Source organism: Malania oleifera, chromosome 7 (genome assembly GCF_029873635.1).
Source record: "Malania oleifera isolate guangnan ecotype guangnan chromosome 7, ASM2987363v1, whole genome shotgun sequence".
Classification (NCBI taxonomy): Eukaryota; Viridiplantae; Streptophyta; class Magnoliopsida; order Santalales; family Ximeniaceae; genus Malania; species Malania oleifera.
The window spans coordinates 102,112,759-102,256,937 of NC_080423.1; the positions used below are offsets into that span (position 1 = coordinate 102,112,759).

The window sequence follows — 144,179 nt, forward strand, 5'->3', positions numbered from 1 at the left end:
AAGTGCACCAAGTGTGCATTTTGGTCCCGTATTGATACAATAAAGCCCTATGTAAGTGCCTACCACATATATGTGAAAGTGTGAGTGTCCTAAAGGCATTTGGGGTCCAATTTTGAAGACGCCGAAAAATTCCGGTGTTGTCGACCTTCGGTCGACCAAAGTTGCACCCTAAGGTCTTTCTACGATCCTTTCTCATTCATGGTTCGGTTTGAGCTTACAAAATAAATCATGCATGTGATGTGTGTGCTTATTACAAACCGAATACCCTAATTACTATTACAGACAAATTTCACTTAGAGATATTACAATTTGGAATATGAAATTGTCTTCAAGCTTTTGATCTGTTACGTGCCATTAATGATCTACTAATATGGACTTGCATATGAACTAGATATTTATTAAATACAAGAGTATTTGTCATTATCAAAACCAAGACGTGACCTATAAGGTCAACAGGTTGGCTTATTTTACAGGCAGTGTATGAATTTTATTGCTAAATTGTGTGGCATGAGAATCTGTGCAAATATATGTTAAATGTATGAGATGCAGGCTAAGTAAGTAAAACAACGAGAATAAAATATGATATGGACAATGTTACCTGTGTGTGTTAAATGCAACCATGTAAATGTAAGACAGCTGAAAGACAGTCATGTTAGCAGATCTAGCACACTTCTGTGTAGACTAACTGATGACAGCTAAAAGGAGTTGTGTTAGCAGATCTAACACATTTCTACGTAGACTAACTGATGATGGCTAAAGATCAGCTGTAGTACGAAGTAATGAAATGAAATGTTATGCAATGAAATGACGATGAAATGATAATGAAATGAAATGACAAAGGTAAATGATGTAAATGGGAAAGAGTCACTTAAAGTGAAACGAAATGCAAAATTAAGTTATGAATAGGAATGAATGTGCATGAATGTATAATGACAGAAAAGAATGATGTATTATGATATTAGAAGTATGTATGTACGTAGAACATATTACGATTGGGTGAGGCGTACCTTTCGCCTAAGGGCTTGCTAAATAAGGCGAGTGCATTAGTAGCTACAGATGTGGCAGTAGCCGCATAACGTACTAGGGCAAAGGGAACCTACTTGTATGGGCAGGTAGATTTCCCTATCCTTAGGGCCTTTGCCAATAAACTATTGTTGAATGTGTGAGTACGAGATTAATTTATCACTTGAGGGCTTATTGAGTAAGGTAAGCGCCCTGGTATGCTTTAGCCGCGACCTTTGGGTTACCTAAATATCATAGCAGAGAGGTGCTACTTGTATGGGCAGGTAATCACCCCTATCCTCAGGTAATCTCGTGGATTAAACATTTACATGTGTTTGATTAGGTTCAGGGAATGATTTCAAAAATTATGTTAACGATTTTCAAATGTTAAATAATATGTCATATATAAACTCATGTTGATCACACACTGTTTTAATATATTGTTTCTTCCCTTACTGAGATGTGTTTCACCCGAATATGAATTCATTTTTTTTCAGGATTTCTCAGGATCGAGCTTTAAAAGCTCGAGATTTTATAACATTTTTGGAAGATATAAGAAAAAGGGTATTTTTTATGTTAATTCTGATATGTATATTTTATGTTTTATATCTTTATGTTTTAACTCAGTTATGAAAGGATAGTTGTGAAATATATTGGTATTAGTGGATAATGTTTTGGAGACATGTATATATTTGAATACTGGTGGATGATTAATTTATTATGGTTGGTAGTTAGAATTAGTAAACTCTGGCATTATGTTATACGGAAATTATGGCTATGTTTTCCGCTGCATATATTTTGGATTATGGATTATTAGGGATTTTATCAGGTATAACGCGCTGGACCCGGGCATAAAAGGGTTCGGGGCGTTACATACAACGTTTACATGGTAATCGAAGAAGCAACCCATCGTAACACTTTCATTATGTGAAGTTGAGTATATTGCTATCAGCTCAACTGTTTGTCATGATATATGGATCAGGAATGTATTGAAATATTTGGTATTTTTTTCAAGATAACCCCACAAAAGTCTACATAGATAATTGACCAGCGATTGCACTTGCAAAGAATCTAGTCTTCCATGAAAGAAGCAAATATATTGATATTCGATATCATTTCATTAGAGAGCATGTGAAAAACAAATAAGTGGAGCTGACATCTTGCAGAACATACGATTACATTGCTGATATTTTCACAAAGTCACTTAGGCATGATTTTTTTGCAAGACTAAAGACAATGCTCGAGATGACAAATCCTGGAGAGTCAAGTTTAAGGGAGGATGTTGAAAATTAAACTTGATTGGTTACAGAAGAGATGACCGGCAGCCCACCTCTCTTGAATTTGCGCTGGAGTCAGCAGCAATCTCACCAAACCCCACCAACTCCAGCCACCACTGCTGATTATAATCTTCACTTATTGTCAGATGTTTTGCTATAAATAGATATGTGTGTGTGTGTGTGTAATGTAATATGTGGTGTAGAGAGAGTGAATAACCAGTGAGAAAAGAGAAATTGTATTTGAGAGTTCTCTATATTTTGTTTCAGATTATCATTGAAATTAATTGAATTTAATTGTGTACAATTCTCACTAAGTTTCAATCATAACCACCCATCAAAAATTACGAAATATTTTTCAAAAAATGCATATGCACACACATTAAAAAAATGTCATGGTGAAAAATAAAATAAATTGTAATTATTTTACCTATTTATTATATTCGAAAGCTCTCTTTTGGTACTTCAAGAACAATCTTATTTATCATACGTAACAGTTTTTAAAAATTGTACAAAAAAAAAAAAAAACTTTTTAAATGTCTTATTTTCTCACATTTTTAATATTTTATGAATATTTTTATTTTAATTAAAATTATAAATATAAACTCTAACTGAATTCTAAATCTTAAAATACAATGACACAACATCTGAAAGCCCTAAAATTTTTTTTTTTCAGTCCGCCAATAATCAAAAAGTCAACAACAGAAATAAAAAAATTACAATATTTGTCATTACCTGTACCTTTGCTTGCTAGACCCAATAAAAAACAAAACAAATAAAAACAACGTAAACAAGCATTAACTTTTAATAATGTATTAAAAATTTTGTTTCATTGAGTTACTTTATATTTCATATTTTCCTCTCAATTTCCTTGATGATTAAACATTTAGGGAAAAAAAAAATACATTCCATTCAAAGTAAATCAATTCTGACACATAAAATGACTAATCTAAAATATAGCCCTCTAAAAATGTTCACATCCCCAAAAATAAATACAAAATTAACACAATTAAGAGTGGCCAATATCACTCAATTTGAGTTTCAACTCTTTCCATATATTTTATTCCTCCTATTTTGAGAGACCAAGAGGCCAACTAACTAAACCTATACCCCTTGCCTTGGCTCGGTATTTGGAACTTGAGAGTAAGACAAAATTTAAATTTGTATGAATTTAAAAGAAATTTAATATAATTTAACATTAAATTTTATTCAAATCTATACAAATCCAAATTTAAGACCTAAATTTCACGCTCCCAATTCCAAGTGCAGGTAAAGTGAGCAATAAATCAACAAGCTTAAATTTGATTCACCAAATGTCTACTCAAAGAATAGAAATAAGACGAGACATCAAAATTTCTACAGATACATAATAATTAAAAAATATACAAATCAATTATGCACACATTTGTGTCATTCCATCCATCCATCCATCCACCACGAACAGGTAAGAACAAACATTCTCATGACAGTTGAGAATAGTCCTTGTTGACTCCACCTTAGAGATGAACAAAAAAATTATGCATTACCATTTACTTTAAAATGAGAAATTTTCTCTTACAAACTACCAAATTCTTATATTATAATCACTCAACCATCTTGCAAACCAAATACAACTTAACTCGAAGTGTAAATGAAAACATAAATTTCAAGTTTTAGATTTGATAAAAACTATATAGATTTATTTTGCCTAAATTTTCATACAAATTTAAATTTAAGATTCAAATTATACAAATTCAATCCAAAATCTCAGAACCCCAAACACATGGCTAGAATCAAAAATAAATTGGCCACTTCTAAAAATTCAAACACTTAGGAAACCAAATTACTGAACTATGACAGAATCCTATGAATACATCGAAGTTATGTTGGCTACAACATCTAGATATCTGCCCTCTTTTTTTTTCTTCCAAGAGTAATATGCACTCAAATAGAGGGCATAAAATCTCCCACTCCTGCGAAGCGGAAAATCAAAGCTGGCACTTGGCATGCAAATAATGGTACAAAGTTCTTTCCCTCTCTATTACAGAAATAAATGGTAATGGCCACTATGATAAAGAGTCTATAAAAGGAATTGTCTTCTCCCAACTTCACCCAATCATTAATATGGTCTATATCGCATGGGCCTCCTGAACCTTGGAACCCTTCTGTACAAGAAAATTTCATATCAGATCATTCAACATTAAGGCATAACAGCAAATGCAACAAGCTAAGACAAGAATTTTTTAAAATAAAAATAAAAGCAGGCCCCGTGCATAAAGCTGCCACATATGCAAGGTCCAGAGAAGGGGCAGATTACAATGGGTCTATAGTACACAGCCTTACCTTGCATTTTTGCAAGAGGCCATTTCCACACCTCGAACCGTGATGCACAGTATGCAGTGATATAAATTATGGAGAGAAGCAACAGCAGAACCGGCAGTTGGGTTTGGTCCCCTGATCAGTTTGGACAGTACTAGCAGTATGAAGTAATAAGAACCATTCTGAGCCCTAATTGCTCATTCCTACTCAAACTGACCATCCAAACAGAAAAGATGGGTCCACATTGGTTCAGTTAAGGATGAACCAAGCTCCAGGCCCAAGTTTCACATTGGTTCAGTTAGGATTAATCAGGACCCCACGCAACCTCCAAGCAAATCATATGACATTGTATTATATCATTTATGATCTAATAATTCAAAAGCAGGAGAAAATATTTGGTACTAGGTACCACATCATTGTCGTGGTTGATACCATGCAGTACCACCCAATATTTCTCAATTGAAGATGATAGTTACGCTAAAGGTGATAACGACACCATCCTTCAATGACATGGTATCCACTGGTATAACACTAAATCATTCTTCCTTCTAATACTCCCTCGCAAGGAGAATAAACCCAACATGCAAATGCTCTGATAGTGAAAAGATACAGGATGCCAGAACTAGGAATCCTATTACAATGACACACCAAACCTAATTCATAATATTCCAATTTTTTTCACTTCTTTCTCTTCCAAGCAACAAAGAAAGGTGTGAATCCAAGCTTACCCATAACCATATGGAGCATAAAATTGGGGGCTGGGCATGAAGGGCCTTCGAGATCGAAAACCTAAATATGGATTAGGTCGCCTCCCTCGATACTGTTTCATTCCAGGAATGTTAGTTCGCTTAGCAGAAACCTGCACATAAACCAATAGCTACCACTTAAATCAGAGAAACAAAATCACAGACTAATAATCTACCACAAATTTAAATAAGGAAACCTTCAATTGTCGACCGTGCAATTCAGATTCATTTAACAGGATAGCATTCTGAACAGCCTCAATTTCAACAAACTCAACATAAGCAAATCCTTTTGGTTGACCAAATTTGTCTGTCAAAATTGTCACTCTGTTCACAGTTCCACAGGATTGGAAATGCTGCTGGACTTCCTCAGGGGTACATGCATAGTCTACCTGAAGTCGAAGAATTAAAATGCAAAATATTAATGCACTCAGTCAACATTGCCAATATACAGAAAGCATGTGTGGATGTATATGCCCAATGACAAGTAGAGTAGGAATACATGACCTACTTACAAAATACAAAAAACGAAAAACCAATTATGATTGCATGCAACCAGCCAAAGAAATTGAATTGTAATCAGCAAACTAAATTAAATCTAATCCTACAACAAACGCACTCCTTCAAGCCATAGCAATTATTTCTTCAATTAAGGAAGTTCTTAGGGGCCTCCCAGAAAAACTAAGCCAGCCTCTCCCAGTAGTGGTGTAGTCCCACCCAGTGATAGCATAGTTCCAGACTTCCAGTAGTGGGTCATTCACTGTAGTAAAGGAAAGGTGTGCAAATTCTTTTCAACCCCTCACTCTGGCAGAAAGCAGCAAAGCAGACTTCCCACAGTAGGGGTTGGATAATTGGACGGCTGCTAGCTTTCCAAACTGGGGAATGAATGACACAGGATATAAAATCAACAGCAGATAATTGAAAAATTACCCAAAGACTCCCACCCATTAATGTAACAGAACTAACAGTGCTTACAGATTAACTTCCTCCAACAGGAAAGAGATCAGCTGATTCAATAAGATCTGGTTAACTGACTGAACCACCAGCAGTTGACTCTGGGCATTTACCTTCTGACCGACCAATGGGTCCTCAGACCAACAATGCCTCCGGGTAAGGAAATTAACCTTGCAAACTCCCATCATTCTAGTCATGACTTTTGGTTAACTACCATGTAGGTATGTCCAGGGCCAATCAATAGGCTGCGATCAATACAAGCAAACCTCAGTCCTGCCACAAGAATTTACGAAAGATGATGGAACAGCTAGAGAGATTAGTCTGTAAGTCCCTCATAATGTAGTATTCTTATGAAGTGGGTAGAGAATGATGTATCCACGAAATAAAGGTCAATGATCCAAGAACCATTGGCTCCACCATGGTTCAAGTGGCTTATGTAATGCTCATGCATGCGAGCTTGATCAAGTGAATATTGACTGAAGTGCCCACGAACTTTCCAAGTGCTAGGAAACTTTGGTCTCTGACATGAGGCAATCCAATCCAACTGAAGAACTTCTAGAGTAACATGCCTAACCAAACCATTCAAAGAGCACCGAAGCGATGCAAGAAAAGCACTCTGCTCCTTCAAAATTTTCCATGCCTCTCCAACCAGCCTCTCCAACCAAATACACCAAATGATGGCAAGAATGGAGCAAAGCCACAATTCTTCCCTCTCTTTCCCCCTTCCAAAACCTCTAAAATTAATATCACAAATTTCCTCCAAAGATGAGGGACAAGTCCAAAATTCTAAACAGATTATTCCAAAGAATCCAAGGAAACATATAGATTAGAACAAACATGAACAAGTTTCCCCACTCAAATGGAAAAGGACACACGGTACAAACATCTAGCGACAGGACCTTATATGGTCCTCAGTTCAGCAAGTTAGTATTGATTTTCTTAAGGATCACATTCCAAGTAAAAGCCTTTATCTGCAAAGGAACTTTTTACATTTACAAATGAAAGAATATAAGGAATTTTTTTTGCACTTTATTCAAATTACAAGAAATTACAAATAAACCCCTAATTATACAAGAAATTACAAATAAATCCAACATATGCATAAGCCTAATTGGATTAGAATTCAACAATCTTTGACCATATTATTTGAAACCAATCTCCAATTTGGATCAAAATGATCATCCAATTACCTGCTTCCTATCATCATACATTGATTCCCTCCTGCTAAAAAGAACTTAACCGAAAGCACCAAGGAGTCCATCACCATGAGAGGAGCCATCTTGCTTCATAAAGAAGTAACATGTGATGCCCTTCAATTTAGTTAGTGGAAGAGCTCAAGACAACATCAACTTATACCATGTCTTGTAAATGGAGAATGTACGAATTTTCATAAACATCAAAATTAACCCTCCTATCAAACAATCATGGACACCCAAAGGATATAACAAGTCCTGAGAGAAAGGATATGACACTGCAAGCTTCCGCAATTGACACTACCTTAAAGTACCTTTCTTTATCAATAAAGAAAAACTCATTCAAGGGCATTAAAAAGAACGCCACCCCCGTACATACCACAAAAGGAAATCACCCTACACTGCAGAGTGAGTGCCCCTTGGTAATTGATGCTTCTTGTGTTTGGGTAGTGCTGAATCTGCCACTCTCGCAGGTAAGCAAGCAACAATCATCGAACTTCAAGTTGGTGTTGTTCACCCAAGCAATCTTGCATTGATCAGGATGTGGTTCCACCTTTAAATTTAACTTCCTCAAAGCTTCTTCAAAAACTACATTTTGTCTGAAAAATGTTTGTTCATCACCGGTCTTTACTTCAACATTATGCGAAGGGAGGATAGGCCGAAGCACTAACAAGTTCCCACTTTGCCATCTTCATATAAGTCATTTGGGACTTTTGACTCCACTTCATCACTAGGATGGCATCATCTTCTTCTTCTTTTCCCCACACTTGCCACTGCTTAGTTAGGACATTGTGCAACTCAATGCTCAAAACCTTAACATTTGAAACACTTTAATGCTATTGGGACCTTAGTTGCTGTTCTGAAGTGATCTAGAGTCTTATGGATTAGTAGTCAGAGCTCCTTTACCCAACTATTAAACTTCACTTGCAGATTCTTGTGTTTGGGTAGTGCTGAATCTGCCACTCTCGCAGGTAAGCAAGCAACAATCATCGAACTTCAAGTTGGTGTTGTTCACCCAAACAATCTTGCATTGATCAGGATGTGGTTCCACCTTTAAATTTAACTTCCTCAAAGCTTCTTCAAAAACTAAATTTTGTCTGAAAAATGTTTGTTCATCACTGGTCTTTACTTCAACATTATGAGAAGGGAGGATAGGCCGAAGCACTAACAAGTTCCCACTTTGCCATCTTCATCCAAGTCATTTGGGACTTTTGACTCCACTTCATCACTAGGATGGCATCATCTTCTTCTTCTTTTCCCCACACTTGCCACTGCTTAGTTAGGACATTGTGCAACTCAATGCTCAAAACCTTAACATTTGAAACACTTTAATGCTATTGGGACCTTAGTTGCTGTTCTGAAGTGATCTAGAGTCTTATGGATTAGTAGTCAGAGCTCCTTTACCCAACTATTAAACTTCACTTGCAGATTCCCCCAGTAGTCTTCTCAAACCAAAACGCCAACCAAACGCTAAGAGGATTAGGTTGCATATCCTCCTCTGTGTAAGTGTCAATCTGTGTAGGATCCCTAAATGTAATGAGACGACATGCAGCAAACTTGGAGTGAGTAGCTGGCTTCAATCCTTCCATTTATAAAGCAATCATCACATCCTCTTTCCACTCTATGTTAGCACAAGCAGCCAAATGATAGAACCTACAAGTGTAATCTGCTACTGTTGAACACTGCAGGTACTTGGTCAGTAGTCACAGTAAACAATTACAATTTGTTCCTGCATGGCTCACTTCATCTCATTCCTTGTTCGGATTTCACCATGTCTCCTCTTTCTAAAGATCTACAATTTGACCCACCAAATTCGATCAATCATGAGGACCATTAAAATCTGTCTTCACACAACCCCAGCATGGGGAACAACAGCAATTGTGCCATTCTCCTGCTGATAAGAAAATCACATGGCCCCTTACCCAAGGCTGCAACTTCAGTTGTTAGCCTATTCTAAGTACCAGTAATAGTCGTCAAAGTAATTTCCATGTATACTAAACAACAACTTCACTTTTAAAGATAAGACAAAATTAGCCACCATGTTTAGCCAGTAATCTCAATCAACTCATGAAATTTTCTCAACCCGGACTCCCAAGTTCTCAATTTCACCTTTGTTCTAGAATATCTCATAGAAATTAAACAGATTCCTATAAACAACTCATAAAATGCATCAATAAATCTGATTCTTCATGCTGCCAGTTCCATTGGCCCATACATAATATGCATCAAAGTAGGATTGATTTTCTACAAAACAGCTTCAAAATATAAAAAAGGAAAATCAAAAATATCATGGCTCTAATTCCTTTCTCGTGGTTCTGGAAGTAGCAGAAGAGGAGGAATGTTCCCACATGCTTGCAAGTCCTTAGCCGCCAGCAGCAACCCTCCAGTGGTGGTTTCAGTGCGAAGGTCGATTGGGGATGACAAACCCACTGCTGCTGCTGCTGCTGCTGTATCAAAATAACTCTAGGAAAAGTGAAAAACTGACAAAAATGTCTGGGTGGCAACAAAATTTTGGGAAGGCTATGGAGTTTTTTTTTTCGTATCTACTGTTGATGGAAGTACGCAAATCACTGCCAGCATTGTGGTGTTCACAGAAAGGGGCAGGGGCTATAATTTCTGACTATTCCAGCAATGAAAAGTTCTTCAATGCATGAGGGATTTCCTGTGATTTCTGATTCAGCTTATGCCGTGTGGGTTGATTGAAGTATCTATGACAGGTTCTGGTTATTGCAAACAGTTAAGATGCAACAATCGAAGCACTGAAAAATGGAGGACATGGAGTCGGATAGAAGGGGCTCTGTTTGGCAATAGAAGCGCACCAATCAATATCTGGCTATCTGCTCTGATACCAAATGATGCCGAACAGCGATAAAGAATACTGCCCAAGGGAAAATAGGAAGAAAGAGGATAAGGTAAGAAGGAAGAAAGGGAAGGAGAGAGGTCGAGGAAGAAGAAACAAGTTTGTTGTTTCTTTTTTTTTTTTTTGGGTGGGGGGTGTCATCTCAACTTCCACAAATTCAAAAAAGAAAAAAACTGACTTTTTATGTGGCTTCCAACACCCCCCCCCCCCCAAAAAAAAAATTTATAAGAAAGCCTAAATTACAAGAATGTTACAAATAAAACCCTAAAGATGGAAGAAATTGAACCCCAAAATTTTGCATAACCATAGCAACAAATTAAACTAAACAATTAATAACTACTAATTAACTAAATCATTTGGGCAAGGATCCAACCATCCCTTAACACTAATCTTTGAAATTGAATCCCAAATTGGGTTTAAAAAAGATCCATCCAACTACCAACTTCCCGTCCTACATCGGAAAGGACTTGCAAGGATTGTCCCTAAAGAATCAAGACTCCAAATTGTTCCATCACTCCACAAAAGAATACGAAAAGAATCGAGCACATTTCACAAAGGGAAAAATCATTAGTCTCTCTCTCATTACTGTTCCTCTTTAAATGAAAATCCCATGGCTACCCACCAGGCCACCTCCCTTCAGGAGAAGGAAACCAGGAATAAGAGTATCAAAAGAGTAGATAACCAAAAAAGACAAGAGTGCACTCAAGCCAAAGGAGCCTCCCCAATAACAACTTTATACTGAACAATAGTGAAAATATATATATGATAATCTTAGACACAAATTTCCTAGAACTCGTATTAACTCCAACTTAGCATCATACCCATCCCATTTATGTCCAAATTTACTACAAGTGACCCTATGCCAAAGAAAGTTACCTCTAAGGGAAATCTCACAACCACTTCACCACCAAGGAAATGTTTTTGGACACCAATTACCTAGATCCAAATCTCCCTCCCTCTTAGATCTAATCAGAGTCTCCCACCTTACAAGGTGATCTCTAATCAGAGTCTCCCACGTCTCACCAACTCACAACCACAAGAAATCCTGATCAATTTCTTTAATCTCTACACCACTCTCACATGAATCTTAAAAGGACAAATAATACAATAAAATGGAAGAAAGACATGCATGGATTAGAGTAATACAACCTAAAATAAAGCTCCTTTCCATTCATCCAGTCTCCTAGCAACTCTCTCATAGATTGGATCCCAAAAAGAAAATGTAATGGGATTACCACCTAAAGGGACATCTAAATAAGTAATGGGCCAACTTAAAACACCACAACCTGCTACCTTAGCAAAGGAAGAAAGGTTGTAAGGGTAATACTCAAATCAATACCAATTCCCACAATCACACACTTGGAAAAGTTTATTCTTAACCATAACACTTTTTCAAACACCAGCAAGATGATTAACATAGTAGAGAAACTACTGACATCCTCCAATAAGAAGAAAATGGTATCTACTGCGAGCTATAAATGTGAGATACACGTCAATGGCGTCAATGGAAGAACTATAATTTCTCTCTTGACTGGGAAAGGAAACTGAAATGAGACAAGCAAAGCCTAGTACAAACTAAAGACAGCAGTCTCCCTCTCAATCAAGCTCCTCTTAAAATGAAAAAGATTCTGAAAAGCATCACTCTTATTATTGACAATGATGCTAGAAATGAAATCATGTTAAGAGTTTGGAAAGACAACAAAAGCATCAAGAAGCTAGAGAAAAGGAAACAACCCCTTCCCACAAATCCCCACAAAACAAACTTTCTCATCAGTCACCATATCAATATGTGAGAATAACATGACACATGATGGAATGTTTGTCCATGGATAAAGCAACATTATGCAACATACATTAGTACCATCATGCATCCAGGTTTATTTTTGACAGAAAAATTTGTGGGCAACATGAAGTGAAAACTGAGGCTTGAACATAGTTTGAAGCCTCTGTTTATAGAGTGAAGAATGAGGATAATTACAACTGAAAAAAAATTTTGAAATCTAGATCTAATTATAAAAAGTACATAATCACAATATAACAATGATAGCAAGCACAAAAGAACTCAAATGGATAAACTATACAACAGTAGCAACGATGAATGAAAGAAACAAAGAAACAAGCATACGGCAAGTGAAAACAAAAGAACATAAAATTAATCAATAAGCCAAATACGAAAATATAACAATAAACTATGAACAATAGCACAGGAAAATAGAAAATGATGTGGGCTCCCCATTGGAATAAACTTCATTCTAGTAATTCTGAATGATATAAGGTAGTGGAAAGTTATAATTTTATATGCTTATTAATTTATTCTTAAGATATACTGATAACAAGAACAGGAACTATTAAATAAAATAAAAACACCCTTCAGCAGCATGTTACTAGGGGTATGGCTTCAGCAACAAACAACCCATTTGTTGGAACTATATTTTGATGATTGACAAAACTCCAAATTAGTTACTTAAGCTTTGAACTAGCAGATGCATCATCAGACGTATCAAACAGATGCATCATTAGATACATCTGTAAAACACAGTATGAGACGCATCTAAAAGATGCATCAATAGATGCATCTAGAGACACATTGGGTACTGATCATATGAGATGAATTTCCGGTCGAGCTTTCTTTGAGATGTATTCAATTTAAATTATCAATTATTATGATCAATTGATAAAACATGAGCAACAAAGAAAATTGACGATTAATATACATTATCGAATCTTTATGTGCCTATTCACTGAATATGTACTGGTTCAAAAAAGGGTTTGCTTAAAATGAATATGATGCACAGCTAAGGCAATGACCTTTGAATCAAGAAAAGTTCTTGGAACTAATTCTGCTATTGGAAACAAATTTACTTTAAAAACCTGGGCCTAACATTTGATATTCAATTTCAAAAAGTGTTTTTGATATTCAGTTTTTGATATTCAATTTCTAACTATAAATTGTACATTAGTGATATTCAGTTTTTGATATTCAATTTATAGTTATAACCTGGGCCTAACATTTGATCAACTTAGTAACTTAGTAACTTAGAAAGGCACAAACAATTTTATAGTGGTTTGGTCAATTATAAACTACATCTAATTTGTCATACTTGACACAAATTTGTATATTGTTTTTTTCTTTTTCTGGTAAAAAAGTTATTAAGAGAGAGACTTGTGATTCTTTTTGGCAAAAACAGCACCCACATGTGACATGGGCATCCTCTGCCACCTTTTAGTCATCATCAAGGCTCGCCTATGCTTCTTGGCACTGACAAAAACTGAAGCTGTGATCATGTCCATTTTTGACAATAATTCAATCACAACACAGTCAATTTTGCAAAAACATGGCTTATATCTCATAGCAAGTACAATACATTTTTAACAAAACCCACGGTGAAGCTAATTAAAATAACATCAGTGTCAACAAGAATACAGTAAATCAAAAAAGTTTCCCTCATAACAGGTTAGACCCATGCTTTTTAAAACTTAATGGGGTGTGTATCTGTATCCTGCCATTCTCTCCTAAGTTTTTGACAACATAGTCATAAACATGCATGTGCACGCATATGTGCGTGCTCATGCTATCAAACCACTTGTCCAATGGCCCCATGCTTGCTCATTAAAAAAGATGCTCACCAACTTCATTCGGCACCCAGAAAACAGCAAAAACAGAATGAATAATGAAATGAAAGTACAATTTACAGATTAAACACAAAAGGTAAAAAAATAACCAATAAACCTTTAGACACAGCCACGCACCTGTTCTGACTTCCAAATTAAGGAAATAAAAAGGGTAAAAGGAAAAGGCTAGGGTGCAGTCAAAGAACCAACTTATGAAGAAGAATAATTTCCAGTGAAATTCTCTCTATTTTTTTAATGATTTAAGTTGAACCATAATTTTCTTTTATCCATAGTTACATTCTCCAGAAAATCAATATTCATATTGAACATCTCAAATACTTCTAAATCCTACAGAATAATAAGATGAATGATGACAGAAGACTTGTAAAAATACATACTACTGCAAGTCTACAACTATCTATTACAATGATATTTTTAAGTCTACTATAATAATAATATTGGCTATTACAAATTGGACAACACAAGGGATTGTTAAACCTCACATTACCAACATAAATTGAACGTGAATCCACCTCCTCCTTTTCAGCTTGAGTTGCAGAAGCGCTGGAAGAATCTTCTTATAATATATAGAAGAAAACAAAAAACTAATTAATTAAAAAGGATGACAATAGCTAATAAATCACAGCTTCATAATGAAAAACAAGGCAATGATAGATTTGCAATAACATGTACAGTTGGGATAAAACAAATAGTTTTACAAGAGCAGAGAAGCTATTCTCATATAAGTCTATAGGTCAAACCTTAAAAAAACAATGATTTGCAAATATCAATGACAAACACAATCAAAATGAGAAATAATGAGTTGAATTTTTTCAGTTGACTGCAACGTATACTGAAATTCGTTAGTAAATAAATATAATGTGATGGACCCAAACTAAAACAACAGAAAGCCATACTCCTCTCCTTTTTTCTTTAATTTCATATAAACTACTTAGTTCTTCCACCAATTTTCCACTGTCCATTTTTAGAAAATAAAGTAAAAGAAAAATATCCATTTTCTAGCTCCATTCTATTTTTTCCATTGTTGGTTCTTTTTGCCTTCCTTAACTAACAACAACAACAAAACCAAGCCTTAGTCCCACTAAGTGGGGTCGGCTAGCCTTCCTTAACTACAATTACAAAATTCAAGATGCAGTCCACCATAAAATCAGCATCCAGATCAGCATAATCAAAGAAATAAAAGCACTTGGACACCCTTTGGAAAACAAGTAGATAAACAAAATACTTCTTTTACTCGCACAGCATTTGATGATATGAAACCATCATTTGGAAGAATCCTACAACACCCACTCACCACCACCACCACCACCCCAACAAACACAAACAAAAAACAGAAAAATATGGACCTATAACAAGTAACCACTAAAGGTATATGATCAATTTAGGATTTCTCGGAATGTCAACACTGTCCATAATGATTGCTGACCATCAATAATGTATTTGATATGACTCTTATATACTCAGCCCAATTCAATAACAAACTTTTTACTTCACTGTCCAAAAAGTCAAGTGGTGTATTAGTGTCATTAAAACACCAGTCATTAATACTATCACCAAATTCAATGATCAGCTGATAGAAAACAGGACCCTAATATAGTAAGCTTTAGAGAAAATTACTAATATTTTATAAGTGACAAAGAAAGTAGACGTGATTGTCACACACACACAAAAAAGGGAAGGTTAGGGCGTGTTCCGTAACATTTCAATTTTTTGTTTTTAGTTTCCATTTCAGTAGTAAAGAAACAACTTATGTAACACATTTATTTACATTGCTAGCTTTCTGTTACTATTGCAGTTTTCAGCTGTTTCCAAAAAGACCGAAAACCAGATTTTATCATTATTTGTCAACTTTTGTGGATCAAATCATTCATATAACACATAATTTTTTATTAGAATTAAAATAAAATGACCATGTGAATTTAAAGTAAAATCAAAATAAATATATTTATAAATTTCTAAATGATAGGGATCGGCATGCCCTACCTATGTCATTTTTAGATGTTGTGACACATGGATGGCCTCCCGATGTCCACATTTCCTTTGCTGATATGCTGACATGTGGACGAACCCCTGATGTTCACATTTCCTTTGCCGACATGATGACACGTGGACGACCTCCCAATGTCCTCATCGGTTCATAATTATTTGTAGATTTTGAATGGATTATTTGAAGACTAGTTTTAAAGACTTTTCAGAAAGACACGAGTAGAGATGCCGAAGCAAGTCCGAGTTCAAGACCCATGTAAGCCCCCACGATCTTGTGGGCCCCGCACAGCTCCATTGGGCCTACACAAATTGGGCCTCCCATTGACTTTTGTTTGCATTTAATTAGTAATCTTGCAAAACAACTTTCTTGCTTGCATGTGTATGTTAGGAAATTGTGTGAGTATGTCTAGTGAGTTGGAGTATTAGTAAGTTGTGCTTAGTATTTATTGTGTCTAGAAAGTTGGAGCATTTATTTTGTTAGTAACTTATAAGAGTAATTAATGTGTCTAGTAAGTTGGTGTCTTTATTATTTGTGCCTCCCATGCTTGTGTGGGAATTGTTAGTTGTTTAATGTCTTTGTCCCCCATGCTAGCTAAAGCTAATTAATGCTTTGTCCCCCCATGCTAGCTATATATATACCCTTTCATTGTAAGAACTATGTAGAGAGAGAAAAAAGTATTGATATTGAATTAAAGGGTATTTCCTTTGTGAAACTTGTTAAACTTTGTACAATCCTTGTAATTGTGTAGTGAGAGGCTACATCATTCTCCTCGGAGATCAAGTGGTGAGAAACCACTATTCTATCTAGCGACTCCATCCCTATCCCACCTTCACGACTTCCCTTCATCACCCACACGGCCATCACCAAGTTACACCCCAAGGCCACCAATCCATCATTTCATTTGCTGCATACATATCCATATTTCAAAGTGTGCACGAAAAACTTCAGACGAGTTCTAACTATCCTCCAACGCATCCACACGGCCACTTCCCCTGCATTACATTGCTACATTTGTCTCGGTGTTTCAAAGCTTGTTCCAAGGAATTTTTTGGCATGGTCTAAGACTTGTGTTGAACAACATCAAGTCCCAAACAATTATCTTGGTAATCTCAGCACTTATTTGAACCCTTATTTTATATTGTAAGCCTTTGCTGGAAATCTGAAATTCCATATTTGATAAGCCCTTTGAATCCATAGATTGCAATATTGATACTTGCTAGTTTTAAATCAATTCTAGGAATATTGTTGTGCTAATCATAGGACTTTTATTCTTGAAATATTGAAATAGCATCTTTCCGCATTTAACTTGATTCCTTTGTGAAAGAACTCATGGTACTTATTTTCTGGACAGCATCATACACCGTTTAAAAATTCAATAACAAGTAAGCTATAGCATGATTTATGATGTTTATATTCGGATAATTGAATTCTTAATTTTAAAGTGTATTGAGTGTATGTGCTTGTGAGGGTTGAACCGTAAGACTAGGCCACCCTTTCCCATCCTACATCACTAAAAGTTTGAAGAAAAATACAAGTCACAAAAAAATATTTTAACTATTTTTTTATTGTCACGTGCACTAAGATAGTCTTGGAGCACCAAAAAACGAATTTTTTTTTTAAATATAATGATTAATTAAAATTATTTGAACAATTATTATAATATTTTGAATTTGTAATCTTTTGTATTTAATCATATTTTTAAAATTTTTATTTAATAACTTCAACAGGCCTTTAGTCTCACTAGGTGAGGTCAGCTACATGAATCCTTTTCCGCCATCTCATCCGATTAAGAGTGTTTTCCTCTATTAGGTTAAGGGCTATTAAATTCTTCCTCACTACCTCATTCCAAGTTATTTTCGGCTTACTCCTACCATTTTTCATGCCAGAAACAATAAATAACTCTCCTACAAGTGCTCTACTAGGTCTACATTTCAAATGCTCAAACTATCTAAACCGCACCTCCTTTATTTTGTCTTCGATATGTTCTATACCTAAATTATTACATATATGCTCATTTTTAATTTTATCTTTTAATACAATATCACTCATCCACCTTAACATTCACATTTCAGCAACTTTTACTTTTTGTACATATTGTTTCTTAGTTGTCCAACATTATGAACCATAAAGCATAGCGCACCTCATAACCATATTATAAAACTTTCCTTTTAATTTTAAGGGTGTTCTACAATCACATAACACATCTGACGCACTCCTCTATTTAACCCAACTTGTTTTAATTCTATGTAATACGTCTTCTTTAATTTTCCCTTCCGTTTGCATAATAGATCCAAGATATCTAAATCTATTAGAACTATTAATCTCTTGATTATCAAGTTTTTTAAAAAAATATATTTAATTCAATACCAAAAATAAGATTCATTCAATAAAGTTATTAACTTGTTTTAGTTTTATAAAGATTAACCAAAAAGGTTGCCAGTTTTGATTTTTGGTTTTCATTTTCATAACTTTTGATAATGATCCCAAACGGTCTCTTAAACATTATTTTAGAGAGAGAGAGAGAGATTTTTCAACAAATTAGTAAAGTCATTGATTTGAGAATCAAAGATCATAACATCAATTCCTTATGCAAGTTAAAATATTTATTTTTTAAAAAACAAAACTCCAAAAGAGAAGCATGAAAAATATGAAGCTGGAAAAATGAAAAATGATTTGACAATGAAAGCCATGAAAAAAAAAAAAAAAATGGGACTTTAGGGCCAAAGTTAACCAAAATAACTAGTTTGGCATATTTCCCATAGATAGGCTAAAAACAGAGCAATAACCACGAAACTCGTCATGGGTCAACAACTATGAGTTAAGAAGAGCTTCGTTTTATCTCGTATCAACAAATACGAAAGAGAAAAGTTTTGGACACATTTATTTGTGGAAAATTTTATCACATTTTCCAGATTTTAGTTTTCCAAAGAATTATAAAAATTTTAGCTTATTTTTAAACTTTCAAGATTCATATTGAAAAGATAGAAAATAAAGAGTATGTTTAAATGTGCAAAACCACTTTTCATTTTTTATTTCTACATTTTAAAATAATCACAAGAAAGATAACTTGTCTTTTAATTTTCCAAAATTTATATAAGGTCATTTTAGAATCAAGGATAGTGGGGCTTGAATTTGGATTTGAGGGGAACTCAGGAGAAACTCTATACATAATCCACATAAATTAAAGTCCAAGATCCGAATTTCGTACTCCCATATGCAAATTAAAAGATAGAAACCCTAAAAAAATAATAAAAAGATGTTTTCCAACTTTTCTATATATATATTTGGAAAATTGGAAAACAAGATAATATTTTTGTAATTATTTTAAAAATCAGAAATGAAAAATAAAACTATTTCCATAAGCAAATAGTGCCAAAAATTTTTATTGTTGTTCATTTATTTTATATAAATGTTGTAAAATAAAAAATTAACTAACTTTTTTTGTACTTTCTTTGAAAACTAAAATGGGAAATAAAAATTGATTTCCAAAATTAAACAGGACCATATGTTTTCCTCATTTACACCTTAAGTTTCATAATGTGGCAAACCTATCCAGAAATTGTGTGAAAAAACATGACAGCCATTCATAAAGAGATTACAATCCATTTAAAAATTTCTTCAAAGTATTTTCCAAGTGAAATAGTTAGAAAATATTAGAATAAAAAAGAAAATGCATCTAGGTCTCATTCTCCAACAAATTTTCCAAATGAAATAGTTAGAAAAAATTATAAATCAAAACAAATTACAAGCAAAATAGCTAGAAAAATTTAAATTAAAAAAAAAGTTATAGGTCATAATCCAAGCAAGGATTATCAAGAACCTCAACTAAAATATGGCATATGCTTAGTGTTATAAGTTCCACTCTAGCTGACCACAATTCAATAAATTAACCAAAACCATCAAAGTGTAGTAGCTTACAGATAAATTCAAAAAATAAAAAAATTTACTTGTGTGATGTATCTCAAATTTTGTATTCAGAAGGTACCGAATCCTACACATTAAGAATGTTGGATATTCAATTTGAACTCCTAGGTTCCTACAATGCGCATTTTCATTGAGATCCCCCCGATCAGTAAATGAATTGAATTGTATTCAAAAAAATGTTGCTGAAAGAAACAATCAAGTAAAAAAGACACCATAAAAAAATTTAAAAGAAAACTACTGGAAAAGGAATGCTTTGACCATTTTCTTACAATCTTATTGACCAGTCAACCTCTTCGAATTATTTCTTGCCCTCCTCTTTTGCTTTCTTTTTTATGTGCATTTCCTTTTTTGGAATACTGTTAAAACATATCACAAATTCTGATTGATAGGGTAACAACTATTTGTGCAGATAAATATTAGAAGAAAAAACAAAAGATTTGATTTTCTAATAAGTATTCTATGTATTGGGAATTCGAAGAGTCTCTTTTCATTTGGTTTGATTTTTTCAGTTATGGGCGTATATGGTTCCTTGCCCACTCTGAAAGCCAAGATATTCTGCCTGGAAATTGCACAGGGCTTCCATGTCGTACTGCATTTCTACTTATGGACTGGATGTGAGTGCTCTCTGTGCACAACCTAAAAAAAGGTCCAATTATGAGTCTAATTTAGAGAAATTAGAGTAAATTTGTTCCTATGTTGCTTGGGCTTCTTTATAAACCTAAGCCCCATTCAAAGCCCTAAACTTTCTGTTGCCACAAGAACATCACTTAAGCATCCAAAGCCCCAATTTCAGCTTCTGTCCAGAATCTAATTTCGATCCAAAAAAAGTTAACCTGAAAAGTCATGTTTTTGGAACCTTGAGAACTTGCTTCCTTGTTCAGGTACTCTAAACACACAACCTTTTCTATCAGAGGGTAGCCTGCTGGTTTTAAGATTGAGAGAGAGAGATGGAGGTTTAAAGTACATATGAAAGTTAAGGTTTCAAACAGAAAAGTTAAAAGAGAAACGAAAAACGAAAGACAAAAAACTGAATGTTGTTTTGTTAGAATGAGAAAATACGAATATTTTAGACATAAAAACGTAGAAGCCATGAACGTCCCTAAAAACCCCACCATTACTACTTGTGCTGTTAGCTGTGTCAGGTTTTCTCAGGTCCTAAAAAGTATTAAATTCAAATTTCAAAACTTATGGCCTCTAAAACACTCATAAACATGGACCCAGTATACTTCAGATTAATACCTCCTCTCACCAAAATTCTTTCTTACAGCACCACGAAAGCAGACACATCACAAATCTCAATTCTTGAGAACAAAATGAGTTTCTTTCAGGACATCAATGAGAAAGGAAATCACCTTGTACAGCACCCATCTCCTTCTCCACTTTGGCTTGCATTTCGCGAAGAGCACCGGCTTCCTCTTCTATCTCCTTGAGCCGCCTCTTCATGTCCTCCAAGTCCTGTATCGGATCAAAAGCAAAAATCAGCGCAAATCTACGGAAGAGAGTGCGGGAAGACTGAAGAGAGGGAAATAAGTGCACCTTGGAGTTAGAGTCGTCGTCTTCGGCCCTAGACATGTCAACGTCGGCATCCATCTCTGCTTCGTCGGGGATGTCTCCTCCGTAAACTTCGTGTTCTTGCTCTTCACCATGAGGATGATCCATCTCTCTCCCTCTCTCTCTCTTTCTCTCTCTCCCTCCCTCTCTCTCTCTCTCTCTCTCTCTCTCTCTCTCTCTCTCTCTGATTTATTAGGGTTTGAAGCGAGGAGTCCCCGACCAACGAGAAGCGGGCATCCTGATATTGGTCTGCAATCGAGGGCGAGGAGGAGACGGTGAAATCGTAAATATCGTAAACCGGAGGGGCTATTTCGAATTCTCAACCCGATTTTACGATTGCAACTGATAACAGGTAACCCGAAGAATCCAACTGAAGCGAACCGAACCAGCCCTTTTGGTTCATATTTTTCTTCTATTGTTTTCAAGTCAAATGAAACCATCTTATATCAAAAAGATTTGAATTTAAATTTGCGTTAAATTTTATAATTATATTATTTTTCATATTTATGTTAAATAATATTGAAAATAAAATTATTTTAAAATAATTAAAAATTAAGAATTTAAATAATAATGATGTATAGAACTAAATTTTTATTAACTAATTTGATAAATTTTTTTATTTTTTTATTATTAAATATATAAAAAATTCTTTATTTTGTTATTTTTCTAGTACTTTTTAAATTTCAATCATTGTTTGGAAACTTGAAAATTATATATTGTATTTGACTAATATTTTTGAGAATTTAAATAAAACAAAATTCAAAATTTAGAATTTGTATTATTTTTCATCTACACCTTCACGAATGTAAATTGAACATCTAAAATTTATGTTCTTAAATTTAATTTTTTATTAGTCAATTTTCCCAAATGCTAACTGAATTTTAAAATTTTTAAAAATAGTGAGCTAAGACGAAATTCATAAAAATAAAATAAAATGAATTAAAACTTGCCACCTTAAGTTTGAAATGATGTGAACCCCAATAAAATTGATTGTTTTGGTAGAAGGAAAATAAATTAAAAAATAGATGTAACTTGTAAAGACTTTTAAGCTTTCAAGAAATATATATTGTTGGAATTGGTGTATTCCCAAGAAGGGGGGTGAATTGGAATTTTAAACTTTTTCCTAAGTTAAACCAAATAATACATATCCTAAAATCTTTCTAAACACATATCAATTGCACAGATAAAAATAATATGCGTAACTAAATTATGCGCAGCATTCACGGTATACCAAATATAACATACATGTACATGAATATAAAGTACTGAAAATTAAAAGTAGACACACGATATGTTATCGAGGTTCGACAAATACTGCCTACATCCCCACCTCAGCTCACAAGTCCGAGGATTCCACTAATGCTTGCTTACCGAGTGAAGCGACACCGTTTACAATATCAGGTCAAATTACCATGGCTGAACTCAACATTTACAACCTCTCCTTAACAGGGCGGAGAAGACCCACCTCAGGCTAGGCCTAAATTACAATAATGAATATAAAATTGCGTACAATTCAAATGTTTCTCAACTAAGCAAATATGCCCCAATACGCACAAACAATAATCGAGGCACTCACAAATAATAGTATTTATGCTAAAGTGAGATCTTGAAAGTTTAATTCAAGATAATATATTCAACGAGTAAATATTCAAGGTTATCTCAAAAACCCTAATCAAGTATTACTAAGATATTTTATCAAACATAATCACAACAAATACTTAGGGTTAAAGCTTGCAAAAGATTTATTAAATAAAGTATGCAAGCTCTCAAGTCTTACAATTTGAATGCAATGATTAAGAAGCTAAATATTTATAATCAAATATTTATATACGAAATATTATAGAAATAAACAATCAAGCAAAACTCTCAAAAAGATTTTTCAAATATGTATGAGTATGCAAGAGTAATGCTTAGGAAATGATTTGAAATGATGCACATTAACACAATTAAATCTTCCTACACCTTACAATTGATTTGCAAGTTAGGAGAACTAGAAAAACGAATTCTCTTTTTCAAAATGATATTTGCTAATAAGTATGTAAGAGAGTATAAAAAATATGCTCAGAATATTGAGTATATAACAAAAGAAGTACAAAAGATTTGAGAGAATTTTTCCTAATTACTTTTGTTAATCTAATTGCTAATCAAGGCAAATAAGGTAGTACATATAGATATCCCTCAAATTTTGATTGTTGGGGACCTATTGGGTATTTTGAAATTGTTGAATTAAAGTTTAATCCAAAATAACCTTAATTAATTATGGTAAAAATAAGGCAACTCAAGCGTTTCAGTCACCCGGATCTCAGGGACAGTCGGCCGAACAAACACACAGAGAAAAGTAACTTTTTCAAGCTCGGGGGCCCGAGGAAAAGTTCGGGTGGCTGAGCCAAGGCGATTTTCCCAAACTTTTGAGGTTCGGTTGCCCGGTGGTCAGTTTGGCCTGCCGAACTTCACACTTCGGTCGCCCAGGGCTATTTTGAACTTAGAGTTCGGGCACCCAGTGAAGGTAAAAAGTGACTGTTCTTATCTTAGGTTGACTGTGGACATTCAATTCAAATTAGGTTCGATCGCCCGAGCCATGTTCAATGGTTGACCCTTTGCACATTTAGTCGCCCCAACCATTTTTAACTCTTTGGGTTCGGTCACCCAAAACCCTATTTTTGTTCTTAAACTAATTCAACCATGTGTGAGTAAGTTATAGCATTTTGTGCAAAGGTTTTAGGGTATAGTGGTTAGTATATGGTCTCTTGAGAGTTAACCCCAAAAATCCAACGTCGGTCGACCGATCCTTAAGGTCAAACTATGGTTTTTAGCATATAATCCTACCATGCATAAGATGCAGTTATTTCAGATCACAATATTACAAACCAAAAAATAAAACAAAATGCATTATACAAAATAAACAATAAGTCTTCTTCTTCTTTGTTCTTCTGAAACTTCATAGAATATGTTAGCAATATGTGCGCTTTATGTCCTTTCTAACTTCCATTTCCTTGCCTTATGTGTGTGTTTGAATTAAAGACCTGTTCAAGTACTGAGTACACATATAAGTAACTTGCGGTTTGTCATTATCAAAATCAAGGATTGGACTCAAAAAGTCAACATATAAACTATTCAATGTAACTTATAATATTATTTTTATTTAATTTACTCAATACCTATGTCGCAACATCCCCCAGAAGGGTCTGAAATGGTGAGGGATAATAATATTGTAATTTGAATGGAGTCGTCACTAACTTATTATTTACCTTGATGCGGTTAGAACACCTATTTACTACTTATTGATTGATCTCTAGACTATTCCTAAAATCGGGATTAGGAGTTCAGTTATGCGAGAATAAGGTACTAGCACCTCCTACACACACGTTCTACAAACGGTTCCTAATTAGTCAAAAATTATCCCTAAATAGAAGCTAATGGTCTTTAATTAACCCATTTTGAGATAATCAAATAAACAAACAAATAGATAAACAACTAAAATAATAAATTAAATAAATAAATAATAAATGAAAAAAATTAAAAAGAAATTGAAAATCAAAGTACGAGTTTGGATTGTCTAATAAAACTTCAAAATGAGGGGATCTTGTTAAATTCCCCCTCATAGCTAATACAAGTGATGTCTGAAATACCTCTTTATCCTTTTTGAAACCATTGGAACTCACCCTCACAAAAATTAAAATCATCAAAACGTATCTTTAAAAAATTTTGAAAATTTTCAACATTTTTCTAAACTTTTATAGGTTTTAAAGATTTTTCCCATTTTTTTGTATTTTATTTTCCATTTTTTAAAAAATTTTCAATCAAAATAACTCAAAATATTTTTCCTGACTTCAAAAATATATTTTCCAATTTTTTCTCTACTTTTCTTGATTTTCTACAATTTTTCTACAATTTTCCTATAATTTTTAAAATTTAAACCTAATTAAAATTTCAAATAAAATAATTAATAAAATAAAATAAAATAACGGTTCCAATTTGAACCGCGTCAAATAGTTCATTTAAATTGAAACAGGTCAAACATTTGACCTAGTGGGTGCCACGTGTCCACTCACACTGGTGACACATGACTCCTTTTTTTATTTTTTATTTTTTTAATCATTGTAACAACTGACGTCACCTTATCACGTGTCACTATCCGGCCCTTCCTTCGTTTTTTGTCTTTTTTTTTTTAATTTTTGAAGTAGGGTGACGTTACCATGACACGTGTCACCATCCAGTTGTACTAAACCTTTAAACAAGGGATTGCTGATGTGGCGAATATCTGATCGTCCAAAGAAAACATGGATTGAATGATTGAGATTAAGCCACATCGACCCTTCATACTTGTCCCAAAATGCGCCACATGTCACCATGTCATGGTAACACATGACCCACTACCCCCCCTAATACAAAAACCAATTTTATTTGTCTTTTTTCATTTGTCCACTCCTCTCTCTCTCTCTCTCCTCCCTCCCATCTCTCTTTTCTCTCTCGATCTCTCTTCTATTCCTCCCCCTTTCTTCTTCTTCTCCTTCCTCCGATCTCTCTCGGCTTCTTCTTCTTCTTCTTCTTCTTTTGGTTCCTCTCGGTTTTTTTTATTTTATTTATTTTTTCGATTTGTTCACTGTTCTTCTTCTTTTTATCTTATTTCTTTCATTTTTTTATTTACTCACTCAATATTACTTTTCTTTTGCAGGTTTGATCTACATGAAAGCTTTACCCTCGTATACATTTTAAGAACACCAAAGATAAGTTTCTCTTCTCCCTTCTTTCTCTTTATTTTCTTGCAAACCAAACATTTAAATTTTTTTTTTTTACATTATTTTTTTTGCTAGACTGTACTAAACTCAATGGGTTGGTTCAAGTTGACTCGGGTGAGTCAACCACTGGGTTGGCTTTAGATTGACTCAGTGGGTCAACCCACTGAGTCTTGGTGGGTTGGGTTTGTGTGGGCTCAGTTTTGAATGTATGGGTTTTGATTGGGTTTTGGGCTTCGACCCACTACTGGGCTTTTAAACCATGCTGGGCTTAAGCCCATTGTTGGTTTTAAAATGAGGTTGGGCTCATGCCCAAGGTGGATTTTAAAATAGGATTTGGGCTCAGGCCCACTGGGGATTTTTTTTAAATGGAGCTAGGATGGGGTTTTAATGGACCCATATCCAAATTGGATTTGGGTCTTGGGTCTGCAGGTCCCTGAGTCAAACAGATCAACCCGGCTAAATGGATCGGGTTACTGGGCCCTTAAAGTGGGTCAGGTCACTGGATGGTTCGGGTCACTAGATCTAATTTAGATCGAGTAAGATTCTTTATACAGTCTATTTTTATATAAATTAAACACTGGAAAATTAAATTAAAACTAAGACCTACTTCTAGTCTTCAAACTCCTCCAACTTTGAACTTAAACCCGATGCCCCCTTTTGGATTATATGATGCTCTGTGAATGCTTTGTGAATTGTTTTATCTTGTCTATTTGTTTGAACTCCTCTCTGTGCTTTTCTTTCCAAAATTCCCACACAGCTTGTATGTGAATTCCTTTACAATTCTCACTTTTTTTAGATAATATCCTATATATTTAAGTAGTATTTTAGATAAGGGGTACTTTAGTCTTCGTATCATTATAGGGTTAGGTTTATTCATTAGTTCTAATTGAATTCAATAATGTAATTAGGCTTGCCTCTTGTGCAGCAACTCTCTCTCTTTGCAATTGAATATCTTCCTATCTATTTTTCTCTCTCTTTCTTTACATTGGATTATGAATGTTATCATAGTATCAAAGCACCCAATCTTCTTCGGGAGAAGTAAATTGCGAATATCCGCTGCTACGTATTCAATTAAGGACGGCGGTGAGATAGACTGGAGCTGTAGAGACCCGGTGAATTATAGCAATTAAATAATAAAAGAAATGACAGGAAAATGAGGTTTTAAAGGGGGTCATAGCAGATCCTCGTCGACGAAGCGACTTATTGGGATCGTCAACGGGGACACGTGTCTCATCGACGAGTAATTACCGAGAGGGCTATTTGAGGGTCTAAAATTTGTCGATAAAGGTTATGAGTACATCGACGAACTCCCATCTTGGCTTCATCAATGAAATGACCTGTCTTGTTGATGAAGTCAGTGTTATAAATGGCTCAAACTCGGGTTTTCAGTGAGAAAACCTGTATGCAAACCCTCCTCTCTTTCTCTCTCTCTTTGTCCTCCACCCCTTCTCTCTAAGTTTTTGGGCCCATTTTTCGCCGGTTCAACGATCCAAAACTGACACGCTACTCTTGGGAAGATTTTCTCCATATTAGCTGGAGTGGATTGTTGATTAGGCCTACTTGGAAACCATCCCAAAATTTAGGTAAGTTAGTTAATTTCAGTTTTATTGAGGTATTTGGTATTTCTAGACTGAGGAAAGGTATTAGATGAATTTATACTGAAATTTTGTTGGGGGAAATATTAATTTCAGGGTGTTGTGTAGGGAACACTCCAGGTGTAGGATTGGTTGTTTTAAGGGCTTTTCAGTAAGCCAAGTAAGGGGATAAACTAAGTAAGTTTCTTATGAAAATCAATTTATTATTTTACAACATTTATTTTCAAGAAAATAAGTATATTGTAGAATTATGTTGGAAATAATGTTGTTGATCAGTAATATGGTTTTCGTGTATAATATCAGAAACATGATTTTAGAACAGATGTTATGTTATGAATATTACCCCTTTTTGTGTGACATAAGTAACATTTACCAAGGAAATGACGATGATGAAATATTATGTTTATAAAATAAGCATGTTATTACTGTTTTCAAGAAAATATTAAAATGATACAGGGATTTTCAAACTAAGGATTTTATATGATATGTCGGCGTAAGGGTCGTGGATTTTATATGACATATCGGCGTAAGGGCCGTGGATTTTATATGATATGCTGATGTAAGGGTTGAGGATTTTATATGATATGCCGACGTAAAGGTCATGGTTTTATATGATATGTTATGCCGAAGTAAGGGCTGTGAATTTTATATGATATGTTATGCAAGGTTTTATGAAAATATTCACATGATAGATATTATTATGAAATAGCCATGTATCATTATTTAGAAATATACTATATGTTATCAGAACCTGGTTGACTTGGTTTAGGCTTCCACAAAACACAGTACCATAGCTATATGATCACGATCATGTATATGTTAGTACTACCACTTGTCGTAAGGGGCAGTGGGAGAACGGCAGTCGATGTGGTTTTATGGTAGTGCAGGCGTCCCTCTGGTGTCTGGAACAAAAGGGGCAGACCCATCATACTTACAGACTTATGTTGATCTAGCGTGGTTGGCCAGCCATTGCTAGGTCCCATCTTTGGGCCGCATAATCCAATTATGTGGGGGTAAGACATGACACCAGCCAACTATCCATCCAGGATGTTTTTCATGTACAGTTATATGAGATGATTTATAAGTATTAAAATTCAATATGTTATACCATGTTATGTTAAATTATGTTTTTCCCAGATATGATGTAGACAATTTTATCAAATATGATTTATGTATTGTTATACGTATAACACAAAAATACTCATGTTGCCACATACTGATATTAGTTTATTTCCCTTACTGAGAGGTGTCTCAACCCAGCTATGTAAACATTTCAGAAGCCCCATATAGAAGAGCGGATAGAGTTCCGCAGCGTTAGAGTTCGAATGTTCTACCTTGTCTGAAGAGTAAGTCATTTTGCTAGGGTCTGACGGATTTTTGGGTGGTGATCCTATGACACCTTTTGGATATTCTGAGATCCGTGTACGTATATGACAGTTGTAGTAAAACTCTGGTATTATGTTGGTTGGATGATTGGATATGGATATGTTTTTACATTTTTCGCTGCTTAGGTATTAGTGTTGTATTTCAAGTATATCCATGGTTCCCATGGGTCTAGGTTGGCTATGATTTTTCGGAATTATTATATTAATTATAATTATGGAAAAAATTGGTTAAAAATGGGCAGTTTGTTACAGTTTGGTATCAGAGTTTAGGTTGCTAAACTCTGTAGACTTTAAAGTACAATGGAAACAATACCAAAGTATAGGGAAAGGATTTGAGGTTTTGTTTTATAGGTTAGAGACAGGACTTCCGTGGTGGTTTTTGTGTTTTTCTTGGAGTGACAATTTCAAGAAAGTCATAGTAAACTATTGCCGGGTTGTGTTTCTAAAGTGTGGGACTGAATCTTGAAATAAGATAAGGATGTCAAGATAGGGGATCGTGGTTAGCTGTGTAAGTTATAAGGATAGGGTCTCTAAGCCATGCTTTTTGTCTTTTCAGGATGGACCCTAGAGGAGGTAGTGCCCATACGAGCAGTAGTGACGGTGCAGGGCCCTCAAGTGCAGGCAAAGCTGATTCTGATGCGGTATTACGTAGTGTGGCTTAGTAGGTTATGACTAAGATTGCTAGGAGCTCCAGAGAGTAGGGAGGTCCATCTGCAGGCCATGGGTGTACGATAGAAAAATTTACCAAGATGAATCCTCCGGTATTTTTAGGAAGAGTTGATCCTACAGCTGCCGAGAATGGGATGCTGGCGATCGAGAAAGTTTTGACGGTATTACAGTATACGGAGGAGTAGAGGGTTTTCTTCGCCACCTATAAACTGACAGGGGAGGCTAAGAGGCGGTGGATTACTTTGAGACTTTTGGAGCAGCAGAGGATGACGCCGATAACTATGACATGGGACCGATTTAAAGAATTATTTTTTAACAAATATTTCTTAGCCACTGTCAGGGAAGCTAAAGTGGAAGAGTTCCTGAATCTGAAGTAGAGACAGCAGTCGGTCTAGTAGTACGCAGCGAGGTTTATAGAGCTTTCCCATTTCACTCCATATATTGTTCCTGATAAAATAAAGAAGGTGTGGCAATTTGAAAAAGGATTGAGGTGAGGAATATACAAGCAGGTGGTAGTGTTGAAGATACATGATTTTGTTGAGTTAGAGGATAGAGCAGCCTTGGACGAGGCTAGTGAGTGCATGGATGCAGAGGAGTAGGGATAGAATAAGAGATCTACACCTTCAGGCTTCTAGCAGGGAGTTAGGCAGGGTCAGTGGAGGAGAGGAAACTGTGGCAGAGGACAGAGGCAGGAGACTGGAGGCCTTAAGTTTTAGGCGATGCAGAATTTTTTAGTCTATTAGACTTGTGGAAAGAGACACTTGGGAGTGTCGAGTGGGGAGAGCTGTCTACTATCACTGCGGTAGGCATGGACATCTGGTGCGAGATTGCCCCACACCACCTGACACCGCTCCTGCTCCCAGACCGTACCAGGGAGGCTATCAGGCACGCCGTGGAGCCCAGTAGATGAATGTAGCTCCAACGAGGGTCTATGCTTTGACGCCTGGAGATGCTGAGAAAGTCGGCGATGTGGTGACAAGCATGATTAACATGTTTTCGTTTTAAGTTATTGTATTGTTTGATTTATGAGCCACACACTCATTTGTGTCTATGAGATGTATTATATTATGTGGGGCAAAAACATAGTTGTTAGGCACCGAACTGTTATTAACAACACCGACAATGTCAGTAGTGAGATGTAGTAGGTTGCTCTGAGGCTGTCCAGTTGATATTCAGGATAAAGTTTTGTCAGCTAACTTGATAGTATTGGACATGCATAGGTTCGATGTAATTTTTGGTATGGACTAGTTGGCAGCCAATTACGCCAGTATAGACTGTCGTTTGAAAGAAGTAATATTCAGACCTCTGAGAAGATCAGAATTCAGGTTTATAGGGTCGCGTGTGCAATCCCCGCCTCAGTTAGTATCAACCATACAGGCAAGGAGACTATTCCTAGATGGTTGTCAGGGGTTTATAACTTTTGTAAAAGAGGTGTCAGAAAATGAATTGAAGTTGGGCAATACATTGGTTAAGGAATGTCTAGACGTTTTTTCTAGAAAATCAACCTGGGTTACCTCTTGACTGCAGGATAAATTTCGCTATTGATCTACTTCCAGGGATGACATCGATCTCTAAAGTTCCTTCCAAAGGTTTTTTTTATCATCGCATGTTTTAATCAGAGTTCTTTTTGCATGGTGTATCTAGAATTTTTACCATTGTGTACCTAGGTTGATTATCATTAGCTATTGGAATTTCGGTGAAATACATAAAATCATAAAAAAAATAAAAAAATTAGGAGAAAATTCTAAAGATATTTTTTATTTGAATTTCACTAATTGTCTTTTGTTATTTCAAAATTCAACAATATGTGGGAAAATATAAAAAATCAAAAAAATAGAAAAAACAAAAAAATAATAATATTTTGAGACCTAAAAACCATTTTTTGACACCATTTGAGTTCCAAAAACCTCCCAAACTAGTATTTTCATACTTAGAAAAATCCTATAAGATTTTCAAAATTTGGGAGTGTATTTTCTTAAATATTATCTTGATTTTTTTTCCTATGATTGTAATTAAAAAAGGGTATGAGCTTTCAGGATTTGCGCACCCTGGCTCTAAGGGAATATATTTTATATATATATATATATATATATGTGTGTGTGTGTGTGTGTGTGTGTGTGTGTGTGTGTGTATGTGTGTGTGTGTGTGTATTTTTATACTATTTATTTATTTATTTATTTATTTTGCATGCATATTTGTAAATTCACTAAGGGAGTAATTTTAAAGACTTTTTAAGTTAACTTAGGGATTAATTAGGTACCGTTTGTAAGAACCGGCGTGTAGGGGGTGCTCGTACCTTCCTCTCGCGTAACTGAACTCCCGATCCCAACTCTAGTAACGCAGACCCATTCTACCCTTAACTGGGTAGCAATTAAGTGTTTTAACGACACTAAAAGGTTAGTGGCGACTTCATTCCTGTTTTTCCCGAAAATTTTAAACCACATTTTTTATTTCGCCACCCCGGGGCACACGCGTTCCGAGACGTCGCGACAGTTTGGCGACTTCGCTGGGGACTGTAGAGAGTCGAGCCAGTAATTAATTAGAAATTATCCCGAGTTCAAATTTAATAAATCTTTTAGTTGCTCATCATTTTGTGAATATTAATTGTAAATATTTTCTTTCCAATTTTTAGAGATAAGATTATTAATGGTAAATATTTTCTTTCCAAATTTGTAGATAAGAATATTAATGGTAAATATTTTCTTTCCAAATTTTTAATATTAATTGTAAATATTTTTCTTTCCAACTTTGTAGATAAGAATATTAATGGTAAACATTTTCTTTCCAAATTTTTAATACTAATTGTAAATATCTTCTTTCCAAAATTTTTTAAGAATATTAATTTTAATTATTTTATTTTCAGCTTTTAGATTAAGTGTGTTAATTGTAAATGTCTAGTTTCCATAAGCATGTGATTAATTGTAAATATTTTCCTTTGTTGCTTGAATAAACATGTGATTAAATAAGCATATGACATGTATGTGGGGTAGCGAGATTAGACTAAACTGGATTCACACACTTTCATGCTCTATACCTGGGCCTTCCCTTCTAGGATTAGATAGGAGTGTAATAGTGTCAGTCCCTTCATGGCAGAGCTTGATGGGACTCGCGAATCACTCCGCTCAGTGTGGGCTTTATCTAGACCCCTATGGGGGAGGATTGAAGTTCAATCTAGGAACCTTGTCATCCATAAGAGTTAGAGCCTACCCATACGTACCTGTCCATAGTTTTCCCCTAACTAGGATAAAGCCATGAAGAAACCCTATAAAATAGGTGTATCTACCTTGGGTTGGGATAAGATCCTCATCCTTCTTTATGTGACTTAATTTGTGTCTTTTGTATATATGGTTGGTGTTGTGTTATGCATCTTGCATCCATTTGACACATGCATACTACTTAGCCAGAATTCTGGAAAATCCCAATAATGAGACCATGGGCCATCCTTTCAAAAAATAAAGTACTTGGCTTAAGCGTTTTAAAATATGGGTCGGCCCAACCATTTTCAAATGACTCGAGCCCAATTTTTTCTTTAAAACAAATCTAGGCCCGACCTTTTTCTAAACAAAAAACTCGCCCTAGGCCTAATTTTCAAAAAGGGTCAAACCCATATTTCAAAAGGGGGCTTCAGCCCCATTACTTAAAAATCCAGGCCAACATTTTCAAAGTGATCCAAGTCCAATTCTCTTTAAACTAGGGTCTGATCCCATCATAAAATAGCTTGAAACCCATATTTTTAAAATACTCGAGGTCCAAGTGCACATTAAAGTCCACAAGCTTGCATTGAATAAATCCAATGGGTTGACTAGCCTAGGTCAACCCCTAACTCAGATCATAATTTGATCCTTCGTAGGATCTAAGGTACATGGACCGTCATCAAGGAAATGAATGGTTGAGGGAAGAATTGAATTGAAATTATGGCCCATCAATGGTCGTTTTAATCTTGAAATCTTTCATTAGTGGAATTTTTTCTAGAATTATAGCAAAGTGGTTATCTAGGTAGCATTGTATTCATGTATTTCATGCACTACACGCATAGCCATGCATGATAGGCCACATGCATGTTCATATCCCTATTTGCATGTATTTTTGCACTAGTTACACCCATGCATAAACATCCATTGCATTACATAATCATGCATTCGATTCTAAAAAGGAAGTTTTGGTTCACAACTCTCTCGTGGAAAGAAGCCGCCTGAATAATCAAAAACAATATTAAGACCACTATGCACCCATACAACACCAGGCGAAAGGCAAGAAAAATGAGTGAACAACTGGAAAATAGGGTCCTGGGTGTAATGACCTAGCTATTTAACTGGGTTTTTTTTATATATATATATACTATAACATTTAAAATACTCTAATACCACATTGGATTAAACCCAATCAACAACCTAAGCAGCGAGAAGCGGAAATCAAATATACATAACCACGTATAATTATATACAATACCAGAGTGCTAAATTGTTTCCCAAAATATACATATATAACTGTTCCCCAGAAATATCCTCAACTGGCTAGGGCTATACAAAATACTCCAAAAAATACTCACTCTAATATTAGGGCAATACTGAGGCCCCTCTATTTGCGAACCTGATCTGCTCGCCTATTTGGATCACCTGAAAAATGTTAAAGTAATTGGGATGAGCCAATGCTCAGTAAGACGAAATATGCTATTGCTAGTGTCTGGAAAATGAGTTACAATACTATGAAAATTTGTTTCTATATAATCATGTATAACTAGATCTATGAATAATATACAAAAATGGAAACCACCACTAATTCTATATTGTTTAACATATATGTAATTTTAGGTTACTAATGAAAATACTTCTAATGTATATAAGTATATTCTCTATCTCTGCAAATTTGTATATACATAATAATAACTGAAAACTTCCCTGTGGATAATTGTGTGGCATGATTTAACCTCTCATTACAGGGTTGTGCGGCCCGTAAGCAGGATTTACCTTGGCTGACCGACCAAGGTAAACCACTATACTCCCTCGATCTGATCTGCCCTCCTCAACCCATATCTGATGGGGAGCCTGTCCACGTCGGGGCACTATACGATCAACTTACTACCACGTATTATCTGAATAGGTGGTTGTACTCTGAACTGAATATCTGTGGCTACGGTACCGTGCTCTGCTGTATGGTCTAATAGGGTATGATACTATATAATATATTTCTATATACAACTAATTGTTTTACCATGATTCTGTAATAACTGTATTAACCATGACACTGTAATAAATTGTAACTGTGTCATCTATATTTTTGAACTGAACTGTAATCTGTAAGTTATGGTACTGAAAACTGTATAATCATGGTATTCTATAATTACTATAAAACATAACCACTGGCTGTATATTCTGAAAATACTATAAAATATGTTTCTTTACTATACCAATATTCTCAAGCCACACAGTAATTTTAAACATATTACACATAAATGATAAACTGTATAAGTTTCTATCGTGAATAATCATCTGATAAAAAAGTATAGTTTATACTCAAGCATAGTAAAATTGCCTAGCATAGCATAGCGTATTTTCCTTACCTGACTCATACTAAAATCCTCTACTGAGACGGGTCCTACACCCGCAGGGTTTCCTACTCGACACCCTAAAAATAATTTTTGCTAGAACAAAATGTCACTATTTCTACGTCTACAACATTTTCTACAACTGCTAGAAAGCCAAATTTTGAATGAAAAACCTTACCCTGGATTTGGGATGAATTCCAACTTTACCCCACCAACAATCTGCTCCGGCAGACTTGAAGAGAACTCCACCAGAAGCGTCGTGGTGGCCTCAGATCGTCGATCTGGCAACTGATGGGGCCAGAATTGATGAGAGAAGAGGGAGAGGCCGTAGGAGAGAGAGAAAAGAGAGAGCGGTGCTGATTTTTTGTGATTAAAATGAATTTAGGACTATTTATACTGCGGGCTTCGTCGACGAGCCACGTCATCTCGTCGACGAGTCATTAAGGAATTTCGTTGACGAATCTTATCCTTCGTCGATGAAATTCAGAGTAGCCCAAATTTTTTCTCTTGGTATTTTCTCATCGACGAGACAGAACCTCGTCGACGAGGTTCTGAAGAACCCTCATAGAAGAAACCCTTATATTCGTCTCATAGAGACCTGAAAATTTCTTGAAATTATTATTACCTCCAAAGTGCGATGTTGTTGACGAAGTCTACCGCCTCCTTTGATTCCTGTTTCCATTTTTCTCCCTCTTTATTATTAAAATGCTATTATTCTTCGGGTCACTACACTGGGCATAGAACAAGGATAGGAAGAATTGATTGAGAAATAAGAAAAATTCTGGAATTGTTGATGAATAAAGGAAAAGTGGTACAGAATGATCTTGAGATAGATACGAACCCCACTCATCCTCCAGGGTTCACCCCAAATCATGGACAAATATCAGCTCCACCACCTAACGTCATGGGGGGTCTGATGCCAAATATACTTCCCTTCATCCCTACTGTGCTAGCACAAGGGTTTCCAGTACCAGGAACTCCCCCGTTAGTAGTTTCTGATATGGGAATAAACAAATTTGAGGCTGAGCGTCGCCGTGACGTACTAGAGGAGCGCTTGAAAGCAATTGAAGGGTCTAATACATTCGACTCCGTTGATCCTAATGACTTTCGTCTGGTGCCGAAGGTCACTCTATTGCCAAAATTCAAGATGCCGAACTTTGAAAAATTTGATGGAACCCACTATCCTTGGACCCATTTGCGCCTCTATTGCCAGAAAATGGCTGCACACACAAACGATAAGAGGTTGATGATGCATTACTTTTAGGATAGCTTGACTGAAGCGGCTATCATATGGTACATTCAACATGATCGAGTTCGAATCCGTATTTTGAAAGATCTGGCCAATGCTTTTATAGCTCAGTACCACCACGTGATAGAAATGACACCTGATCGCATGACCTTACAAAAGCATGCAAATGAAACCTAACGAAACATTCAGAAATATGCATTAGATGGAGGGATATGTCTAAACAAGTGATCCCTCCGATGGAAGATAGGGAGGCTATCTCCTTATTCGTGAATACATTGAAAGATCCCTACTTTGGGCATCTCTTAGGGGCAACCCCCCATGACTTCATGGATATTGTTTCTACCGGAGAAAGAATTGAAATGGCTATCAAAGTCAGAAGAACCAAAAGTTGTGGCGTAAAAACTGATCCGAGCAAGAGGAAGAAAGATGAGGAAGCACAGATGATTCAGGGGCATCCTTACCAAGAGGGTAAGACCCCGTGGCTGAATAAGAACTTTGCCTACGAGCCCACAGTCCATCAGATAGTGCAGCTAGGTGTGCAACCCCAAGCAGTTTCCCTTGGGCCTAGGCCCGTTACAAGGCAGTTGAATGTTCGGGACACGGGAGGGGGACCCTCGATGGAAAGAAAGAGAAAATAAATTCAACCTATTCTGATGACTTATGCAGATTGGTGTCAATTCAAATGGTTGCACTGGTAATAGGATTATTGCTGCAGTTCCCTTTCCAAAGGTGGTATGACCCAAATGCTCAATGCGAGTATCATTCTAGGGCAATAGGTCATTCAATTGAAAAATGTTGGCATTTTAAGTATAAAGTACAAACCTTAAGAGATTTGGGTCTACTGGTGATGGACACGGAGGAGCCCGTTGTGCAACGTTAAAAGAATACTTTGAAGTTCAGGTCAGTTAAAGAAGTACAACAAGTTTTGGACCAGAGATATTCTGCATATAGTCTGAATGAATGAGTTTACTCTTTGACCATGGAAACAGAGAAATACAAGTGGCAAGCTTTACTAATTCCATTTTCCTCTCTCTTTAATATTTAAATACCATTATTCTTCAGGTCATTACATTCTCCCCTCCTTATAAAATTTCATCCTAGAAATTTACTATCCATACAATTCATTATCCCTTAAAGGCAAAACGGAGGAATACCATGGTTACATTCTGAATCTTGGGAGATTACATATACAAAAGAAAATTCCCCCAAAACAAAAATGCTACTTACTAACTATTACATGTACCTGCACAAGAAATATTACTAACTACTTAAGCTTTTTGAAATAATTGCGGATACTTATGCTTTATCTACTCCTCGAATTCCCAAGAAGCCTCTTCCACTGCATGATTCCTCCACAAAACTTTTACCAGAGGAATCTTTTTGTTACGTTACTCCTGCACTTTCCTATCCAGAATCTGTACTGGTACCTCCTCATACACCAGTAAATCACTAAGCTTTAATTCACCATAGCTGATAATATGAGAAGGGTCTAAGACGTACTTCCTCAATATGGAAACGTGGAATATGTCGTGCATCCTGGATAATACAGGTGACAAAGCTAACTTGTAGGCAACCGACCCTACTTTATCTAGAATCTCAAATGGACCAATAAACCTAGGGCTAAGTTTACCTTTCCTCCCGAATCTCATAACCTCTTTCAACGAAGTTATCTTCAGAAATACATGATCCCCATCATCGAATTCCAATTTCCTACGACGGTTATCAGCATAACTCTTCTGTCGGCACTGAGATGCACTAATTCTAACTCTGATAAGTCAATTTTTATCACACGCTTGCTGTACCATCTTTGGCCCCACGACACGCCGCTCACCCATCTCATCCCAGAATAAAGGAGAATGACATCTCCTACCATATAGTACTTCAAACGGTGCCATGCTAATGCTGGTCTAATAACTGTTATTATACGCAAATTCTACCAGCGGCATGAATTGAGTCCAACTACCCCAAAATCTAATACGCACGCTTGGAGCATATCCTCTCATATCTGTATCGTCCTCTTGGTCTGAGGATGAAATGTCGTGCTAAACGATAATTGAGAACCTAGAGCTTCCTGCAAGCTCCTCCAAAAACGTGATGTAAAGTGTGATCTAATACAATAGATACTGGCACCCTATGTGAACGAACTATCTCTTAAATGTAAATCTCCGCCAACCTGTTGATGGAGTAGCTGATCTTGATAGGTAAAAAGTGGACAGTCTTAGTCAAACGGTCAATAATCACCCAAATGGCATTTTGGCCGTGCAACACTGTTGGTAGTCCTGACATAAAATCCATAGATATATGATCCTACTTCCACTCTAGGATAAATAACAGCTGCAACTGCCTGCTGGCCTCTAGAGCTCAGCTTTTACCTACTGGCACGTCAAACTCTAGGCTACATACTCAGCAATTTCTTTCTTCATACCACTCCACCAGTATGACTCTCACAGATCCCTATACATTTTCGTACTACTAAGATGAACTGTATATAAAGATTTGTAAGCCTCCTCTAGAATGGTCTTCCTAATATCAGTATTAAAAGGAATGCATAATTTGGAACAGAACCGCAAAGCTTCGCCATCTGCAATACTGAATTCCTCCCCCTGACCACTCTGCACTCTATCCATCACCTCTGCTAATTCTAGGTCTTCTTTTTGAGTAGCTTTAATTCTTTCATGCAGAGTAGGTTGCACTACTAAACTGGCGATACATACCTGAGGATCACTTTTAACTAATTCGATGCTGAGTCTCTCCAGATCAATCATGATCAGATATTGGATTTCCATAACTGTTAACGCTGATTCCTTAGACTTCCTGCTCAACATATCAGCTACCACATTAACCTTCCTTGGGTGGTAACTGATAGTGTAGTCAAAATCCTTAATAAGCTCCAACCACCTTCTTTGCCTTATATTCAGTTCCCTCTAAGTGAAAAGGTACTTTAAACTCTTGTGGTCGGAGAAAATCTCACACTGCTCGCCATACAGGTACTGCCTTCAAATCATCAATGCGTGTACTACTGCATCCAATTCAAGATCATGAGCAGGGTTGTTCTTTTCATATTCTTTTAATTGTCTGGAAGCATATGCCACCACCCTGCCATGCTGCATCAATACACAACTAAGTCCTTTCAAGGACGCATCACCGTAAATGACATAACCTTCTCCCCCTGATGTAATGATCAATACTGGTGTTGTAACTAACCTCTGCTTCAATTCCTAGAAACTCTGCTCACAGCTGTCGTCCCACTCAAATCTGATATTCTTCCTAGTCAGTCGTGTTAGTGCTCGGATAATGTTGAGAATCCCTCAACGAAACGATGGTAATAACCAGCTAGTCCCAAGAAACTCCTGATCTCCTGGACGTTACTCAGTCTAGCCCAATTCACTACCGCCTCAATCTTACTGTACCTGGAAGTAGATCAATAGGAAAATCTACCTCACGATCAGGTGGCAAGCCTGGCAACTCATCTAGAAAAACATCTGTAAACTCCTTTACTACAGACGTGATAACAAATTCCAATTCATTCTCTGACATTTCCTTCACAAAAGCCACAAACCCCTGACAACCGCTCAGCAATAGTCTTCTCGCCTGAATAGCTGAAACTAGCTTAGGCATGGATTGTACTCGCGACCCTATGAACCTGAATTCTACTCTTCCTGGAGGTCTAAATATCACTTCTCATGCATGGCAATCTATGCTGGCAAAATTAGCTGCTAGCCAAGCCATACCAAATATTACTTCGAACCCATGCATATCCAGCACTATTAAATTGACAGACAAGATTTTCTCCTAAATATCAATTGAACAACCCAGCCGGTGTAGATACCAACAATTCAGTATCTAACAACTGTATTTCTGCCGCACATAGTCTAGTGCACTCCAAAGATACAAATGAGTGTGTGGCTCCTGAATCAAACAATGCAATAACTTTAAAACAAAGCATACTAACCATACCTATCACCACGTCACCAGCTGTCTCAGCATCACCTAGCGTCAGAGCGAACACTCTAACTGGAGCCATATTCCTCTACTGGCCCCTACGTGGCACCTGATAACCTCCCCAATATGGTCTACGAGCAGGAGTTGCATCTAGTGGTGTAAAGCAATCTTGCACCATATGTCCCTGTCTACCACAACGATAGAAAAAAACTCCCCATACTCGACACTCTCCCCAGTGTCTCCTCCCACAAGTCTAATAGACAGGAGGACCCTACACTGCCTGAACCTTGCATCCTCCAGTCTCCCGCCTCTGTCCTTTGCCATCGTTTCCCCTCCTTCACTAATTTTGCCTAGGACCCTACTGGTAGCCCGAAGATGCAGATCTCTTCCTCTGTCCCTACTCCTCTGCATCCAAATGCTCACCAACCTCTGCCAAGGTTGCTCTATTGACTAACTTAGCAAAATCTTGGATCCGTAGCACTACCACCTGCTTGAATATATTCCACCTCAAACCTATTTCAAACTGCCTCGCTTTCTTCATCTCATCAAGGACAATATACGAAGCAAAGCAAGAAAGCTCTATAAATCACGTCGCATACTGCTAGATCGACAACTGTCCCTGCTTCATACTTAGGAACTCTTCTATTTTAGGCTCTCAAACAGTAGCTATTTTAGCCTCCCGAACAATAGCTAGAAAATATTTATCGAAGAATAATTCCTTAAACCGATCCCAAGTCATGGCTATCGGCATAGTCCTCTGCTGCTCTAGAAGCCTCACAGCAGTCCACCACCTCCTAGCCTCCCCTGTCAATTTATAGGTGGTGAAGAGGACCCTCTGTTCTTTCGTATACTATAGCACCGCCAAAACTTTCTCAATCTCCTACATCCAATTCTCAGTAGTTGCAGGATCGACCCCTCTTGAAAACACCGAAGGATTCATCTTAGTAAACTTTTCTATAGTGCACCCATGACCTACTGATGAACCACTCTGCTCTCTAGAGCTTCTTGCGATCTCAGCCATAACCTGCTGGGCCACGCTGCGAAGTATTGCGTTAAAGTCTATCCCGCCTGCACCCGAGGGCCTTGCTCCATCACTGCCACTTGCATGGACACTACCTCCTCCTGGATCCATCCTGAAAAACAACAAACGCAACTCAAAAATCCTATTCTTATAATTTACCCGCCTAACCTCACTTTTTGTCTTAACCTTCTCAGATTATTTCTAACTTAATCCTACATTCTAAGAACATAACCTGACAATAGTTTGCTATAATTTTCCTAAAATCGTCACCCCAGGAAAAACACAGAAACCACCACGGTAGTCCTACCTCTAAACTATAGAACAAATCCTTAAATCATTTTCCTATACTCTGGTATCGTTTCCGCTGCACTCTAAAGTCTACAGAACCTTGCAACCTAGGCTCTGATACCAAATTGTAATGACCTGCTTAACTTCCATTTTTTTTTTCCTTTTTATGATAAAACCAATATAGCAAATCCAGAATATCATAATCAACTTGAACCCGTGGGTATCAGGGATGCATAAGAAGAACAGTACGGAAGCCTAAATAGCAGGAAACATAACATCAAACATATACCACAACACCATGTCAGTTCAATACTAGAGTTTACTACAAATATCATAAAATACACATCACCCAAAAAAGAGATTGTATGCCAAGTTTAGTACATGTGAATTTTGGTTAGAGAAAGTGGCGTTTCTGGGGCATATTATATTAGAGGATAGAATTTCAATGGATCCTAGTAAGATAGAGGCAGTGGTAAATTTGGAAAGGCTGAGGAATGTTCAGAAGATTAGGAGTTTCTTGGGACTGGCGGGATATTACCATCGGTTTGTGGAGGGATTCTCAGGGGCAGGGCCTTTGATTCAACTGACCAGGAAGAATGCCAAATTTGCATGGGATAATGAATGCAAGTAGAGCTTCTCGGAATTAAAACAATGGCTCGTCATTACACCGGCACTGGCGATTCCATCTGGAGATGATGTCTATGTAATTTATTGTGATGCGTATTTGAAAGGGCTTGGTTATGTGTTGATGCAGCATGGTAAGGTCATAGCTTATGCCTCCCAATAGTTGAAAGAGTACAAAAAGAACTACCCTACCCACGATCTGAAATTGGCTGCAGTGGTACATGCGTTAAAGATTTGGAGGCATTACTTGTATGGTAAGGTGAGAGATGTGAGATATTCTCTAATCACAAAAGTTTGAAGTACTTTTTCACTCAAAAGGAGCTGAACATGAGACAAAGGAGGTGGTTGGAACTTATTAAAGATTATGATTATACTATCAGTTACCACCTAGGGAAAGCAAACGTGGTAGCGGATGCTCTGAGCACGAAATTAGTGGGATCATCACTGGTAGCTTTGGAGGTTCAACATCCGATCTGATGGATTTGGATAGACTCGGTGTAGAGTTGGTAGAGAGTGATCCTCATGCATTTATTGCCAACTTAGTGGTGTAGCCTACATTACAGGAAAGAAATAAAGTTGCTCAGAAAGAGGATCCTGAATTAGCAGAGGTAATAGACAGAGTGCAGGATTGTCAGGGAGAGGAGTTCAGTATTTCAGATGATGAAACTGTGAGATTTCGCATCATATTGTATGTGCCTGCAGATGATGATATTAGGAAAACGATTTTAGAAGAGGCTCACAGATCTCTATACATAGTTCATCCTCGCAGTACTAAAATGTATAGGGATCTGCGAGAGTATTTCTAGTGAAGTAACATGAAGAGGGAGATTGCCGAATTTTTGCAGCAGTACTTAACGTGCCAACAGGTTAAGGCTGAGCATGAGAGGCCGGCAGGGCAGTTGCAGCCACTTTACATACCTGAGTGGAAGTGAAACCACATATCCATGGATTTGTCACTGGACTACCGCTGGTGTTGCATGGTCAGAATGTAATAACCCAATAAATTAATCAAGGCCTCGTCGACAAACACAAGGGATTCGTCGACGAGGGTACATGAGGATCTCGTCGATGAGGGTACGTCTCATCAACGAGATGATACCGAGAAGGGGTTTCTGGCAGTCTAAAATTCATCGACAAGGGATACAGGTTCGTCGATGAACTTTCTTCAGGGACCCGTCGATGAGATGATGTGTCTCATCGATGAATCTGGGTCTATAAGTACTTCTAAAATCGAATTTTCACATAAATCTGGTATAGGAAACCTTCTCTCTCTCTCTCTAAAACGTTCCCATCCCCTTATCTCTTCGATCTCGGCTCCGTCTCTTGCCGGATCGATGATCTGAAGCCACCACGACGCTCCGGGGAAAGTTCTCTTCAAGTCTGCCGGAGCGGATCGTTGGTGGGGCTAATTTGAAATTCATCCCAATCTCATGGTAAGGCATTTTTTTTTAATATTTGCTTTCCCCACAGTTATAAGAAATATAATATACGAAGAAATTCCAATGTTTTGTTCTGGGAGATGCTGTTTTCAGGGTATTGAGTGGGGAACCTTGCGGATACAGGGTCAGAGTATAGTAGGGGCTTCTTAGAATTTAGGTAAGGGAAATATGCTATGTTAGAGATTTTTAATATGTATAACAGAAGATTATGAATGTATATTTACAAGCATGTGGATCAGATTATTTTTTCAGAATATCATGAATATTATTTTCACAGTGAAATTACAGAAATAGATTATGAGCTTTTATTTACACCGTTGTGTGGCTTAAGTTTATTATAGTTTAGCATAATTGATTATGTAACATTACAGATACTTAGTTATACAAATAATTTGCAGAAAATGAGAATTATAGTATTTCTTAGAATAACATGATTTCTAAACTAGAACACTCAGATAGAAATTACAGATTTTACAGATAGAGATTACAGATATTACAAACAAAAATTATAGATATTACAGATATTATAGAAAGAAATTACTGATATTCTAGATTTACAGTGTTATGGTTGTTTTGATATCACGTTAAAAAAGCAAGATAAATATATATATAGTGTTATGGTTGTTTTGATATCATGTTAAAATAGCAAGATAAATATATATAGTATTATACAGTGATCTCTGTGGAAATTATAGAAAGAGATATACAGCAGAGCACGGTACCGTTACTGTTACAGATAGAGCGCAATCACATTACTCAGATAGTATGTGGATTTCATCTAACCGTGCTAGGAAAGATTGCAGTCTCCCCGGAGAGTTGGGTTGAGGTGGCCGATTAGATGATGTTAGATTTGGAGATTGCCCGGAGAGATCGCAGTGGGCCATATTGGCGGATGTTATAAATATAGATTGACTTGCCTGGTAGGCCAACCATAGTGAGTCCAGCTTACGGGCCGCACAACCTTGTCATGAGGGGTCAAATCATGACATACAGATCCCAGGGTATAGCAGAAGTTCCTTTGTACAGATATATCACACAGTGGTAGTTTATATTATTATATTAGCAGTATGTGCAGATAGCAAACTCAGATACACAACTATACTTTAAATTACATTACATACATTTTATATAGTTTATCAACTTATTCAATATCAGTATTTTAAATGTGTAACTCAGCCGCCACACACTAGTAATAGCATATTTCCTCTTATTGAGCGTCGTCTCATCCCAGTGACTTACTGTTTTTTAAGAGATCCAGTTAGGCAAGCAAATCAGGCTCGCGGGTAGAGATTATTTTGCACTATCACACTGGAAGGGTAGGTGTTTATAAGATACCAGTATTTTGGGGTAGTTACTAGATTTTGGTGACGTCACTGAGTATTTTGTGTTGTTAATATACTTTAGAATATTATAGTTTTCTCGTATTGTGTATATATATATTTATGACAGTTTACAGTGTTACAGTTACTGCTGCTTAGGTGTGTGTGACATACAGAGTTTTCTCAGTACTCCCTTGAGCCTGGGTTTACCAGTAGTATTTCAAACAGATGGTATTTGTGATATATAGAGATATGGAAAAAAAATGTTATATAAGTAGCAGGTCGTTACAGTTTGGTATCAGAGCCTAAGTTGTTAGGTTCTGTAAACTCTAGAATACAGTGGGAACAATACCAGAATATAGGAAAAGGATTTAAGGCTTTGTTCTTTTGTTTAAATATAGGTTTTTCGTGGTGGTTTCTGTGTTTTTCCTGGGGTGAAAATTTTAGGAAAACCATAGTAAACTATTGACGAGTCATGTGTTTGGGTTGCAGGATTGGATTTTGGGGTAAGAACACGGGAGTTGTTAATAGAGAAACTTAAGTTTTAGTTGAATGAGTAGATTAGATCTGTACGGGAGCTATGACACTAAAATGATGCTCTATGTATTTCATGATGGATCCAGGGAGCAATGATATGAATGTGAGGGGTGACAGACCAGTACCCTCCAATATAGATGGTGGAGATACAGATGTCGTATTACGCAGCGTCACTCAGCAGGTGATGGCTGAGATGGCTAAGAGTGGAGGAGAGCGTGGCTGCATGATCGAGCAGTCTACGTGGATGAAGCCTCCCTTTTTTGCTGGAGGACTTGACCTAATTGTAGCTGAGAATTGGGTTCAGGATGTTGAGGAAACTTTAGCAGTGCTAGCATGTACAAACAAGCAGAAAGTGGCATTTGCATCATTTAAACTAACATGAGAGGCAAAGCGCTGGTGGAGATTAGCGTGGTTGATTGAGGAGTAGAGTCTAGATCTAGTGCCAGTATCATGGAGTCAGTTCAAGGAATTATTCTTTGGGCAATATTTCACTGCTATCGTTCAGAGCGCGAAGGCAGTAGAATTTCTACATTTGGCTCAGGGGTAGATTACAGTGTCTCATTATGCTACATGATTTATCAAGTTGTCCCGTTTCACCCCACACTTAGCACCAGATGAAGAAAAGAAAGCAAGGAAGTTTGAAAAAGGCCTGAGGCCGAATTTATTTGAGCAAGTCATTGGCTTTCGGGCTCAGACATTCACGGAGGTGGTGGATAGAAGAGCTATTATTGAGAGTGGTATGCAGAGAGGTGCGGCAGATAGAATGCACAACCCTTATTGATACCGGATGTACGTGGTCTTGCACGAGATTCAGATTTCCAGAAGTAACTTGGGAATCAGAGAATCTTCGAGTCATAATTGGCAATAGTACATTACTCCAAATTGGAGAGATTGCCAAAAAATGTGATGATTAGGATAAATGGCAAAGATTATGAGGAGTAGATTCTTTGCCTAATTCCAAAATTACCAAATGATTTTCTATTAGGAATTGTATTTTTTAGAAAATATCAACCATTTACAATATTTTCAGAAGGAATAATCCTATATAACCATTTCATCCCTAAGTCCTCAGGAACTAATATAAGGAATTATATGTTAGTAGAGGAGAAAAGGTCTGATTATCAAGAAAAACATGATAATTCGAAGGAATTGGTTTCAGAAAGGATCTTAAAGATAAATCAGGGGGAGGAAGAAAGAAGTAATCTTGAAGAAGTCAAGAAGATGCTTTCAGAAAATTGGTCGGAGAATCCGCAGGCATTATGGCAGAAGGTCATGCCAGAAGCTGATATTGTGCTTGAAAATCTTGATACGATCATCAGAAGTAAAGGAATTAGTTATCCAAATGAGATGATAAAGGAATTTGAGAAATAAATTCTAGAATTATTAAATTTGGGACTAATTAGGCACAACACTAGTGAGCGCAAGAGTGCTACATTCGTGGTAACAAATCATGCAGAGCAAGTACGAGGAAAAGGCAGAATGGTTATTGATTATAGAGATCTGAATAGAGAAACAAGAGACGATGGGTATAACTTACCTAATCAGGAATCTCTTAGAAATAGAATAAGAATTGAGAAACCCTCAGTTTATTCTAAATTCGATCTCAAATTAGGGTACTGGCAAATAAAGGTCAAGGAAAGAGCAGTAGCTCTTACAGCCTTCACTACACCAATTGGGCTTTTCGAATGGCTAGTTATGCCATTTGGATTAAAAAATGCCCCAGGAATCTTCCAGAGAAGGATGGATAAAGCATTTGAAGGAATGATTGGATTTGTTGCAATTTACATCGATGATGTTCTAGTATTTAGTAAAAATACTATGGATCACCTTGAACATTTGAAGCAAGTGGCACAAGTGTTCAAGAAGGAAGGAATGGTTTTTTCAGAAAGAAAACCATTTGGATGAAACCCCAGATTGAATTTTTAGGTTTAAAAATTCAAGGAAGTGAAGAGGAACTTTAACCTCATATAGCAGAAAAGTTATGTGAATTTCCTAATGAATTCAAATATAGAAGGCAGTGTCAATGCTTTCTAGGAGTATTGAATTATATCATTAGTGCACTAAGAGATCTTTGAAGAAGAATGAGATCTATTGACAAATGTACAACTAAGATGATAGTCTAGATAATCATCATATCCCAGGCTAGACTGAGCGGACTACTCAAAAAGGTCATATCAGACACCTATCTAGATTCATGTCATATCTTAGGCCTCTCCGAAAGGAAGATTCAATGGGTCATATCTTTTGTATTTAGTCAAAAGTAGTTTTAATTAAAGTTGTCGGTAGCTTGTTTTATTGTAAAGGTGAGTCAGCAAGCATATGTTGTCCCCTCCTTTATTAAAGTTGCTTTTACTTTATGCTTTTTCTTTATGTCTTTTTTGATGGGCATCTGCTTTTGAGAAAGCAAGTTGTGCTTATCCTCTCGCAGTTGCTTGCCTATATAAGGGAATTCCGACCCTTGTGTTCGAAGAGGGAAAATTAAGAACCATTAATAAAAGCATATTCAGTCTAAAGATATCTCTCTCTTTTGAGTTGTTTTTTCCATTTTCAAACACTAGTGTGTGAAGGTTGTGTGAAGGTTGAAGTCCTAAAGGAAGCCCAAAGAAGCTTGTAGGCTTATAGAGGTTCCAAGAAGGCACCAAGCACAATATAGGGATAAGATGAACTACCAGCTACAACTTCGTACTGGGTTGAGAGAAGAAGAAAATTAAGGTGAGGTAATATTCTTTTATTAATTAATTTTCCTTTCCCTCTTGTCATCCTAATCGGTTTCGATTTTGAGTCCAGAAAGGATTCGTGAGAAATTGGTATCAGAGCCTATGTCTTAATATCAGTATTCCTCAGGAAGAGAAATATGGTATTATGATCAGCCGAAGAAACCAAGGACAAGGGTCACTCTTTTATCAGAAGGCTTCAATAAAATCAAATATAAGATTTTATGAGAATTTAATAAAAGATGTTTGGAGAGAGAAACATATTTATCCTTATTTTGATGTGTTGATAATTATTTAATAATGTATATAGTTTGAGGGGGGTGAACGCTAATTTGTTTTGGAAATATAATTGGAAACAATTTTATGTTTGTTTAATTGATAGTAGAGATTAGTACTAGTTGTGGGAGACACATTATGTGTGATTTTTTTTTTTTCAAATTTACTATGGTTAAACTATTCTTAAAAGAGTAAAGGAAAAAACTTGGTATTACTCAATTTGAAAAAAATTAAAATTCCAATTTTACTATTCTTTTTGTATTTATAAATTTTAAAATTTCTCAAATGTCACAATAGCTAGCCTTCCCATTCCCACCTGCATCCATACGACTTCCCAATTGTTCACCTTTTACTAGCCCACAAATTAATCATCCATAAAAAAACATTAAAATCGCACATCCATTCAAAACCCAAAGAAATAATTCTCACAATTTTTATCTTCGTTGGGTGTTTGTTCAATTCAAATTCTAGCCACATAAATTCCCCACCCAAAATGACCAGATTGAAAAAAAAAATTTGGTCCTGTTGTTGTTGGAAAGTATATGGTGGTTGTCAACCTAATTTTCAGTATTGTCACTTTCTTCTTCTTTCCCTCTCTTTCCTGGTTATGAATAAATTAACCTTCTAGAAATTTTATGTTAGTGTTTAACTAGGTGATTGGTAATATTCTACCTCTATTGTAGCTCATAGAAAAATGTAACATTGATTCTAGTTTTACTTTTTGGGAATGGGTTGGAGGTTGATATAGTGGTAAGCATGTGTTTTTTATTCTTTATTTTTAAGGATCCTTATGGATAGCATGATGTTTATTTATTTATTTTAATTGGTTGCACTTTGTAGTGCCGTTGGAGTACAACCTTTATCTTTCCAATATAATTTATGTTGTGTTTAAAATATTATTTTTACTGTGACCTAGAAATTATAATAATAAAATAAAATGGAAAAATGAGTTTTTGGCCGGAGAAGGAGAAAAACCGGCGACGACATTCTGAAGGAGCAAGAAAACCGGCGACGATTTTGGGTTTTAACCGTGGCCGAGTAAAGGTAAAATGATAATTTTAGAGCCAGTTAATAGAAAATTGGCGACAGTTTTTTGAGAAGCATAGAAAACTGGCGACGATTTTCTAGCCAGTGCTGAAAGTTATAAAAGAACCGAGAGCTTCATTTTTCTTTAAAATCAAATACTCTCTCCTTCTCTCTCCTACAACCCACGAAAGCCCTCCCCTTCTCTCTACAAATTCCACTTCGTTAAGCCTCGTTCCAACAATCAGGAATCACCATAGGGTTCTTGGGAAGATTCTCTACAATGTAGGCGGAGCAGAATTTTAGTTTGGGATTTTGGGGTACCATCCCAAAACTGAGGTAAGGGTGTTATTTGGGTATTTTGGATTGATTATTAATTTATTTAACATAGATGTGAATGTATTTATGAGCTTCAATTGAGAAATTGGTACTTTGTAAAATTCAGGGTTGGTGTATACACGATAGGCAGGTTAGGATTTTCAATGGATGTTTTTCCTCAGGAATCCAAGTAAATGATAAATAGTTTATAATTCAGGAAATGTGAGTATGAAACTATTTTGGGAAATTCAGTTGATTAACAGGGAAATATATATGTGTAATTTCAGGATTTTGGTATTTTGGACGCTATGGGCGTGAGTTAGAAATTAGTAGACGAGCTTTGTAGTCAGGTAAAGGAAATATGCTATTCTAGTAAATTTAGAATTTTTATTAGTAAATTATAATATTTGTTTATTAAGACACGGGGTATAAATTATACAGTTATACAGATTTCAGAACATGAGTTTTATTAATTGTGTTGCTTGAGTAGGTATTGGTTTAGTACAGAGTTTATATAGTTTTTCAGAATATCATGATTTATAAAATTTTTGCACCGAAATATGCTTTATCAAATTTTACAAAATTATGGATTATAGTTAGAATTAGTAAACTCTGGTATTATGTTATATGGAGATTATGATTATGTTTTCCGCTGCGTATGTTATAGAATATGATTTGTGAGGATATGATCAGGTATAACGCACCGGACCCGGGTTTAAGGGTTCGGGGCGTTTCAGAAAAGGCCCGCACCTCCGAGATTTCAAGCATGTTCCAGTCGAAGCCCATGGAGAGGAGATCGGTATAGAGGAGGCCAGAGGCAGATGATATGACACCGAGGGTTTCAGGGTGAGCATACTTACCACATTTGTCCTAATGTGGCCAGAGGCATCCAGGTGTGTGTAGGATGGGAGAGAACGTTTGCTATTGGTGTGGGAGATCTGGTCCTAGGGCTTGGTCATCTCAGGGATCGCCGGCCTAGGCACCAGTTTGTAAACCGTTCCGAGATGGTTATCAGGCACCCCGTGGAGGCCAGCAGAGGAAAATAACACCGGCAAGGGTCTATGCATTGACGCCGAGAGACGCTGAGGCTATTTGAGATGTCGTGACAGGTTTTATTACTGCTTTACCTTATAAAGTCGTTGTATTGTTTAATATAGGTGCCACCTATTCCTTCGTGTCGTCGGGATATGCTAAGTTATCTGGGATTGAGGCACAGTAGTTAGATGTTGAATTGTTAGTAGTCACGTCGACTGGATCAGTAATGAGATGTAGGAGGGTACTTAAAAATTTTCTAGTGAGTATTCAGGAGAAAATCCTACCAGCCGATCTTGTGATGTTAGATATGCAAGGGTTTGATATGATATTGGGTATGGACTAGTTGGAAGTTAATCACGCCAGCATAGGTTGTCATCGAAAAGAATTGATTTTCAGACCCCCCCAGGTGAGTAAGAATTTAGATTTATGGGTTCAAGTGTGCATGCCTTGCCACAGCTGGTGTCAGCTATTCATGCAAGGAGAATGCTTCAGGGTGGTTGCCAGGGGTATATTGCTTACATAAAGGAGCTGCTGAGGGAAGAACTGAAACAGGCTAATGTACCAGTAGTTAAAGAATTTCCAAATGTGTTTCTAGAAGAATTACTTGGTTTACCACCAGATTAAGTGATTGAATTTACTGTGGATCTTCTATCAGGGTTGACACCAATATCTAAAGCGTCGTACAGAATGGCTCCAGCCAAATTGAAAGAATTGAAAGATCAGCTACAGGAGTTGATGGATAAAGGATTTATCAGACCTAGTGTGTCGCCTTGCAAAGCACCAGTTCTGTTTGTGAAGAAGAAAGATGGGACTATGAGAAGTGCATAAATTATAGAGAAATAAATAAACTAATAGTCAAGAATAAATATCCTCTTCCTAGAATTGACGATTTATTTGATCAGCTCCAAGGGACCCAAGTTTATGCCAAGATTGACCTACGGTCAAGATACCACCAGGTGAAAGTTAGAGCAGAGGACATTTCAAAGACAGCTTTTTGAACCAGGTATAGGTACTACGAGTTTCTGGTAATGTCGTTCGAATTGACTAATGCACCAACAGTGTTTATGGATCTAATGAATCGAGTGTTCCACCAGTACCTAGACCAATTTATTGTTGTATTTATTGATGATATACTAGTTTACTCGAAAAGTTTTGAGGAGCATGAGGACCAAATGAGATTGGTATTGCAGGTGTTAAGGAAGAAGAAATTATATGCAAAATTCAAGAAATGTGAATTCTGACTGAGGCAGGTTACTTTCCTCAGGCATGTGATCTCGGGGGACGGTATATCGGTTGACCCAAGTAAGATAGAAGTAGTGGTGAGTTGGGTGAGACCAATGAATGTTCAGGAGGTCAGGAGCTTTCTGGGTCTGACAAGATATTACAGACAATTTGTGGATGGCTTCTCTAGATTATCGAGTCCACTGACACGACTTACGAGAAAAAATGTGAGGTTTGAATGGACAAATGATTATAAGCAGAGCTCCTAGGAGTTAAAGTGACGGTTGATCACGACACCAATGTTATCTATACCATCAGGAGAAGATGGGTTTGTGATATACAGTGATGCGTCCCAGAAGGGACTTGGGTGCGTGTTGATGCAGCATGGGAAAGTTATTGCGTATGTTTCACGGCAGCTTAAAGAATACGAAAAGAACTACCCAGTCCATGATTTAGAGATAGCTACAATGGTGTATGCTCTAAAGATCTGGAGGCACTACCTCTATGGTGGGAGATGTGAAATCTTCACTGATCATAAAAGTTTGAAATATTTCTTTACTCAAAAAGAATATAATATGAGGCAAAGAATGTAGTTAAAGCTTATTAAGGATTACGATTGCACCATTAGCTACCATCAAGGGAAAGAAAACGTGGTGGCTGATGTGCTGAGCTGAAAGTCAATGAGTACAGCATTATCAACAGTGGAGATTCAGCATCTGATTCAGATGAGCCTAGAGAGGCTCGATGTAGAGTTAATAGAAGGTGGTCACCAAGAATTTATTGCCAACATGGTATTATAGCCTACCCTATAAGAAAGAATTAAAACTGCTCGGAGAAATGACGCAGAGTTGGTAGAGTTGATAAAAAAGGTGCAGGACGAACAAGGATAGGAGTTCGGTAAATCAGATGATCGAGCCCTACGATTTTGTACCAGACTGTGCGGTCCTGTAGATGCTGAAATTAGGAGAGTTGTCTTAGAGGAGGCACATAGATCCCTATACACAGTTCATCCTGGCAGTACTAAAATGTGTCGGGATCTCCGGGAATCCTTCTAATGGAGCGGTATGAAGAGGGAGATAGTAGAATTTGTGGAGCAGTGTTTGACATGCCAGCAGATAAAGGCTGAGCACCAGAGGCCAGCAGGACAGCTACAGTCACTCTACATTCCCGAGTGGAAGTGGGACCATATATCTATGGACTTCGTCACAGATTTACCGCTAGCGCTACATGGTCAGAACGTTATCTGGGTGATTGTAGATTGGCTGACGAAGACGGCCCATTTTCTCCTTATTAAAATCAGCTACCTATGAATAGGCTGGCAGAGATATACATTTAGTACATAGTTCGACCCCATGGAATGCCAGTATCCATAGTTTCAGACTGTGACCCACGTTTCACATCACGATTTTAGAGGAGTTTACAGGAGGTGTTGGGGTTTTAGTTATTATTCGACATTGCTTTTCATCCTCAGACTGATGGGTAGATAGAGAGGACGATCCAGATACTTGAGGATATGCTTCGAGCATGTGTGCTGGATTTTGGGGGTAGTTAGACCTCGTATATGCCGCTGGTTGAGTTTGCATTTAATAATAGCTATTAGACCAGCATCAGCATGGCACCATACAAGGCATTATATGGTAGGAGGTGTCATTCTCCACTATACTGGGATGAAATGGGTGAGAGGCGAGTTTTGGGACCAGAGTTAGTGCAACAGGCATACGATAAAGTCTAACTAATTAAAGACAGAATCAGTGCAGCTCATAGTCGATAGAAAAGTTACGTAGACACTCATCGCCGAAAACTGGAATTTGTTGTAGAAGAATAGGTATTTTTGAAGGTAGCACCGCTGAGAGGGGCTATGAGATTTGGGAGAAAGGGTAAGTTGAGCCCTAAATTTATTAGCCCATTCGAGATACTTGAGAGGGTGGGTCCAGTTGCTTACAGGCTAGCTCTACCACCAGCATTATCTAGAATACACGACGTATTCCATGTTTCCATTTTGAGGAAATACGTCTCGGATCCTTCCCAGGTAATCAACTATGGGGAAATAGAGCTCAGGGATACACTAGCATATGAAGAGATGTTAGTGCAGATCTTAGATATAATAGAATAAGAGTTGTGTACTTAGAGCATCCCACTAGTAAAGGTCCTATGGAGAAATCATGTAGTGGAGGAGGCCTCGTGGGAGTTAAAGGAGGAAATACAACCGAGATACCCACATCTGTTCAGTGGAGATCAGTATTAGACAAAAAAAAACAATAGCAATTAAGGTAAAGTAAATTTAGTTTATGTAGTTTGGTTTTTATTTTATGCAGAGCAGGATGATGTATGTATAAGTTATATATTAGATTATAGGATAGATAATGTTTTTGGTTTTGAGAGAATTTTCTTTCTATATATAGTTGTAATCTCCCATAACCGTATATGTAACCACGATATTCCTCCGCCATAAGTGAGGGTAATTAATAAAATAAGTAGCAAATTTTTCCTCGGAGGATGGTGTATAGTACAGATAGTAAATTGTGAGGACGAAATTTTATAAGGAGGGGAGAATTTAGTGACCTAGAAATTATAATAATAAAAGAAAATGGAAGAATGAGTTTTTGGCCGAAGAAGGAGGAAAATCGGCAATGGTTTTCTGAAGGAGCTAGAAAATCGGCAACGATTTTGAGTTTTGACCGTGGCCGGGTAAAGGTAAAACGATAATTTTGGAGCCAATTAATAGAAAATCGGTGACGATTTTCTGGCTAGTGCTGAAAGTTATAAAAGAATCGAGAGCTTCATTTTTCTTTAAAATCAAATACTCTCTCCTTCTCTCTACAAATTCCTCACCGTTAAGCCTCATTTCAACAATCAGGAATCACCACAGGGTTTGTGGGAAGATTCTTTATAACATAGGTGGAGCAGAATTTCAGTTTGGGATTTTGGGGTACCGTCCCAAAACTGAGGTAAGGGTGTTATTTGGGTATTTTGGATTGATTATTAATTTATTTAAGGTATAAGCCTAAATGTGAATGTATTTATGAGGTTAAATTGAGAAATTTGGATTTTATAAAATTTAGGGTTGGTGTATACACGGCAGGTAGGCTAGGATTTTTTGTGGGTGTTTTTCCTCAGGAATCCAGGTAAATGATAAATAGTTTATAATTCAGGAAATGTGAGTATGAAACTATTTTGGGGAATTCAGTTGATTGACAAGGAAATATATGTGTGTAATTTCAAGATTTTGGTATTATGGACGCCGTGGGCGTGAGTTAGAAATTAGTAGATGAGCTTAGTAGTCGAGTAAGGGAAATATGCTATGCTAGTAAATTCAAAAATTTTTATTAGTAAATTATAGTATTTTTATTAAGATAGGGGGTATAAATTATACAGTTTTACGAATTTCAAAACATGAGTTTTATTAATTGTGTGGCCTAGGCGGGTATTGGTTTAGTACAAAGTTTATATAGTTTTTTAGAATATCACGATTTATAAAATTTTTGCACAGAAATGTGCTTTACCAGATTTTACAGAATTATGAATTATAGTGTATATGCAGACAAATATTTTATAAAAAGATATTTTATAGACAAATATTGTACAGTTTTTATAGAATACCATGATTTCCAAAATTTCAAAACCATAACACTCAGATATTATAGATTATTCAGTCAGATATTGAAATTAGGAATAGCTTCCCAATAGGGGGGGTGAATTGGCTTTTAAAAATTTCTTTTAACTTCTTTTAAGAATCCTTAACTTCTTTAAACACTTAACCAATTCTTTAACTTGTTTGTTTAATTTCACCAATCACACAAGAACTTAGTTCTTTTGTCCAATCAATAACACAATTAAACAACTAATCAATTAAACACAATCTTCAAACCAAACAATCAATTTAATTACCAAATATAAGTTAAACATCAAACAACCAAACCAAGATATAAAGTTTTTAGCACTTTGGTAATATAAAATCTTGAGATTGTTTGTTTGTTTATATAAGCCCCGTGAATATGAATTTGAAAACCTTGTGAAGAATGTAATTTAATATTCAACAATCCTTTCACAAACACAATAAAGCTTTTGTAGTAAGCCCTAGATATAAATTTTAATCAAGCCCTGTATATATGGATTTGCTTAATATGATGTTCAATACAACATTCAATCACTCTTTCCAAATATTCAAAACTCAAATAAACTTTCAGTTAATTTATCTTTGAGTGTTTAACCAAGAAACGTACTCCCGTATGGTTTCCGCAAGATACGGTTTCACAAACGTACTCCCTTTCGGTTTCCGCAACCCAAATCAAAATTAATCTTTAAGTTTACTTGATTTCCAAATATGCGTAGTATATTTGATTTTCAATTTAAATCATCCACGCAATTTTAAATATGTATTGAAAATAAAAAATAGGGAAAGAGAGAGCGAGACAGAGATTTTTATGAGGTTCGGCTTATACCCAGCCTACGTCCTCGCCTTTGGAAAACCACCAAAGGATTCACTAAACCTGTTCTGTTGATGGGTGGAACAAAACTGATTACAACATTCCTTGGTTAAGGCTAGAGCCTACCTTCTCTGAACGATATTCCCTCTTTCGATCACTCCTTACATAGGCTAGAGTCCGCCTTTCTAAGCAATATCCCCTTGCTTAGCCAAAGATCCAAACACCTTGGAACGTCAATGAACTACAAGAAACATAAGATAAAATCTGCGTACAAGTATACTCTCTCAAAGAGCAAGTTAGTACAATTTCAACACTATATACTTAAATGTAAAATATCAATAGGAAATAGAATGAAGCTCAAGTGTAGAATTCACCAATATCCTTCTTAGAAGAGGATTAGCAGTAGGAATTCAAAGGAAGAAGGATCAGCACTTCAAAGTTCTCAGCAAAAGAATTTTTCAATGAGTGAGCAAGAGAACTTAGGAAGAACAAGAGTACTTTCAGCTTCTCAAAACAGATTTTTCAATTCTTGGTTTTTTTTTTGTTTTGCAAAACCATGTATTTATAGGCTTTCAAACTTGCAAAAGTTTCCTTAAAGAATTTACCTATTTATTAGAATATTTAAGGTTCAAACGGCTATGATTTAAAACATTAGAATTTTAAAAATTTGCCCGTTAAACAGTGTTTAAATGTCTGATAGCAGTGACCCCATTTTAGTGTTTTGACCATAACTTTTTCTGTATAACTCCAAATTAGGTGTTCTTAGTGTAAAAAGAAAGCTAAGAGAAAATCCTACAACTTTCATGTTTACCACTCTTTAAAATAATTAGTGTTTGATAGAGAAAAATTCACCTCAATATGGCTATATAAAAACTGACCGCATTTGGGAAAAACTCCTTTTGGTGCTCTTTATTCCAAAAATGATTCTAACCTTTTTAAAATAATTGTTGACCTTATAAAAATATTATTTAGGTATTTTAAAAAGTATCTAGGTCTAAGAAGTTAACCTAAGAGTTTCAAAATATTTCAAACGATATTTTAAACATTAAAGCACTTACATGAGACTTCTAAAATATTAACATTCTAAGTTCTTGAGTCTTCATGCTTTGTCCTTGGATTGAATCCATCTTTTCTTCAAGCTTCCATATTCTTTAAGCTTTCTTACTTTGCCTTTCTTTGGATCTTTTGACTTTAATATGCCTTGACTTTCAACAACTTATTCATGTCCTCATGTTCTTCAACAAGTAATTCATGTCTTGGCTCATTTAAGCTTCATTTGATCCTTGTGAGCACTTTGACCTTGCTTCCATCATATTTGATCCTTGTGGGCACTTTGACCTTACTTTCACATATATGAACCCTGAAATATCATTACTCACACAAATACATTAAATTTCACTTGTTTGTTAGCATCAAAACAAGATAACAAGATTTTAAACCTTGTAAGGCCAACAGATATACTAAAACAAATATTACAGTTATTGCAGTCAAATATTATAGTATTTTCATATCAGTTTTATAGTATTATGGTTATTTTGGAATCATGATGAAACAACAAGATAATTATATGTATATATATATTAGTAATATATAGTATCAGACCCTCATGAATTATTTCAGCCAGATTCAGTCAGCAGAGCACGGTATCGTAGTTATTATAGATCTGAGTGCGACCACATATCTCAGATAGTGTGTGAATTTCCATCAACTATGCCTTGGAGGGATTGCAAGCACCCCAGAATTCTAGGTAGAGGTAGCTGGTTTGACGAGGGAGAGATTAGTTACCGTGCCTGGAGGGATTACAAGATCCCCAGTATTCAGGGATGAGGAGGCCGATCTAATGATGATAGAGTTTCAGCTGACTTATCTTGGTGGGCCAACCAGTGTTAAGTCCCACCTACGGGCCGCACATTCTGTCATGAGGGTTTAAATCATGACATACAAATTTTCAGGGTAGTTTTCACAGATACATATGTGTGTGTGTATATATATATATATATATACAAATTTTTAGGATAACAACAGATGTATTATAATACTAGAAGTATGATTAAGTAGAAAACTCAAATATTATAGATGTGTTTTAAGCCACATAGGTGTGAGTTGCACAGTATTATATTTTACATGATATCTCAGTTTCAGTTATTTATCAGTAAATTATTTATATAAACTCAGTTGTCACACACTAGTAATAGGATATTTCTTCTTACTGAGAGTTGTCTCATCCTAGTGATTTAACATTTTCAGGTGATCTAGTTAGACGAGCATATCAGGCTCGGTGGTAGAGAGGTTATTTGCACTGCCTTGTCTGTAGGGTAAGTGTTATCAGAAAGATGTATTTTTGGGTAGATCTTAAGAGTCTTGATAGATGATATTGGAGAGTTATGCTTTTGTGTATATATATTTTGGGGTGATACTGAATTCTGGTATTGTGTATATGGTTGTACAGTTTTATGTTTTCCGCTGCATAGGTATATTTCAATAGTCATTATAGGGGTATCAAAGTAAGATGAGTATCAGTTTATATATATTTGAAAAAAAATGGCTTGAATTTTTGGGTTGTTACAATTTTGCTTATAAAATTTTTGTTTATTTATTTAAATTTTCTAGCAAATTATAATAACATGCTTATGTTTTTTGTGTTTGATAATGCTCCATTTGTTTTATGGAGGCTTAAGAGGTGTGTTAGTTATGCTTTGATGTAACATTGATTTTTGCAAGTAATAATTATAGTATTAAGATGTGGAATTAAAAGCAACATCGATTTTTGTTTTCTCTTCTTGGACACGAAGATTATATTTGTAAAGTTTAAATTCACCATGAACACCGGATTGTTGATGAAAGTGATAATGAAACTATAAGAATATCAAGCTAGCAATATAACACTTCTATTGTTGCACCATTGTTATTTTTATAGAAATTATAAACTTAGTGTACCAAATAGTACAAGATTTGTCAAACCTAATGGATTTTTTAATTTTTAGAACTGTTGAAATCAATTCAATTTTAATGAAGGTGTCTAAGTAATCATGATGTGCTTGCATAGAAATGACAAATGCTTGTATAAAAAGGGTAGATTCTCTAGAGTAAAAGTTACACTTAAACACGTAAAAAGTGGGAAAAAAAACTTAACTCCCAAAAAAATTAATGTTGTCAATATTGATAATAATTTGAATAAATAACAAATTAAGGGCCCTTTTCTTTTCTTTTCTTTTTTACGCCACATGCAATGCACGTGTTCCAAACTAGTATAGACTGAAAAGAGTAACGGAAAAAACATGGTAGTACTAAAAGTGGTAAAATTTAAATCCAAATTTTACCCTTCATTTTGTATTTATAGAATTTAATGTGATGACCTGATTTTCATACCATTTTTTTCCTAGTAAATAATAAATATTAATTCAACATCTGCCACGTCACAATTTCAATATCATATCAACACAACCCGACCTTAAGTGGGATACTAGGTAATCAGTCCATCATTTACGAACATACCTAACAACGGAAGTCCATATCTATATACCATCTGGAATACACATAACCAGAGTACTAAACATCCATATACTTCCCCAGAAGTCCATAACATACTCTAGGGAATTACACAAACACATCCCCAACACAAAACACTTACCCTGTATATTAGGGTACTACCTACCCTATATCTCGGAGCTTTATCTCCTGACCTGTTACGATTCCCTGAAATATTTAAATATTTGGGTGAGACCGCTCTGAGTAAGACGGGATAAATTATTCATAGTATGTGACTCTATGAGTTCAATTACATCATATCACATTCAATTTTAATAAATATAAAAGCTGGGAGAAAAATATATATATATAGATATGTACTCATAATCATATATGTATGTAAAACATATTTTCAAAGCTCTCTTATCATTTTCATAATCATATACGTACCTTCTAATTTCTCAAAATCATATTCACATTTTCTTTCATAAACTATTCTTTCTCATATTCATCTTTCAATAGCTTTCATAAACTTTTCTTTCTCATTCTCATTTTCATATTCGGGTATCCTCATATAAATATCTCAACATGTCTGCAACCCAGGGCTGTTCATTATCGTGTCTGTAATGAGTAATCATAATCTGGCACATGATTATCCGCCAATATAAAATCCACAACGTGTCTGTAACTCATGGCTACCCTGAGGATATCCCCATATCATCGTCATGCTTCCCCACATGACTAGGTTATGCGGCCCAAAGGCTGGACCTAATCACGGTTGGCCTACCCAATTAGATCAGAGGGGAACGTGTCTGTAGTATGAATGACCTACCCAATCCTTGTCCGGACCCCAAGAGGGCATCATAACCCTTCACAGGCCCATTTGATTGCCTCGCCACACTCTCCACAAGACCGTGTGGTCGTACTATCACCTCACTAGAAACGGCACGGTGCTCTCAATCAACAACAGTCCATCAGGGTACTCATTTCCACATTTTCGTATTCTCATTTCGATATTCTCACTTCTGTGACGCCCCGATTTTTGTACAATTTTTTTTTATTAAAATCAATAAATAATCACACGTCATCCATAACATTCACAAATCGGCCACGTCAACAATCCTACTATTATTTGCACGACCCGACCCGCATTGGGTACCGGGTAAAAAGTCATTTTATTTATAAAACCTAACAGCGGAAGACAGTGTATTTATATCATTTAGAATACAATACCCAGAGTATCTACATACACTTATATACATCATCATCACAAATTCAAAACAATCCAACTATAAGGAAATAACACATCCCTTAATCTAAAAACTCACCTTGTGTATCATGGTCCCAACTCCTTATAATCACAGAGCTCTATCACCTGGTCTATCTTTGTTTCCTGAAAAATTTAGATAATTTGGGTGAGACACATCTCAGTAAGAAGGAATAAATTATTTACAGTGTGTGGCCATACGAGTTCAGTTATAACATGCTTTACTTTTCGAACCATCGTCTAATCTGAGAAATACACAGATATACGCATTCATAATCATATAGATATACAACACAAACTTTTATAAGCTTTAAAATCATTTCTCAAATTCAATAATTTCAAACACATATTTACCGCGAAGTTCCTGAGAATAGGGAAGATTACCTGCCTATACAGATAGCTTCCCTCTGCTCTAACACATTATGCAACCACGTATGGCCACATCTGATACCTATCAGGGCACTCACCTTACTCAGCAAGCCCTCAAGCGGAGAGTTTCACTTCGCCTCAAATATGTATATTATCAACTCACACGATTCCATTTCTCAATTTTATTATTCTTCATTTCTTAATTTCCATTCTTTCTTTCATTTCTCATTTTAGCCAATTTTATCATTCTTTCTTTTTTTCTTTTTTGTTTCCATTCTACTCTCTGGCTCATGAGTATTCTCGGTATTAAATACCAACATCGCGTCTATAACTCATGGTCACCCTGAGGATCTTTCTATCCACGCCATGCTTCCCCCCATGGTGAAGGTTGTGCGGCCCGAAGGCTAGATCTAACCGCTATTGGCCGACCCGATTAGATCAAATATCATATCACATATCGCGTCTGTAGTACAATTGGCCAGCCTATAACCCTGATCCGGGCTCAGGAGGCCCAACAATCCTACAAAATGGCTCAGTCAACTGTCACGCCACACGCTCCAAGAGTTCGTGTGGTTGCACTAACACCACTAGCAACGGTACCGTGCTCAATATCATAACCATCCATCAGGGTTCACTACCACATACCCACATTCATTATGCGGTATTGGCATTTCATCAATCATATTACAGTATATCACAATTCAGTTTAATATAAATATTCTCATCATTTTCTGTGCACATTTCATCATCTCATAATATCATATATCATAATTTCACGTATTTTTCACATTTTCCCAAAATACTCATATCAACAATTTATACAACTCATTTCTCATGCAAATAATTTCCACTCACAAATAAATACCACATTTTATTATTTTTCAATATCAGTAATTCACAAAATCTCATTTTTTAGGTGAAACATTTCTACTCACATATAAATACCATATTTCACATTTTTCACTAATCACATTAGTAATTCTCATTTCAATATTTTCTCAAAAATTACTCATCGTTATATTTCACACTCCAAAATATCACAATTTAAAATTACTCAAATGCCACACAACTTGTCTGATTTTTATATCGTAATAATTTCAAGACAAAATACCATAAGCACATTTTCACATATTAATTTAAACAGTAATTCTAAAAATACTGCTATAATTTATTCCCCTTACCTAACTTACTAAGAGACTCGTTAGGACCCAAATCCTACGCCTTTGACGCCTGAAATTCAACTCCTACAATTTGCATTTTTCCCATATTAATTAACTCATTTCCCCCAAAACAATACTCAACTAACCTTCCCTAAGCTCCATATATCTCAAATTATCATTTAAACTATTATTTAACACCCCCCCCCCACTTAATTTTCAGAATTTTGTCTGCAGGTCCCAAAATTACACCTGCGGCGCTCACCCAGGTCCTAAATTCCAAAAATCCTACTTTAACTCCAGATGCTCAACATTTTAGCATTCCTAAATTAATCCTAATTAATTAAAAGTAAGTCCCTTAATAACTCCTGTTGTTACAACCCGAATAAAAACTGAAAAACAGTAACAGGCGGAATAACTGAGGGATATCATCAAGGCTTCGTCAACGAATATAGGGGATTTGTCGACGAAGGTATAAGAAAATTCGTCGACGAAGACAGGAGATTCGTCGACGAGGGTTTAAGAGAATTCGTCGACAAAGACTAAATTTGAAAGATGAAGAAATACCGAGAGAGTTTTGAGCCGACTGAATTTCATCGAAAAAATTATTGAAAGATTCGTCGACGAATGACGTGGCTCATCGACGAATCCAATTCTATAAATATCAAAAATCTGAATTTTTAACTTCATCCTTAAGCAAACTCTCGCCTCTTCAGTTCCCTCTCTCTCTCTCTCTCTCATCGATTTTGGGCTGGATTTATGCCGGTTCAACATTTCGAAGTCACCACGACGCTCCTGGGGAAGTTCTCTCCAAATCTGCCAGAATGGATCGTTGGTGAAAGCAAGTTGGAAATCATCCCTGAGTTGAGGTAATGCGTTATAAGCCAAATTTGGTCTTGCGGTAGTTATAGGAAATGATATACATGTGAAAATACTGAAGTTTAATACTGGAAATTTTCAGTTTCAGGTTATTGATCACGAAATCCTACGAGGATTAGACTAGGATATTTTAGGGGCTTTCTTAGTAGTTAGGTAAGGGAATAAATTAAAACAGTTACTTTTTACGCAAATTATTATTATTTATGAGTAACTTGATTTCCTGAAAGTATTTACGGTATTGAATATTATGGAATAAATGTACGTTTGAGAAAAATAGTGCTAATGTGATGAAACGTATATATATGTATGAGATGCCAGAAATTATGATTTTTAGAATATAATGTATGGTTTTATAAAGCAAATGTGTGGCATGAATATTATTTTCCATGGAAGAATATCATGATACGACGATGATACGAATGAAATATGTTTTGTGAAATTATGAAAGAGTACAGTATATTATGATGATTTTGAAATGCATGGTAATTGATTTAATTTCCGAACGATATGTATGATATGTTTGGCGCGAGGCCGTAAATATGATACGTTTGGCACGAGGTCGTAATTATGATATGTTCGGCACGAGGCCGTGATTATAAAATATTCGGCACAAGGTTGTAATTATGAAAGATGTTATATAATCATGTACTATATGTTTCAGACTTCGGATGTTAGTTTTGTTCAGTTTCAGGAGCTTGGTACCGTAACTATATAGATCAGATATCTATGTTCAGATTAGTACTAACCACCCCACAAGGGGGTGGGAGATGGATAGTCGATGTGGCTTTCAGTAGAGTGTGGACGTCCACCTGCCAGTCCGGACTAGGGTGTGGCTGGCCCATCGTACTTACAGACATATTTGATTCAGCAGTGGTCGGCCAGCCATTGTCGGGTCCCGCCTTCGGGCTGCACAACCCGTCATGAGGGGTAATACATGACATCAGTTAACTATTCATCCTGGGTATGTTTTCAGTATTATTAGTATAATAGATGTTTACGTATGATATGATTTATCAACAATTATGAAAGTATATGATTATTCAATATGTTATGATAAATGTCTACAAATATTTGAAATGTACTGTATATGTATAATTATATTAAATATTCATGTTGCCACACAACTGTATTTAGTTTATTTTCCCTTACTGAGAAGTGTCTCACCCCCGAACATTAAATAATTTTCAGGAAATCTAGAGAGACCGGCGGGTCAGGGCCGCTATTGATTGATTAGAGCTTCCCTACTAGAAGGGTAAGCATTGAACTAGGATCAGGAGATTTTGTTGTATGATCCTAGTGTGATTTTTACTTTTTGTAGGTTGTATATAGGAACAGTATTTTGATGATATAGTAAACTCTAGTATTATGTTTTATGGTTGGATGATTCAGATTTTATACCTACTACTACTTAGGTTTTCGCTGTGATTGACAGGCGTCCCCGTTACCCACGAGTTCGGGTTGACTTTTCTATTTATTATGTTACATTTTATGTTAATAAATTGAGATCGTTACACATGTACCCCAAATTTGGGGTTTTGCCCACGACGACCCCACGAGAATTTCGTCCCGCTAGAGTTGTAAAGATCATCCCTAGATTCCCGTGATGGTGTTCATTCGTCGATTGAGCTTATATTTTGCAAGAAATTAAAGAAAAAGGAGAAATTACCCTAGGAGATACGCCTACGCCGCTCCTACCACCGATCCACTCCGGTAGAAATGACGGCAGCAGAGAATGGAGTCCAGCGGTATCTTCCGATTTTTGATCGGGCGAAAATCCGCCATGAAATCGAGGAGAGAGGGAGAGAGAAAACCTGCATGCGTTAGAAAAAAGGAAAAGAAAAGAAGAAGAAAAGAAGAAGAAGAAGAAGAAATAAAAACAAATTAACTTTTCAATCTCGTGAAGCTTCTAGCAAGCTTCAAGAGGATAATAATAATAATAATAATAATAATAATATATTTAATTAATAAAAATAAAAATAAATTTTAATTATTCATATTATTTTTATTTTTATTATTTTATTTTATTTTTATTTCTATTTATTATTTTTTCCTTTTTATTATTTTTAAATCCGATAAATTAATTACTTAATTAATTATTTTTTATTTTTTATTTTTTGGAATCACTCCACTAATTTTGTATAGCCCTTTTTGGGGTTATTACATTCTCCACTTCTTATAAAAATTTTGTCCTCGAAATTTACTTATTCATCAACTTTCCATCTTTAGAGAGAAAACACCCCAATTTTATTAATTACCCTCACTTATGGCGGAGGAATACCGTTGTTACAACAAGGGTTATGGGAGATTACAACTTTTCTAAAATTTTCCCAAAGCCATTCATATTTCAAAATTAAAAACCCTATCTTTCCTACGTTACACTATACAAATAAAAATATACAATATCATTCTTTTTACTCTGACTGGCTCAACTCTAAACTCCACTGAATAAGTGCGGATATCTCTGGCGCGTCTGATCCTCTAGTTTTCAAGAAGCCTCCACAACGGCATGATTGCGCCACAAAACCTTCACCAGGGGAATCTTCTTCGTGCGTAGCTCCTATTCCTTCTAGTCAAGAATCTGTACTGGCACTTCCTCATAAGTTAAAGTGTCTCTCAACTCCAGTGCTTCATAGCTATTCACATGGGAGGGGTCTGGACTTATTTTCTCTGTATAGCAACGTGGAATACGTCATGGATCCTAGACAAGACCAGTGGTAATGTTAAACAATAGGCAACTGGACCCACTCTCTAAAGAATCTCGAATGGTCCAATATACCTACGGCTTAGCTTTCCTTCCTCCCGAACCTCATAACTCCCTTCATCGGCGCCACCTTCAGGAACACGTGATCTCCTGCATCAAACTCCAATTCTCGCCGATGTGTATCAGCATAACTCTTCTGTCAGCTCTGCGCTGTCCTGATCCTGTCTCTGATGAGTCTGACTTTATCCTGAGTTTGTTGTATCAGTTTTGGCCCCAATACCTGTCTCTCTCCAGTCTTATCCTAGTACAACGGGGATCGGCACTTCCTGCCATAAAGCGCCTCATACGGTGCCATCCCAATGCTGGTCTGGTAGTTGTTGTTATAGGCAAACTCAACGAGTGGCAGATACTGCATCCAACGACCTCCAAAGTCTAGCACACATGCTTGCAGCATATCCTCCAGAATCTGTATCGTCCTCTCCATTTATCCATCTGTCTAAAGATGAAAAGCTGTGCTGAACAACAACTAAGAACCCATGGCCCCTTGCAGACTCTTCCAAAAACGAGATGTCTGAAACTATGGACACTAGGACGTCGTGGAACCTAACTATCTTCTAGATATATAACTCAGCCAATCTGTCCATGGAGTAGCTAACTCTGATCGGTAAAAAGTGGGTAGTATTCGTCAATCGATCCACCACTACCCAAATAGCATCCTATCCATGCAATGCCGGCAGCAACCCTGAGACGAAATCCATCGCTATATGCTTCCACTTCCACTCAGGAATGTGAAGTGGCTGCAATGATCCTGCTGGTCTCTGATGCTCAGCCTTCACTTGCTGGCATATCAAACATTGATCCTCATACTGGGCTATCTCCCTCTTCATATTGCTCCACTAGAAGGACACTCAAAGATCCCTGTACATTTTAGTGCTACCTGGATGTACAGTATATAGGGACCGATGTGCTTCCTCCAGAATAACTTTCTTGATCTCACGGTCAGCAGGAACGCATAACCTGGTACGGAACCTCAAGGCTCCATCATTTGAGATGCTAAACTTTGGTTTCTCACCATCCTGTACCTTTCCTATAAGCTCTACTAGTTCTGCATCATTCCTTTGAGCTGCTTTAATCCTCTTCTGTAAAGTCAGCTACAAAACCAAGTCAGCAATGAATGCCTGGTGATCACCCTTTACCAGCTCCACAACGAGGCTCTCCAGATCCATCTGGATCGGATGCTGAATCTCCACTGCAGATACAGATGAATCCACTGATTTCTGACTCAAAGCATCAGCGACCACATTAGCCTTTCCTAGGTGGTAGCTGATAGTGCAATCATAATCCTTTATTAGCTCCAACCATCTCCTTTACCTCATATTCAATTCCTTTTGCGTGAAGAAATATTTTAAGCTCTTATGGTCAGTAAATATCTCACACCTACTACCATATAGATAGTGCCTCCAAATCTTCAGCGTGTAAACAACCGCTGCCAATTCCAAATCATGGGTAGGATAGTTCTTCTCATATTCCTTCAACTATCATGAGGCATAGGCTATCACTTTCCTTCGCTGCATCAACACGCATCCGAGCCCTTTGTGGGACGCATCACTGTAAATTATGAACCCTTATTCTCCTGAAGGAATTGTCAACACAGGCACAGTGATGAGTCGCTGCTTCAATTCCTGGAAGCTCTGTTCACATTCATCAGACCACTCAAACTTTACTCCCTTTCTGGTCAATTGGGTAAGTGGACCTGACAATATTAAGAAGCCCTCAACAAACCTGCGGTAGTACCCAGCCAATCCCAAGAAACTCTTGATCTCGTGCACGTTCTTTGGTTGTACCCAGTCTAATACCGCCTCATTCTTACTCAGATCAACAGAAATACCACCCCTGGATATAACGTGTCCAAGGAAGGTAACTTGTTCCAGCCAGAACTCACACTTCTTGAGCTTCATGTATAGCTTCTTCTCTCGCAACACCTGCAGCACTATACTCAGATGCTCCTCATGCTCCTATGGATTTTTCGAATACACCAGTATATCATCAATAAATACTACCGCAAACTGATCCAAGTACTAGTGAAAGACCCTATTCATCAGATCCATAAACACTGCAGAAGCATTCGTCAACCCAAACGGCATAACTAGAAGTTCATAGTGACCATACCGTGTTCTAAATGCCATCTTCGAAACATCTTCCGCCCTGACTTTCACCTGATGGTACCCGGAGTGTAAATCTATCTTCAAAAAGATTTGTGTCCCCTGTAACTGGTCAAACAAATCATCGATACACGAGAATGGGTATTTATTCTTGATAGTTACTTTGTTTGTTTCCCTATAGTCGACGCACAACCTCATCGACCCATCCTTCTTCCTCACAAATAAAACCAATGCTCCCCAGGGCAACACACTAGGCCGAATGAACCCCTTACTAATAGTTCCTGCAACTTCTCTTTCAATCCTTTCAGCTCTGTCGGTGCCATTCTGTATGGCGCCTTTAAAATCAGCACTGTCCCCGAAACCATATCAATAACGAACTCTACCACACGATCAAGAGGTAGTCCCGGCAAATCCTCAGGAAATACATCAAGAAAATCCCTCGCCACTGGGATCTCCTCCACCTTCAGCTCCCTTTCTGATACTGCCTTCACATAGGCTAAATATCCCTGACAGCCTTTTGATAGCAATTTACGTGCCGGAATAGCAGATAGTAACTAAGGTAGGGTGCGCACACGTGATCCCACGAATCTATACTCCTGTCCCTCTGGAGGTCTGAATACTACCACTCTTTGATGGCAATCAATGCTAGCATAGTGGGCAGCTAGCCAATCCATACCCAAGATTATCTCAAACCCATGCATGTCTAGAACCACCAGATTAGCTAACAAAGACCTCCCCTGAATATCCATTGGACAGTCCTGAGTACCTTTCTATATATCCCAACAGCACTAGTCGGCGTAGCAACAGACAAAAAATATATAATTGTTAAGGTTCAAACCCACACAACTTAACATATTCTCGGGCAATAAAAAAATGAGTCGCCCCATAATCAAATAAAACAATAGCTTTAAATGACAATATTGAAACAGTACCTGTCACCACATTTCCCACGGCCTCAACATCGAGGTGCTTGGTAGCCTCCTCTATACGGTCGAGGAGCAGTGGCTACCACTGGTGGTGCCTGATAGTTTCTTGTGATATGCCCAGGCTGGTGAAACTGGTAGCAGACAACCACTCTCGCTTGGCACACTCTCCTGGGTGCCTCCTCAAACATTTGGGACAAGGAGGGGGCATCTGTCTGCCTTGTATAGCTCGCTTTCCTCCCTGTCGTCGTCCTTCCCTGGTATCATATCTCCTCCATGGCCCTCGACTAGGCCCTACCTAAAAATCAGAAGGCGTGGGCCTTTTCCTCTAGCTCTGGGCTGCTGTGCCTCTTTGCATGCTGCTCTCAATCACCGAAGCTCTGTCCACTATCTTTGAGAAGGTCTGAGCTCGGAAGCCTACCACTTGCTCATACAAATTCTGCCTTAGGCCCTCCTCAAACTTCCTCTCCTTCCTCTCCTCATCTGGCACCATATACGGGGTGAACCTAGACAGCTCAACAAACCTCGCTGCGTACTGCTGCACCGTCATAAGCCCTTGTGTCAGATACAGAAACTCTGAAGCCTTCACGCTCCTAACCATAACGGGAAAGTACCGCTTAAATAAAATCTTCATGAAACGACTCCACGCCATCGCTACAGGGTCAGGCCTATGCTCCTCTAGTATTCTCACTGACCTCCACCAGAGCTTTGCCTTCCCGGTTAATTTAAATATGACAAATAACACCCTCTGCTCGTCTATACATAAGAGGACTGCCAGTATGCCCTCTATGTCCTGAACCCAGTTCTCTGCTATCAGTGGGTCCGCTCCTCTAACGAAAGACGGGGGTCGCATACGCGTGAACTGCTCGATCATGCAGTTCCGCTCCCCTGAGCTCCTGGCCATCTCAGTCATCACCTGCTAAGTGATGCTACGCAACACAGCGTCAGGGTTTGCACCACCCATACTGGAAGGTCCTACTCCATCACCTCCCGCATTTGTGTTACTGTTCCCCGGATCCATCCTACAAAGGAAGCAGCTAATCTCAGCGTACAATTACGACCACTCAACCCATACTCCGCTATAACTCATAAATTACTCTTCTATCCACATCCTTAATCCCCATTTAAGATTCAGTCCTACCACTCAAAAACACGACTCAGTGATAGTATCCATGGTTTTCCTGAAATTGTCACCTCAGGAAAAACACATAAACAACCTCGATATTCCTGTCTTTAGGCCGCAAGATAAAATCCTAAATTCTCACATCATCCTCTAACAACCACTAACTCACATTTCAATCTACCCATCTCCTATTTCCCTCAAAATCCACTCCTATACTCTAGTATTGCATTCCGCTGTCTACTAAAGTCTACAGAACCTAGCAACTTAAGCTCTGATACAAAACTGTGACGCCCCGATTTTTGTACAATTTTTGTTTCTTAAAATCAATAAATAATCACACGTCATCCATAACATTAACAAATCGGCCACGTCAACAATCCTACTATCATTCGCACGACTCGACCCACATTGGGTACCAAGTAAAAAGTCATTTTATTTAAGAAACCTAACAGCGGAAGACAGTATATTTATATTATTTAGAATACAATACCCAGAGTATCTACATACACTTATATACATCATCATCACAAACTCAAAACAATCCAACTCTAGGGAAATAACACATCCCCTAATCCAAAAACTCACCTTGTGTATCAGGGTCCCAACTCCCTATAATCACAGAGCTCTATCACCTGGTCTATCCCTGTTTCCTGAACAATCTAAATAATTTGGATGAGACACATCTCAGTAAGAAGAAATAAATTATTTACAATGTATGGCCATACGAGTTTAGTTATAACATGCTTTACTTTTCAAACCATCATTTCATCTGAGAAAATACACTGATATACACATTCTCATAATCATATAGATATACAACATAAGCTTTTATAAGCTTTAAAATCATTTCTCAAATTTAATAATTTTCAACACATATTTACCACGAAGTTCCTGAGAATAGGGAAGATTAGCCGCCCATACAAGTATCTTCCCTCTGCTCTAACGCGTTATGCAACGACGTATGGCCACATCTGATACCTATCAGGGCACTCACCTTACTCAGCAAGCCCTCAGGTAGAGAGTCACTTTGCTTCAAAGATGTATATTATCAACTTTTTCGTTTCCATTTTACTTTCTGGCTCATGAGTATCCTCGATATCAAATACCAACATCGAGTCTGTAACTCATGGCCACCCTGAGGATCTTTCTATCCATGTCATGCTTCCCCCCATGGTCAAGGTTGTGCGACCCGAAGGCTGGGTCTAACCGTGGTTGGCTGACTCGATTAGATTAAAATTATATCACATATCGCGTCTGTAGTACGACTAACCGGCCTATAACCCTGATCCGGACTCAGGGGGCCCAACAACCTTACAAAATGGCTCAGTCGACTGTCATGTCACACGCTCCAAGAGTCCGTGTGGTTGCACTAACACCACTAGCAACGGTACCGTGCTCAATAACATAACCATTCATCAGGGTTCACTACCACATAACCGCATTCATTATGCGGTATTGATATTTCATCAATTATATTCCAGTATATCACAATTCAGTTTAATATAAATATTCTCATCATTTTATGTGCACATTTCATCATCTCGTAATATCATATATCATAATTGCATGTATTTTTCACATTTTCCCAAAATTCTCATATCAACAATTTATACAACCCATTTCTAATGCAAATAATTTTCACTCACAAATAAATACCACATTTCATTATTTTCCAATATCAGTAATTCACAAAATCTCATTTTTCGGGTAAAACATTTCTACTCACATATAAATACCATATTTCATTATTTTTCACTAATCATATCAGTAATTCTCATTTCAATATTTTCTCATAAATTACTCATCGTTATATTTCACACTCCAAAATATCACAATTTAAAATTACTCAAATGTCACGCAACTTATTTGATTTTTATATCGTAATAATTTCCAAACAAAATACCATAAGCACATTTTCACATATTAATTTAAATAGTAATTCTAAAAATACTGCTATAATTTATTCCCCATGCCTAACTTACTAAGAGACTCGTTAGGACCCAAATCCTACGCCCTTGACGCCTGAAATTCAACTCCTGCAATTTGCATTTTTCCCATATTAATTAACTCATTTCCCCCAAAACAATACTCAACTAACCTTCTCTGAGCTCCATATGTCTCAAATTATCATTTAAACTATTATTTAACACCCCCAACTTAATTTTATGAATTTTCCCTGCGGATCCCAAAATTACACCTGCGACGCTCACCCGGGCCCTAAATTTCAGAAATCCTACTGCAACTCCAGATGCTCAACATTTTAGCATTCCTAAATTAATCATAATTAGTTAAAAATAAGCCCCTTAATAACTCTCGTACCCCAAATTTGGGATTTTTCCCACAACGACCCCACGAGAATTCCGTCCTGCTAGACTTGTAGAGAATCATCCCTAGATTCTCGTGGTGGTGTCCGTTCGTCGATTGAGCTTATATTTTGCAAGAAATTAAAGAAAAATGAGAAATTGGCTTACCCAAGGAGATACGCCTACGCCACTCCTACCACTGATCCACTCCGATAGAAATGACGGCAGCGGAGAATGAAGTCCAGCAGTATCTTCCGATTTTTGATCGGGCCAAAATCCGCCACAAAATCGAGGAGAGAGGGAGAGAGAATGAGAGGAGAGAGAAAACCTGCGTGCGCAGGAAAAAAGGAAAAGAAGAAGAAGAAGAAGAAGAAGAAGAAGAAGACATAAAAACAAATTAACTTTTGAATCTCCTGAAGCTTCTTGTAAGCTTCAGGAGGATAATAATAATAATAATAATAATAATAATATATTTAATTAATAAAAAAATAAACTATTATTATTTATTATTTTTATTATTTTTTCTTTTTTTAATTTGATTAATTAATTAGTTAATTAATTTTTATTTTTTTATTTTTTATTTTTTATTTTTTGAAATCACTCCACTAATCTTGTATAGCCCTTTTTGGGGTTATTACAACTTCAATATTCACAATTCAGTAATTACATTTCAGTATTCACAATTCATCTTATCACATCAACAGTATTCTCATCATTTTCTGTTTCATTCTCCTCATAATAAATATCTCATTTCTTGTATTTTAACATTTCTCAATAAACATATCAATACCGCATTTCATTATTTCCCAGTATATTGCACACACACACACACACACACAGATATATATATATATATATATATATATATATATATATATATATATATCACAATTCTTCGTTTTTCCATAAAATCATTATGTATACCACTTTTCATCATTTCCATATAAAATCTCATTTCATCACAATTATGTGTATAATACATAATTAAATTTTCATAACTTCATTTATGTATAAAACAGTTCAGTATATATATATATATTTCATAATCTCATTTTCCTTAGCTCAAATCAGATATCCCGATTTCATTTACATTTCCCAGCATAAACATGTTACATCATATTTCTCATGCCACACAAATTTTTGTTTAATATTTATAACATATTAATCACAGGTAAAATATCATATTTCATTTTCACATACTTTAAATCAACAATTATTTTCCGAAAATAGCTGTTATAATTTATTCCCTTTACCTGACTTACTAAGAGGCCCGTAAAAACCCAAATCCTACGCCTGTGGTGTTCAAAACACAAAACCCTGAAATTCTCATTTTTCCCAAATCAATCAACTCATCTCCGAGAATATTTCTCATTTAGCACTTCCTATACCCTATATACTCCAAATAAATACTTAAACCCTAAAATACCTCACTTGTAAAGACCCGAAAATTTAAAAGGATTAAAATAATTTAGAAAAAAATAAATAAAATAACAAATAAATAAATAAAAGGAATGACGTGCGAAAAAAATTTAAAAAAAAATAAATTAAATTAAGTAACTAAATTATTAGTTGTTAAATATTATTACATTGGATTTAAAAAATAATAATAATTAAAATAAGATATATATATATATATATATATATAAGTAAGTTAATATATATATAAATATATAAGTTAAAGTAATATAATATATATATATATAAGTAAGTTAATATATATATATATATATATATATATATATATATATATATATAAAGTAATCTGAAGAAGATAAGAAGAGAAGAAAGAAGAAGAAGAAAGGAAAAGCAGAAGCAGCACGTGGCCCCCCAACCCTCCTGAAATTTTATTTCTCCTACACGCCAGCCACTTCCATCTCCGCCTCTCTCCTTCTCTCAATTTCTCGGCGAATTGGCAGCGAATCGGGAAACGGAAGGTGACGTTGGATTCCTGGTTTCGCTGCCGACATTTCTATTGGAGCAGATTGGTCGTGGGACCGACTTAGGCACTGCTCATATGGAAAGGTAATTTTTTCCTCTTTTCTTAATTTTGCTTTAAATCTACTGTTAAATCGGTGAACGGGTACCACCACGTGGTCCTAATCGTCGTCGTCATCATTTTGGCGTATGTAATTTTTCAATTGGGATTTTCTAGGCCCTACTCCAAAGCTAAAGTGGGATTTAAAAATTTTGGCAAATTAATTAAATATGCAGGTATAACTGTAAATTGAAAATTATGACCCTAGAAAATATTTAAATAGTATGTTATTTAGAAATAATTTAAATGGAATTAGAGTTTTTGAATTAGGGCTCGGGTAAACGTCGCGGGTGTAATTTTGGGTCCCACGGGCATAATTTAGAAAATTAAGCGGAAGTATGAAATATTAGTTTAAATGTTAATTTGAGGTGTGTGGGGCCTAGGGAAGGCTAGATGGGTAGTATTTTGGGGAAATGAATTAATTAATTTGGGAAATTTGGTAATTTGGTTATATTTAAGGATATATTTTATTATTTAAAATTTATGGGCCTAGAAATTATTAAAATAATATTTTATTCAGGAATAATTTATTGGAACTAGGAATTTAATTTCAAAATCCGAGTGAACGCCACAGGCATCTTTTCGGGGTCCCTGTTAGCGTAGTTCAAGAAAACAAGGTAAGGGAGAAATTTATATATTAAATCAGGTTTTTCATGAATTAAAAATGAACATGTGTTATTTATGTATATATGTTTTTTTTATGTGGGTTTAAAATGCCAGCCATGAAATTTATGTTTTCTGAGCCTAGGATTGTTGATATAGTTATGTATGTGTGAAAGTAAACAAACGAAAGTGAAAGGAATTTTCTAAGGAATTATGTAAGAAATGAAGTGTATTTTGAGCATGTAAATGTTAAATGTGGGTTGGCTTATTTTATGAGAAATATGTATGAATTTTACCACTAAATTGTGTGGCATGAGAATCTGTGCAAATTATATGTTAAATGTATGAGATGCAGGCTAAGTAAGCAAAACAATAAGAATAAAATATGATATGGACAATGTTTCTCGTGTATGTTAAATGCAACCATGTAAATATAAGACAGCTGAAAGAGAGCCATGTTAGCAGATCTAGTACACTTCTGTGTAGACTAACTGATGACAGTTAAAAGGAGCTGTGTTAGCAGATTTAGCACGTTTCTACGTAGACTAACTGATGATGGCTAAAGACCAGCTGTAGTACGAAGTAATAAAATGAAATGTTATGCAATGAAATGACTGATGAAATGGTAATGAAATGAAATGACAAAGGCAAAAGATGTAAATGGGAAAAAGCCACTTAAAGTGAAACGAAATGCAAAGTTAAGTTATGAACAGGAATGAATGTGCATGAATGTATAATGACAGAACAGAATGATGTATTATGATAATAGAAGTATGTATGTATATAGAACATGTTATGATTGGGCGAGGCATACTCTTCGCCTGAGGGCTTGCCGAGTAAGGCGAGTGCACTAGTAGCTTCAAATGTGGCAGTAGTTGTATAACACTCTAGGGCAGAGGGAACCTACTTGTATGGGCGGGTAGGATTCCCTATCTTAGGACCTTTGCCGGTAAACTATTGTTGAACTGTGTGAGTACGAGATTAATCTACCACTTGAGGGCTTACTGAGTAAGGTGAGTGCTTTGATATGTTTTAATTGTGACCTTAGGGTTACCTAAGTATCAGAGCAGAGGGGTGCTACTTGTATGGGCGGGTAATCACCCCTATCCTTGGGTAATCTCGTGGGTTAAATATTTGCATGTGATTGTTTAGGTTCAGAAAACGATTTCAATATTAAATGATGTTTTGCAAATGAAATAAAAATGATATCTATCTATCTCATGTTGGCCACACGCTGTTTTAATATATATATTTCTTCACTTACTGAGATGTGTCTCACCCGAATATGATTATTTTTTTTTTAGGACATCCTCGAGGCCGAGCTTAGGGAGCTCGAGGGTATTTAGCATTTTGAGGGACTTAAAGAGAAAGGGTATATTTTCAAAACACTTTGGGGGAATGTAAATATTTATGTTTTAAGTTTTTATGTTTTAAGCCTGTTGAGAACACAATGGTTGTGAAAAAACTGAAATGCTTTTGAAGATGTATGTATATATGGGAATGCAGGTGTTGGATGGATACTTTGGATTATAGATAAAAATTAGTAAACTCTGGTATTGTGTTGTATGGAGATTATGATTATGTTTTTTGCTGCGAATGTTAGGTTAATTATGGATTATCAAGGATTTTATCCGGTATAACGCGCCGGACCTGGGTTTAAAAGGTTCAAGGCGTTACGTCACTTACCCTGATTTTGGAGTGGTGCCTAAAGACTCCAAATCAACAATCTTTCCCTGATCATCGTGGTGGTTCCTCATCGTCGAATTAGGAAGAATTAGGCTGAAAATGAAGAGAGAAGGTGGAGAAACCAAACCTAGAGAGAGAGGGAGAGAAAGAGAGAGAAAGAGAGAGAGAGAGAGAGAGAGAGGAGAGAAATGATATTTCACACTGAATTATGATTTGAGCATATTTATAGACTGCGGGTCACGTGGCTTCATCGACGAGATATGCGTACTCATCGACGAACCACTAAAGGGTGTTCATCGACGAAGATAATAAGTTCGTTGACGAACCCTTAATGGCCTGAATTTCCTTCTCTCAGTATCTTCTCATTGACGAGACACGTATACTTCGTCAACGAGATCAATAAGGACGTTTGTCGCAAAAGACGATGAGTTCGTTGACGAGTCCCTATGTAAGAACCCAACCCGAGGTATGTAGATTGAATAAATGAAAAAGGGTAAAAAGGTAAATTTTGTAGGCTTCGTTGACAAAGCCTTTGTTCTCATCGACGAAGGCCCTCATACTCTTCATTGCCAAAATTCAGAGTCTCGTCAATGATACCGAACGTATTGTATAATATCGGAATAGGGTTCCTTGCCGAAAGAGTTGGTTCGTCGACAAAATGTATGGATGATTCGTCAACGAAGGCGCCATCTCGTCGATGAGGTTGGCCAAGTCAAAGGGGCTATAAATATCCTATTGCTTTGCTTAGTTGCTAAGAAACCTCAAACACTCTCTCTCTCTCTAGAACTAACGCGATCTCTCTCTCTCTCTCTCACTCTCTCTCTCTCTCTCTATTTGATTCTTTGCTGATCGTCGCTTGATTTGGTGATCCGATGTTACTGTGTTGATCAGGGGAGGAATCTCTACATTTTTAGTTGATCAAAAAGTCGTTTCGAGGGTTTTCGGGTTTTGACCCAAAAATCTAGGTAAGGGTCCGATTTCACTTTCGTTTCGGAATATGTGTAGTAGTAAGAATTGTAAGGTGTTCTTGGTTGTCTAGGTTTTGGTGTCTCGGTTTGTAGTTTTTGAGCCGTAGAGTTTGTGTTTTGATATTTGAGAAAAGGTTTACGATCGTATGTATGTTTTGGTTAATTATTTAGGAAAATCAATCAGGTAAAAATGCGGAATTTTTTGGGTTATAGCTTTGGGAAAATTTTGAGGGTTTCAGGTATCATCTCTATTTTGTTTGGAAAATCATATGTTGTATTAAAATTTGTAGTATTGAGGTGACCGTACCCATATTTGTATTAAATTGTATTCTTGAACTAAAAAATGATATGACTTGTTATATACTCAAATAAGTGTGTAATAAATGGTTGTATGTAAAATGTTCTATGTAACGACCCAAATAAAATGGAAGGAATTTAGATAATAAAGAGAGAGGAAAAATGGAAACAGAAACAGAAGGGGGGCTGGCAAGCTTCGTCGATGAACACAGGGTTTCGTTGACGAAGGCTTTAAAGATTTCGTCAATGAACATAAGGCTTCGTCAATGAGAAAATACCGAGAGGGGGAATGGAGCAGCCTGAATTTCGTCGACGAATACAGGGACTCGTCGACGAGGTGACGTGTCTCATCGACAAATCTGTATATGTATGATTGCATTAAATGTTCATGTTGCCACACAACTGTATTTAGTTTATTTTCCCTTACTGAGAAGTGGCTCACCCCCAAACTTAATTAATTTTTAGGAAACCCAGATAAATCGGCTGGTCAAGGGCGCCGTTGAGTGAGTGGAGCTTCCCTACTAGAAGGGAAAGGGTTGAACTAGGACTAGGAGAATTTTTTTGTATGGTCCTAGTGTTGTTTTTGACTTTTTGGAGATTGTACATATAAATAGTATATAGATAATGTAGTAAACTCTGGTATTATGTTTTATGATTGGATGTTGAGATTTTATGTTTACTGCTGCTAGGTTTTTCGCTGTGTTTGACAGATATCTCCACTACCCACGGGTTCGGGTTGATCATTTTATCTATTATGTGACATTTTATATTTAGAAATTGAGGGACGTTACATTTGGTATCAGAGCCTAGGATACTAGGTTCTGTAGAATCTAGAGTGCTGCAATAATAATACCCGAGTATAGGATAAGGGAGTTTGAGGTCTGATTTTGTAGTCTAGATGCAGGACTTCCGTGGTGGTTTATGTGATTTTCTTGAGGTGACGATTTCAGGAAATTCATTATAAACTATCGTCGGGTCGGGTATCTAGGGTGCAGGATTGAACCTTGAATTGAGATTAGGAGAGATGAATTAAATAGGAGAAAATAGCATATGAGTTGAGTGATACGTATAGAGAAGGAAGTTTGATCTAAGTTACATGTTTTTCAGGATGGACCTCGGTGGAAATAGTGCCCACGCTAGTGGGAGTGAGGGTGCTGGACCCTCAAGCGTTGCGGGTAGTGATTCATATGCTGTTTTACGCAGCGTAGCACAGCAAGTTATAGCAGAAATTGCCAAGAGTTCAAGGGAACGGGGTGGTCCATCAGTAGGCCACGGTAGTTCGATTGAGAAGTTTATTAAGATAAGTCCTCCAGCTTTCTCAGGGGGAACGAATCCTGCAGTCGCAAAGAATTGGGTGCAGGAGATAAAGAAAATATTTACAGTGCTGCAGTGTTCAGTGGAACAGAGAGTGCTGTTTGCCACCCATAAACTGACTAGAGAGGCCGAGAGATGGTGGGCAGCAGTGAGATTATTAGAGTAGTAGAGGACTATACCTGTGGAGATGACGTGGGAGCGATTTAAAGAGATATTCTTCGACAGGTATTTTCCAGCCTCTTCCAGGGAGGCTAAGATTGCGGAGTTCCTGAATCTAAAGTAGGGACAGCTGTCAATACAGCAGTACGCGGCGAGGTTCATTGAGCTATCTTGTTTTGCCCCGTACATCATTCTGGATGAGACGAAGAAAGTACGGTAGTTTGAGATAGGTCTGAGGAGGGAAATATACAAACAGGTATCGATTCTGAAGTTGTAGGATTTTGCTGAGCTAGTGGACCGAGCCACTATAGCGAAGATTGGTGATCGGTTGAAAGCTGAGGAATAAAGACAAAAAAAGAGATTCGCACCTTCCAGTTCCCAGCAGGGAGTCGGCCGTGCTGCGTGGAAGAGAGGTGGCCATTATAGAGATCAGAGATAGGAGACCGGGAATCGCGGTTTCCAAGGTGTGCAACCATCTCCAGCTTGTCCATCTTGTGGGAAGAGGCACCTGGGAGAGTGTCATGCCAGGCGAGGTGTCTGCTATAGGTGCGGGGAGCTAGGGCATATGATGAGGGAGTGTTCGACACAGACTGGTACTGCTCCTGCTCCTAGACTTGCACGAGGAGGTTACCAGGCACCACGAGGAGGCCAGTAGAGGAATACGGCTCCAGGCAAAGTTTTTGCTTTGACGCCGGGCAACGCTAAAGCGGCCAATGACGTGGTGACAGGTACTGTTAGTATGTTTTCATTTAAAGTTACTGTACTTTTTGATTCTGGTGCCACACACTCGTTTGTGTCCTTGGGATGCGTGAAATTGTGTGGGGTTGAGACGCAATCATTAGATGTTGGATTATTAGTGGCTACACCGACCGGGTCAGTGGTGAGATGTAGTAGAGTACTTTGCGGTTGTCTAGTTGATGTTAAGGGGAAGATCTTATCTGCTGATTTGGTGGTGTTGGATATGCACAGGTTTGACATTATTTTCAGCATGGATTGGCTAGCGGCTAATTCTGCTATTATAGACTGTTGTGCTAGAGAAGTGATATTCAGACCTCTGGGGAAACCAGAATTTAGATTTACAGGGTCACGAGTGCAATCCTTACCTCAGATGGTCTCAGCTGTTCAGGCGAGGAGACTGCTTCAGAATGGCTGTCTGGGATTCATGACTTTTGTGAAGGAAATGTTAGAAAATGAATTGAAACTTATCAATACGCTCATGGTGAAAGAATTTATAAACATGTTTCCAGATGAATTACTGGGTTTACTGCCTAATCGTGAAGTAGATTTTTCCATTTACTTCCAGGTACGGCGTCAATCTCTAAAGCACTGTATCGAATTGCGCCGGCAGAGTTGATGGAATTGAAAGATCAGTAGGACTTACTTGATAAATGCTTCATACGACCTAGTGTATCTCCGTGGGGAGCTCCAGTGCTATTTGTGAAGAAGAAAGACGAGACTATGAGGATGTGTATAGATTACAGAGAGATTAATAAAGTGACCATCAAGAACAAGTATCCTCTAACCCATATAGATGACTTGTTTGATCAGCTCCAGGGTACACGGGTGTATTCCAAGATCGATCTCAGATCAGGTTACCATCAGATGAAAGTGAGGGAAGAAGATGTATCGAAGATGGCTTTCAGGACCAGGTATGGGCATTACGAGTTTCTTGTTATGCCATTTGGTTTAACGAATGCTCCTGCGGTATTTATGGACTTGATGAATAGAGTCTTCCACCAATACCTAGACCAGTTCGTGGTTGTTTTTATTGATGATGTACTGGTCTATTCGAGGAGTTATGAGGAGCAAGAGGTACATTTGAGGCAGGTTTTACGGATGCTTAGAGAGAAGAAATTGTATGCAAAATTCAGTAAATGTCAGTTCTGGCTAAAGAAAGTTGCATTTTTGGGGCATGTCATCTCCGGAGATGGAATTTCTGTAGATCCCAGTAAGATTAAGGCGGTAGTGAATTAGGCTAGACCAAGGAACGTCCAGGAGATCAGGAGTTTCTTGGGTTTAGCTGGTTATTATCGTCGTTTGGTCGAGAGGTTCTCAGCTTTATCAAGGCCCTTTGACACGACTGACGAAGAAGAATGCAAGATTTGAATGGGACGATAGCTGTGAGCAAAGTGTTCAGGAGTTGAAGCGGAGATTAGTCTCAGCGCCAGTATTGATCATCCCATCTGGGGGTGAGGGGTATACTATTTACAATGATGTGTCCTTGAAGGGACTTGGCTGTGTGTTGATGCAGCATGGAAGGGTAGTGGCATATGCATCTAGACAGTTGAAGGAGTATGAAAAGAACTACCCTACCCATGATCTTGAATTGGCTGCAGTGGTGCACGCATTGAAAATTTGGAGACATTACCTATACAGCGAGCAGTGTGAGATTTTCTCCGACCACAAGAGTTTGAAGTATTTATTCACCCAGAAGGAATTGAATATGAGACAGAGAAGGTGGTTAGAGTTGATTAAAGATTTTGATTGCACTATCAGTTACCACCCAGGAAAAGCAAATGTGGTAGCTGATGCGTTGAGCAGGAAATCCAGAGAGCTAGTGTTGGCGGCTATGGGGATCCAGTGTCTGATCATAATGGATCTGGAGAGACTCGGCATAGAGTTAGTAAAGAGTGATCTCCCAGTATGTATTGTCAGCCTAGTGGTATAGCCTACTCTACAGGAGAGAATTAAAGCTGCTCAAAAGGAAGACCCAGAATTAGCAGAGGTAATAGATAGAGTATAGAGTGGGCAGGGGGAGGAGTTTAGTGTTTCAGATGACGGAGCTTTACGGTTCCGTTCCAGACTATGTGTTCCTGCTGATGCCGACATTAGGAGGACTATTTTAGGTGAGGCTCACAGATCCTTATATATAGTTCATCCCGGGAGTACGAAGATGTACATAGATCTGCGAGGGTCGTACTGGTGGAGTGGTATAAAGAGAGAGATCGCCGAGTATGTAGCCCAGTGTTTGACGTGCCAGCAGGTGAAGGCTAAGCACCAGAGGCCGGTAGGGTAGTTGCAGCCGTTATTTATCCCGGAGTGGAAGTGGGATCACATATCAATGGACTTCGTGTCAGGATTGCCGACGGCATTACATGGCCAGAATGCCATTTGGGTGATTGTTGATCGGTTGACGAAGACCGCCCACTTTATACCTATCAAGATTAGCTATTCCCTCAGCCGTTTAGCGGAGATTTACATTCAGGAGATAGTTCGTTCTCATGGAGTGCCAGTATCTATTGTGTCAGATCGAGACCCACGATTTACATCACAATTTTGGAGGAGCTTGCAGGAGGCTCTGGGGTCTCAGCTATCGTTCAGCACGACATTCCACTCTCAGTCAGACAGACAGACTGAGAGGACGATACAGATATTAAAAGATATGCTTCGAGCATGTGTTTAGATTTTGGGGGTAGTTGGACTCAATTCATGCCACTGGTAGAGTTCGTGTACAATAATAGTTACCAGTCCAGTATTGCCATGGCACTGTTTGAGGCCTTGTATGGTAGGAGATGTCAATCTCCTTTATATTGGGACAAGATGGGTGAGTGGCGAGTTGTGGGACCAGAGCTGGTACAGCAAGCATACGATAAGGTTCGGCTTATCAGGGAAAGAATCAGTACAGCTCAGAGTCGACAGAAGAGTTATCCCGACAATCACCGCAGGAATTAGAGTTTGACATGGGTGATCACGTATTTTTTAAGATAGCTCCATTTAAAGGAGTTATGAGATTTGGTAGGAAGGGTAAACTTAGCCCTAGGTTCATCGGTTCGTTTGAGATTTTAGAGCAAGTGGGACTGGTGGCCTATAGGTTAGCTTTACCACCTTCATTATCTAGAATTCACGACGTATTCCACGTATCGATGTTAAGGAACGTCCCAGATCCTTCTCATATCATCAGTTATGGTGAGTTGGAGCTCAATGACTCACTAGCTTATGAGGAGGTACCAGTGCAGATTCTTGATAGGAGGGAAAGGGAACTATGTAGTAAGAAGATTCCTCTGGTAAAGATTTGTGGAGGAATCATGCAATAGAAGAGGCTTCTTGGGAACTCGAGGAACAGATCAGACAGAAATATCCGTAACTATTCCCAGAAGCTTAAATGTAATTAAAAATGTAAGTAAATATGTAATGTTTTTGTACAAGTACATGTAATGTTTAGATAGCGTGAGATATTTTAGTTTTGGGAGGAATTTTCTTTTGATATATGTAATCTCCCAGAACCTGAGATGTAACCACGATATTCCTTCGCCATAAGTGAGGGTAAGTAATAAACAAGTAGACCATTTTGCCTCATAAGGGACGATGAATTACATGAATAGTAAATTTCGAAGACGAAATTTTATAAGGAGGGGAGAATGTAACGACCCGAATAAAATGGAAGGAATTTAGATAATCAAGAGAGAGGAAAAATGGAAATAGAAACAGAAGGGGGGCTGCCAAGTTTCGTCGACGAACACAGGGTTTCGTCGACGAAGGCTTTAAGGATTTCGTCAAGGAAGACAAGGCTTCGTCGACGAGAAAATACCGAGAGGGGGTATGGAGCAGCTTGAATTTCGTCGACGAATACAGGGACTCGTCGACGAATTTAATGAAAGACTCGTCGATGAGGTGACATGTCTCGTCGACGAATCTGGCAGTATAAATATCTAAAAATCGGGACTTTTAATCAACACTCCACTCTTGCTCCTCTCTCTCTCTCTCTCTCTCTCTCTCTCTCTCTATGAATCCTCTCCCTTCTCACTTCGATTCCGACCCCACTAGTCGCCGGATCGACGATTTGAAGCTACCACGACGCTACTGGCGTAGTTCTCTACGAGTTTGCTAGAGCGGATCGTTAGGGAAAGCGAGTTAGAAATCATCCCTAAGTTGAGGTAAGGCTTTTTAAGCCCAATTAGACTTTATGGTAGTTATAGAAATTGATGTACGCATGAAAATACTGATGTTTAATAATGGGAGTTTTGAGTTTCAGGGTATTGATCAGAAAGTCATACGGCGGTTAGCCTAGGATATTTTGGGGGCTTTTTCAGTAGCCAAGTAAGGGAATAAATTAAAGCAGTTGTTTTCCATGCATGTTATTATTAATTATGAGCACATTTATTTTCAGAAAAGCCTATGCTATCTTTGTATATTACATATGAAATGTATGTTTGGAAAATACTGCTATTATGATGAAAATGTATATGTATGTATGAGATGCCAGATATGATGATTTTATAATATGAAGCATGACTTTAAACGGCATATGTGTGGCATGAACATTATTTTTATGTGAAGTGAATCATGATATGAAGGATTTTACGATCAAAGCACATTTTCAGGTATTTTGAAAGACGAGTTATGCTATACTGAGCTTGACGAATATATGATAAATGAGTTATTTTCAGAATGTAAATACCTGAAACGTATCTGGCGCGAGGCCATATTTATATTATCGACACGAGGTCGTATTTGCGATGTTGGTGCGAGACCATGTATTTATATTATCGGCACGAGGCCATATTTACGATTTTGGCGCGAGGCCATGTATTTATGCTATCGGCACGAGGCCGTATTTATGATTTCGGCGTGAGGCCGTATCTATGTTTTCGGCATGAGGCCGTGATAATGTTATGTATGTTTATGTATTATATGTTATTACAACCAGGATGTTAGTTTAGTTCAATTCAGGGCTCGGTACCGTAGCTATATGTATAGATCAGATATCTACGTTAGATTAGTGCTAACCATCCCACGAGGGGATGGGAGATGGATAGTCGATGTGGCTTTCAGTAGAGTGTGGACGTCCACCTGGCAGTCTAGGCCAGGGTGTGGCGGGCCCATCGTACTTACAGACATATTTGATTCGGTAGTGGTCGGCCAGCCATTGTCGGGTCCTGCCTTCGAGCTGCACAACCCGTCATGGGGGGTAATATATGACATTAGCTAACTATTCATCCTGGGTAAGTTTTTAGTTTTTTCAGTATTATGAGTATAACATATGCATTACTTATGATATGATTTACTAGTAAATATGAAAGTATATGATGATTTATTTTACGACGATGAATGTGTACGGAAATATGAATTGTACTGTATATGTATGATTGCATTAAATGTTCATGTTGCCACACAACTGTATTTAGTTTATTTTCCCTTACTGAGAAGTGGCTCACCCCCAAACTTAATTAATTTTCAGGAAACCCAGAGAAACCGGCGGGTCAAGGCCGCCGTTGAGTGAGTGGAGCTTCCTTACTAGAAGGGTAAGTGTTGAACTAGGACTAGGAGAATTTTGTTGTATGGTCCTAGTGTTGTTTTTGACTTTTTGGAGATTGTACATATAAACAGTATATAGATGATGTTGTAAACTTTGGTATTATGTTTTATGATTGGATGTTGAGATTTTATGTTTACTGCTGCTAGGTTTTCCGCTATGTTTGACAGATATCTCCGCTACCCACGGGTTCGGGTTGATCATTTTATCTATTATGTGACATTTTATATTTAGAAATTGAGGGACATTACATTCTATGTTTTTGTAAAAATAGCTAGTGGTAGCTAATTACTGTACACTGATGAGTATAAGGACATGAGCTCCAAAATGGTTCCAGGTTTTGTAAATCAGTTAGTGGTGGCTAATTACCGTACGCTGAATCAACTAGTGGCAGCTAATTACCATATGTTGACGCCATGTTTCGGCTAATTACCGTGGGCGAGAGTGTCCGACTCTATATCTGAGGGTGTAAAATATCGCTTGTTCTTTCCAGCTGATCACCGATAGGTATGAGCTACATCGTACTGGCAACGTTATCACTGTGAGGCTTCGATTATTGTAGGGTATCAGGTGCTTGAGTGTGACGACACTGACCATATGTTTGGTATCGTTTGTACTGGAACATATTTGTGAAAAATACTGGAACGATATTGAACTGTATCGTATTGTACTGTATCTGTGACGACCTACTTAATTTTCACATTTTTTTATATAAATAATAAAATCAATACGACATATTCTAGCTGAGCAGATCATAATCCACCTGGACCTGTGGGTACTAGGGATACATCTTAATACAAACGGAAGCCTAAGCTGTAGGAAACTTACAACCACAATATAATAAATACTGAAACATCCATCACATTACCATAAGTACCAGAGTCACTATAACCATTATATATCCATATATACAACCCAAAAATGAGATCTAGGGACATTTCCCCAAAATCCAACTGTCCCTACAAAACTTACCCTTCAAAAAGAGCAGATAACTGCTCTAGATCGGTGGGGCTTTTCCCGCTCTCCTATCTGGGGCTCCTGAAAAGTTTATAAAATTTAGGGGTGAGACACCTCTCAGTAATACCAATGTGTGGCAACATGAGTATTTCGTGTTCTACATATACCATACAGAACATATTCAGTAACTGTTTTGTATCTAGAAAAACATACATATCAACAAATCATAGTAGAACATATTACATTTTCATAAGCATATTTCATCTCATATAATAATAATAACACAAAACATTCTTGGTAGGTTAACTGGCTGTTGTCATGTATTACCCCCACATGATTGGGTTGTGTGGCCTGAAGGCAGGACCTGACAATGGTTGGCCGACCACTACCAAGTCAACAGTACAGTCTGTAAGTCCGATGGGTCTGCCTGACTTGGTCCGTACACCAGGGGCGATCACACACTTCTTAAAAAAATCACATCGACCATCCAATCTCACACCACTCCGTACAATGGCGTTAACACATATATCATGATCATGAAGACCATGGACACATAGCAACGGTACCGTGCAAGTGCTAGCCTAGACCAAGCCAACCAGGTTCTGATTTCATATACATATAATGAAGTTGTGATACATGGATATTTCATATCATTAATTTTCACATCAATCATATCATTTTGCATATATACGTATATCATGAAAATCATCGGCCTGTACGCCGGTATTACACATTTTATTATAGCTTGACCCGTACGCTGGCAAATCATAGCACAGCCTCGTACGTTGGCAATTCACATCATAGCACAGCCCGTATGTTGTCAAATCACATCATAGCATAACCCATATGCTGGAAAATCACATCATAGCACGGCTCGTACGCTGGCAAACATATCATAGCACGACCCGTACGCCGGCAACATATTAAAAAAAAAATCTCGGCCATACACCGGTTTTACACATTATAAAAATCTGTATCATAATCCCATTCCAAAAATAGTATTTCGTAACATTTTATACTCATGTCACACTAACAGATTTTCACATATTCCATATAACATCATTTTCAACAGTATTTTCCCAAATATAAATCATATATATATAAACATATTTACTTTCCTGAAATTAAATGCTATATATATATATAAACATTTTCTCAAAAGAACTAGTTTAGTTTATCCTCTTACCTAACTACTGAGAAAGCCCCCAAAATATTATAGTCTAATACCCGAAGGATTTCCCGACCAATACCCTGAAAATGAAAACTCCTAGTATTAAACTTCAATATTTTCATGCGTACATCATTTCTTATTACTATCGCAAGACCAAATTTAACTTAAAAATCCTTACCTCAACTCTGGGGTGATTCCCAACTCACTTTCACCAACGATATGCTCTAGCAGATTTTGAGAGAACTTCCCTAGGAGCGTCGTGGTGGCTTCAAACTGTCGATCCGGTGTATATTTAGCCTGAAATCGAAGAGAGAGAGAGAGCGAGTGAACCGAAGAGAGGAGAGAGAGGAGAGTGTTAGCTTCTTTAGGAAGTCAAAAATCTGGATTTTGATATTTATAGAGCAGAGGATTCGTCGATGAGCCACGTCATTCATCGACGAATCCTTTAATAAATTCGTTGACGAAATTCAGTCATCGTCGATGAAATTCAGTTGGCTCAAACCTCTCTCGGTATTTCTTCATCGACGAATCCTGTCTTTGTCGATGAATTCTCTAATACCTTCGTCAAAGTCGACGAATCCCCTGTATTCGTCAACGAATTCTCTTATACCTTCGTCGATGAATCCCTTGTATTCGTCGACAAAGCCCTGAAGATGTCCCTCTGTTATTTCTTCCAAAGTGCAATGTCGTCGACACACGCGAGGCGTTCTTCCTCCTTCTGTTATTGTCTCTATTTCCCCTCCTCTTTATTATTTAAATTCCATTTTTATTCGAGTTGTTACAGTATCGTATTGTGTTATGTTTTACGTCGAAATAACACTCATATGCCACACACTGACATAACCTGTTTTCTTCCTTACTGAAAGGTGTCTCACCCCGAATATACAAATGTTTTTCAGGTCCTTCAGGTAATCGAAACTAGCATCCTAGCGTTCGAAAGCGAGGGTGTTGTTTAGCTACGTTTAGTACCTGTGTAGGCACGAGTTTTGTAACCGGGTTGTCATTGTTGGATTTTGTAGACACTCGGGGTATGTACTGTAATTTTGGGAATGTATATTCTAGTTCTATATAGACTTTGGTATGGTATGATGTATGTATAGAAAGAACATTTTCTGCTGCGTATTTGATGAGTATGGATATGTATGTGAATGTGTATATGGTTCACGTGTACCCCACGGGATCGGACCCTCATTCAGTATTGTATCATGTATGTTTAATTGATACAAAGATAGGTTAGATTACTATATTCACACTTGGGACCCATCCGCGGGTTCGGGGCGAGACACTCTACTTAAAAATTCATTTTTCATTCATCACTTTCTCTTTCTTTTATTACTTTCATTAATTAAATTTTCCGGGTCACTACATTCAAAATTCCACAAATGTCCCAATAGGCAAAATGCTACCCTGACCCATTCCCACCCTCGTCCATATGACTTCCCAACTATTCACCTTTTACCAGCTCACAAATTAATCATCCATGAAAACATTCATATCTCACATCTACTTAAAACCCAAAATATTAATTCTCACACCTTTCATCTTTCACTGAGTTTCAATTCAATTAAAATCCCAATTACATAAATTCTTTATCCAAAATGATGAAACTGAAAATTTAACTTTTAGTCCTATTGTTATTGCAAAGTATATGGTGGTTGTCGATACTTATTTTTGATATTGTCACTTCATCTTCTCCCTTTCGTGATTCTAATAATGATTTTGCTTTTGGGATTGAACTGGAGGTTGATATGGTGGTAAGCATATTTTCTTTTTTTAAAAGTTCTCATGGTTATCATGATGTTTGATTTTTTTTATTGGTTGCAATTTCTAGTGTTGTTGGAGTATCGCCTTTATATCTCAAATATAGTTTATGTTGTGTTTAAGATATTATTTTGTTTATAAAAAAATATTTATTTATTTTTTAGATTTTATAAAAAAAATTATACTGGTATGCAGGACACCCTTGGGGAAATGCGCTGGGTGTCGTAGCTAATCGAGTAGCTCTAGAAGCATGTGTACAAGCGCGTAATGAGGGACGTGATCTTGCTTGTGAGGGTGATGAAATTATCCGTGAGGCTAGCAAGTGGAGTCCTGAACTAGCTGCTGCTTGTGAGGTATGGAAGGAGATCAAATTTGAATTCGAAGCAATGTGAAACACCCCGAACCCTTAAACTCGGGTCCGGTGCGTTATACCTGATCATATCCTCATAAATCATATTCCAAAACATACGCAGCAAAAAAACATGATCATAATCTCAATATAACACAATACCAGAGTTTACTAATTCTAACTATAATCCATATTAAATCATCCGACACCTGCATTTCCATAATTAAATATATCTCCAAAACATTTCAGTATGTTCACAACTTTCTTTTCTCCACAGACTTAAAATATAAGGACGTAAAACATAAATATTTGCATCTCATAATTAATATAGAAATATACCATTTTCTTTTACTATTTCCCAATAATGTTATACAACCTCGAGCTCTCTAAGCTTGATCTCGATGAAATCCTGAAGAAAAAAAAATGAATTCATATTCGGGTGAGACACATTTCCATAAGGGAAGAAACCATATATTAAAGCAGTGTGTGGCCAACATGAGTTTATATATAACATAATATTTAACTTTGAAAATCCTTAACATAATTTTCAAAAGCATTCCTTGATCCTAATCAAACACATGCGAATGTTTAACCCACGAGATTTCCCGAGGATAGGGGTGATTACCCGCCCATACAAGTAGCGCCCCTCTGCTCTGATACATTTGGCAACCCGAAGGTCACAATTTAAGCATACCAGGGCACTCACCTTACTCAATAAGCCCTCAAGTGATAAATTAATCTCTTACTCACGCATTCAACAATAGTTTACCGGCAAAAGCCCTAAGGATAGGGAATTCTACCTGCCTATACAAGTAGGTTCCCTCTGCCCTAGCGCGTTATGTAGCTACTGCCACATCTAAAGCTACTAGTGCACTCGCCTTACTCAGCAAGCCCTCAGGCGAAAGGTACGCCTTGCCCAATCGTAACATGTTCTATGTACATACATACTTCTAATATCATAATACATCATTCTTTCTATCATTATTTAATCATACACATCTGTTTATATTCATGGCTTAACATTACATTGCATTTCACTTTAAGTGACTCTTTCCCATTTTACATTGTTCACATTGCACATTTCATTTCCATTTCATTCATTTCCCTTTTCATTTCATTTCATTTCATACCCAGCATCTTTCAGCTGTTTTACCCAACATCTTTCAGCTGTTAAACATTTACCCAGCCACTTTTAGCTGTTATACATTTACCCAGCCACTTTTAGCTGTTTCACATTTACCCGGCCACTTTCAGCTGTAACACATTTACCCAGCCACTTTTAGTTGCGACACATTTATCCAGCCACTTTTAGCTGTTTTATCCAGCATCTTTCAGCTGTTTACCCAACATCTTTCAGCTGTTTACATGGTTGCATTAACACACACAGGCAACATTGTCCATATCATATTTTATTTTCATGGTTTTACTTACTTAACCTGCATCTCATACATTTAACATATATTTGCACAAATTCTCATGTCACACAATTTAATAGTAAAATTTCATACACTGCCTGTAAAATAAGCCAACCAATATTTAATGTTTATATCCTGAAAATACCTTTCATTTCTTACTTAATTATTCTAAAAATATTTCCCACTTCCATCAATTCATTTTCACATATACATATCTAATAAACAGCCTTAAACTTGAAAAAAATATAATTTAAATAGTTGACATTTTACCCATACTGAAACATATACACGTACATATAACACAATTTATTTTTCCATTAAATTCATAAAAATTCTGATTTAATATATATTTTTCCCCTTACCTGGTTTCTTAAACTACGCCAACAGGGACTCCGAAAAGTACCTGCGGTCCTCACCTGGACCCTGAAATTAAATTCCTAATTCCAATAAATTATTTTTGAATAAAATATTATTTAAATATTTTCTAGGGTCATAATTCTTAAATAAATAAATATACCATTAAATTTAGCCAAATTGTCAAATTTCCCAAATCTCACTCTCACTTTGGAGTAAGGCCTAAAAAACCCCAATTGACAAATTACCTACGTCAAAATGACGATAACGACGACTAGGACCCCGTGGTGGTGTCTGTTCGTCAATTTAACCACATATTAATGGCGAAATTGAGAAAATGGAGAAAAATTACCTTTCCCTAAGAGCAGTGCCTAAGCTGTTCCCATGAAAAATCTGCTCCAGTAGAAATGTCGGCAACGGAACCAGGAATCCAACGACACCTTCCGTTTTTCGATCCGCTACCAATTCGCCGAGTAATTGAGAAAAGAAGAGAGACGGAGACGGAGCGGCCACACGCAGGAAATAAAACATTCCCGGGGGGGGGGCGGCCGCTGATTCTTCTTCTTTCTTCTTCTTTTACTTTTCTTCTGTCAGATACTTTATATATATATATATTAAACTTATACTTATCATATATATCTCATCATATACCTATTATATTTATATATATACATATATACATATATATATTTATATATTATATTAACCATATATATATTTCTCTTATTTCAATTAGTTTTTTTTTAAATCCAATGTAAAAATATTTAATTTAATAACTAATTATTTAATTTATCTTAATTTAATTTAATTTCTTTAATTTTAATTTTTTTTTCTCTTTTCCCACATCATTCCTTTTATTTATTTATCTGTTATTTTATATATTATTTTTTTTCCAAATTATTTTAATCCTTTTAAATTTTCGGGTCTTTACACAATGGATACTTTGTAATGGAATCTAGTAATTACTCTTCGTTCCCTTAATTGAATTGCAATTAAACTCGGCCCAATCTTTTACTAAAATAGTATAAAGGATTGAGTCGAATACAATATAAAGATTCTATTGCATCTATTTTAAATCTTGTATATATCTTGTATTTGATAATGCTCCATTTGTTTTGTGGAGGTTTAAGGCCTGTGTTATGTTTTGATGTAGACATTAACTTTTGCAGGAGATGATTACGGTATTAAGATACATAATTACAAGTTGCACTAGTTTTTATTTACTCTGCTTAAACATATTGATTACATTTGCAAAGTTTAGTTTCACCATGAGCACCTTTGGATTGTTGACTAAAGTGAACAAAACTATTAAAATATTGAACTAGTAGCATGATACTTTTATTGTTGCACAATCGTTATTTTATAGAAATTATAAACTTAAATAGTACAAGATTTGTCAAGCCTAATGTGTTTTTCATTTTGAAAACTTTTGAAATCAATCCAATTTGAATGATAGTGTCTTAGTGATTATAACATGCTTGCATAGAAAGGGGAAATGCTTGTGAAGAAATAGTAGATTCTCTGTAGTAAAAGTTATGCTTGAACATATAAAAATGAAAAAAAAAAAAGTGAACTCTCAAGTGAATCAATGTTGTCAATATAGATAGTGATTTTAATAAATAATAAATTAAGTTTTTTTTTTTTCGGGGTCATGTGCAGTGCAAGTGTTATGAACTAGCAATTCTTAAACGATAATAGGGAGTTGAGAAAACTGTTATATTTAAAAAAAATATATATATTTTTGATAATTTATTAATATATCATGATCTGTAAATCTTGCGAGTAAATGATAACTTGTAAAATCGAGGGCATTTAAGCATAATGAGGGTAAAAAATGCAAGTCAAAATCTATTAACATATACTAAAAGTGGCTTTAGAATCTTAGATCCTAATACACAACATGCTTTTTTTTAATATTTTTTTTAGCATTTCTTGAGGTGAACATGTTTGATACAATTTGATCCATTGATGGATACCTATTTTTGTTTATATTTGAATGCTTGGTTTGACTGATTGAGTTTATTCTTCATATTTAAATCAAAACTATAATCCTCCTCGAGTCTGGTGGTTTGGTGAGTGAAGGGATTCTTCCCCTTGATTTTTTTTTTAAACTTTTAATTTGTCTAAATTAGATATTTTTTGAATTATAAAAAAAGGTATTAGGTAGAAATACTTCCACCCCCTTTTATAATGCACAGTTTTTTTCAATTATTATCAACATTACATCTTTTGGTTTTACGCTTAATTGATATATATATGATAAGTCATTCTGTTTATTTATTCATTAGTATGTTATGTTCGAGATTTTACACTCAATTGAAAAAAACTGTGCATTAGTATCTCTTCATATTGTAAATAGGAAAATTGTGTTTCTAAGTTAGAAGACTACTCATTTTGTGAGGATAAAAGGGGGTTCTATACACTTTACACTACCTTACCTATGCGTTTATCTAGAGAGGTTTTTTTTTTTTTTTTTCTTTAGATTAAATCCATGATCAATTGATCACAAAAGGAACAACTTTATCATTGATGAAGCTTTGCCCTCATTCGAATTGTAAATAGCATTTCTAAATATGTGTATTTAGACATCATTCATATTCATGATTTAAACTTACTATATATTATAGAAAATTGCAATCAAACTTTTTATTTTTTGGTTGGCTTCCTATGAGCAATTTTTTAGTTAGTGATATAGTCACAAATTTGGTTGGGAAGAAGTGGAGAGAAAGGACGAGAAAAGAAATAGTTTCTCTCCAATTAATTTTCGCTCTTGGTTCACATAAATAGAAAATAAGTGTCGTCGCCCATTTTGACCTAGGGGTTTTTTTACATTAGTGAATGGCTTATGAGAGGTATGGGCCCCTCTGTGGGCTTTGATGGCAATCCAGAGGCCCTTAGGCGGCCTTTTAAGGTTTTTTGGGGCCTCTCGAGGTCCCTCTAGGCCTTTTGTAGGACTTTTTACAACTTTATTAGGCTCAATTGGGCCTATAAGGTATCTTTGGGCTTCTGCTTCGTTGAGAATTATAAGGACGCTCCTTGTAGCTTTTGAGAGTTCAATTAGGCTCCAAAAGCACTATATTTCAAGCCTTAAGGGTCGCGGTGTAAATAACCTTAACCCCGAGATACATTTGACATTCTTCTTTTTAAGGAAACCTTAACTCTTCTTTTGCCCGTAAATAGGAAGGAGAGAGCTAAGGGCAAAAGGGGGGAACTCACTTATTGAGAAAGGAGAATAAGCTTATGTAATAAGAGAAAGCTAGAGAGAAAAAGAGAGGGTAAGATGGAGAGAAAAAGAGAGTGAGCTAAAGAGAGGATATAGCTTGCATATGTAAGAGCTACTGCAAACAGCAACAACTTCGAGTAAGGAGGGATTAGGTTGTCTATGGACAGTGTATTGTTGAAATGTGGGTGGCCATTAGGATTCTTGATTCTAAGGGTTTTGGGTTGGCTAGAAGGGGGCTAGGGCAAGTGCATGATGTTGAAATGAGCGTTAATCTACCACCTTCCCTACACACAAATGTACTCCTGAACTCTTATTCTCTGTATTGTAGATATTTTAAAGATTTTTCCCTTCGTTTTTTTCCTGAAAAAAGATATAAAAGTGGCAACTCTGCATTTTTAATTTTTGTGTTTTATCGAGTCTTATCCACCCCTGATTAAACTATCTTGTTTGGGGGATCGCCATGCATAACACTCTCCCATCCGTCTACACACCCCCTATACCAGAATCTTGAAATGAAGAATAGCTTCCCAAGAGGGGGGGTGAATTGGAAATCTTTTAATTTTATTTGATTTTTAAGTTTTCTAATTTTAATAACCCAGCAAAATACAATATATAACAACACTTAAGAAAACTGGAATTTAAAATAATAATTCAATCAACGTAATCAATCAATCAATAACACTTAGGCTTCCATCGCTTTCCCTGTAACCTTTTATTATTCACTTTACTTGATTAAAGATTTCCGCAAATTAATCAACGTACTCCCCTTTTGGGTTTCCGCAAAAGATTAATTAAAACGTACTTTCTATTGATCAAGAAGTTAATTTAAATCCTGCAACCTGCACTCATAAATTTTATAACAAAAACGAATAAAGTACGTAAATTAAAGTAGGGAGAAGTAGACAAGAGTTTTTACGAGGTTCGGCTTCAACACAGCCTACGTCCTCGCCTTTGGCAAAAACACCAAAGGATTTCACTATCTCAGTTCCTTTACCTGGTGGAACAATACCAACTTACAATGCACTCCTTCAATTAGGCTAGAGCCCGCCTCTCCAAATAACAACCCCTTATTTGGTTCAACGATTCAACAACTCAGAATCGTTTAAGAAAGATAACGAAGAATATGTGTACAAAAGAAAACTCTTACAGTAGAGTGAATTAATACACCAATCAGCTCACTTTATACCTCAAAGTAATTTAAATATAAGAAATTTCAAGCTCAATTACTTGGTATGGATTATCAAATAATTTTCCAAAGAAGATAAAAATTTTGATCGTTGGAAAACTTAATTTCAGAATGTAAATCGATTTCAGATCAGAGAGTTTATCTTAAAAGAATTTCAGATCCTTTGAAAATAAAATTTTGAATACTTGAAGATTAGTTGATCTAAAACCTTTAAAAAAAAAAACTTACTTTGATCTAAAAGCTTTGAATATCTCTGGATCAGAAAAGTTGTTGAAAAGCACTTGATCTGGAAACTTTAGAGGATTTCTCAATTTCAAAATTCTTTTGAATATTTCATCAAAGTTCTTTCTCTCTTTCTTTGTACTTTCTTTTCTCTAATTTAAAATGTTTGAGATTAGAACTATTTATAGAGTTTTTTTGAAATCATCCATTACTCCCAAGGATTTCTAAAATTCATTTCCAAATATTTTGAAATAAATATGTTTAAAAGCATGGTTTAAAAAATCTTCTCTTTTTAAGCCATTTTTATTTATTAAAAAAAATACTTTTTAGAGTATATATGTTTAAAAGAAAATATTTTTTATTTTCCAAATATTTTGAAATAAATATGTTTAAAAACTTCATTATTTCAAAAAAAAATTTTCTTTTCTTAAACCCTTTCTTTTTATGGATTTAAGAAATATTCTTTAGAGTATATATATAAAAACATATTTTTGAATTTTTATGAGCTTCAAATTTCTTTATACTTAAGATTTACTTTGAAGTACTTACATTTGAGAATATCCTTAAAAGTATAATCTAGTCTTCAAAACTTGTTCTTCCACCATCTTTGTAGTTGCATTCTTTCCTTTGAGCTTTTCACAATATGACTTCATTCTTCATGCTTTTTGTAATCCATGAACTTTCTTAAACACTTGAGCTCTATTATTTTCCTGAACACTTTTACTTGAAACATATTAAATATATCATTTGATTTGTTATCATCAAAATAAGAATTGTAAGCCTTATTAGGCCAACAAATCTATTGTCGACAAAGAGAAGATAAGTGGAGTAAAAAAAAGAGTAAAATGCCCTTTGGAAGATTTGGAGATAAAAAAAAAAAAAAATTCAGTGTAATTTTACAAAAAAAAGACAATTACACTTCATAACAAGATTAAAAAAAAGTCATAAAATGAAAATATTATGTATGCTACTCTGTTTTGTTTTTGTTTTTTTTTATAAATATTTTATTATAAAAAAATTAAGACAAAATATATTAATCTTTCATGAGACTTGACAAAAAAGATATAGAACCTTCCATGAGGTTTACAAAATCACATTGACCTTTTTTAAGGTTTCAAAAATTTGTCAGATGTATATGAAAAATTTGAAATCTCAATAGAGATTCTTAAAATTTTTGAAACCTCATGTAGTTCCATGTATTTTTGCTAAACTTCAAAGGAGGTTTGTGTTTTGTCGTCAAATTGGACAGGTCAATGAGTTTTTTTATCCAAGATATATGACATAAAATATGGCCTAAGATATAATATGACATCCAATTTATTATTTTCATTTTTATAAGTGAAGTAACATATAATATAAACATGTTTTTTTTTTTTACATTGCTAATTTTTCTTTATTTCTATTGATAATTTTTAATTATTTGAAAAAGTTAAAAATTAGATTTTATGATTTATAATTGTTTTGATAACTTGTTGTTCGAATATTGTTGTATCAAAAATTATTTTTTAGGGTAAAAGATACTATCTTTTACTGAAATTTAACAAAAAAATAATAACCTAAATTTCAAAAATTTCAAAGACATCTCCCACAGAAACTTCCATTGAAATTTGTCAAAAAGATACAAACCTCGAGAGTACAAACCTTCCTTGAGGTTTGTTCAAATTTAAGATTTTATTTTTGAGGAGAGGTTTGCATATTTGGCAAACTTTAGAGGATGTTGAAATAAAAAATAATAAGAACCATTAGAAAATATTTTACTATATTTTAATTGTCATATACAATAAGATTGTCCTTATAAAGTGAATTTTGAAATATAATAATTAAATAAATTTTTTGTAATAATTTTATTTTGATTATAATATTTATAATTTATATTATTTTGTATCTTTATTATTTTAATCATATACTTTTTTGTAATTGTTATTTGGTTTGAAGATTAAAATAAGCATTTATTTGATAAATTTTTTAATTTATTTTAATTTTAAAAATATTAACTAAAGAGTTTGTTGTTTTTCAATTTTCAATTTTTATTTCTACCTTTTAATTTTCGTTTTAATATTGTTTTGACAATAATCTCAAGTGACACCTTTTAGTTTTTCATTTATTGGGGCTCGCACAATCAGATTAATTTTAAATTTTTTTATATTTCTTTTTTTTATTTAGTATTCCAGAATTTATTTTATAAAAATAATATTATAAAATACTAATATACAATTTATTTTCTTTTCTCTTCTATTAGTTGAATCAAACAATGAAAAAAAGAAAAAGAAAGAGACTGGTGTCTCCTCTTAACTACGCATATCCTCTTAACTACGCATACGGGGAGAGAAATAGTTTCTATTCCCTTTTCTCATCGGTTGTCCAACCAAACACAGCCTTAAATGGAAAAAGCATGACCGGGGGCAAGAGCCATTTTGCATATAACTCTATTGCTCCGGCTGGCCATCGATTCTACTGCCCTCTCCCGCCATCTCCGCCGTAGAAAAACGGTCAGTAAGTTCGCCTTCCTCCTCTTCTCCCCCTTCTTCCTCACCTGCCTCATCATCATCATCTTCCCTGCCCTAGATTTTTTTTTTTTTTTTTTTCATTTTTATAGTCGCTGTACTCTCTATATCTCTCTTTCTCTCGGCTTATTGTGTTTTTGTAGTTAGTAGGAGATATTAACGTGGTCTGGTTCGCAATTTGTTATGCTGGGGTTGTGTTCCAGTTAAAATCACTGCTGTCTGGCCTGAAAAACTCTATTTTTTTTTGTATAATTCTTTTTTTTTTGTTTGAAATTAATAACAATCATGATTATTAGTTCTTAAAATGTATGGCTTCAGTCTCTCTCTCTCTCTCTCTCTCTCTCTGAGGTTGCCGTAAAGCTTGAATTCGTAACAAAAAGAGACCTGATCTCGCCTTATATGAACACTGTTTTTTACTCATTTAACTTTTATTGGCAATGAAGGTGAAGGATCAAATGACTTCGAACAAAGAAAGTGGCGAGATATTGGATACTTCCTCATCGTAAGCATTTAGCTTAATTTCCTTTTATTGTTATATTTTTCATTCTATGAAGGGGTGCAACTAAAATTATTGTGTGACCTAGAGGTCATGGGTTCGAGGTGTGAAAAGAGCCTTTTGCAAAAATGCAAGATAAGGCTGCGTGTCATAGATCAGTGGCGGTCCACCCCTTTCGTATAAGCGGAAGTTTTATGCACTGGGCTGCTCTTTTATTTTTTTTGTTCTGTTTCATTCCATTTCCTTTATTTTCAAATTCTCCACTTTCACTTTTTGAAGGATTACTTTGTCATGGTTTAAGCTTGTATTATATAGAATACATTTGGATTTGTTGATAGCGAATGCGGTGAAGGTTGGGTTTATGATTTCTTGTGGTGAAATAATATGCTTGCGGATATGCCTTATTCTCTCTCTCTCTCCTTTTGTCTTGGTATACTTAATTGGTTTAATTTAGTTTATATGATGAAGTTACTCGTAACTTTGTGCCTTCATAAAACAATACATAGTCAGCAAGTACTTACAGCCTGTTGTGATTTTGTATCTTTTTTTATAGGCATCATCTCATTGTGTTCCCATTCAAGATTTCTTTTCTAAATTTTTTTATCAATTTGATGCTTCTAGTTTGACTAGAAATAACGAAATTTGTGTACTTGCTAATCCTCATTGAAACTGAATTTCATACATGTTTAGCTTTACCTGAGTGAGACTATTTTCTGGTGGTTGTCACAGTACCCTCATTTTTTCAAATGTAAATTTTTTGTGTTATTGTGAAGTTGGTCTTTGCAAATAATGGATTTAGTTTTTGTGGATGGATCTTTTTATTTTGAATTTTTGTTCCTGCATCTTTAAACAGTTTTGCCATCTTGAATTCTTGATTTGTTCACAAGAGCTGCTTGCAATTTAATATGATATTTGAAGTGATGAAATGAGTTTCTACAGGAAATGTCGACGTATATATGACATCAGCCTACCTATTGGGCCTTAAAATGGAATTCAACATGATGTTGAGCAATTGACCTAGTGCATGCTTAAGGCATGCGGAAACGTCACCATCTCATTGACATTGGTGTGATTGGAATTGGAATTGAAAAGAACTCCAAAGCACTTAAAGATTGGTTAAAAGTGTGGATTCACATTAGTTGAAATGTTTAGAAAAAGGTTGGCAAGGTAGAAGCAGAAATACTTGTCAAAAAGTGAAGCTTCTAAAAAGCACTTTCTCTAATCTTCCTACATATTTGATGCTTTTAATGGTGCAGTGTTTAGAATTTTTCCAGAGTAATTTCTTGTTGGGAAGACTTTGGGAGTGGCTGGTGGGATGGTAAGTATGCAGTAGCAGTAGCAGTAGCTGCGGTGATGAGCAGAACAGGTACTGTTCAGGGGTGAAAATAGGGAGAAAAATAGAAGAGAGGAGTCTAGAAGAAGAAGAAAGAAGGAGGTAGAACTCTAGAAGAAGAGAGGATGAAGAAGGAGATTCAAGTGGGGGGGGGGGGGGGGAAGAGAGGATGAAGAAAGAAAACCAATTGGGGTGAAGATACATGTTCAATTCTCAATTAAAATGAGAGAGAGAGAGAGAGAGAGAGAGGCCGCATTGACATTGATGTGATTTGAATTAGAATTACAAAGAACACTTAAAAGATTGAAAGCGAAAGTGTGGGATACACATTTGTTGAAATGTTAAGAAAAAAACTGGCAAGGTGGAAGCAGAAATACTTGTCAAAAAGTGAAGCTTCTAAAAAGCACTTTCTCCAATTTTCTTGTGGGGAAGAATTTGGGGGAGGCTGGTGAGATGGGAAGCATGCAGTAAAAGTAGCTGGAGTGATGATCAGAACATGTACTGTCCCGGGGCGTGGGGTGGGGTCAAAATGTGAAGCTTCTAAAAAGCACTTTCTCCAATTTTCCTACATCTTTCACGCTTTTAGTGGTGCAGTGTGTAGAAAATTTTTAGAGTAATTTCTTGTGGGAAAGAATTTGGGGTAGCTGGAGTGATGATCAGAACAAGTGCTGTCCCGGGTGGGGGGGGGGGGTGGTGGAATAGGGAGAAAGATAGAGGAGAGGAAGCCGGAAGAAGAAGGAAGAAGGAAGAAGGAAGAAGGTAGAACTGTAGAAGAAGAGAGGATGAAGAACGAGATTCAATTGGGGGGAAGAGAGGATGACGAAGGAAATAATTGGGGAAGATACTTCTTCAATTCAAATAATTCCCACATGGCCAAATGGATTTCACGTACTATGTATAAGAAACTCTAAATTACTAGAAATTACACATAACCCCTAAATATAAAATTACAAAAGAACCCCTAAAACGTACTTATATCACAAAAAAACTAAACACATTTGGGTTTAGGACCCAACAATTCCTTGACTTTTTCTTTTACTTTTTCAGAAATTGATCTCCAAATTGGGTCAAGATGATCCACCTAAACACCTCCTTTTTGTCCTACATCAATTTCTTCCTTCAAAAAAGACTAGACTCCATCGAGTTAGGGAAAACACCAAGGAGGCAAGGAATCCTGCATGAATAGAATCATCTTGCTTCGTAAGAAAGGAACCAATGGTGCACTTTAATTTGGTGAATTTCAAGAGCTCGAAACTTATATTTATTTTTGTTTATGGAGAGGATGTAAGAATTTTTACGGGCGTCATGCTTAGCCCTTTTTTGTCAAACAGCCATGGACAGTCCAAAAGGATAAGAAAAATCTTTGGGAGGAAGGATATCACAGTGCATTGTCCCCATTGAAACAATCTTGAGGGTAAGCAAGCAACGATCATGGGCCTTCAAGTTGGTATTGTGTACCAAGAAATTATGTATTGATCATGGCGAGGTTCAACTTCTAAATTTAATTTCTTCATTGCTTGTTAGAAAGTACATTTGTAAGACTAAAGATCAACAACCAATGAAAAAGCAACTTATGACGAATCACTTGAGTCAAAAAGATGCTAGTTTGTTTCCAATCTTCTTTTCTTCAACCTTGTGGGAATAGAGGATAGGTCGAGGAAGTAAACAGGTTTTCACACTGCCATTGTCATCTAAATCCCTTGGGACTTTTGTCCCAATTTCAATTGTTTGGATGCCATCATCATTATCATCTTCTTTTTCTGCAATAACCATGACTTGGTTGGACATTGTGTAGCTCAATGCCCAAAACCCTGACATTTGAAGAACTTGATTGATGGTTTGACCTTGGAAGTTGTTCTGAAATGCTCAGGAGTCTTTCATTGTGACATTTGAAGAATTTGATTGATGGTTGGACCTTTGGAGTTGCTTAGAATGCTCAGGAGTCATTCATGGTGTAGTAGTCTGAACTCCTTTGCCTAGTTGCAACTTCTCTTGCACAACTTCTCTAGTACTCTTTTCAAATTAAAGGGCAATGTAGCTCTAGGAGGATTAGGTTGCATATCCTCATCGAGTTGAGTGGCAGCTTGTATTGCATCCCCGACTAAAATGAGATGGCATGCAGCAAGCTTGGAGGCATAGCTGGCTTCAACCCTTTTTGTGTGCAAAGCTATCGTCACATCCTTTTTCCATTCTATGCTGGCATGAGTAGGCAAATAATAGTACCTAGTAGTGGATTCTGCTGCTGACTTTTCTTCTTCTTCAAATCAAAGAGTTGCAATCTTGCAGATGAACATGCTGCTAGTAATTGGAAGGTGCAAATTGTTCCTGCATAGCTTGCTTAATCTCATCTCATGTTATGATCTCACCAAATCTCGTTCTTCTAAAGATCTCCTATAGTTTAATATGCCAAATTTGAGTAGTTCCCTTCACTTTTGATTTAGCAAGATACAACTTTCGAGCCTTATTTATGTCATACCATCAGAAGCAGTACTTGAAAGAATATGCCCAATCATCAAATTCTTCAGGAGAAGCATTGCCATTAAAATATCAAACTTATTGTTTAATTCCTTTATTCAAATGATCATTTTTTTCTTCATGCAACTCAAAAAGTGTGAGGAGCAACAGCAGCAGAGCAGCTATACCACTTGCCAATTTGGTAGGTCAATAAGCCTCTTACCCATGGCTGCAACTTCAGGCATTCTCTATATTCTGTTCCCTACTAGACAAAAATTCTACTTTTGCAGACAACTCAACATTAGTCACCATGCTGCTTATTTTATTATATATATGTGTATATATATATAGTGCACTATATATCACTAAGGACTCTTTACAGAATTTGCAGAGTTCTCAATCTATTCATGCAAAACCACAAACTTCACTCAATTTCCCAAGAACTATCTTTCCAATTAAAGAAACTCTTATAAACAACTTTCAATAGCAACAATATTGTCTGATTCCGTTGCTGGGGGCACTGGTGAATCCCTTCCATGTGTACTACCAAACTCAAACAATCAACCTTCTACAAACAACGTCACAAATTTGTAGTTTTTTGCTGGAAAAATTCAAAATAATGTGCCTGGAAGCAAATGTCTTGCAATTCTGGAAGTGGTAGAACAGGTGAAAAAATTTTCACATGCATGTTGCTGGGGCCAGTGGCGCATGAGTTATTGGTGGCGACTTTCCGAGGATGAAACTTGGAGTGAAGATAGCTCGAAGGGTAGTGATTGCAGTGATAGTGGTGGTTTGATGAGAAAGCACGGGAAGTTATTGATTTTGAAAGGTTGATGGTTGTGAATCTTTTGCCAGTGATGGGACCTCATGTGTGGTCAGATGTCAATGAAATTTAGGGGAGGTGCTGATCGGCAATGCCTGTTCTCAATGGTAGTGGTGGTGTTGCGAAATGACACTTGGAAGGAAAGTGATGTTTGAAATTGAGGGGCAGTGTCTGAATTTGTTTTATTTGGTTACTTTCTGTTGATGGATGACTTAAGTAGAGGTAAGAAGAAAGATGATGAAAGGGAGGAGATCCAAGATGGACAAGTGAAATTGGTTCAAGAATTATTCAGAAGCTCTTGGAGTTTAATTGACACCAGAGGAAGAAGAATGATTTGAGGGGAAATTGGGGATTGAAAATGGGAAGAGAGGAGAACGTAGTATGCAGTAGTAGTAGTGAAGGTGTTGAACAGACAGTATAGCTACTGCCCAGGAGGGAAATGGGGATATAAATAGAGGAGAGGGGAGGGGAAGGTAAAGAAGAAGGAAGAAGGAAGAAGAAGAGAGGAGAAAGAAGGAGATACAATTAGTACTGCACAGGGGGGACAATAGGGAGAGAAATAGAGAAGAAGGAAGGAGAAGAAGAAAAAGGAAGAAGGAGGCACAGTTGGGGTGAAAACATAGACATTCAATTCTCGATTCAAATTCACAAAAAAACTAACTTCCACATGGCTTTCACACCCTAAAGACAAACTTTTTTTCCCTAAACACACATATATTACAAACAAATTCTGAAGTACACATAAGCCTCCTACAAATAGACTAAACACACTTGGGTTTAAGACCCAACAATCCCTTGACTCTTTGAAATTGGTCTGTTAATTGGGTCAAAATGATCAATTCAAGTACCCACTACTCGTCCCAGATCAGGGTGGTAGTGTGTTGAAATGTGAATTAGGGAGGTTTGGAAGTGAGAAAGTTAAGGGATTTCCATGTTTGTCTTTATCCTCCCTCCTCGGTGCATAATGATGTCATTGCTTCCTTTCCTATCTCAAATGGATTTAATTCTTGGGATTTCCATTTTTGTGGGTTTCTTAATGATAGGTAGGTGGCGGGGGGGGTGGTGGGGGGAACTCTCTTCTTCGATGGTGTTGTTGGAGGGGTGATTTCTTTGAAGTGGAAGGGTTTGTCGGTTATGGGGTTTAGATTCTTCGCGAGGCTACTCTTGTAAATCTTTTTATTTTTTTGAGCTTTTGACTAGAACTTATATTCTCTTTCCTCTTCATTGTAGTAACTGGAAAGCGAAAGTTTTCTATAAGATAAAGTCTTTGATATGGTTGGTTCTTGAAAGAGTGAACACCAAGAAGTAGAGTAGGAGGATTTTCATGTATATGTACCTTACATTTCGATAGCTCAAAATATATATATATATATATATATATATATATTTTCAATTACTTTCGCTTGGAAGATTTGGAGCGAGGTTTATTTGGAGAGAATTGTGTTTGCCTGGGGCCAATGGAGGATTTGTTGACTATTTCCTTTACTGGTTTTGGTAAGGGTGGAGTTGGTTTGGTTTTTAGGAGTTGTGGGTTTTTTTGCCATCCTCCAAGGACTTAGGTTGGAAATGAATGTGCATATTTTTATGCGAAAGAAGGTTATGTGTTCTTTGTTATGTGGAAGGATTTATTATTTGGCTTTACATTGCTCTCTTGCATCTGGATGTTGAGGCTTGAGGGCGCCTTTTTGGGATTTACAGTGAGATCGTAAGGCTCTGTTATCTTGATTATAGTTTCTTCGCGCATATTTGGAAAGATTCATTATTTGGCTTTACATTGGTCTATTGCATCTGGATGTAGAAGGGTGTCTTTTCCGGATTACAGTGAGACCGGAAGGCTGTGTTATTTTGATTATAGTTTCTTCATTTTTTGATTTCTTATTCTCATCGGAGAATGTTGTATTCTCCTTTTTTGTTCATTCTTCTTTAATGGAATCTCATTTTTTTTCATAAAAAAAATCTATTATAATTCATTTTCTCATTTGGGACCCTGGCCTAGGTAATTGATGTAGGAGCTTATTTTTTTAACTAAACTGGGCCAATTATTTGGAAAGGCCCAATGTTTAGGAAAGGGTGATACGGACTTTAATTTGGATTCAAAGAGAGGTTCTCATCTAACTGGCTTCCTACAAAAGGCTCCAGGCGATATGCCGGCCCATGATTCCGAAATTAAGGACCAAAGTACTGCTATGTTGAGTCTGGACATGGGACAGGCCCAAAATACTGCTCCAATTTCTCAGAAAACAAGTACTTGGATGGAGGAAGATATACCTTCCAGTAACAGAATTGTTTTTCAGCCTCAGGTTAATAGAAATATAATTCAGCCTCCAGTTATTAAGAATATGATTTGAATTGATCAAGAGTCGGAGAAAGCTCAGGATGCTAGAAGAACAGATTCACTTTTAGATGGCGGTGATAAAATTTTGTCTAGTTCTGAAAATGTGTTAGAAGGTCGTGCCAAAAAAAGTAGAAAAAAAGCAGGGTTGGGGGAGAAATATGGTGGTTGTTGTCTTTATACAGATAAATTTGAAGGTAATAAGGTTTATGCTTGTTGTAAGGCAGCCTGTTTGGGTGCTGAAATGAAGAATGTATTTGAAGATAAGTGGGAAAATTTAGGCGAGTCAACGACAAAGTTGCTAAGGAGAGATTACAAAGGAGAGTTCAGTATTGTGGAAGTTCCTCAAGTTTGACAAGAATGTTGGAGGTTCTAATGAGATAAGAAAAGGTTAGAAGGTAAAGAAATGGGGGTCAGAAAGTGACGACAATAGTGATTTTGATTGTGCTGGGGGGTTGTTAAATGTGATTTGTGAACAATATGGATACGCTTCTGACTCCTGCAATGAAATAAAGAATTTGTCTTATGTTCATCCACCCCTATTGGAAGGCCTAGAGGGGTTCTCAAGATAATGATGGGTTGGTGAATACGTTTTAGCATGAGGATGGATGCCCACACCAGTGGGGGAGATTTCCAAGGTGGATTAAGAAGCTCAAATTTTTATGGATAAAATGGATTTAAAGTTGAGTGATAATTAGAGGAAATGAAGTGTGTTTGGATGGTGGTAAAAGTTGAATGGTGAAGGATCAAAGGGAATTAGTGAATTTGAAGACTTTGGTTAGGGTTTGAAAAGGGAATTTCTTAGTTAATTTCATGTGGTTTTAAGTTGGAATTTCCTATTTTTTTGGTCTCTCTCTTTTTATGGTGGATCCTTGGCCCTGGTAATTGTACCTTCTCTTCTTTCTATCTAATATAATTTCTTTTGTTATTTAAAAAAAAATATTTCTGCTTCTCCAAATCATAAATTCATAATAAAACTTCTGATTTGCACATGATAGTATAATTCAAATTTCAGTAAGATTCAAATTTAAATTTCTTTCAACACCCTTTTCTATAACCTTATGTTAGCACCATTTTTCATCTGTCGTGCGATGTAGCAAGGATGGATTGGTGGAATAAAATGGAGTTGCCACCACACCTTTTGAGGAAGGGTAAGACAAAGAAAACCCTAGTGCTATATGAGTAAGACCCCCTATGATCTACAAACTGAGAGATGGGTTTGGGAGCCTGGTTATGCATAAGGAAGATGTTAGGCACCTCAAATTTTGAAGCTTGAATTTTAAATTAATTGGAAAGTTAGATTGATTGGGAATCAAATTTTTTAAAAAGGGAGATCTTGGAAGATATGATTTGCAAGATTTAACTTGGGGTTGCGACGAAAAAGGAAATCAAAATCTCAATTAATAAATGCAAATTTTCAAATTAAGGAAAATATCATCGGCCACAAAAAGAAAGAAAGGAAAAGGGAAAGGAAATATATGCTAGAATTAAAAACCTAATTTACATCTTAGGTGAAAATATAACCTAGCAAGGTCCTCTTTCGTCTGCTCACCTTTTTTATTGCCTAGGGAATCTTCTAGAGTTTTCTTTCTTATTTTTTGGATTTTTCTAAAGATCTATTTTTACATTTCTCTTGGAATTTTATCTAAGCTATAATAGTAAATAATATGGTAATAATCATAATTATGATATAATAATAGTAACACTGATGATTGTAGCTAATAATCAACATAAGGATAATTACAAGAATAATAGTGATAATGATAATAATAGTAATTAGTATTAATAATAGTGCATATGAATGATGATGATGATGATGATGATAATAACGTACAAATAGAAATAATAGTGAAAGAAAAAGGAAAAGAAAAAGAAAACCTTGTTATTGAAATCATATTTTCCTGTTCTGCATTTTTTGAAGGCTTTTTATGATTCTTTCTTCTTGTTTGATTCTCTTCCTAATTGCTGTCAGGTTTGATTCCAGGTGTCTCAACAACCAAAAGATTTGAAAGGTAGTAGATTTCTAAAAACATAGTCTCAAACTACAAACAAAACATTCATCTTCAAAAATCGTCAAGCAATAATTTTATGATAACTTTTCACAAAATAAAATATAATTCTTGTGCTTAAAGAATATCATGCTTGTACTCATTCAATCATCATGATTTTGTCTGCAACCGATAAATAAATTTGTTAAGGACTAAGGAGACAGTTCATAACTGAGTTGTAGCTCATTGGATTCGATATTTCAAAACTACTCACAAATTCGAATTTGAACACTAATGTGCAAATTAATTTGCTGTAGACTGTAGCACTCTAGCTGATATCAATATATTATAATAACAAAAGAACAGAAAATTGTAAATTATTTCTTACCATTCAGTATTTGGTTAATGATTTAATGGGTTTATGTATTGTATGATTCTTAACCCTTGGGATTAGAGAGAGAGAGAATTGAGGGCTGGGTGTCTCCCATGGCTTGTTTGTTGCTGCTGCCAGAGAAGATTGTCTCTGCTGGTTGCTGCCTGTTTTTCTTCTTCTTCTTTTTTTTCTGTAGATTGAAAAAAAAATTCACTAATGTATAGAAGAAATAATTACAATGACAAGAGGATAGGAAATCCTCCTAACACAAATAATACAAAAGTAAACAAAAGGAAACAATTACATCAAAGCCCCTTTACAAATTTATGAGATTGTCTTCGTCTTCTTCACCCACTGGGGAAATTCTATTGCCACCATCATGGAGCTTCCAAACAATGGAAAACTGATTGTTGTTGGACCTCACTCGGCCAAAAAAACTAATCCATGGCTTACGTTCAAAGAACTACAATCCAAACATCTAGGTTTCTTATCCTCTTTGTCCTTTTTCACCTCATTTCTCCCTGGGACTGTTTTGCTGGTTTTGTTGCCACCACTCCCTCCAACATTTCAAGCAAGTTCCTGCATCCTGAAACTTCCTTTCCGTCTGGCATGCATGTCATATGGACGACGCTCGAAATATTCTCCAGTGAAATAAAACAATCAAATCTGTTTGCTCTTAACCGAGCCAAGAAGAAATTGCTTGGGGTCTTAAGGGATTTCGCCTATGGAAGTGGAGTGTTGGTATACAAGAAATCATGAAGCTCCTTTGCAAACCATCTTCTCTTCTCTTAAGGAGAGCAAGATGGAATAACGATGCGCTCTGTTTGTTTTGATGATGTTGACAGCACTACCTTTTTCGTCCAAAGAGAATTTTTTTTAATCAATAAATATGCTTGAGTTCCCCATGAAAACAAAACTGTAATTTTAAATTTTTTTTAACTTATAAAGAAATACCAAAAGATCAGAGACAGAGCTGAAAAAAGATTAAAAATCTGTTGGGATCTGTCATTGTCCTTGCATACCCTCTCTTGTTACATAAAATTTCAGTAAGCTCTTTCACATCTGTTCATTGTCATGCATCGGAGAAATTATAAAAGAAAACTAAATTATACCCTTCCATCCCCCATGTTTTCTCGCCGTGCTGCTGCCTGCTTATTTATTTATTTGGGTTTCTTTGTTTTTTGTTTGCCGGGAGGGGGGGGGGGGAATGACAAAGACGAGGATCGAGTGGAGTAGTGATCCATTTTCAACTTACCCTATTTTGATTTATTTTACTTAATAGTCCTTGGTCCTTCATTCTTGTTGCCTTAAAGGGTGGGAGCAGCCCCTTAATATACCAAAAACTCCATTTCTTTTTCAAAATTTCATTCTGTCCCCACTTGCATGTAAGTTGGTGCTATCCTTGTGTAGGGCTGCAAATGAGCCAAGCCATTTTCCAGTTACTTAGTGCTTGGCTCGATGATGGTGTGCTCGAGTTTGTTTCACTAGATAAATGAGCTAAGCTTGAGCTCAAGCTAGGTGATACTTGGATCACCAAGCAAGCAATCTAACTCACCAAGCTGGCTTGTTTATAAACTCATGCAGTAGGCTTATTTAGTAGGCTCATGAGTTGACTTCTTAAATAAGTTCATGAACTTGTTTATATATAAGCCCAAAATTTGATTTGTTCGTTGGTTCATTAATTCTTAATAGGCTCATTAATTTATATATTTGGTTCAGCGTTAATTTTAGAATGACAAAATTTTACATATATATATATTATATATATATATATGTATGTATGTATGTATGTATATTAAACCATTTTCTATGTATTTATATTAAACCATTTTCTCTCAAATCATGACTAATGTTAGATTACTACTTCTCCCAAAAGCTTAAGCTGTTAGGTTGTGGGCCAACAATGTATATCAAGCTTTAACACTCCCCCACATGTGCAGCCTGATGGCATGTGGAGAGATGAACAAATGATAAGATAGCCACTACAGGGAATAACAATTGTTTTTTAAACACCACCACAATGAACACAGGCAGCAAGACTAGAACCTAGGACCTCTTGGTAACCAGCTCTGATATCGTGTTAGATTACCACTTTATCTAAAAGCTTAAGCTTTTAGGTTGTGGATCAACAATATATATCAAGCTTTAACAACTAATCACTTATTTTTATTTATTTTAAAAATTTTTTTACTGTGTACCTATGATTGCAAATGACCTAATCTTCATTTGCTTACTTTAGTGAGCAATTTTAGGTTTAATTTTAAGGCTCACTAATAAAGATGGAAATTTGAACAATATTACACTTAGCTAGTTTAGGCTTGTTTTTGGCTCAATTAATAAATGAGAACATAAGCAAGACTAAGTTTGCTTGCTTAAATAATGAGCCAAGCTTGAACTCAATTTTAATGCTCATTTATTAAATGAGCCAAACCTGAACTGCTGGGCATATTCAAGCTTCGGTTGCCTTGGCTCAACTTGATTGTGAATCCACTGTCATGGGACTATGCTGAATGTTTGTATCTAAGGAGGAGAGGTAAGAGTGTGGGTTAATGGGTGCTACATGGGCAAACTTCAACAGAAAATATGAAATGGTTATTTATTTGTTTTTCGTTGAGGAATTGCTGGTGACCTCTTGCGCTAGATTATGCCTGTTTTGGACCCATAGGTTATGTCTAAATTAGTTCTGGACATGTTGATGAGCTGGGCACTGAGTTTAGAAGTATTTATAGTAGCGTAGCAGAAGATGGGAAATGTCTCTTCATTTGATTGGTGTGTTTTGGGAGTAGTGGCATTTCAAAATATTGGACAGAAATTGAAGAACCTTTTGATGTATCATGTGTGCTATTTTCTTTTTCTTGCTGATCTCTTTTATATGACACTTGTTGGTCCTCCTAGTTGGACTTTTTTGGGGATGCATGATTAGAGGTAGACAAATTGTTGTTTTTGGTTCACTCGCAAGTACAATGCATGCTTGCTCAGATTCGCCCCCCCTCCTCTGGAAGCTTGTTATAAGAACTTATCAAAAGAAGAATTTTAGCACTAATTCAATCACAATTTCCCATAGCCACTATTCCCTATTTTTTTTTTAATAAATTAGTTGGAAAATTTTATTAACGTAGACTAGTAGAAGGATAGACGTGCTCAGCACTTTGTTGTAAAAGAATTTTGAAAGTAGGCTGGTGGGTTTGGAAGATGCGTTATTTGTCTAGAGGACCAAGCACTTTTTAAAAATCCATGCCTTTATTGGTTGAGGAGAGGCTTGAAGACATTCAATAATGTTCTTGTGGATCTTTACTTGTCAAAAGGGGAAAATGTTGTTGTAGGGGGTAGTCGTGGTTTTTTTTTTCTTTTTTGGAGGGGGGGGGGGGGGCGGCGTTGGAAGTTGGTTCTCTTCAATAAGATGCTGCTGGGTAAATGGATATGGTGATTTGCTCAAGAGAAGGATAATTTTTGAGGCGAATGGTGCAGGCTAAGTTTGGAGAGGGTTGTAATTGGTGGCGTCCTAAAGGGGATTAGGATGCCTTGTGGAGCATGGTGGGGGAAACATATTTAAAGTGGATGAGGAGTTCCTTTCCTGTATTTCCTTTTGCGGTTAGCATATTTCTCTGCATGGCGTTTAGTTCAACTTTTCCCCCTCACGAATCAATTCAAATGCCCTTTCAGTTGTCTTAGACCTGATTATTTTGGTTGGTGGAATACATATTAGTATATTACAGACTAATGTCATCCGATTAGTGTGAACAAGGGGCTTTCATGAGCTGCTCAATATTCTCATGTAACTTTGGTGAATGTGGGGGGATGGTGATAATGGACCAATGGTAGACGGGTGTTGTCAGAAAATGGAGTATGCTGTAGGGTCTTACAATAGTAGGATCTTGAAGCAAGATAAGCTTGGTTGGGATTCTTTACCTCGGAGAGCTTTTTGGAACTTCAAATGCCTCAGGTCTCTTTATTTTTTGGGAAATATGTGGGAACGAATATTAACCATTTGTAATTTATAGTGAAGAGGGATTTATTTGTAAAATAATTGATTCCTTTGCAGGAATCAAGGGGAAAGTGGTGAACTATTTACGCAACTTTGAGTATCTAATCAGTTTTTTTTTCTCTAGATAAGGTAGTGAACAAGTTGAATTCTTGGAAGGTGTCTAGTATCAGCTAGTGAGCGAGGGGTTAGGATGTATGGGGCATTGTGGTAGATTAGGATTACCTGGAGAGAAAGCAAAACCTAAGGACTTTGAGGGTGTTAAGGCATCTTTGGAAAAGATTGAAGAGAAGCTGCTTTTTTACCTTGCAGTTTTGGCTGATTGAGAATATTATGAAGGATGTGAAATATTTTATTTTATTTTATTTTTTTCATGTTGTTCTCTTTGGCAAGTTTGACCTTGTACATGTACACTGTACTTGGGCAACCTCTCTTTTGGGGCCTTTTTTTGTGATGGTTTTCTTTTTAATTAAAAAATATCAGCTAGGTGGGTAGAGTTTCATCTTCTTGTTCTTTTGTGCCATTCCTTTCCTTTTGTTATAAAGAATAACAAACTAAAGCTACGTTCTCTTTTTTTAATTAGGATAAATTATACAGTTACTCCCTTAAGTTTTATTGCATTTTACATTTCTCCCTGATCTTCAATTATGACGTTTAATTCCTTAAACTTGCAAAAAAATTGCAATATCATACATAGGTGCATATGACCATAGACGACACCAACTTCCGTTTGCTGGAACATATTTCATTTTTGTGAGGTTAGTTTTTTGCCTTTGGTAGTTGTACACTTGTACACTTGTACTGAATAAAATGGTGCACCTTTGTCTTAGATGTTCACCTTTAATGATGGAGAACAGAGTTCATTTTGGTGCTAACTCAGTTCTAGCTCTAATGGACCTTATTTCCAACTTTAGATGGGTATAGGCACATGTTAGTCAGTCACATGGTTTAATGGGAGTTTGGGTAATTGAGGTCATATGTGCTCACATCACAATTTTTGTTTTTACCGTTTTATTGCAAGTTTAAGGAGTTAAATGCCATGATTTAAAGTTCAGGGAATAATGTTCAATCTTGTGAAACTTTAGGTACGAAATGTGTATTTATCCTTTAGATTATTTTCCTCTTGTGTTTTTGGGTTGGGGCGGAAGGGTTTCGTTAGAAGACCAACTCGACCTAGGCTACAGAATGGGAGGTACATCTCTTTCTTCTGAAGTCCTACACAATGGGAGGTAGCCTATTCACAAGGTTTGAAGTTAGGACCTCCAACATGGATATCTCACGATCAGGCCTTTGGGTTGGCTCCTATGGAACTGATTATTTTATTTTCCTACATTTCGAGCAGTTGAATGTAACTTTAAAAAAAATCATTAGTAGGTTCTTTCTTTCCTTCTTTTTGGGATCTTCTTCATTGTCGCAGTTTCTTCAAAATTCTAATTGTTGTATCGCTTTCAACTAATTTGCAGCCCAAGAAACATATATAAAGATCCAGATGATGGGCGGCAAAGGTTTTTGCTTGAATTGGAATTTGTGCAGTGTCTTGCTAATCCCACCTACATCCATTGTATGTTTCTTTGCTTCAAAAAATCATTATTACTTTCATTTGTTTTTTCAATTATATATTTTATACTCTTTGCATTTACAAGATTATGGAATGACCAACTCCTCTTCTTAATTTGTTATAGTCAAGATATGACATTAGACCTGATTTTGTGTTTCAAAACCTGTTAATAAGGAGTTCAAGCCCTTGTTGTGTTTAAGCTTTGTATGACTACTCTTTTATATTTTTATATTGAATGGACACTGTTTTGTTATTGACTGATTTGAAGCTCAGTTGGTTTTCTTGTCCCAGGAGTTTGGTAATTTTCTAGTCAAATTACTTACAAATTTTATTTGTTTTCTACTGTTGACAGATAGAGAAGCTAGGTTATGAATTTTCTAGAAAAGAATGTTTCCTCCTCTTTTTTGGAGTCTGGATTTTGTCTCTTCTCTTCTCCACGGTTATTGAATGAGAAATGATTTGAGCTTCATAGTATGGAGCATCGTGAATGTTGAAAGCTGTATAGCATTCATATTTTTATTGAACGACAGTAGTAACTTGTGGAAGTAGAACATTACCAAAGCTTTGGCCCAGGTGGTATGCTGGGGCAGGGTCTTGATTTCACGACTTCCAACCCAAAAAGAGAACATTGCAGATGTAGAATATGCAGCTTCTCTCCATAGTCCATAACATTGTAGAGCAGTGGTTTGTGTAGAATTTGGCTGAAGTATTTTCAGAATGCTGCCCCTGCTTGATTAATGAACAAATTAGCCTTTTGTGCCAGTCATAATTTGTGACATCTTAACTGATTGGGAAGTTCTAGTTGCCCGTGCTTGTCTGTCATATGATTTATTATCGTTTGTGCTTTTCATACCAGATAGCTTGTTACAACATTTCTGGGTTGCAGATTTCAATTTAAACCTTTTCAGTTCTCAAAATTGGAAAATTCATAATCTGCCAACCAATTGGAAAACATATTACAGTAATTAAGTTCCATTGAGTGTGAATAAATGGCATAGAGTTCTGAATATATGGCCTCTTTAGAAGATAATCTATTTTTAGAGGAAGATATATGGAGGCGTGTAAGGAAATATAGAGCTTTTAAAATGTTATATCTTAACACTTTATTAAGCGAGTTATGCTTTCTTATAACCTTAGGCCATGCTTGCTACAGTTATGCTTATGTGGCAACTTTTTCTTTCAAGTAGTTCAAAATTTATTTTAAATTTTTTTTTAGAAATATTTTTGTGTATTTTTCAGATTTCTACCACATCTGGATTGCACCTCATGATGTGTCGTGTCATATATAGTGAGGATGCTCTATGGTGCTTGATTTTTATTGGATTTCATTTGGAATGTGCTATTTCGTGAATTATCTGACAATGTAGATATGCGACGTGGCTTGTTTTGTTTGGTTGCACTAGATGATGTGAATTGTTATATAAAGTAGGTTGCCTCAGAGTTATATATATATATATATATATATTTTAATTATAATTTTTATGATGAGGTGGATCCCATTCCTTTACATGTGCACATGTGGCAACTTTTTAATAATTTGACTTAATTGTTGCACCCAATATACACAAGCTCTTCGTCTGGAGTGCTTGTCATTTTGTGGGCGTTATGCCTGCCACTGAAGTCATAGGGTATGATGGTAGCAAAAGATAATTTAACTTGGTAATGTGATGCTTAGACACTTCATCCTGTCAATGCTTTTGACTGTAGTACACAGCTAAATTATGGAGAGATGCCTTAGTTAAAAGGATTCATTATATATTAGGAATGGGAGTATGGGAAACAGTATATGGGATGTTAATTTGTTAAATCAAAGAGTTAAGAGTGGATGAATGGTGAATGAGTTTTTTCTTTTCCTAAGAAAAAAAAGAATGTTGAGGCTGACTAGTGCTAGGAGTTTAGTACTAACCTTCTTCAATATATTAATTTGGTTAGAGTGATGTAGGATTGTAAGCCAGAAATTGGATGGATTGATTTGACCCTCTAATATGGAGGTTGATTTCATAGAACAGGGTTAGGGGTTTATTGGGTTCTAATCTCAACAAGGCTCAGCAGAACTACTCAACTTATGGCCTCCAGTTTTATGCCATTGTTCAAGCATTGAAATTCTAGTGGCATTACCTCATTCAAAGGGAATTTATTCTAAATTCTGACCGTTGAAGCCTTGAGATATCTCGATTCCCAAAAGAAATTAAGTTGTTGGTATGTTAAATGGGTGGCATTCTTGCAGGGGTACCCTTTCATACTGAGACATAAGGCTGATTTGCAAAATAAGGTGGTAGATGCGTTGAGTAGAAGGGCATTTTTTCTAAGAACTATGTCTACTAGTGTTGTTGGGTTGGAGTTGATCAAGGAACAATACAACCAAGATCCTTGTTTTCTTGAAATTATTGAGAAATTTGTAGCTAGGGGTTGTGATGTGTTTGCAGAATTTGTGGTGGAAGACAGGTATGTGTTCAAGGGTGTTAAGCTATGGATTCCCAAAGTTTCATTGAGGGAATATTTGATACCTGAATTGCCTGGGGGAGGTTTAGGAGGTCATTTTGGCAGGGATAAGACACTAATTTAGTGGCTGAAAGGTACTTTTGGCCTCCCATGCACCAAGAGTGAAGATCAGTGTTGCACTAGCCAAGTTTCAAAGGGGCAGCAACTGGATACAGGTCTTTGCACTTCTTTACCAATACCTGTAATCCTTTGGGTTGATGTTAGCATGCATTTTGCGCTTGGATTGCCACGAACAACTAGGGGTATTGACTCCATTTTGTAGTTGTGGATCGGTTTTCAAAGATGGCCCATTTTATTGTGTGCAAAAATACGTTGAACGTAACCCATGGGGCAGCTTTTTTCTTTCAAGAAGAAGTCAGATTACAAGGTGTACCAAAGACTATCTCATTAGATCGAGACACAAGGTTCCTTAACCATTTTTAGAAGATTTTATGGAAGTTATTGGCTACAAAATTGCAGAACAGCAGTGCCTATCACCCTCAAACAGATGGGCAGACTGAAGTGGTGCGCAAAAGTTTGGAAGCATCAGAATAAATTCCCCAAACTTTTGCGCACTACTTCAGTTTGCCCATCTGTTGAACAAAGATTAAGGTTAGAAACAAAGGTCTTAGAAAATCAATTTGGTTTTATGCCTAGGAGATCTCCCACAAAAGCTACATATCTTTTAAGAAGATTGATGGAAAAGTTTAGGGAAAAGAAGAGGGACTTGCATATGGTATTTATTGACCTAGAGAAAGCATATGATAGGATACCTAGGGAAGTTCTATGGTGGGTTTTAGAAGAAAAGGGTGTATGTAGTAGGTATATTGATGTCATTAAGGATATGTAAGATGGAGTAATGACTAGTGTAAGGACTATAGATGGAGAAACTAGAGAATTTCCAATCACCACAGGTGTACATGAAGGATCTGCTTTGAGTCCTTATCTTTTTTGCTTTAGTGATGGACCAACTGACTAAGAGTATTCAAAATGTGGTTCCATGGTGCATGTTGTTTGTAGATGATATTGTATTAATTAATGAAACTAGGGGCGAAGTAGAGGCTGAGTTAGAATTATGGAGAGAAGCTTTGGAATCTAGAGACTTTAGGATAAGTAGAAATAAGATAGAATATATGAAATGTAATTTTAGTAATAGTAGGAGGAATATTGGAGACAAAGTTAAACTTGATGATGAAGAAATAAATAGCACTTGAAAATTTCAATACCTTGGATCTATTATGCAAGCTGAAGGAGAAATTGAAGATGATGTAATGTATAGAGTTAAAGCAAGATGGGTAAAATGGAGAAGTGCTTCAAGTGTGCTTTGTGATCGTAGAATACCCTTAAAATTAAAAGGGAAGTTTTATAGGACCGCAATAAGACCAGCTATGCTATATGGATCAGAATGTTGGGTGACGAAGAAACAGAATATCCAAAAAGTAAAAGTTGCCGAGATGAGAATGCTTATGTGAATGAGTGGTATAACACTGAAAGATAAATGAAGGAATAGACATATTCGTGGTAAGTTAGGTGTAGCTCCTATAAAAGATAAGATAAGGGAGGGACGACTCAAATGGTATCGCCAGTAAGCCTAAAGCTGTTGAGGCATAAGCATTTTGGGATTGTATTTTTTAAAATAATTAATAAAAAAAAAAAATTATATATAGTATAAAAATGAGAAAAATATTAGAATAATGGAGAAAAAAATAAAAACATAATTCTTAAGTATTAAAAATAAGCCGCAAGTTTTCAAACAGATGAGAAAAAGCCAAATTACAAATTTCTCTAGCCTGCTAAGGGGTTGTTTGGGAGATGCCTGAAACTTATCCAGCCTTGAACCCAACTTTCATGAGAAAATGGGAATAATAGAGAGTAGAGGCTTCGTCGAGAGAGAGCAGAGGCTTCGTCGAGGTGTAAAAGCGAGCATAGGCTTCGTTGAGCTTCGTTGAGGCTTCGAAAGAGTGAGTAGAGGCTTTGTTGAGGCTTTGAGAGAGAGCAGTGGCTTCGTCGAAGCTTCAAAGAGAGGGCAGAGGCTTCACCAATAGAGCCGAGGAGAAGAAGCTTCGCGGGAGAGAGAGAGAGGGAGGATAGGGTTTCAATGCAATATCGAAAGGCATACGCCTTGATGCTGAGGCGTAAAAAGCGAGAATTTTTGTCTGATGCATACGCCTTTTTACTTGATGCATATGCTTTTATGGAGTTGCACCTTTTCACTTACACCTTGGTGCGTTTTTGCCCTAAAACGCTCAAAAACTCCTTTAAAAACACTGGTGTGGACACTTGCAATGTGGGCCACATAGTGCGCCAGTGAGGAAGAGTGAATTAGTTACTGTGGAGGGTAGTAGAAGGGGTAGGGGTAGACCTAAAATAACTTGGAAGGAGATAGTGAGTAAAGATTTAATAGCCCTGAATTTATCAAAGAAAATGGTCCATGATCGCATAAATTGGCGGAAAATGAGTTATATAGCCGACCCCACCTAGTGGGACCTAAGGCTTGGTTTGGTTGTTGTTGTTGTTTGCAAAAGAAAACCATTAAATTTGCTTATAACAGCACCATTAACAGATCTATTGGTCAAAGTCCTTTTCAGGTGGTGTATGGTAGAAATCTGAATCAGGTTGTTGATTTTGTGGATGTCTCTAAGCAGCCAAGGCCCAGTGATGATGCTATTGATTGTGCTGAAAATTTAAAAGCAGCCCAAGAAAAGGGTCCAAAGGAGGCTTGAAAGTGTGAACCAACTTTACAAGGAAGATGCTAATCAGCATAGGTGGTTTAAGGAGTATCAGGTTGGTGACTGGGTGATGGTTTTCCTTTGGAAAGAGAGATTTCCAGTGGTAACTTACCACAAGTTGAAAGGTTGGACCACGTAAAGTTCCGCACAAATTTGGTCAAAATGCCTATGAAGTTGAATTCCCTCATCGCTTGGATATATCACCAATCTTTAATGTGGCTGATTTGTACCCATTCCATGGTGATAATATTTAGTGTTGAGTGCAAGAACACCAAAGTCACTTCTAGCAAGGCAGAAAAAATTGAGGCTGTCGTACATATGCGAGCGGTGAAGACTGGGGCTGGAATTTATTTCAGATTCTTGGTAAAATGGGCTGGGCTGACATGATTATGAGAAGCCATGGATCAGAAAGGAGGAATTTATGAAGATTCTTAGTAAAATGGGCTGGGCAGACATGATTATGAGAAGCCATGGATCAGAGAGGAGGAATTTATGAAGATTGACCTTGACGTGTGCTGGGTAGCAAAGATGACAACTCATATGGAGGCAAGTCCTTCTAAGAGTGGGGAATGATGCAATTCATCAATTGTATTTAATTTTCTGCTTCTATCAGGTGCTGCTATTTATGCGTGCTAGGGGTATTTCTGTAATTTCTGAATTTTGGGGTTCATTTTGGTCAAGTTAGCTTTGGGGTTTTTCTGTAATATTCAGGGGTTAATTTTATGATGTAATTTATTTTTGGTGGGCCTTTAGAAGTTAAGTGCCTTTTAGAATAGGTCATGTGCAAAATGGGAGTTGGCTTCTCCTTGAAGCCATTGTGCTGGTATAAATAGGAGCCTTTTGCCTTTTGTCCCTCTACTGCTGGTAAAGGCGCAAATGGCTAGCAGAAAGCTGTTGTTATTGTTCTGAGTATTAAGTTGCTGCCTATTTGCTGGACTGAAATTTGCAGCACTGATTTTTGTTATTTTGAAGGACTCTGTAATTATTTGAGTTAAAGAATGTTGTTATCGAAAGGAAAAAAAATTATTTGAGTCAAAGAATGTTGTTACAATACTATTCTGAAATATTAGTATTTATTTGTAAATTTTTGTGTTATTCTACACCTATTGCATCCATGTTGATTGGGGCTGGCTTGTTCGATTAGAACCAGTTGATGGAGCTAAAAAGAAATTGAATAAAGGTATGCAGGAATTGGCAAGGCTTCAGAGCTCAATCAATTATGATAGAAAGGGTTTAAAGAGGGGGTTGGTTAATTAGGGTTGGTTGGTTCTATTTTGCTTTGTTTTTCTTATCTTTTTGGTTTTTTATTTTTTTTTTAGAGTTCTTTTTTTTTTTTTTTGGTTGCTGTGAGGATTTCTTGTCCTTTCCCAGATTGTAATTTTCTCTATTATCTTTCTCAATAAATTTCTTTTGCAATAAAAGCTAGCTTATTTATTTATTTCCTTATATTTGATTCTTTTTTGTCTAAATCAGATCTAGCTCAGAACCGTTATTTTGAAGATGAGGCTTTCATTGGCTACTTGAAATACCTTCAATATTGGCAGCGACCGGAGTACATAAAATTTATCATGTGAGCTTGTTTTTAGGTGCATTTTTATGCAATGTAACATTGTTTGAGTTGTTTTTTGAGTTAGATACGTCACTGCCGTTTAATTGTTATTACTTGATTTTCTAATTTAATGGTCAACTATTTTGGGTCTTTCTGAGGTGATTTTAGGTATCCACATTGCCTATTCTTTCTTGGACTTCTTCAAAATGTGAACTTCCGCAATGCAATGGCACATCCAGGGAACAAGGTTTGTCCCATTTTTTCTAGGTTAGGTCCATATTAAAGGGAACACCTTTCTAATATTTTGTCTTACCAGCTATTAAAAGTAATGAGGGTTTTTAGAAATTTAATTTTCCAGTAGGAAACAAATTGTCCACTATCTATTTTTTGCATGTGCTCCTGTGTGCATGTCACAATGTTGGGCAACAGAAACAACATATCCAAAAATTAAAAGTTGTAGAAATAGAAATGCGAATTTTAAGGTGGATGAGTTGTATAACTTTAAAGGATAAGTTAAGAAATGAACATATTCGCAATAAGGTAGGCATTGCACCGGTAGAAAATAAGATAAAATAGGGATGACTCAGATGGTTTGGGCATTTGTAGCGCAGGCCAAGTAGTGTTCCTATAAGGAGGAGTGAGTTAGGTATTGTTAATGGTAGTAGAAGGGGTAGAGGTAGATCTAAAATAGCTTGGAATAAGGTAGTAAGACAGGATCTAATAGCTCTTAAGCTAGCTGAGGAAATTGCCCTTGGTCTTGTGAATTGGTGGAAAAAGATTCATATAGTCGACCCCACTTAGTGTGCATGTGTGTCTGTGTGTGCACAAGGACGTGTGGGAGAGACAGAGTACTAATGCTGCTTATTTATGGTTTCTTTTTCTGCTGTAAAAATATTAGCTTTCCCATGAAGAATGGACAATTTTGAACATGTATACAGTTAATGTATCTCAAGTTATTTTTTGTGAGGGAGAGAGAGCGCGCAACATTTATTTATAATATATTTTGTCATAAAAATAGATTTAGAGAGAACGAGAGTGAGCAATGTTTATTTATAATTTATTTTTCATGTCCTAAAAATTGATTTATAATTGTCATTGCTTATATTAGCTTAAGATGGTGCCATCTTGAACATGGTTTGTGCTTAATGTAGCTTGGGTTTATTTATTTATTCTAGTTTTAATCCATTTCATATTTGGCACTCTTTTTAGGTTTTTTTTTTCCCTTGGATGGTTACCATGTGTAAATTGTTTTGGTATGCTTTTACTATATATCTAATTGGGCTTTTCTTTGTGAGATGGAAAGTTTAGTTAAGCTATCGCAATTGAAAGGTCGTGTTCTCTTTTTCATTTTGTATTTTGAAGGTTATATTATTGAGATTTCAAAAACTAGGGTTAGCTGCACATGCCACCTTCTCATTTTTATTCATTATATTTGTTCTCCTGTTTTCCCATCTTGTTATTTTTACCTGTCCTGTGTTTCAGTGGATCACTTAAGTGATTGATAATTTGAATCTCGTCTGTAGTCAACTAATGTGTTAGTTGTTGTGTCCAATAGCTTGGAGGACTACATTGCACCCTCCTTTTGACAAGTTCTGGGTTCCCAGTGTGTTATTATATTTTAACTTTTTTTTTTTTTAATAAATATTTCTCTTCTGTTCATGCTCTATTGCCATCTTTTAACCCCCTGTGGACCCTGCCCACCAAAATGAAAAAAATTGGTTTTTCTTTGGATATCTTTTTTCTATTTACTGAAAAATGAAATTTGAAAGATATTGATTTTTTAAGGGAAAAATGATTTGAATTTTTTCAATCTTTTTTAAGGTTAAATGAATTATTATTCCTAAATGAAATAAAACAAGGAACATAAAATGCTCTACCAGCTCTAACCTTTTTGCTTTGAATAATACAGACTTATATAATCTGTCACCCAGAAGGACCACCACCTCCAATTCCAAGTGGCAGGGATCCCAGTGGATCATTGCCTAAACTGTGCAACTTCTTGATTGGTCCTCATGGAGCTATCGTCCTAAGATGGGATAGTCTTCAATGATAGGAATCCAAGTTAACTAATGGGCACTGGAGTTGCCATCTGATTTTTTTCCTATCAGTAAGGAAAGTTTGTGTTACTCTAAACTTGGAAAAGCAGTAAAGCATCCTAAACGAAGCCTATGTTTGAAAATTAAGTTACAAATCGAGAAGGTTAAATCTTTGAAAGAAAGATCAGGTGTCTCAATTTTCCTTTTTGGTCTTGATTTTTTGGCAAATTGGTATTCTTTAATTCTTCAACAAATGAAATAAATAAAGAACTGAAAAAAAAAATAAGGAACTAAAAATCTCACTCACTATATAAACATAATAAACCAAAGTACAAAACTAATACAAATCTAACATCATCCTCTATATGTACGAACCATGCATTCAATAGTATTAAATAATAAGTAGAAATGTATTTTATGCCCTATGGAATAATAAATAAATCATGCTATAAATTGATTAGACTTCTTCTGAACTGGATCAAGAGGGATGCGAGAATTTTCAAGGATTAGAAGACTTCTCACTATATAAAAAAAATAAACCGAAGTACAAAATTAATAAAAATCTATCACTCATCCATATATACAAACGATGCATTCATCTGTATTCAATGATAAGTAGAAATGTATTTTACGCTTCATAAAGTAATAAAATAATCATACGACAAATTTACTACTCTTCTTATGGACTGGACGAGGAGGAATGCGAGAATTTTCAAGTTTAGAAGACTTTTAAATTTTTTGTTTGTGTATGGAGTTAGTTTTCTTACTTCTTCCTGTGCATACTCTTGGTTTTTTTTTTTTTTTTGTGGGGTTTTTGCTGTTTGATCTTCAAACGGATTGGAAGGCAGCCTTATTGCAATTATTTGACTTGTGGAGGATGTATTACCGTTCATCTTTTGTACTTTTTTAATCTTTAATGAACATTTTTGTCATCTAAGACTATAAATTGACTAGAAAGGGGGGAAAAAAATAATTTGCATGTGATCACCATAGAAAATATTCTATCTAGAACACAAGTTTACTATGATAAATCATATTCATAACTCACAATAAATATACATAATCCATTATGGAGCAAAAGAGTAAAAACTATGACTCATTTTTACTATGGGTCTTCACATTCAATCAAATATGAAATGAATAATGGCAACAGAGACATGATTTCCATTCCTTCATAGATCATGACTCACGTCTAAGCCTAGCAAGGTATGAAAATCAAAAGAAATACAAAATCAAACAACAAATATAAGAAACACAAATGCGTTCTGGCCATGGATTTGCTCCTGGGGCTGAAATCCTAAGTCGCCTGCTTATTTTCATTTTGAATGGGGAATCAAATCCCTTTTTTTCAAAGGCCTCTACAAAAAGGGGGCAAAGCGCCATACTCATGCTCATAATGTCAAAAGAAAAAATGCTATTCATAAATCATGACATGTAAACAGTCGATTCACTAATCTTGTTCCTACCTGATATCCCACCCAATTCCATAAATATGGTGTTCCTTTACATTTAAATAAAATTGTCACATCTTTCAACTTTTTTTTTCTTCTTTTTTTTTGAATCGCATTTTTTAAAATTCCTGCATATTACCTTCACTTGCCCTTGCTCCATCTCTCATACATTATTGTGTGGGAATGATTTAAGAAGTTGCTTTCAAAATCTAAGGATGAAGTCTAAACATTCCTTTGAAATTCATTGAACGATTTGCATTCTTGTTTGTTTGTGTTTTATGTTATTATAGGTGTTAAATCTCAAATTGAAACCATATTTATTTTTGTTAATATGTTTATTTCCTTTCTTTCCTCATTTTATTATTGAAAGATGACTAGCTGCCAGCTAGAATAAAGAATTTAATATCTTCTCATGATGCACAATGAACATTTACAACTTTGCTGGATATGTCAGGAATTGGCACATAGGCAACAATTCTATTTCTGGAAGAACTATAGAAACAACAGGTTGAAGCATATTTTACCGAGGCCCCTTCCTGAGGCTGCTGCTGCACCCCCAGCTTCAGTTCCACCTGCACCACCCATGCCACCTGCTACAATTGCTGTCACTGCTACTCCTGCCACTGTGGCCACCCCTGCTTCTGCTCCAGTCATTCCTCCCATGCAATTTGCCATTCCTGCTGGATCAACACTAGCAAAGAATGACATGAGGAGTAGTAGTATTGATCGAAGAAAGAGAAAGTATGCTATATATTTTCTGTTCAGTTTCACAGTTATACAAGCAATTTTTTTGTACATGCTTTTTTTAAGAAAAAATTTTTGCTTTCTTGGAAAACCATAATTTTCTTGATTTATTAAATGCAAAGACTATTCAAACAACTGTTCTTTATGTACATATTTTGTTGTTGCAGGAAAGAAGTATGATACCACCTTTCATCTATGAAAGAAGTAATATATGTAATACATGACCAGAGGTATTGTCTATATTCCATTGCCTCTTCATCTTTGTCTACGCCGTTGAAATGTGGTTCGCAATAATCTTTTCATCAATAGTTTTGAAACTGTAACAACGAAACTATTCAGACTAAATTAGCACCCCCATTTATTTTCTAATGTTATGAAATATCCTCAGTTTCTGCATCTCTCTAGTTTGTAGGGTAATTGTCAAGTATTTCATGTTTATTTATTTATTAGGACATGTGCCTAGTTTGATATTTGGCTAGTATTTAACTTAGTAAATTAGTGTTTAAAAAAATGTAAACAAATAGAGTGTATTTCTTGTTCAATATTAAATTATTAATTCTTTGATGATGAATAATACAAAGATAGATTAGAATGCTTACATGTGGCGGTTGAGTATTTTTGTAAAACGTTGGCCTTATATTTTGTTTGAGAGGTCTGGCCATATGGATTGGTTCATATTATTGTGACTAATAAAAAGTAAAAAGCCAATGGAAGAACGGTGGCTCGAGGGAGACTGGAAGCATGGTCCCGGCATCTTCTCTCTGCAAGACTTTTTCCTTTGAAACCCCTTATCCCCTGAAGCCTCTTACTAAGCCACCTCGTTGCACCATCAGACCCTCAAAGTGATTGTCGTCGTAGACTCTATTTTCTCCCTCACGACTTGAGTTGTTGCCAAACCCTTTGGACCTGCAGAATCAATCTTTTTTCATCAAAATCCTCATTTTTACTAGCCGAGTGTCTTTTTAATCATCAGAAGCAGGCTTACAACTACAGCAGAATCTTGTTTTCAAAACCTAAATGACATTAGCAGTCTTCAAAACCTCATCATCTTTATTCCCATTCCAATCACCAAAAGTTTCTAGTCATCAAAACCTAAATTTATACTCACATGTCTACCTTCGTCGTCCACCAGTGACCTTTGCCATAGTGTAAACAACCATTATCATTCTTTAGTTCACTCTTTGAATTTACACCCTTTTCTTCTCTTTGCTAACCAGAATATCACCATGTCTTCTTCAGTTATGATAGATAGAAAAGTTCTCTCTTTTGAAAGGATTCCTTTGACGCGAACTCTAAGAATTTTGGAGCATGCGGGGAATAAGCTCACTATGTACTGCTGGATAATGAGATCCATTGGACCCAAGAAATATTCTCGGAATTTCGGACGCAAGATACCGAATTTCCTTGGATAAAGAAGAAGAATTTTTAGGAGTTTTGTTGATTATTTGATTTGTGTCCAACATTTTTGGATGGATGATCATTGTCTAGAAATTCTTATATTGATTTTCTTTGAGAATCCCAGAGGGTTAGGAAGCATAAGGTTGGTAGACCTTTTGTAACTTGTTGAAAGGAGATAAGGTAAAAGAAAGGAGAATAATAAAAAAGTTCTGGGTTGATCGTACAGGAAGGGTGGTTTTGAAGACATAGTGAAGCTAGAAGGAAATAGTCTTGTGTATAGATGGTCTTAAATTTTGATGAAATTATCGAAATTTCTATCGAAATTTCCGATTTCCGTCACCCTCAAAATCAAAATGGCAGTCGATTTCCGTCTTGCATAATTTCAATTGAAATCTCAACGAATCATCCAAAATTTATCGAAATCTCGAAATTTTAGTGAAAATCATCAAAATTTTGACTATAAGATTAAATTTCATCAGAATTCAAATAAGAAATCTAGGAGTGAAGTGAAATTTCTATCTTAATTTATTTTATCGAAACAAAAGTTTATTACAAGTGCTTTTGAAATTATATGAAAAAATAAACTTACAGTAACATTTTATTTAACCATTCATGTCTAAATTATCATTATTTGTATAATAAATAATATTTAAATGATTTATGAATTTCATTTGTAATAATTGAATATGTTTAATGTACATTTTCTTACAAATATGTTTGATACACATACTATTTTACAATTTTTCCATCTCATACAAAACCTAGATGTATTTAATTTGTTATATATTAGTCCTAAAATTTATATTATTATGTTTTTTAACCATTTCTAAAGTTTCACAAAGAATTCCATGTTTTACTACTAATTTCTGTTATTTTTTCAAATCGAAATCGAAATTTCCGTCAAAATTTTCGTACTTTTGGAGCTTCGAAATTTGAGTCGAAATCGAAATTTAAGACCAGTATAGTAGGCTACCTAATGAACCTAATCATGCAGAGATAGTGAAGAATGGAGCTGTACTTGGTCGGAGATGGGGAAATTCCTTCAAGTTTAGTTGGAATATCTAAGAAGGCAAAGCGATGAATTTGGAAAGGGCATATTCATGGGAGAGATTATTGGGCATTAACAAGGCCTAATTCTCATTCAAATTTTGTAACTTTTCTAGAATGAAAGTTGGGCCTAAGATAGTGGAAGTGGACAAAAAGCTGTATGTTGCACGTTTTGGGCTTGGAGCCTGCTTATTTGGTAGGCCCTAGGGATTTTAAAGGGGCTGGATCAATGGGTCTAGCTTGGGTCGAAAAAGAGAAGCCCATTTCAAACAAAACCCAGAACTTAATGAGCATTTTGGTGCGATTGTGGGTGTGGGGGTGGGGGTGGGCGGGCTTGGGTGCTATACATTCATGTGAGATGGAGATAGAGTTTGCTGAAGATACTAGTTATGGAGAATAGGGCAGTGGAGATGTTAGTGAATTCGAAGGGGCTGGAAGAATCTGTGAAGATGGATAGGTGCAACCTTTCGACCAGTTCCGGAGATTCACAGACAGCATTGAAAGAAGGAACAAAAAATCTGTTGTTAATATGCCGAAGACTTCAGGAGTTCCGTAGGGAGATGTGGAGATGTTAGAAAGTTTTGAGGGGGAGGAAGTACGTGAAAAAAGCTGAATTTTTGTGACTTGTTGACCAGCAAAAGAAAATTCCATCTAGCACTGGAAGTGAAGGAAGGTACTTTTGCTGCTAATATTTTGAATTTACCAAACAGTAGCAATGCAGGAGATGCAGAAGAAAATTCAGAAAATCTAGATGAGAAAAATCTTGAAAAGAAGATTGGGATCTTACAGGAAATTGTGGAAAATTCACCACAATCTTCAAAGGGAAAACAGAGCTGCAAGTTGTTAGAATTCGATAACGAGTTGGAAGAATAGGATGATGAAGATAATAATCTGTTTTTGGAACAGATTCAGGAATTCGAGGATGTTTGTTTGAATCCTTCTCATCCTGAGGATATTAATAATTATATTAATGTTATCAAAATGAAAACTCAAAGCAGGAAACACCTTTGATGGACGTAGAGACTTTTAGTGGTCTTCTTAATCAGGTAAGATTTTTTAAAGTTTCTCTATAGGTTCAGGAATATTTTTGATGAGGAAGCTTTGGCTAAAGCAAATTACATGGATAATTCCTCTCGCAACCAATTTTTATTTCATTTTGAGGCTGATCTTAATTCTGAGATGGAAACTTCTATTACTTGTAATAAGTTATTTAATTCTGGCCAAGATATTTTGCCTCCCCACTGGTTGACTATATTGAAAAAATTACCTCTTTTGCCAAAGAGAATTAAATCTTTTAGGAGGGACTTTAACTCTTGATCACTAGGAGATGATAGGGACAGCCGAGACCCGTAGGAGATTCTGAGTAGGATGGGGAGTTACATTGTTAATTTTTCACTCTAGGTTGTTGAGGAGGTCCTTTTCCTTAGAAACTATGAAAGGAAAAAGAAGAAGGTGGAGAAAGAATTGCAAAAATTAGCTTCAAATATTAACTATGGAAGGGAAAATAATACAAGGGGTTAGGGGCAGTAAGGGGATAAAATGAAGATCTTGAGTTCGAATGTTAGGGGTTTGGGCTGCCTTAATAAATGTCGTCAAATTAAAGAGATCATTGCTAAGGTGCCCCATATGTTGTTATTGTTAAACTTGATATACATTGTTGGCCCATAGCCTAACAGCTTAAGCTTTTAGATAAAGTGGTAATTTAACATGGTATTAGAGCTGGTTACCAGAAGGTCCTAGGTTCTTGTCTTGTGCCCGTGTTTATTGTGTGGTATTTAAAAAATTATTGTATTCCCTATAATGGGTGATATTATCGTGTCTTTATCTCCCCACATGCTGTTTGTCTACACGTGCTAGGGAGTCTTAAAGTTTGATATACATTGTTGGCCCACGACCTAACAACTTAAGTTTTTAGGTAAAGTGATAGTCTAACAGTTATGATTCAAGATTCCAAACTAGAGGTGGTCGATGGTTTTCTTGTTAGAAGTGTTCATGAGTCTTGATTCAAAGATTGGGTTTGGTTAGCTTCCATGGGGCCCTCGGGGGGTCTTGTGATTATTTGTGGCACCAGGTTTGCCAATAAAATAGATATTCTTATTGGTACATTTTCTGTGTCTATTCCTTTGGATGTTAAAGGAAAGGGCCAATGGTGGTTTACTTCGTTTTGTGGACTAAATACCCCGCATTTGAGGGGTGTTTTGTGGGGAGAATTAGTTGCGGTCTATAGGCCCTGCCCCCTCCCTTTGCGAGACAAAAAAAAAAGGGTTTTGGGGGTGGGTTGCTTTTAACGTCATAAGATCCACTAATAAGAAATTTGGAAGCTCTAGGATTGCCTCTAGTATGAGGGGTTTTGATAATTTTATTAGGGAGTGTGATGTAGGAGATAAACGCTCTCAAATGCCCAATTTACTCAATATTTTGAGGGTACTAGATCAGTGGTTACTTGAATTAATAGGTTTTTGTTACCACTAATTGGGAAGATTCTTTTCCCACTCTTATTCAAGGAGGACTCCCTAGAGTTATTTCTCATCATTTACTTTGATTTTTGAATCTAATTTTTTTTAAGGGGTCCTACTTTGTTTAGATTTGAAAATATGTGGAGGGCCCATCTTGATTTTTCAAAATCAGGTGAGGAAGAGTGACTTAGTTACTGTGGGAGGCAATAGAAGGGGTAGGGATAGACCTAAAATAACTTGGGAGGAGATAATGAGTAAGGATTTAATACCTTTGAATCTATCAAAAGAAATGGTCCATGATCGCATAAATTGGCGAAAAAGGATTCATATAGCCAACCCCACTTAGTGGGACTAAGGCTTGGTTTTGTTGTTGTTGTTGTTGTAGGTTAGGATTTGAGAGTGCATGGTGGAAGGTTGGGAAGGTTTTTGCCATATGAAAAGATTGAGGTATTTGAAAGAAAAATTAAAAAAAGTTGGAATTTGGAGATTTTTGGTGATGTTTGTTCTGGGAAGAAAGTTATTCTTGAGGAAATGGATGCATTGATAGTTGGCTAAGGTAGGTCCTCTTTTTGAGGTCATTGTTGGTTGATGAGCCTAAATGTCTAATGAGTTTGAAGTTGTCTTTAGGGAAGAGATCAGTTGGAGACAAAAATCCAGAATGAATTGAGTTAAATATGGGGATTCTAACTCTAGAATCTTTCAGAGTGACAACTAGTAGGAAAAGAAGGAACCTTATTAAAGAAACTATGGATGATAGGAGGGAAATAATCAGGGAACCTTATCATATTGAGAATTTGATTACATAATTCTATAGGTACCTCTTTCATGAGGAGGCTATCGATTTGGAGGACATTATCTCCATTAGTTAGAGTGATTTTATAGGTAATAGACAAATCCTAGATGCTAACCTGATAGCTAATGAGGTGGTGGGAGATGCTGTTCGAAGGAAGAAAAAGGGGCTTGTGTTGAAATTGAACTTTGAAAAAAGATTATGATAGGGCAAGTTGGAGTCTTTTGGATAAGGTTCTGGTTAGAAAAGGTTTTGGTCTAAGGTGGAGGAAATGGATTAAAGGGTGTCTATCTTTGTGATCTTTTCTGTCTTAGTCTATGATGAGGCGAAGTCTTGGTTTCGTGTATCTAGGGTTCTAAGATAGGGAGATCCTCTCTCACCTTTCCTTTTTACCATAGAGGTGGATGGTTTGAGTCAAATGATTGAGAGAGGTGTACATAGATGGTTGGTGGAGGGGATTAAGGTAGGTAATGAGGATTGCACCATTTTGCATCTTGAGTTTGTAGATGATACTAGTCTCTTCTTATACCATTTTACAGATCTTTGAGTAAGTGTTTGAGCTGAAAATTAATTTTCTAAGAGTGATCTTGTGGGTTTAGATATCAATGTGGATCCTTTTGTTAGGTTAGCACTTACCAGGATGTGCCATTTTGACTTGGCCTATTACGTATCTAGATGTCCCCTTAGGTGGTAATCCTAATGCTAACTCCTTTTGGGACCTTGTTTTTGAAAGAGTAGCTAGGAGATTGGAGGATTGGAAAATAGCTTCACTTTAGGGGAGCTGTATTACCCTCATTCATGCTTGTTTATCTTCTATACATCTGCATTACCTTTCTTTGTTTAGAATCCCTGTAAGGTTGGCATATAGGCTGGAGAAGCTGATGAGGGATTTCTTATGGACGAGTTAAGGAGAGGGTGGTAGTGATCATCTTGTAGGGTGTGAGATTGTGTGTAGGCCTAGAAGGGAGGTGAGGGATGCTCGAGTGGAAAATGATATTGCTTATTTGAGTCCTTGGAAGTTTGTTTCTCAAATTTATAATTATTTCCTTCCTAAAATCCAGTATTCAATGGGTAATGGGGAGCGAATTTGTTTTTGGGGAGATCATTAGATGGGGGGATATGTTTTTGTTAATTACTTTTGATGTGGAAGGAGGATTTTATCCCCCCCCCCCTTTTTCTATTAGTTTTTTTCTTCTTGTACAATCTGCCCTCTCTGATGAAATTTCTTTGTTTATAAAAAAAAAATAAAAATAAAAATAAAATAAAATTTGTGACTAATAACCAAATGACTTGGTTTGAAGCAAATATGGATCACATGTTTGTGTCTTTTTAATCCGTTTGCATACACAATACAAGTTCAGAAGCACCCTTCCTCTGCTTACTAGGTACAGTATGTTAGAGCCTTACTTCAAGCATCAAGAAAAAGGAGCTTAGCTTAGAGTGAAATTGGGAAGAGCAAATATGAATCCAAAGACAACATGTTTAGAACAGAGAGCATGTAAATTACATGCTAATGTAGCCCATTGAATCCGAACTTCTAGGGAATGAGTATTGTCGTAGATTTCCCGAAGATGAAACCTGTTCTAAGTCATAAGATTGGCTACTAAATTAAAAATATCATTCAGTGAAGTGGTAGCAATCTGTAATAATGCTCGCAGTGTGGTAGGACTGAAGTCCTGCACATTTACCTCATGTTAAATTAAGCTGCTAGTGCCTAATAAGATTCCACAAAGTTAATTCTTTTCAACCTTAAAAAAAAGAAACTTGGATTATTGGCAACAACAGAATCCTGTTTTTATAGGAATTCAATAAAGCATTGAGATCCAATTATTATGAGAAATTCAAGAAAAGACTTGTCTCACACAATCAATTAGCATCAAAGATGGTTCAGAAGTGATCCCAATTCTAAAATTTTCATATCCATTTGCCCTGTGTTTGGGAGTATGGATTTTGCGATTTAGATTTGAATTTATTTGGATTTCAACAAAACATTATATAAAACTGTTCTCAAACCTGTGCAAATTCAAACCCAAGTCCATTCATGCTCCCAAACAATTAAGTAGAATAATAGTCATATCAAGAAACATAATTTGCATTCACCAAGAAAAAACTAATAAATACCTTGTGCATACCCAAGAAAAATAGCTGAGGTACATAACTTCTTTTTTTGGCTACGTTTTTTCAGTTATTATTTGTCATGCTCTTCTCAGGCTTTACTATTGTTCTGAGTGAACACAAATAAATGCAGTCCTCCATCTGCAATGTTTCATAAGTTTATCCAAGCAAGCCAATAAATGCTATTTTGTGGACGGGAACGTATCATAAGTTTCTCACTTGTTCCTTCATTGATCATCTTCTTGGAGGACGTAGAACTATCTATTTGGATTATTTGGAGAGAGTCAACTCTATTTGGAGTTAGTGGAGGATTTTTTCACAAACTATTTTGACGTTTTGAAATGAGTAGAGATGGATCACCCTTGTGGAGGTATAAACTTTTTGCTGTCTTGTCGGGTATTTGGTTGGAAGAAATGCTCACATTTTCTTGGGAAAGAAGATTTCTTGCTCTATGCTATGGGGTAGGATATATTATATGGCATCATTGTGGGCTTTTGCAATTTGTTGTGTTAAAGGCCTTTTTTACCCTGTGCGTGATTGGATTTGATGTTTTCTCTATTTTCTTGTTTTGGGTTTTCACCCCTTACGGGGAGGATTTCGTATAATCCCCTCGTATAAAATAAAAATGCTTTTTTTTAAATATAAAAAATCTCTCTTAAGATAATAAAGATCACATGTAAATATCTTTTCTTCTTTAGATACCTTCTAATTAACGGCCTAGTTAACTTTAGTTGATCTTTGAGGCATAATTCTATGTTGATGTTTTTGGATCTTCATTTCTAATATGATGTTAAAGAGCTAAAATTGGTAAATTGTCATGTGATGTTTGTGCAGGTTTTTAGGGTGAGTAAAAGGATTGCAAATTAATAGAAAAAAATATACCAGGGATACACCATGAATAGAATTCGCTTGTTGCTCTATCAAGCAGCAAACTGTGCAACTTTCTACTTGCACTAGTTTGAGGGGGTTTCGCTCCTTCATTTTGGATAGTTTGGTAGCTTGTTCAATTTATTCAATAGCAATTTTTTAAGATTTGATTGGAATCATAATTTACCAAAATTGAGGATAAAGATTATGAGCTGTCTCACTTCATCTAAAGGCTCTTCATATCATGAACTTGTAACTCTTCTTGTTGCGGGAGACGGTTTTGGTAAGCTTGTCAGGTGTTTGCATAAGTAGTGTAGTACCTTTACCCATTGTTGTCTTGTGATTTTGAATTCTTTCCTTTCCTTGACTTGTATAGCGGTGTTCTTCATCTAAAGGCTCTTCATGTCATGAACTTGTAACACTACTTATTGCGAAGAAGGTTTTGGTATGCTTGTCAGGTGTTGGCATAAGTAGTAAGTCCTATCATTGCTAAAGATTTCTTTATAGAGGTTTTAGGGGAGAGAGGGGGGGGGGGGGGGGGAGAGAGAGAGAGAGAGAGAAATCCTTTGTTAAAATTTTCTCTATAGGGGGGAGAGGGAGGGGATCTTGAGTCTTTCCTTTCCTTGACTTGTATATGTAGTACCTTCATCCGTTGAGGGAGGGAAGGGCTTATATATAGTAGTTTTAACTGTTTCTGTATTGTGATCTTGAGTCTTTTCTTCTCCTTGACTTGTATATGTAATACCTTCACTCATAAAGGGAGGGAGGGAGGGAGGGGCTTATACGTAGTTTCTTCACCATTGCTGTTTTGTGATTTCGAGTCCTTTTATTTCATTGATTTGATTTGTATATGTAGTACCTTATATGTAGTATCATCACTTGTCTCGTCATCTTGAGACCTTTCTTGTGCTTATATGTAGTACCTTCACTCGTTGCTATCTTGTGACCTGGAGTCATTTTCGTTTTTTGACTTGGCTTGTATATGTAGTACCTTGTATGTATTACCTTCACCTATTGTTGTCTAGTGATCTTGAGTCCTTTCCTGTTGTGGTAACTATACTCAGCATCAAGTGTGTTACCATTTGTAAGGCTGCCAGCTCGACATTTCTGCTCAGTGCATCTGCAACTTGGTTCATTTGTGTCGCCTTATACTCAAATGAGAAATCAAAATCTGTCAAGAATTCTTGCCATTGACCTTGCTCAGGTGGTAACTTCAGCTATGTAAAGAAGTGGCTAACACGTGAGTTATCTATTTTCACCACATATCTTGGCCCAAGTAGGTAATGTCGCCATATGTGGAGACAATGGATCACTGCAGTTTACCACAATTTACTAATAGAACACTTTCATAATCATTGAAAGAAATGTAAGGGAAAGTCGTAAGCAATTCATGAAAGAAATGGAAAACAAGAAGTAGACATCGAAGCAACTTAATTCATTAAAGCAACACCTCTATTAACAATTTGTGTCTAGCGAGGGAAGCAAGTAGGCTAAATACGTTTACTATGACTAGTGAGCTTTATAGATTGGTTAACAGTCACCTTCCCCTAAAGAGCTTTCTATGCAATTCTTACTTTGGCACTAGGAAACATCAACTTGTCTGAGGATTCATACTCCCATTTAGTACTTTCACTCGCTAAGGGAGGGAGTGAGGGGCTTATATGTAGTACCATCACCCATTGCTGTCTTGTGATGGGAGGGAGGGAGGGATGGGCTTATATATAGTAGTTTTACCTATTGATGTCTTGTGATCCTAAGTCCTTTCCTCTCCTCTCCTCTCCTTTTATATTTAGTACCTTCGTCTGTTGAGGGAGGGGATCTTGAGTCCTTTCCTCTCCTTTGTATATGTAGTACCTTCACCTGTAAAGGAAGGGAGGGAGGGGCGGAGGGTGTTATATGTAGTATCTTCACCATTGCTGTTTTGTGATCTTTAGTCCTTTCCTTTCCTTGACTGGACTTGTATATGTAGTACCTTATATGTAGTACCATCACTTGTTGTCTTGTGATCTTGGGACCTTTCCTGGGCTTATATGTAGTACCTTCACTCGTTGCTATCTTGTGATCTTGAGTCCTTTCCTTCCTTGACTTGGCTTGTATATGCAGTACTTATGTATTACCTTCACCCATTGTTGCCTAGTGATCTCGAGTCCTTTCCTCTCCTTGAATTGACTCTTATATGTAATACCTTCACTCATTTCCTCTCCTCTCCTCATCTTGTATGTATAGTATCTTCACCATTTCCTCTCCTCTTCTTGGCTTGTATACGTAGTACTTTCACCTGTTACGTGAGGGGACATTGAGTCTTTCCCTCTCCTAACTTTTATATGTAGTTCCTTCAGCTGTTGAGGGAGGGAGGGAGGGAGGGGCTTATATCCTCTCTTTTTGTACATGTAGTAGTACCTTCACTCATTGCTCAAAGAGCGAGAGAGAGAGAATGTAGTACCTTGTCCCGTTGTTATCTTGTTATCTTGTGTCCTTTCCTCTTATTAAGAGAGAGAGGGAGGGGCCTATATGTAATGCCTTCACCCGTTTCTATCTCGTGATCTCGAGTCCTTCCCTCTCCTTGAAAGGCTCTTCATATCATGAGAGGCTTATGTGTAATACCTTCATTTGTAATACTTCCACCTGTTGCTATCTATCTCCTTGAAATGTTCTTCATATCATGAGAAAGAGAGAGAGAGAGTGTGTATCAAGGTTTCACCTATTGCTGTCTCGTGATCTTGGGTCCTTTCCTCGCCTTGACTTGTTTTAGTGGGCTGTTCTTCATCTAAAGGCTCTTCATATCATGAATTTAAAGAGGGAGGGAGGGCAGGCGTAACAAATGAACAATGTAAAATCTGCCTAATAAATGTGCATTTTAGGTGGAGTGTCTAACAAATGAATAACATAAAATCCGCCTAATAGATGTGTATTTTAGGCACAGTGCCTAACAAATGACCAGGATAAAATCCAAGCAATAGGTGGTGGGTTATGTGAAGAAAAGTCTTTGAACCATAGCATGAATGAGGGAACACATGGTTAGAATCTATAGGGGTGGTCAGCCAGGGAGGGAAATGAACGAGATAAAGTCCAAGCATCATGTTGTAGGTTGTGTAAAGAAAAGGCTTTGAATCCTTGCATGAACAAAGGAACATGGTTAGAATCTATAGGGTGGTCAGGGAGGGAGGGAAATGAATGGGATATAATCCAAGCTTCATGTGCTGGGCTATGTGAAGAAAAGGCTTTGAACCATTGCACGAACAAGGAAACATGGTTAGAATCTACAGGGTGGTTAAGAAGGGAGGGAGGAGTGCCTAATAAATGTGCATTTTAGTTAGAGTGCGTGCCAAATGAACGACATAAAATTTGCCTAACAAATGTGCATTTTAAGCGGAGTGCCTAACAAATGAATGGGACAAAATCCAAGCAACATGTGGTGGGTTGGGTGAAGAAAAGGCTTTGAACCATTCATGAATGAGGGAACATGGTTAGAATCTACATGGTGATTCTAAAGAATTGAGTAGCATAATAGAAAGGTGGTGTGGAAGGAAGGGCCTCTTAGGAGACCCCAAACAGGAAAGATAATATACCTATGTTTGACGAAGCCACCAGGGCCTACCCGTATAAGTTGTAAAGCTTAGATGGAGAGGGAAGATGGCTCAATACAAATTGGTGTGAAGAACTAACTTCATTATGTTGATACCTTTGCTTAATGAATACGCAAAGGGATAACAAAACACAACCACTCTCTTGGAGGTTGAACAAAAGATGTATGTACAATTCCAATACCAAAGGAAAACATAGTATTCTAATCCTAAAGCTGGAAATTAATGCTTTTTCTCATGGGCAAGAAAAATTGTGAGGCATATCATAAGGAGACAAACTAGGGAAGAGGTCCTTTGATGTGGAAAGGGAAAATGCCAACAATGTAGAAAATAGATTAAGATTTAGTAAGTTGGAACATTGCGTTGTTTGTTTCTTCTTTCTATGGAAGATGTAGGAGCCTTGGATTATGTTTGGTTCACAAAATATATATTCGTAGGAATATATTTGAACAACAAGAAATTTGGTGCTAGAGATAATAATTACTCTTTATCTATTCCTTATTATTTATGTGGGAATGGGAAAAGGAATGCCAACACTGTAGAAAATAGATTAAGATTTAGCTAGTTGGAAGATTGTGTGTGTGTTTTTTTGGTTCTTCTTATGGAAGATGTAGGACCCTTAGATTATGTTTGGTTTGCAAAATAGATATTCTTAGGAATATGAACTATGAGAAATTTGGCACCAGAGATAATAAGTATTCCTTATCTATTCTTCACTATTTTGTTGAACATAGGATATAAAATAAATAGACATTTCTTTGTGAAATTTAGGAATAATTAATCCTGATCTATTCCTTGTTATGAATTCATAAAAAAATTTGCAATTTTGTTTGCTTTATGACAATAACATATTTTCTCATACAAACTATCAAATTCTTCCATTATAATTGCTCTACTTATAGGAATAGACATTTTGCAAACCAGACAATTGTAGAGATTGTTTCAAGACAAAGATTGGGAGCATTTTTATGATGTTTTACCATTGATAAAGTTGGAAGAAGAAAGCAAAGTGCTCAGGTTCGCGGAAAGGAAATTTCTGAGTAATGATAAAGACCTGCATACACCCACCCATCATTACTCATATATGTGGGGAGCATTTATATAGGCTTATATCCAATAATTAGCAAGTTAGTGACATTGTGGTAGTAGATTCTTTGTTTTTAAATGTTGAAAGTGGTGGGACCCCAAATTTGTGTATTTAGTTGTTCATAAGGATATATGTGGAAGGTGATTGCAAAGTGGATTAAAAGTTACTTAGCATGAAGAAAGTGAAGGAAGTGCCAAATAATAGTTCAAAAAAAGAAGAATATAAAAGGAGAAAATGATGAAGAGAAAAGGCAACTTTTGACAAAAGTCAACTTTTCTAGGAGTAGACAAATCAAAATGATTTTTGTGGAAAAACTACTTTAGGTTTGTGAACTTTGTCACATGCCTATAGTGTAGGATGTAAACTGTACTTGCTTACGGAAGAAAAACTACCTTGGATTTGGAAACTTTTTCTACATGCCTTTAGAGGTAGATAAACCAACATGGTTTGTGGGAAGCTATTTTGGAACTAGGATCTCAGCCCTATACCTCAAAAAGTTGACAAACTGGCATGGTTTTTGGGGCAACTACTTTGGAATTGAGAACTTCGCCACATGCCTCCAGAGGTAAGACAAACGAAAACACTTTTTGAGAAAACTATTTTGGATTTGGGATCTCAGCCCCATATATTCAAAAGTAGACGAATCAACACGATTTGTGGGAAAATTACCTTACATTTTGAAACTTTTACATATGCCTCTAGAGGTAGACAAATTGACCTGGTTTGTGGGAAAATTTCTTTGGGCAGGGCAACAAACCACTCCATTCTATGTAGGATGTAGGCAATACCTGCCTATAGGAAAAAAAGGATAAATGCAGAAGAGATGAATCCACTTGGTTCACAGAACTTTGAGCCCGATAAAAGATGAATGATGCATCAACCTAATTTCTGCTCTTGCGATGAGTATGTAGTGGTTAATCCTTGATTAGAATTAATGGTATTTAAATGCAAGATGCAAATGAAATGTTGCTTTTAGACTGACATTGATGTTGAATGTAAATGTTATTTTCGTTCGTTATGTTTGGATTTTGATGAAAATGACATGCATATGCTGCATATAATGTAAATGCAATGAATATTTTAAACAAATTGCATTTTTTAATTTAGTAAATGGTGTGATAAAATGTTAAATGCAAATGCTAATGCTAAACTAGACTAAATGTAAATGAAAATGTCATTTTGCATTTATTTGACTATTGTGTAGAGAGGCCCTGCTGGACTTGATGAACCAATCATACATGCTCAACTGCAATGCCCTAAGTTAAACTACAAATATGCACCGGGCTTGAATTTTGAAATTGAATGACTTTGAAAAATTGAGCTTGGTTTTACAACTTGAAGGTTCGCTTAATGTAATGTACACATGCTGACACACGAGGATAACATGAAAATTCCTGAGGCGTGATTCACTTCCTAGGAGATGAAAGAGCCAACCTAGTAGAACAACTAGACTTGAGATGTTTCTTCTGTTGGTCTCTTTCCTCGAATAATGTATCAAAAATTTTCCATCTTGCTTTTTCCATGCCTCCTTTATGAGCTCAAGAATCATCTAGGGGTTTCAGAGAAATTGCACTCACGCATTCCATTATACCGAACTTTGGCTCCTATGCACAAATCATTGCATTTGCAATCCTGGCTCTACTGCCTTGATTATGCTTGCCCCAATGTTCAATGCTCTGATCATAATATTATGTTTTGATAGTCTTGAAACACGAAATTCTGACTATATCTGCCCTAGCGTACACGTTGGATCGTGGTATCTTTTGTTTATTCCTATTGACTAGGTATTCAAAACTTTTATGCTGGTATATAACAGCCGGGCATGATTTGGATTGTGTTGTTCATATGTTTCAAATAATCACAGCAAGGGGATTCCCATACAACAATATAAATGTCAACTTAAGAACTTTCTTGTCCTAGTTTGAGGCAAGCCCTAGGCCCTATGGAAAGTCAAATATCAAAAGGAGTCACCATTGGATGCTTGATTTTTAAGGTGTTTACTTTTCCTTTCATGCCCCATTTTTTTAATTTCATTTTTTTTTAACATAGATTCTTTTTATTTTCCCTTTTCTGACTTTGAAAATGCAATGAGCATAGTTAATGTCATAGAAGCTTGCTTTTCTTTTGAACTCGATCATAGCATGGATGATTTTTAAAACTCTTAGCTTCCTAATGGATAACTAGCATTTCACAAGTGTGCATGTCCAACAAAATGTGGGCCATTCAATCATGATTCATTGAAAAGCGTTTGCATCATTTGGCCCAATACCCAAATGTTCTTTTACAAAGGCTTGCAAGGAATAAAAACAACAGAATGGTGCGCTCATATTCCGAAACACAGTTTTTCATTTGTACTCATATTCCAAAACACAATTTGTAATTTGTTTTCCTCTTTTCTTTTTTAGCTCAACTTACCTCAAATTTCCCTTTTTTTACTAGCAGCTTGACATACCAAAGGGTACAAATACATTACATTTTAGGAATTTGAGATTTTCCGTTTACCTAGTGAGTTTTGGAATGTTGGCTACACTTGGCAGTGTTTTCTAATGAATGATAAGACATTGATGCTTTTTCATGTTCGTATTTCACTATGTTGATGCTCCAAATTTGGAATCAATATTTGATGCTTCTTTCCTTCTTTGAGTTGGATAGCTGCAATCTTGGCAAACTCAGTCTTCTTAGCTTGAATATGGAGTTGTTAGGGTATGAAACATGGCCAAGGCTGAGTAGGGTGAGAAAGAAATGAATATAATGCCCAAATGTATACTGTGGCTTAAATTAAATCGCGAAATCACAAGAAGTTCATTCCTAGGATTCTCTGGTACAATCTGTAATTGAGATATTGTGCTCAGTCCCACTTTTCTTTTCCATTTTTTTTCTCTTTTTGCCTAGATTTCTCTTTTTTGGTTTTCAACCTAGCCTTTTCATTCCTTTGGCGAATATACATGACATTATTTTTGGTTTTCACCAAAGGTTACCTTTACATGCACTGTCCTCGGGGTTTTCGTCTTTCATGTAGGCATTCGCGTTCATCTTCATGTCGTTGAAATGTCAATGACTTACGAGATTGATGTGGCAGTTTGCCCCAATTTGTTGTTTATCGAGTAGCCCTATCAATTACCATGACTAGTTAATGCCTCAAGGTGGTCTTAAGGCGCAATGTTAAACATAGGTAAGGTTAGAGTTATAGAAATGAAGGGAAATTAAGCTATAAAACCCCAATACTGCCCCTACCCCTAGTAGTGCAGGAATTTTGATGGAACTTGCTGTTATAGAAATGAAGAGAAATTAAGCTATAAAACTCCAATACTGCCTCTACCCCTAGTATTGCAGGAATTTTGATGGAACTTGCTGACTCGAGGCAAGATGCCTACATGCCTTTTCAGGGATAGGCCATAATGTAGTTCAAATTGATGTTCTTTAACAATTCACTTGTGGTAAAGACGGACAAGCTAATTTGGTCAAGACTTTCATTCAAACTATATTGTAGGCCTTGAGTTTAGATTAAAAAGAGAGGATTTAAGAGGCTCAACATGAACAAACTTTATGGGATCATCTACATGAGATGTAATCATGATTTTCCCCTCTATTTTCCTTGATTTTTAATTTTTATTTTTGAGAATTTTCCCTTTTTCTTCCTTAAAATAGCCCCAATGTGGGGGGTGATCATTTGATAGGGCTTCCAAAAAAAATGATCAATCATAGGTTCCAGAGGGATGGCAATGGATGCGTTTTTTCTTTTTCTTATTTTGATAGTAGAAAAATAGCTTGCTTTCATTTTGGAGATTCTTTCTTGCCTCGACTCAACTATCACATACTAAGAGCTCCAAACCCAAGGTGAAATTAAGATGACTGACTTAAGATAGGAAATTGGTTTGCAGTTAAAGTTGAATGGACTAGCAAGGGGTAAGTCTATTTGTACACAGGCTATATAGGTAAAAGATCGACTAATGATTCTTTGTTTGAGAGAACTATATTGGAATTGATAAGCAAGTCTTGACTTCCAATTTAAATGACGTCATTTATCTTGTGCACCTAGAAGTAAAGTTGCCTCAGTGTGGGGTTGTGATGCCTGACTTGGATGTCGAATGGACTTTCAGCAGTTCTAATGAATTGGGTGGCATAGTAATAAGGTGGTGTGGGTGGGAATTAATGGCCTCTTTGGAGTGGTAATTATGCTCATTTTTAAGGAAACCACAAGGGCCTATCCACACAAGCTGCAAGGTTTGGATGGAGAGTGAAGAAGGCCAACGTGGTAAAAAATATATTAAGATTTAGTGAGCTGGAACATTCAGATAAATAAATAATTAGACAAATCTCCACATGTACCGTGGCTTCAATCTTAAGGCTATTGAAGCTAGTTAGGATCTTCTTCATATTAGGTGCTGGTCATCCCATTCAAATCCCAATTGGACCAATCAACCTAGGATTATGATTTGATCCTGATACCACAAGGGATTTCGTGTGCTGTAATTGCACGTTTGGTGTTTGGTATGTAGAAATGGAATGAAAGCAGGACGAATGGAGTCGAATCTTTCACTTCATTTCACCATGCTTCCTATTTAAATTTTCGTTCCATTCCTTTCTTATCCCATTGCATTTCTCAAACTAAATGCGCTATAGGGATAAAATTTGTTTCCAATCTTAGTAATGGTTGTTAGAGAAGGTAGGGCCCAAGCCATGGTGAGTAGTGCACATTCAATTTTTGGGAGGATTGAAGAGTTGTGATTTGTTTGAGCTTGGAAGGCTTCCAAGTTTAGGTGTTTTCTTTCATGAAGATGCAAGAGGCTCAAATGGTTATGTTTGATTTATGGAATATATATATATATATTTAAAAAAATATGGTGGAACACAGTGAGACATTTTATTCTTATTTATTTCTTGTTATTCCATGCAACATAAAATAAGAAAG

The 144,179-nt window shown here is 36.4% G+C and overlaps 2 protein-coding genes and 1 long non-coding RNA gene across 5 annotated transcripts; 2 read left to right on the top strand and 1 right to left on the bottom strand.

Moving 5' to 3' along the window:
• Window positions 1-3,933: 3,933 nt before the first annotated feature.
• On the bottom strand, window positions 3,934-21,835 carry LOC131160280 (polyadenylate-binding protein 2-like). Of its 2 annotated transcripts, none has more exons than XM_058115756.1 (6): window positions 21,405-21,835; window positions 21,221-21,323; window positions 14,440-14,510; window positions 5,518-5,709; window positions 5,303-5,433; window positions 3,934-4,420 (listed from the first exon to the last, which is right to left on the bottom strand). In XM_058115756.1, the coding sequence occupies exons 1-6, from the start codon at window positions 21,525-21,527 to the stop codon at window positions 4,375-4,377; spliced, it is 666 nt and encodes a 221-aa protein (XP_057971739.1). In that variant the 5' UTR covers window positions 21,528-21,835; the 3' UTR covers window positions 3,934-4,374. The 2 variants fall into 2 exon arrangements, with proteins under 2 accessions (XP_057971739.1, XP_057971738.1); XM_058115755.1 differs by having other exon boundaries at window positions 14,440-14,513; window positions 21,405-21,733.
• A 4,010-nt stretch (window positions 21,836-25,845) lies between these two features.
• Window positions 25,846-59,232, top strand: LOC131160281 (uncharacterized). Its single transcript, XR_009137978.1, has 2 exons — window positions 25,846-34,972; window positions 59,033-59,232. It is a non-coding gene; the product is annotated as an uncharacterized LOC131160281 (long non-coding RNA).
• A 40,120-nt stretch (window positions 59,233-99,352) lies between these two features.
• Window positions 99,353-126,319, top strand: LOC131160139 (mediator of RNA polymerase II transcription subunit 31). Of its 2 annotated transcripts, none has more exons than XM_058115498.1 (7): window positions 99,353-99,579; window positions 100,038-100,096; window positions 114,839-114,936; window positions 121,617-121,713; window positions 121,861-121,939; window positions 125,634-125,920; window positions 126,091-126,319. In XM_058115498.1, the coding sequence occupies exons 2-7, from the start codon at window positions 100,050-100,052 to the stop codon at window positions 126,101-126,103; spliced, it is 621 nt and encodes a 206-aa protein (XP_057971481.1). In that variant the 5' UTR covers window positions 99,353-99,579; window positions 100,038-100,049; the 3' UTR covers window positions 126,104-126,319. The 2 variants fall into 2 exon arrangements, with proteins under 2 accessions (XP_057971481.1, XP_057971482.1); XM_058115499.1 differs by having other exon boundaries at window positions 99,355-99,583.
• Window positions 126,320-144,179: the final 17,860 nt, after the last annotated feature.

What these genes read in the sequence shown, in the direction of transcription:
- LOC131160280 (XM_058115755.1), bottom strand. Translation starts at nt 21,527, where the DNA reads ATGGATCATCCTCATGGTGAAGAGCAAGAACACGAAGTTTACGGAGGA. An exon ending in GTTCAATTTATGTTGGTAAT is followed by an intron (nt 5,710 to 14,439) that starts GTGAGGTTTAAC and finishes CTTCGACTTCAG; the next exon opens with GTAGACTATGCATGTACCCC. An exon ending in TGCACGGTCGACAATTGAAG is followed by an intron (nt 5,434 to 5,517) that starts GTTTCCTTATTT and finishes GTTTATGTGCAG; the next exon opens with GTTTCTGCTAAGCGAACTAA.
- LOC131160139 (XM_058115498.1), top strand. Translation starts at nt 100,050, where the DNA reads ATGACTTCGAACAAAGAAAGTGGCGAGATATTGGATACTTCCTCATC. An exon ending in ATATTGGATACTTCCTCATC is followed by an intron (nt 100,097 to 114,838) that starts GTAAGCATTTAG and finishes ACTAATTTGCAG; the next exon opens with CCCAAGAAACATATATAAAG. An exon ending in TAATCCCACCTACATCCATT is followed by an intron (nt 114,937 to 121,616) that starts GTATGTTTCTTT and finishes TGTCTAAATCAG; the next exon opens with ATCTAGCTCAGAACCGTTAT.